The sequence below is a fragment of the Nuphar pumila genome, chromosome 7 (genome assembly GCF_984573655.1).
Source record: "Nuphar pumila chromosome 7, dmNupPumi1.hap1.1, whole genome shotgun sequence".
Lineage (NCBI taxonomy): Eukaryota > Viridiplantae > Streptophyta > Magnoliopsida > Nymphaeales > Nymphaeaceae > Nuphar > Nuphar pumila.
The window spans coordinates 18,658,385-18,802,563 of record NC_143255.1 but is presented as its reverse complement, the minus strand read 5'-3'; the positions used below and the strand labels follow the sequence as shown (position 1 = coordinate 18,802,563).

The window sequence follows — 144,179 nt, the reverse complement described above, 5'->3', positions numbered from 1 at the left end:
CGCCTTGCCATGTTTGATGAACACCATTTTCAATATCTTGAACCCTGTTCTCAATCAAGTACAGGACCCAATCAGGCCCAACCCATTTCCTTAACCCTACCTGCTCCCTCCACTCGTCCTCTCTCTTCAAGTGGACTGAGACCAATCTTATCTCTCGCACCATCTGGGCCCTCACCTCAGTTGCCTGTAGAACCACTCGAGCTCTCCTATCCCATCCAACCCACCTAGTGTGATGCCTAATCCAATCCCCTCTCCTCCTCTAATTGAACCATCTATCTCTCCACCAGATATGCCTCACACTCACCATATGGTCACAAGATCTCAAACTCTCTAAAACCTCGGGCATTTCTCGTAATCCAATACCCAATTCCCTTGGCCCTGCTTGTTGAAGTTTCCCAAGATTGTGAACCAACCTCATTTTTGTCGGACCAACTGCGACTAGCGATGGCGTCAAGCCATGCTGATTGAATTCAATGCCCTATTTCAAAATTGAATGTGGGATAAGGTTCCTTCTCTTCCCAATCACAACATTGTAGATTGTTAGTGGATTTTTAAGATCAAGCGTAGGGCTGATGGAGAGATTGAATAATTCAAAGCTCATCTTGTTGCTAAGGGATTCACTCAGAAAGAGGGAATAGACTACTTCAAAACCTTCAGCCCCATTGTTAAGGCCCCCACCATTAGAATTGTTTTCTCCATTACAGTCACCTTGGGATGGGTCATTCTGCAATTGGATGTTAATAATGCATTCCTCCATGGTTATCTTCAATAAGAGGTCTACATGACCCAACCACAAGGGTTTGTGAGTTCTCAATTCCCTCATCATGTATGTCAACTTTAGAAGGCTTTATATGGGTTAAAACAAGCTCCCCGAGCTTGGTTTCATCGGTTAAGCTCTTACCTGGAGCATCTTGGGTTTTATGGGTCTTGCACTGATCCATTCATTGTTTATTAAAAAAGATGGGTCCTGATTAACATATATTCTGATATATGTTGATGATATCATCATCATTGGCAGCTACTCGCCTCGTATCTCCAATTTAATTTTGGCTCTGGGTTGAGAATTTGCTCTCAAGGACCATAGTCCTCTTCATTTTTTCCTTGGCATTGAGGTCACCTATACAGGAACAAGGATTGTCTTAAGTCAAAGGAAATACATTGTGGATCTCCTGCAGAAGTTTGGTATGGATGGGGCAAAGCCAATGAACTCCCCGATCTCTACTTCCACTCGGCTATCTATTTCTGATGGGGACCCCTTACCCAATCCAACAAAGTATCGTCAGCTTGTGGGCTCTCTTCAGTATGCTACCCTAACCAGACCAGACTTGGCATTCTCCCTCAACAAAGTGTGTCAATGATAATGCATGCTCGCTCCTACTACAGGTCATTGGGAGGCAGCCAAACGGATCCTTCGTTATCTAAAAGGAAGTTTGGATCTCAGGCTTCACATATCCAGATTGAAGGATCTCATCATTTACACGTATTCTGACTCTAACAAGGCAGGCTGCGTTGATGATCACAAATCAACAGGAGGCTTTACAACCTTCATTGGATCAAATCTAGTATCTTGGAGTGTCCGTAAACAACATATTGTTTCTCGATCAAGCACAAAGGCCAAATATAGAGCTCTTGTCAATGTTGCTATGAAAACCACTTGGCTTCAAAATTTACTGTCTGAACTTAGTGTTTGTGTGTTATTCACCTATTCTCTGGTACGATAATATTGGGGCAACATATATGACGACAAATCCAATTGTTCACAACCAAAGTAAGCACATAGAAATTGATTTTCACTTCATTGGAGATTGGGTAAATAAGAATATTCTGCATATCAGATACATCAACACTCAAGACCAGATTGCCAATATTCTGATAAAAGCTTTGGGCACAGCCAAGTTCATCTTTCTTAGGGACAAGCTCAAGCTCCGTGACCACCCCTTAAGCTTGAGGGGGCATATTAAGGATATCGATAACATCAGGGAACATGTTGAGCTGGAGAAATCGGATCCTAAAATCCAAGAGTTGATTCAAAGAAAATTGGATGAGAATAAACAATCTAATAACAACAAATGTAAAGCTAAGGAAAATATTCTGTATCTTCCTAAGATAGAATTGCCTTCTAAATTGCGTTGTAATCTTTATTTAAATGAAGATAATAGACCAGGAAAGAGTGGAGAGTGAGGTTTTCTATTATTCGCGTAGATTCCTATTAGAATCAAACCACGTGCATTGTCTGTTACGTGTGTGCCTTCATTCAATTATTATTTTTAACTTTTTTTTTTCTTTGATTCTTCCACAGATCCAGCCAATGGCCGAACTCAGTTTTGATGGTGGAGTTTTTTTTTTTTTCCTTCTAGAAGAGAAGAAGGGGTGGGAAATAGGCCTCCCTCCCCCGTTCTAAACCAGGTTGAAAACGTAGGGAGAACCTGTTTTGCAAAATTGGGTTTTCCACAAACCAGGTTTTGTGGCTTAAACTTAGTTGGACACCCAAAATCAGATCTTCAATCTAGTTTTGGGTGTCATCCAAATGGTACTTAAGTTTTCAGAAAACCTAGATTTCCAAAACTCAGGTTTGGCCCGTTTCCTAATTTGCCAATAAATTGCAACTATCTAGTGAACCACTTAAATTTCATGTTTCTTGTCAAGTTTGGTGACTTTATAATGTGTTTGTTTTTTGTTGTGCTCGTAACCTTCTCTTTTTATAAGTTAAAATTGACAAAGTTGTTTGCCACTCTAATTACCAATGTTGAAATCATCTTGTTATTGCTAGGTTTATATGGTGTTAATTTTGTCTAAGAAATGAAAAGACAATTATTTTAAATTATATAACTTCAATTTATAAAAGACATTCTTTAAAGGTTACTTGTCCTTGTATATATTGAGTGATGGCCACGTGTCATGCACCTCTTTTCGCTTAAGCCAAGCCATCGGAGACGCTCAAGTTATGTATTGTTTACCTTAAATTATGATACTTGTCTAAAGTTTGTATGTTGTTTTTTCAAACAATTAATGTGTCCACATATGTAATTCATGTACAGCAGAAACCTGACTGGTCTGTATTTTCATGTAGGTCAGGTGTTCTGTCAAATCACTTTAATAAAGTGATTTGACATCTTCACCGTCCATTGATTCATCTCACAAGGACATCATAGTTTTTGTACGTTGAAGATGCCGACACTTTCCTAAAAGTGATTTTGTCTGATCACCTGATCTGGTCTCATTTAAATTGCTGCAAGCCTAAAGGAGGAGGGAGGGAGGATCAGGTGCAATGTGATTGCACACTTTCTGTGCCGCTGCACCTGATCGCCCCCCTTTATCATTTTTTTGATCTCACATATGACAGATCCTATCCTTAAGATGGAGGGTGATGGTGCAGCGGCACACTAAAAGTATACAATTGCATTACACCTCATCTTTTTTATAAAAAAAAAGGAATCTTTTCCCAGCTTGATGTCAAAAAAGTGTCTCCAACCTTTTTGAAAAGGACCTGTTATTTTTAACATAAGTAAAAGAAATCTATGAACTTGTTCACATTTCATGTGATGTTAAAGTACATGAAAATGTGGAGAAGTTTCTTTACACAAAGTGCACCAAAAGATGATGAAGATGGCACAGTCATATTTGACAATTGCAGAGTTAAACTTATGCACCAAACATCTCTTCCAACATATAATTGCCTTCTCCTCAAGAAAAATTACAATTATATCCATGCCATATGTAAGGTAACCATAGAAATACTCCCAAAAGGGCTCCGCATCTCAGGCTAGGTGGGTCGGCTTAAGACATTCAAGTTAAAGGATATTATGAGTTCGATATCGGAGTGTGCATCCCTGGTATTATGGCCAAATATATGAATACTTATATATTTTTATTAAAAAATGTATAGAAAATAAAAAACAACAACTTCAAAATGGACCGATTCAAAAATGATTTGGACTCAACTCGGATCGTTCACTTAGTGAACCGATTTTTAACAACATTAGTGAGACCCATTTGAGGGTAGAAATGTCTTTTGCTCCTAGTGTTTGCGGGTTGTGGCATGAGCAGAATCCCACTCCCTCTCCCTACTTTTTGGTGGGACCCAAGCCAGATGAAGGCTGACGTGGATATCGTCTTTTCTAATTTTGCACTTTTCTTCCACCACATGAATTTACATTACACCTCGGATTTTGCTGTTGTAGAAATTGACGTCTCAGGCTTTATTAAATATTGGTAACATGAACTTTTTTTTCTTCTTAATTTCACATTTTATTTTGGATAGGCAAGCTGGGTTTAGGCAGACCCTACTAGAAACTTTGGGATTCGAACTTGCAACGTCCCAAACACAAGGTGACCTGCACTAGCTGCTCCTATCCTACCAGACAAGGGGAGCCCCCGATGATCCAAATTTCACATTTACCACATACCCACTTTAACCTATCAATAAAAATATATTTTTTATATGATGGTTAGGGTTGCAATAGGTTCCATGGTTTAAAAACTCATTGGGTTGACCTAGTGACTCGGTTGACTCGGCCTAAATCATTCAATCATCGGGTCAAAAATCAGGTGACCCGACTTCAACAAAATTTGGTCGAGTCACGGGCAAGTCACGCATATATATATATATATATAAAATATTTTATATATAATTATATATATTATATAAAATATAATATAAATATTATGTATATTATATATATATATATATATGATTATACATGTATTAATATAATTTTATATTAAATGTATTATAAAAATATCATATAATATATATTATATATAATATATTGATAAAATACTATAAAATATAGATAATGTATTCATATATTTATATATTTTGTATAAAATAAAAACGAACTCATGCCCATAAATGCTCCGCACTCATTTGGTGGGGGTGACTCGTGAACATCGATTTATCGACCCAGTATCATCTTATTGACGGGATATCATAAGTTCAAAATTCACTCGTATGCATCTTTTAAGTGCAAGGCTGAAGCTTAGTGTTTTTTTTTTATAATTTGATTCATAACTCGAACAAAGGGCACCTGACACAAAGACCTGATCGCACTGTCTCAGCCTATAATAATAAAATTAGAACGATACATAGCAAGGGGCCGGTATCTTTTTGTGCTTAATAGATTATTTCCTGGTTACTTCGTATCATCACATTATTTGACAAATATTGAACTAATTAGGATCAAATAAAATTTTCACAAACTTAAATGTTTTCATTGTAAATTTTTTATGAAATGTGAGCCGTTAATTTTTGGATCTCTTTAAAATCCGTAACATGAAAAGAACCTACTAAGAAATGCAGAATGCATCCATAAGTTGGGATATATGTCACATACCACCTACGGACAGATTTTTGATATGAATTTGAGAAAGAAAAAAAATATTTTTTTTCAATGTATTTGTATATTTATTTTTTCATATATATATATATATATCAGAAAATATACTCTTAGCAACATATAAAACAATCTGAATATTAAAAAAATATAAAGCAAAACAAATATGGATAAATAACGTTAAACACTTGTCAGTATGTATCCACATGTCTTGTTCTTTAAAGGTAGGACTCCAAGATCCTGGTTACTGTGACATGGTTCAACTCTTTAAGACCTACCAATGCTCTCTCTCTCTCTCTCTATATATATATATATATTTATAATAAAATATATTAAATAAACTTATAAACTAAATAAAATATATACTAAATGAAACAATAGATACTAAAAAAATTGCAAACAATGCAAACTTACTAATAAAATGTGATGAGTTTTTCAGTTTTCTTGGTGCTTTTTTTTGCAGTTCTGACTCCATAGATGTGTTTGGCACGGCCAATTTTTTTATGAATCATGATCATGTATTTTTGATGAAAAAAAAAATGACAGTGGGAGCCTTAAAAATTTTCAAAGATTTTTAGACTGTTTATAGTTCGAACCTTATAAAATCTTACTCATGTGTAGGAATCGAACACTTAAAGAGTTGATTTCTATAAAAATCAAGAGCATAAGATGTATGTTTAGAATTTAAAAATCAAATAAAAAACTAAAAAAAAAAACATCCCTCTTGAGATATGGTTCTTACATAACAGATAACAATCCACAATCCACAATCCACAATCCACAATCCACAATCCACAATCCATTGACATTTATTTAGTTGGTAAAAGCTTCTCTGACTCAGCAAAGGAAAAACCACACAGCGAATCCACTTATCTGCACACAGTTTCGGCACTCACCGTTTTTCCTGATCGGCAATTATTTTAATAACGACAGCTAGACTGAAAATCAGCAGCTAATCCAACAGCATTCGCAATTTTCTCTGCAACCCCAAATCACGTACTAAATAAGAGCGAAGAGAGAAGGGGATGGCGTCAGGTCAAAACTACGAGTCCGCCGGAGAACGTTCTAGAAAACTCCCGCCTTTTCCTCCAACACCCCCATCCCCCCCCCCTCCCCAACACCACCACAAAATCTCCATCTCCCAGAGAGATCCTAGCCGTCTATCGCACCCGATCCGACGGTTGCGGCCTCGCTAAGGATTCCGTTTTCTTTTCTCTTGCTTCCTCTGTTCCTTCGTCTTCTTCGGCTTCTCTTCTCAGCGGGAATTCGTCGCCTTCCCTCCGTGCCGATGGTGGCCGGAAAGGAAGAAAGTGATTTCTACGCCGTGCTTGGACTGAAGAAGGATTGCTCGGTGACGGAGCTACGGAACGCGTACAAAAGACTCGCTCTTGTTAGTTTTTCCTTGCCCTCATTGCTCTCGCTGTCTTCCTCGGGTTCTTCTTCCCTTCTGTTCTTCCTCTTCTTCTGCTTGTGTTGTTCTTGCTTTTCTTTTCTTTTTGTTCTTCGTTCCTATTTGCGATAGAGTGGATTCTCTTGTTTTTCATCCGAAGCTGAGATTTTTCTCTGTTTCTCGCTTTCGAAACGAGATCCCGCATTTTTTTGGGTGGAAGAATTGTGCTTTTCTTCTTGTTTGTTGATTTCAGCCGGAGAAGATCTCGTTCGTGATTTTCCCGCGTGAAAAGGCGCGATTCGGCACGATATACCTTGGAAATTCGTGTGCGAACGAGATTTTGCATTTTTATTTGGAAATTTTGTGCTTTTTTCTTCGTGTTTCTTGGTTTCTGTCAGAGATGATTCTGCATTGAAAGGCGCGAATTTGCGCTATGTTTTCCGAAATTTGCGTGCTTTGTGTCTCGTTTTCTCTATATCCATGAAATTTACGGTTTCTCGCGTTCTGTTCTTTTTTGTTCTGTTTTTTTCGATTCTACCGAAATTCCGTATTTTTTTGGACGTTTACATTGAAATTTTTTGCATATCTCTCCCTTGAAATTCTCGTATTGATAATAATCTGATTTCTCAATGATAAGCGTGCGGATTTTGAAAGATTTGGATCTTCGACGATCTTGATTCCGAAATGTTTTTTTTTTCAATATTTTTTCGGTTTAATGCCCTACAAAAGTTACACTCCATTGATAATTTATCTTTTACTGTATCGCAATAAATTATTTATGTTGCTTACGTGAAAAAATAAATTATTTATATATTAATTTATTTGATTCAAACCCTCTAAGTTTATTTTTCTTGTATAAATTTCCCGCATATCTTCATTTTCTGAAATATTTACCAGTAATTTTCTCCCCAATTTTCTTCTCCTCGTTCGGTCGAGGAACGAGACATCTCGCCTCAGTCTCGACGAACGCGTTTCGGTTTTCTTCGTTATTTTATTCCAGAGTTGTCCAATTCGCCCCTGATCTATACTACCTCCATCAGGCCGGTGGTATAATTGGAGGGCAATTCCGCCAGGCACGGACGACATTTTGCAGTTCTGCGGAAATCCATCCTCGATTTTGCTTTCCTCCTTCCTCTTCCTTTCCTTTGCCTGAATTATCGAGTTTTGTTACAGAGATGCCCTCCTGGCGCTTCGCGGTATTTTCCGCGATATATCAAGTTTTTATCTGAAGATTCTTGGAAAAGTGGGGTTTTATATATATTTTTAATTTTATTCATTTTAACTGCAAAATCTTGGAAAAGCTCTTTTTTGCCTATATTCTTCGCTAAAATCCTGAAAAATGAAATTTTTATAATAAAAATCACGCCCGAATAAAAGCGTTTTTCACGATTTTAGTTTTACTTTTTGTCATTTTTGTGTTTTGAAACTCGTTTTTTCCTACATTTAACCCGATGAAATCCCGAAAAGATGAAAAGATCTGAAAATCTCACGAGATTAAAGGATTTTTTTTAAATGTCACGAAAATTCACGCCAAATAAAAGCGTTTTGCCACATATTTGGTTCAACTTCTTTTTTCTTTATTTTAATTTTTGAAACGTTTGGTTCTCTATATTTCCCCGGTAAATTCCCAAGATAAAGGAAATTTCGAAAATGTCACGAGAAATTCACCGGCGTTCGATTGCCGTTTTAAAGTATTGTCACTATGTAAGTCCCCCCATCGATCTCCTGTCTTCCACTCTTTTTCCTCGTCATTTTTTTTTAATTAATTTAAAATGAATAAATTATTTTGCTTTCTTTTCGCCGTCAGTTTCACGGAAAAGTATTGCAGCTCAGAGTCTGGGCCGGGGCACGGTTGGTGCTTCTTTTTTGCCTGCGTTTGTTCTGGTATTCACGGAAATGCCATCCTTAATATTCGCCTGGTTTTATGGCAGAGATGGCACCCGGACAGGTGCTCGAACCCCGGCAACACCAAACACGTTGAAGAATCCAAGAAAAATTTCCAGGCCGTTCAGGAGGCGTATTCCGGTACGTGGTTTCTCTCTTCTTTTCTTTATGCCCTGCTTGGAATTCGGATTCGGTGGGAAAAAATTCCACCCGGGAAACGACTTCCCCGGAATCCTTAACATATGAAATTCAAATTCCCACCGTTGTAGTGGAACTAGAACGTGTCCTTCTAGTCCGTGGCTCCTTTCATGTCCGAATTCCCATAATTTCGAGGGGTACAAATTGCGTGGAACTCGTTTGCTTCTGTTGCCGACCGAGGGAATGGCATTCATGGGAAAACGGGTTCCGTGGAACTTGCTTTGGTGAGCTACGAAGGCCACCGCTTAAGAACGAAACAAAATTCGTTTTTTCTTTCCACCTTTTTGCAATGTTAATTTTGGTTTTCCTTGACATTTTTGTCAATCACGTTAATAAAGCGAGTTTTTATGAATTTGGGGATTGATGCATTGATGGTTCTCAACCTGAAATATATAGTCTTTAACACGTTAATTTCAAAATAACGTAGCTTTCTCTCTGGTTTCACACCCATGATCTTTGTTTTCTTATGGGTAAACAGTGTTGGGTGTTTGGAGGGGGATGAACATTTTGGTTATAATGATATTCTCGTGATGATTTTCTTTTTCTCCGTAGTTCTCTCGGACGCGAACAAGAGATTCCTGTACGACGTTGGAGTCTACGATAGCGACGATGGAGACGGCGATGTAAGACGGAAATTTCGCTTTCTCCCTTTTCTCTCGTCTCTTTTCTCGTACCTTCGTTCTTATAAGTTTTTTTTTTTCATATGGTTTTGAGAGGTATGAATTATACGTTGCTTCTTTATTGCTCTGATTTGGTGGTCTAAAAATACCCGCTTTAGGTATGAAAATCTCATTCATGTGCTTTTCCTTTCATCCTTTTTAGTCTCGGGTCACCTCGGGTTGGACCTGCAAAGGCCCATATTGCTTGGGAACACCGGGGCAATGTTGTAAGAATCGTCTTGGAAATTAATTCAGGGAATCGGGCAATTCCGATTCAGATTCATCTGAATCTGCCAACTTTTAATCACAAAAGACGTGTCAGACAAAGGTTAAAATAATATTAAAAACTATTTTGATCATTTTTTGAATTCAGGTCAGTTTCGTATCAATTTTCTGTCGATACTATAAGAATTGGTCGATTCAGGCCAATTAGCAACGATACTGACAACATTGCACTGGGGGAAAAGCCGGTTTGATCTATAAAGTTGTCAGGATGGATAAGGGTCTGGTTCTGATTGGTCTAGGGCCCAATCTTGTTCAGTCAGTTGGAAATTTGCATCCTAGGCTTGGCTTTAGTTTGGTGAGGCTCCAGTTTGTTCAGATCAGTTGGGATTGCGACCAAGCTGGGCAGCTGAGGCTGATGGGGCTGCCCCGACTCAAAGGGCGTTGGATTTAATCAAATTGGTGTTTATCCTATTTTGGATTTGACCTGCTCCATTTGGATTTGGATCCTAATTATGGTGAGGTTCAATCCAACCGGATCAGGTTGGTAGTGATGCAAATTCGTTTTGAATTTTATTCAGCCCATCTTTCTGTTGTCCATATTCGATAAAGTAGATTCACTCAGGTATGAACTATAGCCACCTGTATCGTTCAAGGTAATTTCTCGGCTAGGGTTTTTTTGGAGAGATTTTCAATGAGTGTTTTTTCTAAGAAAAATCTCTGGAGTTTTAAAAATGAAAAAAACAATAAGAAAGTTAAAAAAACAACAGGTTTTGTATAATTTTTCTTGAAAAAATATAAGAAAGTAAGTTTGAAAAGTTTTTAAAATAAAAAAAAAAAACAAAAAAAAATGCAAAAGCTTAAAACCATAAAATGAGATTTTTTTGAAAAATACTGTGGCAATATCGCGAAACTTTAAAAATATAACAATATTTTGCTGATATTATCGGCTGACCTGAAATTGCCAATAATATCGCAATATTTTCAAAGTATCAGCAATATCGGTGGTCAGAACCCAAACTGCAATATCCTTGCCTCAGGCATTGTTTCATGGATCAGAATGAACTAAATGGGACTTCATCTAATCACACTCAGTTCTCTCATGTTTCTATTTTAATTTTTATTATAGTTGATTTTTGACTTGAGTACTTATCTGATACATTAGTTTAGTTGCTCAGTTCTTAGTCTTGACGGTAGAATAGTTTGGTATAACATAGAATAATGCTTGATTGTTACTTTCGTTCATTCGTTGTTATTTTTTTATGATCTGGACATTTTTGCCATCACCTTTCTACTAATATGGGTGTAATTTTACTACTTTTATATGTAAACTAGAAGTTAATGAAACCCGACCAATTCACTGGGTTGACCTGCCTGATTGCAGAGTCATGCTTAGACGAGTGGATTTCGAGCATCTGGGTTTTCTAACCATGATAAAATATGTTGTTCGGCGAGTCTTTTATGTCACTGAGTCCATAGCTGAAGTATGGCCACTCCCATCTTCGGGTTATTAATCCAGCTTAAATGGGTGTTCCAAACACCATCTGTCTTAGTTTTGTGCTATATGTCGCATGTCTTGGACTTGCTGTAGGATATAGGAGATGGCTATTCTCGTGTAGTTTTGTTGCATATACAAGGAGAGGTATGAGAGAATAGGCACTGTAGCATCAGTATCTTTTGCTAAGAAGTCACAGACATTAGTTTTCTTTTTTTTCCTCATCATAAGACTGAATATGAGTCGACTTGTTAGTGTCTGTCTTTGACATTAGTTCTTGATGCTATTACAGTTTTAAAAAGGGATATTAATTTTATTGTTGAATTTTTCAGGGTATGTGTGACTTCCTTGATGAGATGGCAACAATGATGTCACAGGCATCATCTATTGTAAGCCTATTTACACATTTAATGCTGTTTCATTGTTAGAGTGCATTTTGGGACTACATCCGCTCTTCTTTTTAACCGTGCACAGTTTAGAATTTGAATGCCATACTGCCGCGGATTGCGAAATGCTGAAACCCCTGTTTTGGCGACCTTGAGTAAAGATGAAATGACCTCCATTTAGAATTTCTTTCTTCCCTATTTTTTTGTAGCGGAGAACCTTGTCCTGGAAAATCGATGGGGTATTTGCAAGTAAGTTATTCAATTTTTCACCTTACAACAATTCATTGACGAGATCTTTTCATGGTGATTTAAGGGGTTATGCTATTTCTTTGGAAATGGACTATGATGAGAATAAAAAGGTCCATTAAGATGTCACTACATGGTATAAACAACTGATCAGTCCATTAAAAGTTTAAGCTATGAGTTGCCTTTGACAAGCAGGTTAGATGCATTTGGACTTCTAACACATTAGGAAATGACTAGCTTCGTGTGTATCATCCTTGAATTCGTAGAATGGTTTCATCTTCCGTTTAAAATTCCCTTACTGGATGAACAGTTGCTGCTCCACTGGCAACATTTTGATTTGATAGCCTTTATTGTGCTTAAGCTAGCATTTGGTTTACTATTTGGAAATTGCCAATATTAGATGTTTGAGTTTGAGTCTCCTTGTCCTCTGGACTCGTTGATTCTGAGGACTCTGAACCCTCAAGTTTCCCTGTGAGTCTGTGACTATGCCATATTGGGGTCCTTCTACTGGCCTAGCTCAATCTCCCTTGTTATGTCCATTGAAGCTGATGTGGGCAACGTGTTCCCTTGTTTTATCCTGCAGTCTAAGTTAGCATATCTTTATCAGTGATGAGAAATTCTGAGTGTGCGACTGGATGTATGCCAGTTCAAGTGGTTCAATTGATGGGTGTTAAACTGTTAGGTTTACTTGAACACACTTCGGTTCTGGTGGGATATTTGTGATTCACTTGAAATATCGACTCCTCCCTGTTGGGTAAAGTTATCAATTTGTGGTCTAATGCATTTTTCGGTTACATTTTTCTCAGCAGGCCAATGGTTCTGATAGTTTTGAAGCACTTCAAAACCTATTTGAGGAGATGTTCCCTGGTAATATGACTGGGTTGGGTTCAACGGCAAAATCAAGGAGCAACAGCTTGAGCAACAACAGTAGCAACCACAAAGGCAGTAACAAGAGAAACTGCTCTGAAATGAATTTTTGTAAATTAACAACAGAAGGCCTCTCTGATTTCTCATCCTTCAAGGACGATTCTCTCAATGATCATGTTTTTTGCCTTGGGGTAAGTGCATATAATTACTGACAGAACACTTGTTTTAGTTGGACATTGAAAGTTCTATGATCCCTTGCATTTGATCACGAGTTAAAATTGTGTGCTGAATGTCATCAAGTACTGTTTTCATAACATGCAAGACGTGGCCTACTCTCATGGCTGAACTTGTCTGCTTGTGGATTTCCTTCTGATCACAGGTGCATGGTACTTGGAATCTAAGCATGATGAGATTCTTATTCTTGGTTCTTTGTAAAAACTTCCCAATTATATTCCATTTCCCTTTTTCTCTTATGATATTCATGATCATGGAAGAAGAAATTTGTTGTTGTCAGAATCCTAGATGTTGCGGTACTGGACTTTCTTTGGATGTTCTTGCTTGCTTGTCTAGGATTTTTTACAATTTCATTGGTAGTTCTAGGATTTCCGTTAATGGCTGTTATCATGCAAGAAATGCTGCGGCAGACTACAGTTCTCAGATCCTGCTGGTCTATGACGCTTGTCCTGCATGCACCACAGCTCTAGAGATCAGCTATGTGCTCTGCATCTAGATGGTATTCTTCTTTTGATATGCATTGAGTGTCATGCATGTTAGTTGTGTTTTGCTGTCTTTGCCAGACTTCTAAGATCTGCAGCAAATTGAATCCGTTCATGGTTTGCTGATAATGCTTTCTGTCTTAATGCTATTCCCACTGAAAATGAACCCTGTTTTAGCTACTCTATGGTGCTACTTAATTTGGCAAACCATTAGCTACTCTTAAGATGTTGGTTAATTTGGTGTTCCTTAGGTGGGAGGGACGAATACAGCATCAAGCAGCAGAGGATGCAAGCAGAAGAATGCGAGAAAACATAAGTCGTAGGCAGGATGTTCTCCCTCAACCCATGATGCTGAGGTACCGGTTTAACCTCGGTTTAGATAGATTCCGATGCTGGTGCAAAGTTCAAGAATGTTGCATCGGTTGCTCGTGACCATTTTCTCTTTTTGTTTTAGATTGTCTGATCTGACTATGGATGTAGAAACAGTGGGAAGAAGTAGAAAAAACAATTGGATGCAACTTTTTCTTGAGTCTTACTCTTGGAACTGAACTTAAATTACTTCCCCCCTGCATATCTTATATTGCTTTTCCCCCTTTCCAGACATAATAGGGGAGCTAAAAAGTGGGCAGGTGTTTGTTGACCGTGCCAGTCCTGCTGGTTTCCAGCCTTGCCGGAGCCAGAATTGCGGTGGAAAAGTGTTTGGCAACAATGGAGGTAAACAATGGCCGAGGAGGGCTTTCAGTGTTGTACCCCTCCCATGGCTGCTGTTGCCGATCTGAAAAGGGTCCAATCCAGCCAGACCAATTAGCCCTTTCCAGGATGTGCTAGGTTAGGACCTAGTTGAGCTGTTTCTGGTGCTGATGGGGGTTGATACCGTTTTGTTTGTACGGTATCAAACTGTCCAAGCGACTGGGTTCAATCCTTCCAGTTCCTGAGCCAGATAGGGATGCGCTGTCTTTTTCTCTGAAAATATCAGAATTGGTCCCAATCGGCCTATTCGAATCGAATCATCACCTCACTCATTCAATTGAAAATCGGCCTGGATCGGCTTCCTTTCTTTTATTATTTTGTTATAATTATGATAGTCGTTCGCTATTATATTATTTAATCACTGAATCCTATAAGTCACCATTTACTTCATTTTTGTATTTTTCCTTGAAATTTTTAAATTTTTTGGATCGTGAATTCTTCATAAATTGCATTTTTTAAAATAGACATTCAAAACAATTCAATCCGATCTTTGAAAAATGATTCAGTTTTGACAACATGGAAAAGATTTCTCTGCAAAGGAATGATGAGAGTCAATTAGAGATAAGAGAGATCCTGAGATGATTTGGTGCAAAAAGCATAGCCCAAGGGTGTCGATAACCCTTCTGATCTCAATCGAGGGGGGTGCTTGTAACTCAAGCGACGCTGAAAAAAAAAGAGGTTTCCAATTAAGGGTGTGAGCGGTTGTGGTTTGGATCGGACCTAGGTGTAATCAGACTCAAACCAGATCTGAGATGATGGTACCGGCTCTGGACCGGGGTTTATTCAAACCTAGGAAGATGAAAACCTACTAATGAAGTAAGGATGAAGGTGTTAATTGCTAGCAGTGAGACTTATGTTTACAAATTTGGTTTTGCTGTAAGAGATCACAAAGGTCAGTTTTTGAAAGGCAGTTGAAAAAGTGGGTCGTGATGGAAGGAAGACGAATAAGAGGATCGAGTTTGTTGTCTGAAAAACTGGTACCCTTGAATAGAGTTCATTGACAGTGGTGCCCGAGCTCTCAAAGGTACATTACAGAGATTCTTGTGAAGATGGAGAGCCTCCAAGTCCACAGAATTTGGAAAGCCAAACCACCTAAGTGGTTTGTGCCTTGGAGAATTTGTGATTGATGTATTTTGTTATCTGATGTACTGGTCGGTAGGGGTGGGCAACAGGCCGGCCTGGCCAAAGCTTGGCTCGTCAATTGACGGGCCGGGCCAACAGCTTGGTTTGGGCGAGCCTGTTGGGAAAACCCTGGCCCACTGCCGTCTGTTAGGCCCGTGGGCATAATCGGGCTGGTCTCTCTCTCTCTCTCTCTCTCTCTCTCTCTCTCTATATATATATATATATATATATATATATATATATATATATATATATATATATATATATATATAGCTGTTTGGGATGATGCAGGCCAACCATCACCTCGCGTGATGAATGGCTATCACACTGAAATGGCTCAAAAAATGCTGTTTTGAGCATTTTATTGAGATTTAGCTAAAGGTCCAAGTTCTGTTGGGACCGCCGCTAAAGGTCCAAGTTTTGTTGGGACCTTTAGCAGCGGTTGAAACCACTAGACGTGCCACAGCATTCGAAAAAGGGGCTTTAACACCGCTGCTGAAGGTCCTAGCAAAAACCGCTGCTAATGCCCTCGAGGATGCATGTGGCATTTTTAAAAAGGGCTTTAGCGACGGTTTTGGACCGCCTCTAATGGCCTTTTTGCGCAAAAAAGATATTGTTTCAGCATTTGGGGGGGGGGTGTCTGTTGAGCGTCCATCACTCTCTCAATGAATGCTCATTAGCACTCCACTCAACTTGCACTCCTACACATCTCTCTCTCTCTCTCTCTCTCTCTCTATATATATATATATATATATATATATATATATATATATATATATATATATATATGAAAAGTGGTAGCTGCCTAACACTTTTTGAGCCTATCGGTGAAAATCATATTTTAGGTTGTTTTTTGCAAATCCGAATCATATTTTAGGTTGTTTTTTGCAAATCCGACTTTGAAGATGTGTTCGACATGGTCAACTTTGAAGATGTGTTGCCAAAATGTGATGTTAGGGATGGAGTTGCCAAAAACATCCTTGAAATATGGTGTTAGACTATCAACTCCATTCACAATGGAATGTTTTGGCCACAAATGTTGCCTCTGCTGCCAAATAGCAAAGAGCATGACCATGAGAGTGCTAGGGGAAACCGTAACACACCTCCAATTCAAGGCTCCCCAACAGGGCAAGTATGTTTGAATCCGAGCCTGACTTTTGCATGGTACTATATTGTCCCAGATCGATCCTTCAGAATGAAACAATTGCAATGCGAAGCTCTACTAAGTTGAAAATGCATCGAGTGTAGGAATGCGCAGTGTGTGTTGGCTTGATCGGTGATGTGTGGTGGTAGCATGACACGCGATAGGCAATAATATCTTCGTTAGTGCATCGTTGTATGACAACACAAACATAGAGCTTTGTTTGGTTAAGCAGTGCCAACAAATTAGAGGATGCTGCCTTTAGAAATTTGATTGATGACCTCTCAGCTTACAGGAGTTTCACGCATAGCGGTTGAATGCACAAGGGTGCATGTGGGTTAAGGTTAATTTCCCCATATATTACATTAGGTGATTTCAAACGAGTATGGTGATTCGGGGCTAGGTGAGTGAATGCTTAGGCACTAACAAATGAGTCTGGGTGGTGCTCTTTGCTATGGTGTTCAATCATCAATTGGTCTTCGGACTGGGGGCCGCAAGGTCTTGTCCCTTCAATAGCGAGGTTTTGTTGTGGCGTGCGCATGGAGTCGCAATACACTCCATGGCACGCAAGGCTAAATCAAGTTTGTGCTTTTTTTGGAAGTGATAGTTGGTATGAGATGGCTATGCACTAAGCAACATGGACTAAATGAAATTCGCATTTTCAAATGCGCTTGATCAGCTTCCGCTAGATAGTTGTGCACAAGGTGGTGCATAAGCCCAATGAAAACGATTCAGCACATGAAAAAGTATTGTTGTGCGGCCTTTGGCCGTTAGGTTGGCCACTATGGCAAGTCGCAAGTTTGTGAAGCATTCTATGCTTGTGACAAATTAGTTACGAGTGAGCGAACAGAAGGCTTGCGGCGGTAAGAAAGGACTGTCACTCCGCACTTGACTATTAAAAAAGTAAGCCCATGATAAATTGACATTAGAGCAGAAAGATTCATGAAGACCTTGTTCATTGTGTACGACACAGAAGGGGACAAAGATTATTTATCTTGGTTACACAAATTAGTGCAGTAGAAGTATTATTGACCGAGCACAAAAGTGAGATGTTGTTAAGATGGTATGGCAGTTCTTGACCATGATAAGCAGAAGTGCAATGTTGTTGTTCAATTGGCTAAGAAAATGTAGATAAACCAAAAATTCATACTGGTTGTGTGCTAGGCTCTCTGGTGGAGCATGATGTTTGCCTTGTGCATGCAAAGAATGCACATTGGATTCAACTGGATAAATTTGCACCTTTGGGTATGAGAGACTCAACTAAACTTCTATATTCTCTCTCAAGATTGTGGGTTAGCGGAATACCCATGTTGAGCATAATGCTCCTTGTTTTGGTTCTTTGAGTTGGCAGTTATTCTGTGGATTATATGTGCAAAAAAAAGTTGTTATTCATGGCTCGTTGGTTTGGTTCCTTCGAGAACGTGTTGCTGACTCCGGGAGAGAGTTACATCGTGCTGGCTTTGGATGAGAGTTGTAGTGTTGGGCTAAGGTGCCCTTGTGAGGATGAGTGCCCAACAAGACACTTTGAATGATCACTTTGGGGTGATACGCAAGTAGGCGTTCCTCCATTTAAGGACTAGTTTGGACCATTGAAAAATCGCAAGTTGGTGCCTTAAGGGAATTGATATCCCTGCGGCACGCGTTGGTAGTCATTCTTCTCTGCGAGGATCACAAAAGGCTTGAAATTGTCCTTACTGGGGTTGGAAAGCACTCCAACCATAAGCATAAAGATGGCAAGTTTGTCGTGCGAGCGAGGATGACCTGCTTATGTATGGGATTACACTGGGGTCCCACAAGCAAAAAATGCTCGATGTTGATTGAGCGAAAGACCGTTGTCTAAGTGATCAGAGGCATGCTAAGGAATGAGACTTGGCGTGCTAAAGGTTGCAACAATGGTAGATGAAAACCTGAACAAGTTAAGTAGGGTGAAGAAAAGTAGACCAAAGATAAATATAAAGAGAAACTGACATATTAGTCAAGACTGTATTCTTAACCGCACTAGCATTGTCGAGGACGACAATGGTTTGGGTGGGGGAGAATATCCTGGATCGATCATTCGAAATGGGACAGTTGCAGTGCAAAGCTCTACTAAGTGAAAAATACACCAAGTGTAGGAACACACGGTGTGCATTGACTTGATCGGTGACGTGCGATGGTAGTATGGCATGCAATAGACAACAATATCATCGTTAGTGTATCACTGTGTGGTGGCATAGACATAAAGTATTGTTTGGTTTAGCAGCACCAGCGGATTAGCGGATATTGCCTTTGAAAATTTGGTTAATGACCTCTCGTCTTGCATGAGTTTCATGCGTTGTGGTTGGATGCACAAGGGTGTGTGTGGGTTAGGCTAATTCTCCCAGGGATCATCTTAGGTGATTCCAACAGAGTATGGTGACTCAGGGCTAGGCGAGTGAATGCCTAGGCACAGGCGAATGAGTCTAGGTGGTGCTCTTCGCTATGATATTCAATCATCAATTGGTTTTCAGATTGGGGCCACAAGGTCTTGTTTCTTCAGTGGTGAGATTTTGTTGTGGCGTACGCATGGAGTCACAATATGCTCCATGACGCGTAAGGTTAAGGCAAGTTTGTGCTCTTTTCAAAAGTGATAGTCGGTATGAGATGACTATGCACTAAGCGACATGAACTAGATAGAATTCACATTTGAAAATGCACTTGATCAGCTTTTGCCAGCTGTGCATGAGGTGGTGCACACTGCCAATGAAAATGATTCAGCACATAAAAAAGTGTTGGTACACGCCTTTTGGCTGTTAGGCTGACCAGATTAGGCAGTTTGACACATCGTGGGTTTGTGAAGCATTCTATGCCCATGACAAATTAGTTGCGAGTGAGTAATCGAAAGGCTTGTGGGAGTAAGGAATGACCGTCGTGCCGCACTGGCCTATTAAAAAAGTAGGTCCGTGACAACATAGTCCTATAAAATTATATTGAACATGTGTACTGTTAACATAAAAAGCACAAGTGATGAGATTGGATGTAGATCTGAACATAGATTTGATAATGATCTGAGTTCATATTGAAATTGAAAAGTGTCCGACCATACAAATCCAAATCGACCCAAAACACTTTTGGCTCCATCTTGAGGTTTATATTTGAAAATGGGGCACCCAGGTCAGGTTTGGTTCAGACTCAGGTGGAACCATACCCAAATTTGACTTGTGATGATGGTACTGTGTCTGGACCCGGGTCTAATCAGACTCACCACATAAGAAAAACTATACCCAGATGCTATAAGAACTACATGAACCAGATCCTGACCATGCCCAATAAAATAATATTTTTTTTATAATTTTTACATTGAAAATTTATGGATCTTATTTGAAACTTGGGTACGGTCCGGGTCTGGTATGAAATTTCACAAACCATACCCGACTCCATATATTAATCAGACCCTTCGGGTTTGACCCAGATTCTAAGCAGGCCTTCTTATTTGTCACCAAACCCTAACCCGATAGGGTCTAGTATGGGTCGGTCTGGGTCAAACCCGACCTATTGACACCCATAGGCACCATACTCGGTTTGGAAGTTTGAGGAAATGCAATCCATTTGAATCCCCATTGTCAGTTGTCTATTTGATTTCTCTTTTGATAGGGCCATTTGAGCAACTAGACCAGTCTCCTTGGGCATTTTCCAATGGCTGAGAGACATGAGAAATAAGCCAACCCCCTCCAACTTCCATGCTGCGCTTTTTAGCTGTGATTGGACCCACTCTCCCTATTGCTCATCTTGCAACATGTGAGAACAAGTTTTTTTTTTCTGGTTAGGCTCTACATGGTCAAGTGGACAAGTTGCCAGTGAGTTTGTTGCTGTGGGCCTGACTTGATTGGTTTCTTAAGATGTCTCTATCGGTTGGGCTTAGAGATGCCAATGAATTTGATTTTATTCGCTATTCAACCGAATATGATTTTATTTAATTGAATTTGGTAAGCCAAAACAAAAAAATGACCATACTGGATGACAAAAACTGACATGTTTTCTTAAATGCCCTACCATTTTTGAAATTTGTTTTGTGTCTAAATTTATAAATATTTGACTTATTTAGGACCATTTTACCCTTCACATGAGCGAACCTCATGAAGTTCGCATAATATATCGGTACACTCTTTGGGTATCACAAACTCTCACTAAAAAGTAGATTCACACATTGTTTTGTGGACCTCATGAAATTCAGATAACTGAATCTGAGAACTTTCTGTAATTGAAACTTGTCGTAAATTCGCATATATAGTATGAAGTTCGCATGATCAAATTATGAACTTTCTGTAACTGAAACTTGTCGAAACGTCATAAATATTTTACTAAATTTATATACATAGCACAAACTTCGCATAATTGAATCAGTGAACTTCCTGTAACTGAAACATATCATAATTTCGTAAATATTCTACTAAATTCTCATATATAGTACGAAGTTTGCATAACCATATCTGTGAACTTTTTATAACCAAATATGCAAATTTTCTGTAATTGAAACATGTTGAAACTTTGTAAGTATTCTACTAAATTCACATTTATAGCATAAAGTTTGCATATAACTATATAGATCTTCTTTAAGTATCATCAAGGAGATTCACAAATATGGGGCGATTCGTGCAAATTTTTGTTGTGTAATTTTTTTTACATTTGCATGTTTGTTGAATCTTATAAAGTCATTTTTTGTTCATTTTGTTTCATTTTTCTTGTTTGTTTATGAAAAAAATCTAACACTTTTTTCTCCTCTTATGATGATTCTCATAATTTTTTTTGCTACATTCTTACGAGGTTGCATTATCTTTCACACAGCACTGCCTGAGTTTACGAAAACTCTTGTATACCCAAAATAATAAGGTTCTTGCTTGACAACTCCCTATCCTTGGATTCAAGCAAATCCTACAACCTACAGATTTCAACTCTTGCAAGTTGTAAAACTAAATATCTTTTGTGATGTCCATGGCTTGGACAACCACATCCTCCTCTACTACATCTTCTATGTAGCGGCACCACATTACCTACAGAATAAAGTTTTATTCATAGTTAATCCTATATTGCATTATTTATAAAAATATAACTAACTTTTCAATGTATACTTACATGTGCTTTGTTTAGCACTCACAATTTTTTCCCTCCTCTTCCGCTCAAGCGCGTGACCTGGTATACAAAGCAATACATGAAAATTGAGAGATTGGGTCACGTCCAAGGGGCTTCTAATGGATATGTGCTCTTATACCCAAACCTTCAAGGATCAATACATAGATTAATACATAAATTAGTAACTAAAGATAGCAAAATTATGTTTTTATATCAATAAAATCAAATCAATATTTGTACCTCCAACAACACCAACATGCTAGTCAGCTTTTTTTAAAGCTTCACTTGACTTATTGTTGCATACAAGTATGCAAATGAAGCTACTCTTCATGCAAATTCAGCGACACGATCTAGGTCTTTCAATAGTTGCACATATGATACATGGATCGACTTCTCACCACTGTCGATGAATAAGTACGTGCCTAAGAAGTAGAGCAAGAATAACCTTCACTCCCTCTCTACCCTATGACTGACCTTTCCTCCAACACAAGGTATCTTCTCTTTCATTCTCCTGGCCTTGATGTTGTCATATGTCTTCCTCAACCAGGACAACATATTTGCATGAAGTTTAATTCTTAGTTTTTGCCCAAGTACTGCATGTACAGTAGGACATATATGCCACACTCATACCTAAAACAATCATATACCAAGCCAAGAATATATACATGTGCAAATTGAGTTAACAAACATATGTAAACTAATTACCCATTTTGTTATTGGGAAATACCCTTCATGGTCTCAATTGTTCAATCGTTGTAACAATCATAGCCAAACCACATCGAGAAACTGAACTTGCAAAAAAATGAGTTAACAAATATATGCAAAAAAATGAGTACATTATTGAATAAGTAATGTTATCATAATATTTGTATGACGTTCTCATATGTACAATTTGTGAACTCCATAAAATTCTACAACTTGAACACCTTCTCCTTCATGTTCATTTCTAAAAAAAATCAGTGATAGTTGCTCCAATTGACAGGAATTAAGAACTGCAATATAAATCAAGTTTAAGATCGTTGTGCACCTGAAAATTTAAGTTTTGTAAATATGCAAAATTATCCAATGGATACCTTGTCAGCTTTAAAGAATTGATACAACAACTTACTACTCTCCAAACACCCAGTTGCTCCATCTCACTGTCATTTAGTTACGACTATTTGCTGTGAACATAAAAGGTTTACTAGTTAGTTTTTATTAGTTGATAGAAAAATAACAGAAAACTTGTTTTTCAATCTCACAAAGAAATACAGGGTAAGGTAAAGGGTCCTTGGCAGTTTTGTTCATCTTTCCATGTCTTCATTTTGTGTCGCTTGGAGTCTTTCTATGAGTCTTGATACATGCTACATAGTTTTAAAGACCCATATAGGTTAATGAGTTTAGGTGAAAGTCAATTTGGGTTGAAAGAGTTAAGATCATAAGTAGACAGGTTTTTAAATCAGATCTAGCCGATAGATCCAAACCTGATCCATTTTTATTTGGATTCATATTCAAGTTTGAGCATGGATTCAAAGTTTGGGTATGACTAAAAATTAAGAACTCATATGGGTGAAGATGTTTAATTAAAAAAATATGTTAGTTTTAAATGGGTCAAGTTTAAATACTACTAAGATGCAAACTTGTAAGAGTTAATCAATAGGTTTGTTTTAATACAAGTTCTACTAATATTTTTCACTTTTTAGAGTTAGAAAAGTTGTTATTATAAAAGAAACTTATTCGATTAATGGCAATCATATGTTGTTAATGACGATTATATTTAATTTTTTCATGGTTGGCATACATAATGTTCAACTATAAACCTATTTTGGGTACATAATAGGCACATATATAAAATCAAGATCAGATATGTATTTTATGTACCTAGAACCAACCTATTTTCTAAATGGTTCCAAATTATAGACCCAACCATGTTGTCAGAATCATATCAGACCATGAATAGGGATGGCAGTGGACCAGGAGGAAACGGGGATCCGTCCGGACCCACCCCCTTTTGACTGGGGATGGAGGACATAAACGGGGAATAAACCAGGGATGAAGGTGAAAATCAAAACCTATGTGAGGATTAAGGCAGGGATGGAATTACTGTTGCCCTGCCAAACTCGCCTCTTCCTCGATCATCATTAATAAAATTACTAATATACCCTTATATATCTAAAAATGACCATACTATACAATAAATTTGACATATTTTAAAAATGCCCCATAATTTACTAAATCTGTCAAATGGGTAATTTCACCCGTTCAAATTTTTTTAGAACCTTTTTACCATTCTCATGTGCGAACCTCATAAATTTCACAACCCCCATGAGAATTTTCTAAAAAATCTACAGAACAACCTTTGTTCTTAGATCTATATCTCAGTCATCTAACATTGAAAACCCACATTTTTATAGTCATTAGAAAGCTAAGACAAAGATCTTGAACTTTTTTGTTTTGAGTCAAAACTGAAAAACCCTCTAGGGTTCTTATTTTTGAGATCCAAAACCAGAATAAATAATTGTTCTACAGACTGTTATAACCAAACAGTTTGTGTTCCAGAAGGTGTTTCTTTTCAATCGTTCATTAGATCAATGTAATCTTGGTGGCATTGGAATCCTCTATTGTTTTTTCTGTTTTTTCGAATTCTTGGCATAAGTGGCCAAAAAATAGCATATAATCATAGGTGCAACTATGCTTTCTCATCTACTATTTTATGAACGTTCTAGGTATTGTATCTCAGTGCCCTTTTGTCATTTTCCTGTGAATAAAATGTTGTTGAAAAGATATTTTCATCTAGAATTTCTGTTCTTTTTTGTGTTTTTTTAGATTTCTTTATTTTCTAGGTCAAAAACTAGTGACAAGATAAAGTACCATCTATGAAGTGTTGTCAATTTGTGTTTCACCGAAAATGACATGTCGCATTTAATGCGATAGTAATTTCGCACACTAAAAAAAATTGCATCATTGCATACAAAACTTTATGAATTCCGCAAATATTTCAAGAATTTTGCAAACTTTTTAAAAATTTTGTAACCAACAACGCAAAACTCTTGACAAACTTCACAAGCAGAGTTGCAAATTTTGTATTATTGAAAAAAAAATTGTGAGGAATTTCACAACTCTTGCGAAATTCCTCATAAGTTTTGCTTGTGGGTTGCGAAATTCTTATTTGCCTCCACCATTCGCAGGAGATTCGCCAAAAAAATTATTGTAGTGAATCTGAAGTTCGGGGTTTAAGAAATTAGGGCATCCATATACAAAAAAGGGATTGAGAAATGAGCTATCATCTTTCATTTTATTCTTTCACAAAATAAAGTGGCTTATAAATTGTATTCATTTCATTCTTTCATAAATATGAAGTCGCTCATACATTGCATTCATTCTATTCTTTTACAAAATGAAGTCGCTTATACATTACATGAGGAGAAAACATCATCATCGTCAAACACATCTTAGGGGCTTTTACAATTCATTAGAGCGGAGGTTCCCCATCAATTCTACATCATCATCCTTCATGTTCTCTATTATGAGAATGGATTTTTAGTTGATCAACTTTTGTACTCACGAACAACTCGCATACTTTTAGTTTTCTATCTCACCCATACCATAAGCTCTCACTGTTAATGCTTTTACTGAAAAAACAAACCGTCGATGAAATACCATTAATGCTTTTATCAAAAAACTCATCATTGATGAAATGTTGTCAATCTTCTCACTGCTGATGCTTTTACTGGAAAAACTCACCGTTGATGAAGTGTCGCCCATGCTTTTACAGAAAAAACTCATCGTTGATGTAAAACCCATAATTTTTTGATGATTATTTAAATAAATAAAGATAATTTTGTGTCTTAATTATGGAGTTCTATTTATTTAAATATGTATTTAGATTAGAATTAATTATGTATATTAACTTGAACTTAAATCTCAAGTGAATTAGAACTTTAATTAAAGTTACAATGAGATTTAAATTTAATTCAGAATTAATTTAAGGCAAATTAAAATTTTAATTTTAATCAAGTATGAATTTGGATTTGGATTTAATTACAAGTAAATTTTTATATTTACACAGAGAAACCACCCTCAGTATCAAAGATCTAGCCGCGCTGGGTCTGCCTGTCGTTGCTAATACCTAAGTTTTTGAGGGAAAACAAAGATATTCCTTTTGTTAGTAGATGGAGATAAACTCTTTCACAACATTCTTTTGCAGGGCCATGTTAATCTTATGCGTGTTTGGCTAGGTGGGTCAGCTTAAGGAGTTCATGTTAAAAGGGCATTGTCAGTTCGATACTCAGGGTGTGCATTTCTTGCCGCCAGATCAACCGACATGTAGGCATGACTGAAGAAAGAAAATTTTATACTGCAGACTAGGGATGGCAGTGGACCGGAGGGAAACGGGGTCCCACCCTGCCTCGCCTCGTTTGGACTGGGGATGAAGGACATGAAACGGGAATGGAGGAGGGGATGGATGTTAAAATCAAAACCCCTATGGAGATGGAGGCGGGGACAGACTTATGCTTTCCCCTGCCCCGCTCTATCCTCGTTGTGATACCCGACCTGCCTCATCTCCAATCCTTCTTTAGGGATGGCAGTTGACTGAGGGAAAATGGGGCCCCACCACACAACTCCTCGTTTGTACCGGGGATGGAGGACATGAAACGGTGATGGAGGAGGGGATGGAGGTTGAAATCAAAACTCATGTGGGAATGGAGGCGGTGATGGAGGTTGAAATCAAAACCCATGTGGGGATTGAGGGTAGGATTTTAAGACGGGGTAGGGGTGGAGACCTTGTCCCCCACCTCTGCCCCGGTCCACTGCCATCCCTACTGTAGACATTGAAAGATGACCATGGTCAACGTGAAACCTCTCGACCCGTAATGGGATGTGGGAACTAGAACAGTGGTTTCTCCTAGTTATAAAAAAAGAAATTCTTTTACAACACCAAATTGCTTTAGAAACTCTAACCCATATTCCAGTGTCATCATAAAATTGGATTGCAAATTTTTTAATATTTTTTGATATTTACACGGAGAAACTGCCACCCACAATTAGATACCTAGCCGTGTTGTTTCTGCCTGTTGTACTTATGATCATATTGCACTATCATTTTTTTATTCTTCACTAGGTTCGCCATTACCACGGCTGCACAACAAAGACCCTGTTTGGATGATGGGGGCAAAACTTGGTTTTTGGTGGGTTTTGATACTGTGACAAGATTCCAACCATGCATTGAAGTGGAGTTGTTCTCCTTGACTACTAGTTGATGATCAGTCAGATAGATGTGATACGCACTATCCTGATATTTCATTTGCTGAATCACATTGTGGTGTGTGATATACATGCCCATGGATCTCTAGGATATAATAGATGATGGGGAAAAAAAGATTCAAAGTGGCCCTCTTTTAGTAATTAACTGCATCTACTCTTTTTTATTTTATTTAGACATGGAGAAACCACAACTATGGTTTGGACATCTCGTTACAGGTTGAGAGATGTCACATTGGTTGTGGACCTGAGTCAGTCTTCGCTATGCAAAGACTCCACAAGTAGGGCTGACCTAATCGGATCTTAACTGATCAGATTTCGGTTTGAATTTGGAGTCGGATGGAATCTGCTAAAATTGAATATAGATCCAATTAACTTAATACCTGAGATTACATTTAGTTGGATTGGGAATCCAGTAGGATTTACATCACTCTTGGACTCAAACTTTGGATTTGGATGCAAAACTCAATACCAAGTTCGAATCCAATTACTAATCAGGTCACTTTGGCTACTGGATCCGATTAATTTGATTCGGGTTAGATGCCAGATACTATCTGATCCATCGACATCCCTATCCACAAGTATTCCTCCATGCCCACGGGAGACAATTGATTATTTGATTTAAGTAAGGCAAAGGATACGGACCCTGGGTATCCAACCCTCAACCTCCTTCAACTTAAAAATCTTAAGCCAAACCACCTAGCCGGTTGTGCAGACAACTGCTGCTACTTTTACCCAGAAAAAGGAAAGAAGCCTTGCCAAAGGAAGCAGATATTTATTACTGAATCCTTCTGAAAACAGAATTAGCTGTCTCAATGTGATAAGATGGATCTGTCCTAATGATCTCTCTCTCTCTCTCTCTCTCTCTCTCTCTCTCTCTCTCTCTCGATCTCTTGACAGCCACACCCACAGCAGGGACACACCTCTGCGGCCTCCACCTTATATAAATCCCTGAAAGCGTAACTTTGTCATCCTCCCTCTTGCTTCCTCCTCCATCCTGAACTCTTTCTCTTAAATCGCTAAGAAACCCTACTTTCGGCGAGCTTCCAGCTACCAAAATTCTTCATCTCTGGCTCATTTCGAGGCCAAGCATAACCTTAGTCGCTACTCAGGTTTTCAAAAGATCGGGACTCGAATTCTTAGCAAAGATGTGCTCTCCAACGAAGCGAAGGGATATGGACGTGATGAAACTGTAAACAATTTCTCTTCCTTTTCTCATCGTCAAACAAAATAAATTTCTCTCTACCTCTTTCTCTCTCTCTTTGTGGTGTGTGGCCGTTGAATACAGTACCTGTGGCAGGGATTTTGGAGGAGATTGCAGCAGAAAAATGACTACCGCATGAAACTGTCGACCATCACTGCTCCTGGAGTCTCCCTTTGGGGTTTCTTTCTATCTCCATTCTCGCAAGAGATGCCTATTGGGGTTCTCTCTTGGAGTCGTCGTCCAATATCTCTCATTCTTCATCTTTGCTTTCGGCTTCGCCGTTGTTGTTGAGAGGAGTCACAGCTTCAGTCAACTTATCTACATGTCTTTCTCGCCATGTTTTTTCTAGGGTATCTGTTCCAACCACCCTTTGTATGTCAATCAACAGACCCTTCTCTCCATTCAGGATGCTTTAAATGACTAGGGCGCTGCTTTTTCCCTCCCACGATGGGGTTTTCATGTTGCCCTTCCTTTTTCGCTATCATTCAAGTTGTTCTCCTTTTTTTTGGTCATTTTTTCTTCCTGTGTGACTTCAGGTTCACTCCTTCCTCAGGATATCCGACATTTCATCTGCACTGTTAGAAAGGAGCCTCTTCAGTGTTGCTTGGTGGGGACGTTGTTTAGCCCATCATTTTTCTTTCAGGTTTCTCATAGCTAGGGCGATGATCTGGATTGACAGGATGTTAAGCCCTCTTGGCAACTTTCTTTCTCTGAAATTCGTTCTCGTGCTCAGCTGCACCGCACAAAGCCTAGAGACTGGTGGTGCGCCGAGTGCTTCTTCCTTAACTTTTGGAAGCGTGTTGCATGGCATTGTTGTGCCACCTCTTTTCTCTCCCAGTAACATCTAATCTAGAAGAGTAAACATGCCACACCCCCCCCTTCAAATCGCCATTTGCGGCAAAAATCAATTTTTTGATAGGTGCTCTCGAAGACAGTGGAAATCCAACCTCTGATGACTGCTCTTCTGGCGCTCCTTTCAGAGGTGCTTTGTTGGCGCATTGTGATGTTGGTTCTCCTCTCGGAACCCCATTTTTTTGGAATCCACCATCCTTCATGTTTCTACGCAGATGGTTTCTCGGTTCTCGATCCTTTCAGCCACCAAGAGCCTCTTTGTTTGGCGCTATCGAGGCTTTTGGGAATCCAACCTATGATGATGACACTCATGACCAGCAGTCTACCATCATTCTGTTTCCACATGCTCACATTTCCAATATCTCTATTGTCAAGGTTGTTGTGCCATTATCAGTCGACGCCTCCGCCCATGCTCCCGTTTTGCATGATTTTAAGATGGCTTCTAGAGACATGTGTGGCTCTCGTAAGCATCAGTTTTTTGGGAACTCACAATTCATCCTTTTTCCATGTAGGCATTTCAATGGCCTGACAGTTCACATATTGGTTTTAATGACCTAACCTATCAAGCTATCAACTGCATGGTGATCCGCTTGCAGGCTCCTTTCCTCCCACCTCCCACAGACTTCGTGTTACATCACCCTTCACATCTGGCAGTCGATGAAGGTTTATCTGGGGGCCAATTACTTTTACCTCTGAAGAATCATCTCCTGCTGGTGCTAATCCTACAGTAGGGCAAAACCATCTCTTTTCTACGTTGGGTATCGAAGTTGATGAAGCTGCCTAGCTTCTCGATGTTTCTCTTTCCTTGCAACAACTGCTTCATATCTCAGGCGTCATGCTCACAACTGTTGTTGTGGTCTCCGACCTTCCCCCTTCCTTTGTGGCAATCCAATCTGGGATCGTTCTTCATATGCCGACTCCCAGCTCGTTTTATCAATCAGGTGCTAGGGCCTGTTATGCTCGCCGAGGGCATCGTTGCAACCCACACCCCTCGGTCTCCCATGCTGGTGGTTCTCCTCGGCGTTTAGCCAGAGCTCGCACCCCTCAGAGTTTTGCTGGCTTTCAGCTATGAAGGCTTTATGCTGGAATATGAGAGGGCTGAATTCTCCTGACAAGTGTCTGTTCCTGACAAATTGGATTCGCCAGGAAAAGCCAGATCTCATTGCCCTATGCGAAACAAAAATGAAAGATGTTTCTCGCTCCATCATTTCTAAAATTTAGAGAGGGTCAGACTTCTTCTTTAAGCCCGCGATCCACTACGCTGGTGGTATTTTTATTCTCGGAAAGCCTTCTTTGGGTATCTCCCAAGTCGACAATGGCATGTTCTTTCTTTCAATTGCCCTTTACATGAAAGCGGAAACCCATACATCGGCGGTCACTATTGTCTATGGCCCCAACCATTCTCCCCTTCGACCAGCGTTATGGTTCGATTTGAGTAGGATTATCAATTTTTTTAGGGAGCTGCACCTTTTTATGGGGGACTTTAACTGCTTGTTGTCTATTCATGACTCAATTCCTCCAATTTCTTTGACTGCCTCTATGCGGGATTTCCAGGATTTTGTCCAACAACAACAACTTTACTCTGTTCTTCCTACCGATGAGCCTTTCTCTTGGTCGAATAGAAGGTTTCGCCCGTGCTACAGGCTACTCGATCGAGTGTTCGTCTCTCCCGATCTGCTAGAGATCCTCCCTGACATCACCTGCTTCCTCCTTCTGTCTCATACCATAGCCAGGTTGTCACTCATTGGGGGCAAGGTTTTACCTCTGCAAGGACTTTCATCTTTGAAAAGTGGTGGCTAAAGGAGCCCGACTTTGAATCTGTGGTCTACCGTTCATGAAGAAAGCCTTCTACTACGGTCAGAGCCATCGTTCGGTGCCATAAGAAGCTTTTCTGCCTCAACCACGATATCAAAGCTTGGCTTCTGAATCATAATATCAGTAAATTCCAGCCAATGGATGCCTGGGAGCAAGAGTCATCGACCATTCATCATTTTATGTCTTTCCCGGACTCCCTTTCTGATTTGACTATTCAAAGCTTAAAGGCCAGATTCACTGAGCTTTCTTTGCTTCTGCAAACATGGCAGATGAAGGATGAAATTCGATAGAAACAATGAGCGAGAGTGCATTGGCTTGCGACTGGTGACAATAATACTAGCTTCTTCCACTCCTACACTTTGCACTGCCACAAGAAGAACGTTATTCTCTCTATCTCTATTGGGGGAGTCAGTTACTTCGCCGATAATGTCCTTCCAGCAGATTCTCACTATTTCAAGGCCCTTTATGTTGTCCAAACCTCCACTGACGACACTATTGGTCATCTTCTCGTACGGGCTATTGATCAATCTTAAGTTAGAGCTATGCAATCTAAGTTCGCTGGCGCTGAAATCATTTCGGCTATCAATGGTCTTTCAGGATGAAAAACTCCGGGCTACGACGACTTTCCCATGAATTTCTTTTGTATATTTTGGTCTTGCATTCAGCATGACGTTATCAATGTCTTTGCTGAGTTCCATCGCAACTGTCAACTGTCGGTTCACACGCACTTTGCCATTGTCTCTCTCATCTCGAAGGATGTGGCGACCTATGATATCTTGAGGTTCTATCTGATTTCAGTTATGAGTGCACTCTATCGTATTATTGCTAAGGTTTTGGCCAATAGGCTCAGAGCCGTCGCTGCTCAAATCTTCTCGGACTCCCAGTTCGCTTTTATCCCCCACAGGCGGATTTAACACTCATTCATCTTGGCATCAAAAGTTCTTCACTCTTTGCATATCAACGGCCAATCTTTCTTGTCTCTCAAGCTCGACTTTCATAAAGCCTTCGACTCCGTCCATTAGCCTTTCTTATTCCATGTGCTTACCAACTTCGGTATCGGTCGATGTTTCTCTCGATGGGTGCGCGAGCTGGTATCAAATGCTCACTCTTTGATTAAGCTTAATGGAGCAAGAGGTAGGCAGTTCAAGCTTGGGCACGATATTCGACAAGGCTGCCTTCTCTTTCCTTTGTTGTTTAACACCATCGCCGAGGGTCTTATAGTGTTGTTCAAGAGGGCAGCAGATAAAGGCATAATCGATCACATTGGCATCCAAGAATTCTCCCATCATATTCTCACCTATGCTGACGACATGATCATTTCCGGCCACGCTTTCTTGTAATATATGCTGAGATTCAAGCTCATCCTTCAATTTTTCTTCTCTCTTTCGGGTTTATCCCTTAATAACAGTAAATGTTGCATGTCTATGTTCAATGCTCCATCTTTCTTGTTGGCTGCCAGAAAGCAGATTTTTAGCTGCGCAACTTCGGATTTACCTATTTCCTATCTGGGTCTTCCTTTACAAATAAAACGCATCCCCTCAGCCATTTGGACTGCCACTATCTAAAAAGTCCAGACCAATTTTTTTTTCTGGCAGACTTCTTACCTTTTCATCACCGGTCGGCTTACCCTTATTAGGCACGTCTTGCCCTCTATCCCAGAATTTTTTATGTCCATATTTCTGATGCCCAAGGGTGTGGAGAAGAAGTTCTCCAGTTTGATGGCTGATCTAGAGAACTTGGCTTCTTACTTCTTGATGGGCTGTGTGGATGACTCACAACAATGCGATCTTTCGTTAGATTTCGGTTGCTTTCAATAAGATCGTTCATTGCATCTTGGCTGATGTGTACGCAATTCTGTGCCTCTACTCTCATGTTATCCACCCCCTTCTTCCTCAAGACCCTGGTTGATCTCTGTGTTCTCCTATTTTTTATGTTTTGCCTTTGTGCTTTCGGCCTTTTGTTTTGGGTCTGTTGTTGTTTTTTTGTTTTCACGGGCTCAACGTTTTGTTGATCCCTTGCCTTAGTAATGTTGATGTTTCTTTCGGCTCTCTCTGCCTGCATTTGGAGAATACTACACTGCCAAAATTTAATAAATTCATTGTCATCACATAATCCCACTGATAAAGTTAGCAATTACAAGTACTTTAAAAAAGCAATAGTATTATATAGGTTCCAATAGGTAGCCCATAAGCACATCTGAATTATCATGTCACCTCCACTATTGATCTATGTTTTTACCATTTTCAAAAGACTCATCAACGTGTTATGATGTACTAAAAATCCATCTTTGGTGGATAAATAAAAAAAGTTAACATATCTAAATAATTAAATAATGAGATTTCACCCAAGTGCTTGTACTTAATTTTGTTATAACCCATATACTTTTTTCTCTCTCTTTTTGTTTAGGCATGCTCTCTTTTGCTACAACCCATATACTCTCCTCCTTGTATGCTCTCTTTTCTCTTAGTCTTTTTCCATGTTTTCTCAATAATTGAAGTATGCCCATGTGCTTTGTGGCCATTTGCAGTGTTTCTTTATGTTAACAGTTGGATTAGTTGGCTTTATTTTTGGCAAGGAACACATGGAAACACCTTCATAATGTACAATGACAACTACCAACAGCTTAAAAATGGAAATATGTGTATGATGCAAACAATTCAAAATGGTCATCATTCAATATATGAGGAATAGTGTTAATGGGCCCCAATGATATCGAGTGGAAGGAGAAGTCCAGTCAGTAAAGTGTCTGCTATCTCTTAAAAAAGGTTGGGTATTAAAATTGGACCAGTTGAATCAATGCACTCAATTGTAACCTTGTCATCTTATGAGTCCCAAAGCCTTCAACCACAAACTGCACTGTGATTTTAAGTGATTCCTTTTTTTATTTTCGTCACTTTTGTAGAACTGAGGGTGCATGACAATGCCCTTTCACCAACTTTTTTTTCAAGAAGCCTCCATGAATTTCAGTATTATCAAGCAAACCCTAGACCACTTGGAATCTTAAACAGGGCCCTTCTACCACATTCTATAGCAATGTTGTCAGTATCGGAATTGGACCTGTATGGTTTGGCCAAAGATTCAGGTGAAGCACCGATTCTCAAGTGAATCGTTCTGAATTGGCCAAAAAATAATAAAAAATATTAGTTGTCAATCAGAACGTTGACACATGTTAAAGCTATTAAAAATATTTAAATAGTATTAAAAAATTAAATTTTAAGCTAGTTTTTACATTTATTAAAAAAGTTGCTGATTCAGGTCAGTATCGTATCAATTTTTTGGCAATATGATACGTATCGGCCTGTTCAGGCCGGTTCAGACCTATACGCACCTATACTGATAACACTGTTCTAGAGTGTTCCTTTCTTTTCCTTGTTGGTAGAGTGATCCATTGTTGCTTGGATGAGTTTTAAAAACCTTTTTTTTTTTTTTTTTACTTTTAAGATTCTTTCTCACTGTGGGTGATAAATATAAATGTAGTAGGTTCACTAATAAGAGCTGTAGTGGTTGTAGCCGGGTTAGGGTGAAACCGGGTCGGATATCCATCGGGTCAGGCTCAACCAGATAATGATCTGAATTTTGAAGAGTGGATCCAGTTCCAGTTCTAGATCCAACTTGGATCTCATATTGGAGATTTGGATCGGGTAAACAGTAGGATCCTTTTTTAAATACTCTCACATTTGTGAAGGTCCCGACCCCTTCACACGTGAATGTCCTCACACATTTGCCAACGTTGTGCTTCTACTCCTTATGTGATTTTAGTAAAAAAAGTTTACACGTTTTGAGAACCTTTGCAACTCATGGTTGTGAATGTCGTATTGTATTTGCAAATGTCAAGACATGTCAAGCAAATGGCCTCATGCCTATTATTTGCGTGTCCCTAAAAGTAAAAAAAACTTTAACAATGCTTTAAAAGTGCGCTAAAACCTTTAGTGGCACCTTAAAGTACCACTAAAGCCTTTAAGTTGAAATTCACATATTTAAGAGGGCATTCACATATTTGGGAAGAAGTTCGTATATCCTGAAGAAATTAGCTAGAGAAAAAGGTAAAAAAGTCATTTTATAACAAAAAAATTGTAAATTTGAACATCGAACAAATTTCAAAAATTGTAGCGCATTTCAGAAAACACATCATTTTTGGCATATAGGGCAATCATTTTTTATTGATTTATCACCTTTTGTGAAGAAATCTGGGTCTAGGTCCAGAGAGCACTGCTATAAAGAGGTCCACATCTAAGTCCAAGTCCAAATAGATAAAATCCAAGCTACACCCAGTGATTTCATGGAGTAAGATGAGGGTCCTGGTTAAAATACCCAAACATGATCCACTTCAATTCAGCATCTGGATCTTATAGACCCACTTAGCTACATCCAGAACCGGGTACTATTGAATCATACTCAGTTCAGACCCACTCCATAGATGGCCTAAGCTTGGATCTTGACTTACTGCAGATTCATATGTGTTGGATACAAGTCAAATCATGGTTGATCCAAAACCAAATTTTAAATTGCATATTTCAATCCTAAAATCCAAACTAGATCCATCATGGTGAGTCCAGATCCGAACTTTATATGGCAATGCTGGATCCAGGAAAAAAAGGAAAGAAAATATGTGCTTAAGTGCAAAAAGCACAATCAAATTGAATATGATCTGAACCTGAATAAGAGCTCCAACAGAAAAAACATACTTATCTTGAATTCAAATCCGCTCTGAAAAGAGTCTGATCATATGTCCAAATCTGACCTTAAAATGTGTCTAAATTCTACTTTGAGATCCATATCCGAAAATAATGTGTTGGATTTGGTTCAGAGGTCGCAACTGATCTGATTGCACCCATATAAGTGATCCATCTGAGTCTGGATCGGGTCATCCAGGTCCTAGTCCTACTGGATAGTGGGACATTTGAAGCATTAAATAAGCAATAAATTTTGTGTCCCCTGTTGCGCGCCAAGGGACATATCCAGCCAATAATTGTCCTTCCCAAATTTAGGACTATGTCCTATCTTTGCATATATGGTACCCTAAATTTTAGGGTCACTTTATTGCCTCTCTCTCTCCCTTCCTCTCAAATTTTAACTTTTTGCCCTTTTCTACCTTTTGGGGATCTAGGGTTAGGGTTGGCCTTTTGCTTATTCCACTATGTTTTCAACTAACCATGGTTAGGTTCTCCTGCCAGTTACTCGTTGAGTTAATCGCCAACTCCTCGGCGATTTTATTCCATAGTAGAATAAGGCCACTCCGAAGTCTGGACGAAAATGGCCATTGACAGTGACTCGTGATAATGGACATATCGGGTTGGACATTTGGACCCACGTGGGTCCAGTCTAGGATGTGTTCTTTAGCTGCCAAGGGTGTTAACAGTTCGGATTTGCATTGGATATCTGACTAAAATCTGAATCCATCTAACCCGATTCCGTGTGGCAAGAAACAACTGATGTATAATCATATTTGGACCCACTACAGAGTTTTATGTTTCAATCTGAATCAAATCCAAATCCAACGGATATCGGAGTCTGATTACATGTAAAAAGTATATCTGATTAGCTGTTTGAGATATATAGTTAGATCTAGACCCACTATTAGCTTTTTCATCCGAATCCAAAACAGAGTCTGAACCAATGCAAGGTGTAGGCTATTTGCAATCTACAAGGATCCAACTTCCCAATTTAGCAGGATTTTCCCAAGGGCATGGCTGTCAATGGTGAAATCTTACCTGAGCAGAATTAACCGACATGAATCTAACTGGGTTGGATCCGCAAGATCTTGACTAATAGATGAACCTGGGTCTGGTTTGAAAGATTATAAACAAGACCCGAGTTTGTGAAAATATTAATGATATAGTGATCTACCGGATCTGGTCCTTTCTAAGCCAGGTCCAATCAGGGGAATACGGAAATTGCAAATTCAGCATTCCATTAGATTCATTTCAGCACCACAATACAAGGTGTACATTGACCAATATGCTGAATAAATAATTTTAAAAAAAGTCAACAAATATAATTTTTTGGATATTTAATATTTATTTATAAATATAAGTACTTCAATTATGTGGGTCACTTATCACGTAGCTTAGTACTAATAATTTTTGTGTGATGTGTATTTTTTCCTGTTTGATTTAAACATCTTTCACTACAAAAAAATAGTTGATTAGCGACGGAATTTAGCGACGGAGTTATATCGTCGCTACTTAGCGACAGATTAACGAGAGAAATGAATCCATCGCTATATTTGTAGAATTTTACGAAACTAGCGACAGAAAACATTCCCTCGCAAAATCCGTCGCTAAGTAGCGACGGATTTTGCGAGAGAATGTTTTGTCGCAATAAATACGACAGTTAGCGACGGAATTGCGACGGCTAAGATTCCGTCGCAACATAGCGACGGCCTAGGCGACGAAATATTTTCTGTCGCCTTTTTTGTTTTTTGAATTACGATGGCTTAGCGACGGAATTAATCCGTCGCTAAGCCGTCGCTATATGTCGCATTACCCCTAATCCCAGCCCTCTTTTTCCTTTCTCCTTTCGCTGCTCCCGCCCGCCGCCCTCTCCCTCCTGCCGCCCTCTTCCTTCCGTCAACCTTCCGCTGCCGCCGTCGCTGCCCGGAGCAACCGCAGGTACGTAAATGGATTGGAGGTCGACCCCCTGCTTTTTCCGGCAGGGGGTCGACTCTGCCAGGCGGTCGACCCCCTGCGTTTTCCGGCAGGGGGTCGACTCTGCCAGGCGGTCGACCCCCTGCGTTTTCCGGCAAGGGGTCGACTCTGCCAGGCGGTCGACCCCGGTAGGTGGTCGACCCTCTGCCGTGTCCGGCCGGGGGTCAACCCTGGTAGGGGGTCGACCCCCTGCCGTGTCCGGCCGGGGGGGGGGGGGGGGTCGACCCCCCGCCATGTCCGGCCGGGGGTCGACCCCCCGCCGTGTCCGGCAGGGGGTCAACCCCGGCAGGGGGTCAACCCCTTTTGATGTCCGGCAGGGGGTCAACCCCCTGCCTTGTCCGGCCGGGGTCGACCCCCTTGCCGTCTCCGGCCAGGGGTCAACCCCCTGCCTTGTCCGGCAGGGGGTCAACCCCTTTTGATGTCCGGCCGGGGGTCGACCCCCTGCCGTGTCCGGCCGGGGGTCGACCCCCTGGTTTCTTGCTCTTTTTTTTCTTTTTTCAGAAATTAGGGTTTTTATTTTATTTTTATTGTTTAGTTTTCTTTGATTTTCATTGATTAGGATTTTTTATTTTGATTTTCATTTATTAAGCAATTGAATCAAATTTCTTAAATTAAGGCTATTTGTAGTTAATTTAATTAGGGTTTTTTATTTGATTTTGTTTTATTAGGGCTTTGAATCAAAATTTAAAAATTAGGGCATTTTATAGTTAATTTGATTAGGGTTTTCTTGTATTTGATTAGAGCTTTTATTTTTATTTTCTATGATTAGGGATTTGAATCATAATTTTTTTAATTAAGGATTTTTAGTTAATTTGGTTAGGACTTTAAATCAAAATTTTTTAATTAAGGCTTTTATAGTTAATTTGATTAGGTTTTTTTTATTTATTTAGAGTTTTTATTTTTATTTTCTATAATTAGGGATTTAAATCACATTTTTTTAATTAATACTTTTTAGTTAATTTGATGAAGGATTTTTTTGTATTTGATTTTGGCAGGTTTTTTCCTTGTTTGATTAAGGTTTAAATTGTGGCTTTTTTATTTAATTTTATGGTTTATTTTTCTTATAGTTTATGATGTTTTGGTTTATTTATAATTTATTTTCTTGTATTTTAAGGTTTTATGATTTAATATGGTCGAATAATTTCATGGTGACTTCATTTTAAAACATCATTTTTTTTTGCAGATTTCTCAACAGAACTTGCTTGTGCCCCGCCACCCGTGGTAAGTAAGTGACAAAAACAATGCAAATCGGGTAAATACCCGTGGTGAGTAAGTGATGCAAGCGCATCACATGTTATTTAATTTATTGAATATAACACTTTATTGTTCACACACTCACTTAGTTGTTGATATCTATGACTACTTTGTTGGAGTTCGGAGATCATGCTGAGCATGATTTTAATGTATGAATATGGAAGTGTTCTTATTTTTGGAGTGCGGAGTCCATGCTATGCATGGTAGTAGTTAGTGGGATATTGAAGTGTGTTTGCTGCAGGTACATGTTTGATATTTGTTTGATATGAATTATTTCGATGTATTGCAATGTTTGATGTGATTGTATCCATGCTTACATGTAGTTACTTTCAATTTGATTATGTCTTCCATGTGAAATTGTATACTGAAAGCATGCTTCAAATGAATGTATCGTGTCATGAATAGTTTGCACATGAAAATATTAAGTTATCAATGCATGCATCATAATTCTTGTGATTGTATGACATCATATATTGCATGATAAATTTGATATTTTCTTCATCATAGTATTCTGATGGTTCTCTTTTAACTGGTTAGGATACTATTCGTAACATCATACGACAGAATGACTGCAAACCGTGAATGGATGTACCGTAGGATAGTAGACAATGAGTTATCGCATGAATATATGGATGGTGTCGACAGTTTTATTGAATTTGCAACGGCAAGTGTCAGTACGGTAGATCCCACAGGTCGGATTAGGTGTCCCTGCAAGATTTGTAAGAATAATCGATTTGTAGAACCTCATGGCGTTAGACATCACCTATACAGGAAGGGTTTTGTGAGTGATTATCAGAACTGGACGTTTCATGGAGAAGAATTTAGAAACGATTTTGATGCACGGGTGAATGTGGTGCACGATAATCCATATACGAATTTGATATTTGATGCTGCAGGAACAGAACTGGGTTCTGCTATGAGTTCTAGTGATGTAAGAACTGTCGTAGATGAAGAATCACCAAACGATGCAGCTAGTAGATTTTATGATTTACTTAGAGATGCTGATGAGCCACTTTGGAACGGTTGTGAGAGTCACACTATCTTGTCTGCAGTTCTTCAACTAATGAATTTGAAGTCCGAGTATAATTTGAGTCAATCATGTTTTGACCGTTTGTGCATGATTGTGAAGAGTATGTTGCCTAAAGATGAGAAATTGCCACAAAATTTCTATCGTGCGAAAGTTATGGTCAACGCTCTAGGTATGGGTTACAAAAAGATTGATGCTTGTCCAAATCACTGCATGTTGTATTTCAAGGAGCAGGAAAACGACATATCATGCCCGTCATGTGGGCATCCTCGGTTCAAGCCAAAGACAAGAGGCAATGGTAGCACGAGATCAAAGGAAGTTTCATACAAGTCGCTCCGCTACTTTCCTATCACTCCTAGATTGCAGCGATTGTATATGTCTTCAAAGACAGCTAAACACATGAGATGGCATGCAAATAAAGTTCGACACGATGAAAACAAGATCACGCATCCTGTTGACGCTGAAGCTTGGAAGCACTTTGATCGTACTCATCAGAACTTCGCAATGGAAGTGCGAAATGTTAGACTCGGTCTATGTACAGATGGATTTAATCCATTTGGGGGTAGATCAACTCCATACTCATGCTGGCCAGTTTTTTTGACTATCTTAAAGCACATCTGAGCATGGTAGAATCACATATAGAGTTTTTCTAGATGCCTTAGAACACATATGAACATGCTATAATCACATATTCAATTTTTTTACTGCCTTAGCACACATATGAGCATGATAGAATCACATATATATATATTTAACTTTTTGTCTGTCTTAGAGCATATATGAGCATGATAGAATCACATATAAAGTTTTTTTGATTGCATTAGAACACATAAGCATGCTATAATCACATATTCAGTTTTTTTACTGCCTAAGAACACATATGAGCATATTATAATCACATATTCTGTTTTTTGACTGCCTTAGCACACATATGAACATGCTATAATAACATATAGAGTTTTTTAACTGCCTTAGAACACATATGAACATGTTATATATCATTTATGATAGAATCACATATAAAATTTTTGGCTTTGCCTGCCTTAGAGCACATATGAGCATGCTATATTCACATATTCAATTTTTTTACTGCCTTAGCACACATACGAGCATGATCGAATCACATATATAGTTTTTTGCTTGCCTTAAAGCACATCTGAGCATGGTAGAATCACATATAGAGTTTTTTTATATGCCTTAGAACACATATGAACATGCTATAATCACATATTCAATTTTTTGACTGCCTTAGCACACATATGAGCATGATAGAATCACATATAGAGTTTTTTTATTGCCTTAGATCACACATGAGCACATGATAGAATCACATATAGTGTGTAATTTATTTCATTATATTTTGTTTATCAATACTGACTGTTCTTTTCTTGTGTAGGCTGCTAGCGATAATCAGGGTAGTGGAGCTGAAGGGACAGATAAAGACAATGAACAAGAAGACGCACAAAATCTTGGCGATGATTAGAGGACTGTGTTGAAGAAGTTCTATTTTTTTTATTTTTCCTAATTGTAATTGTTGAATTGTAAATAATTAAACTTTTTAGTTTTAAGGTGGAACGATTAATTATTATAGATACTTGTTATATGAATTTTTTTGTGTGGTTTGTTTTTTATTTACAGGAAATATAAATTGTACAGGAAATATAAATTGTACAGTTCTCCGTAATTAATTTTTAAATAAATTTTTTTTGATTTTTTTTCGTTTTTGCGACGGATGATTCCGTCGCTATTCATATTAATCTAGCGACGGCTTAGCGACGGAATTAAATCCGTCGCCACGCCGTGGTCGCCGTTTAGTACCGGCGGATTGGCGACGGAATATAGCGCTCGTTATTCCGTCGCAATTAGCGACGGACTTGGCGACGGAATAATTCCGTCGCCAGTTAGCGTCGAAATATTCGCGACGTAAGCATACTGTCGCCGCGTTGTCGCTAATCCGTCGCTAACATGGTTAGCGACGGATTAGCGACGGATTAGCGACGAAAGGTGGTCGTCGCTAATCTACTGCTCTGTTGTAGTGTTTGTCTTTTGGTTAGGGACTTAGGAAAATATTGGTTGTCTACCTAACCTAAAGAATGCTTTTCTAGTGGAGGGGCCTGGCAATGGTACCCAATGTTGTAAAAAAAAAAATCCGGTTTACTAATCGAATCAGTTTTCAAAAATATTCAGAAAATCGGCCCGAGTTGAATCAAATTAGATTGAACCGGACTACTTAAGGTTTTCATTTTTATTACAATTAAACAATTAGAAAAATCAGAAAAATAAAAAATGCTGATTTTGGGGTTGATTCAAATGGATTCTTACAACATAGATGGTACCCAAGTGTTAGGCAACACCATCACCTTGGATTCAGGAAGAGCCAATATTGGAACTTTTTCTACTAATTGATTTTTCTCTAATTAAAATTTATCTTTCATTAAGATGAAAAATAACAAATTACTTGATCGCTTCTATAAGTTTCTTATGAGGTAATGTGATTATTGTATTTGATCAACTTTCAACTGGTTTAGAAGACTAGAAAAATATCAACTTGCAGCATAATTTTCATGCATACGATGACAACCTGTCTTTGTCATTTCTTATTAATGTGATATTTGTATACAAAAGCACCTCTCTAAGGGAGAAAGTGTGCTCCCAAAGTGAAAAGCATAAGAGAAACTCGCTTCCCTCTTGCATCCCTTTTGCTTTTCACTCTATTTCCATCACTTTTCTCCCTTCTCTTTTGTTTTTTGTGTTTTTCATGTTATTATTTGTATATTTTTAATTTTTTCCTCACTTCCCATTTGTTTTTCCCTTGTTTCCTTCGTGTTTCGTTTTTCTCTTCTCACATGCTTCTCTGATCACTTCTAAAATGAATCCAGCTTCACGCTTCATACTGCTTTTTAACACTCGCTTCCTGGCTTCTGTTTCAGGCATCGCTTCCCATATCCATAGTTCAGAATTCATGATCCATATATGTTTGAAAATTGCTGAAACCTGACCAAGCTCATAAACTCCAAATTTTCAATCAGCTAAACCAAAATATATTTAGTCTCATGTCCAGCAGTTGGGGATTGTTTGACCTCAACTGAAACTCCAGCAAGTTCATGGGCTCCAACATTTCAGCCACTAGCAGGTGTTGGCCTTCATGAATTTGCTAACACTTTATTTGATTCCAAACTAATAATGAGATGTTATTTTATTAATAACTTGGCACTAATTTATTTAAGAAATCGTAAAATGTATCAATATATAATAATAGTTGATTATGTAAGAAACAACTATTCAAAAAACACTACATTGCAATTAGAGGTATCAACGGCCCTGGTTTACCCGAACCAAACCCTATATGGTCTGGGTATGGTGATAAATAAGAAGACCTGATTAAGACTCAGGTCCGGACCCCACGGTCCGACTAATACATGAACCTGGGTATAGTTTGTGAAATTTTATAACAGACCCAGAGACCCAACCCAAGTTCCGATTAAGACCCACAATTTTTCAGTGCAAAAATGATATAAATTATGGTTTTACCGGGTTTGGTTCATGTAGTTTCTTATCTGGTCTAGATATGGTTTTTCATATAGTGGACTCGATTAGATCCGGGTCTGGACTCGATGCCACACCAAAAATCTGATCCAAGTCTGGTTTAGGGTCACTGCAAGAAATATTTTCAACTCCTTTTTTGGAAAACAACATAATAAGATGGGTCACGCAACCCTAGACCAACTGTGAGATTCCCCCGATGGTGATCTCCCTCCTACCTTAGATTCTAGAGCTCCACTTAATGATGGTGATCATTTTTGTGAGGACCAACCCATAGAATTCCAATGGACCCTTAAGCCTGACAGGACCTTAGAATTTTAGTCGGACCCATGATAGGGTTTCAGGTAGACACAGCAGGTGTTCACCACAACCTCCTAGGTATGGTCTCCTAACCAAACCCGACCCATTGATGCCCCTAATTGCAATCTCAACGAAGAAAAAAACCAGACTATGCTTTGAAGATAACACACAAAATTTGTCTTGTGTTATGATAATTAAGCACGCAATTTACTTATATTTTACTCATATATATTGTACGTTGGTGCTAGCGTATTGTTTGGATGTCAAGTTATTTAAATACTGATTCGGGCCATTGACGGTAACCATGTTTGGCAGCCAAATATATTTTAAAATATTGATATTTGGAATTGGGGCTAGTGACGCATGCGGGCCTCACTACATGCATATATAAAATGAAAAATCCAAAAAAAAAAAAAACACACTTTTTATAAGTTAAGAACTTTGAATGGATCAGATGAGAACCCAAGTTTGACCCTCCAATACCAAATCCAGACCCACACAGTAGGTTAAAATTCCAATACGCAACGTATGCATTGGCTTGCAAAGAGGAGTGACGCCCATGAGAATCGAACTTGACTGCCCGTCTAGCAGCGAAGGCCCCACCCCCACTAAGCCAACCTCCTTGGGCGTATTATTTGAAACACTTACAAATCAAAACTTCAGTGAAATTTTTCTTTGAAAAGTTTCTCTAAATTTGTCAAATTTGGTCATGAAACGGCATAGACCAAGAATTTATGGATCAGTGTTGGCACTGCAAAACCTCTGCATAATTATTGATCCAGATCGGGCTCCTGCAATTTCAGCCACAACCAGGTCCAGATCCAGATGCTATTGGACCTGATCGTCTTGTAGAACTTGATCCACTTGAATCCGGATCCAATAGCGACACATACTCAAGCACACTTTGCTTCTCCAACCCGATGATATCGTAATTAGTATTCACTAACAATTATTTTATGCAATAAATACAGAAAAATCCATAACTAAATCTACTCTAAAAATTGAGCAAAGAATTCTTAGGGCAGTTATCCAAACTTTAACGCAATTAGTGATGGCCAACAAGGCAGTGGTCAAAGCCTATTTTGGTCAGTCCCCTAGAATAGGCCAATGACTAAACCAACCAACTTGCCCAGAATATCTAGGGTTAGTTGCCGAGTATTTGGCCGATCAATCGGAGGGTCCCACAACTAACCCTAGTTAAGCGATCCCAAACAAAAATATTTTTATCCAAAAAGTAAAAATAATAACTAGAAATAAAGGAGGGGCGTCCAAATCAAGACAGGCAAGTGGGATCCACCTCGTGTCGCGATCTGGTTGGTTTCCAATCTCCCTTCCTCGATCTTATCCGTGACGTGTAAAGCTCGTGTGACTCGTCTCGACTCGGACCGAGTCAAATGGGCCCTTTATCGGCTCCCGCCCAAGATAACAGGGCTAATCCGATCGGCTCGCTATAGACGGAAATGGTTCATCGCGGCATGAATTTACTAAAATATCCTTGCTACTGAAAATAAAGAATCTAGCAGAAGATACGAAATGACTAATTTGCCCTCTTCAACAATTTCAGATGTCATTTATACGCTAGCAAAATTCACAGGGCCTTGGCCGCTACACTGCAGTCAAAGTTCGATTCTCATGGGGTGTCTCCCCTCTGCGGAAGCTGAGCAGGGCAACCAGGTCATCATGCTGGCTGCGGTTTCTTCAGGTCATAAATAAAAAAAAATAAAAGTGAATAAGATTCTTTTTGAAGGGAAAATCACAAGATAAATTAAACATTTTTTCAAGAAAACCTTGAAAAATATTGGCATATATGAAATATAAAAATAAGTCTAAAATGCAAAATTAGGAAGATAATGTCACGGTAATCCTGATATTTTATAATACATGATTTTTAAAATATAGATATTTTAGCCAGATTTTGAAATCCAACCAAAATGGTGGAGATTTGATATAATCATTGATTGGTTATATACAATATAATTACATGACATGCCCTCACTATGCATGGGGATATAAATGGTGTTCGTTTGGATGTCTACCTAAACAAATTTGTGGGATTTGATTTAATAAAATATGCCCAAATCCAAGGGAGGTATGAATCAAATGAACTGAGTTAAGTAATCTTTCATGCTAATTCAGATACAACAAGGACGGAGAGAGAATCAAACTGGTTTGGATTCGGGTCAAATGCAGCTAACATCAGATCCGACTAATCAGATGTTCACTAAACAGATCCAGATTTCAGCTCATACCAACTCCTATTTTTTACATGTAATTGAATTTGAATGTTTGTCGAATCCTGACATCTGTCACAATAGCAAAAAATCAAAACCATATCCGCATTGATTATAATCAGATATGGGTTTTGCTTACTAAATTCGGCTAAACATATTCATATTTGGTTGGATATCCGATAAAATCCCATCTATTGACATCCCTATTAGGGATGTCAACGGACCTAAATCCAAATTTAAATCCGATTAGTCAAGTTCATTAGACAAATATGAACCTGATTAATAATTGGATCCAGTTTGGTATTATGTTTTGCATTCAAACCCGAACCCAAATCTGACAAAAAAACCCAACCAAATTGTAAATATCAGGTTTTAAGCCAGTGTGGGTTTGTTTTTATCTTTTTTCATCTGAATCTAATTAGATCAAACCCAATTAAGTGGGACTCGATAGTGCCTAGATCCTACTCGAGTCCAATCCGTTTACGTCCCTACCCACATTTCTCGTCTGAATATGTCGATCTCCGTGGCATTTTAGTTATTTCAGACGGTCAAACGATGAAAAAAAAAGCCGTTCTCTCTCTCTCTCTCACAGGTGAAAAAGTAAAAAACTAAAAGAACCAATCAAAAATAAGGAGAGTCAAGACCTCAAACCCGTCGGCGCAAAGATCGGCTCTGAATCGGCTCAGCTCTCCGTCCTCTCCCGCCGAGCCGAGCGGCTTTCACCTGGCGTCGACGATTACCCCGCCCCCTTCCTCCTTCTATTTAAACACTTCCCCACCACCTTCCCCCAAAATCTCCTCCCTTCCCACCCCCTCCCCCCTTGCTCTCTCTCTCTCTCTCTCTCTACGACTCCCCCCCTTTCTCTCTCTTTCTCTCCCTAGGAGACATTTCTCTTATTTCCGGCCATATATTCCGGCCATCGGAGAAATTCCGACTCCTTTGCCTGCGGAAGAGAGAGAACCACCACCACCACCATGGGCCTTCTTGACAAGTTGTGGGACGACACCGTCGCTGGGCCGCAGCCGGAGAGCGGCCTCGGCCGGCTCCGGAAGCACCCGACGTTCGGCGCGACCTGGTCGACGCCTCCGGCGTCGGCGATCGAGGAGGTCCGCGTATCCCACTCCATCACCATCATCAAGACCTCGAATTTCCGTAACCTCGCCGTCGACCCCGACTCGAGCCCGGCCTCCCCCGCCGGCTCGGGCGCTCCGGAGTCGCCTTTATCATGTAATCCCCACCCTCCACCCCCTCCTCCTCCTCCTCCCTCTTCTTCGTTTTTTTCCTTTTTTAACGTAAATTTTCAGGTTTTTAGGGATAATAACGGTGCTTAATCACCGAAATCCTTGTTTTCCGGCGAAGAATTTTTGGCTTTGGGAAGGAAATGATCGGAATAGAGAGATTCGGGGCTGATCTGTGAGTATCAGGCCCGACTCGGTCTCGACTCGGCGGTGTAGCTTGATCCACCTTATAAAACGGGGCTCTCCGTATCGTTTCCGAGTCTCTTCATCGTCTTCCCTTCAAAAGAGGCAGAAAGTAACGGAATTTTGTCAGATTCGGCCAGGAAATTATACGGTCTGAGACCCATCCGAGTTGATTGGGTTTTATATCGTTGAAAGTTTAAACCGATACGATAAGGAATATTTCTTTAGGGCCCGTTTGCTTGATGAGTCCTTAAAGAGTTCACAATAACAAAGAGAATAAGAAAACCACGATCGACTCGGTTAATAAAGGGGTGAGTCGTTATGGACTCGGTAGCGTATCGCGAAAAGCATGGATGAACCCAAAAGAGGGAAAACGAATCGGAAGATTCCTCCTATCCGAGCCGTGTGGTCTCTGGAAACTTCCAAAAGAGGTCTTGAATATTGTCCCATGAATAAAAATGCTGAAAAATGAAATAAAGAAAAGGATAATAGAAAATTACATAAAAACCAATCCGTTCTTATTTTTGACAAAGTTTACTGTTTTAAAACTTTAACTTTCAATGAAATTTGAGTCATTTTCTGGATGAGTAGCACTTACTTAAGTATACCTTTTCTTGTTGGTGTGTCTATATATATATATATATATATATATATATATATATATATATATATATATATATATATATATATATATATATATATATATATAGAGAGAGAGAGAGAGAGAGAGAGAGAGAGAGAGAGATGTATATAAAAAACTTTTTAATCATGACTCATTATTATACATAAGATCAGATGAAAATATGCCGTTTTGGTAAATTTTGGTAAATTTTCCTTCTTTTTAAATATCTATTAAAAAAAAATTATGATTTTTTTATTAAATCCAGGGACCCCTCGTGGGGATTTAAAGAAATTCAGGAGAAAATCTACCTCAGAGTCGTATGAACGCGCTGAACCAAGAAGTCCCACTGTCTATGATTGGTGAGTTTTTTTCCTAATTTGTTTTTATTATCTATATTATCTAAATTTGTAGATTAATTTTAGAGCTTCCACTCTAATAATATATCTGTTGAGAAAACGATGAATATAATAAGGAAAATTTTAGGGTGATGTTGAACTTTGGTGGTTTTCTGCTAATTTGTGAAATTGCTTCTGGCTGCCTGCATATTTTCGAAATTGTAATTAGGTTCAGACCCACTTGTTTGAGAGGGCCTGGTTGGGTCTTGGCCTCGAGTCATATAGACCTTACTACTTTGTAGCTCGGGCCAGCCTTGTGAGCATTGACCTCCTTAGTCACATTAACCTGGGTCCGCCTAGCCCTAGCAGCATCGAGCATAGGCTCGAGCCTACTGTACTAGAACTGGACCAAGCTAGGAAGGGCCTTGTAGTGTGTCCACTGAGATGGGGATTGGAAAACTTCACTCAATGTCGATAAATCCTGATGTGCGTTTGGGCATCATGTAGCAAGAAGCCAAGTTCATGAACTCCAGCTTTTTTGATATATTGGTGTTAATGTGAAGTGCTGCCAAGTTCATGAACTTTGTATCTGTGAAAAATAATTCATGAACTTTATGTAAGTTATACTTGGTACCACCTACATAACGTGAATCATTCGCCTGATGAGTCTCCAATGCTTTGCCAAACATGGCCAAGGTCATGACCTACTGTTTATACCATTAATTTTCTCTGTACCAAACATTGCCAAGATCATGAACTCGATTTTTTTCTACCATTTGCACCGCACACAGTGTCACCCAAGTTCATGAATTCCAATATTTCTACAGCTCACATCGTGTAACGCAGCACCAAAGTCATGGAACTATAGTGTTCTCACTGATCTTGACCTTGTTGGAGTTCATGAACTTGGCTTCACTTCATGCAAACGTTGGAGTTCATGAACTTGGTCATTTTTCATATATGATGCTCAAACGTCCCAGGACTCACTTTAGTCCTAGGTGGGTCTGATGGACCAGGCTTTGTCCGTCATGGAAATGGCTAGGTTTTCTGAGCCCTCCATGCACACATGATAGTCGAGCTCGATCCAAAGCAAAGACAGGTGGTACGGTAGTATATCAAGAACATGGTTTAAAAAGAGTTTAGCTCGGCTTGGTAGCTGCAACCCAGTATTTTTTTGAATTTATAACCCGAAGAAACTGCACCTGGCATGAAGACCTGGTCGTTCTGGATCAGCCTGCCATACCTACGGTCATCATGCCCGCAGCGTAAAACTCCAAGGTTAGGACCCCTGCCCCCAAGGCCTACTGCGCAGAGGGGTGATGCCCATGGGAATCGAACCTTGACTGACCATCTAGCAGCCAAGGCCCCACCACCCCACTACGCCAACCCCCCTTGGGGCTGCTGCAACCCAGCATAGTGTACTGGATCCCTGGTCGACTTTGATTCAACATAGACAAAGTATCAAACCAAGTCCAGTGTCAATACTCATGCCTTTTGGTTTAGAGATATATTGGACTAAGCGTTTGGATAGTCCCACGACTCGGCTCGACTTGGCTGGATCATTACCTTGCTAGGTTAAAAAAGGCTCACTTCATTCCATCAAGTTCGCTAAGGTGGTGATGACCTAGTTAATGTAGGAACTTGTTTCACTTGCCAAAGCCTTGGACAGCCTAACGAACATCTAGCCCATCTGACTAAGCTAACTTGCAGCTAGATAACCAAATGTGAGCTAATCAATACACCAAAAAGCCCTAGGGTGATTAAGGTGCATAACATCGATATCCTAACACGACAGCGCGAGTCTTTCAGATTGGGATGCAATGGAAAATTATAAAATTTTTATACATTTCTTGGGTTATTACAGGGTTGTAATCAGTGCATTGGACCGATGAAGATGGGTTTGGCTTTTTTGTGCAGTGTTGACAAGGAAACTTAGAGAAGATAAAACGAGATACATGGAGATTATGAAGAGGGAAGGGAGACAAGAATAGTATCATTTTGTATTGTACTGTGTGTAGGACATTGTGCTCCTTTGTTAGGGTTTCTTGGAGCCTTTGTGCTTGTGTAATGTAAAAAGATGGTGTCATGTAGGGTTGGTATTTTCCCCTGTTTGTTTTTTTTTGTTTTCTTCTTTGTTTGCCCCCTACATGAAGGGAAGGTCCCATTTTGTAGCATAAATGAAATGGGTGTAGCAGTATGTGTCTAATATAAAATTATAAATATGTTTCCATCTTTTGTTTTTTGCACAACTGCTGAAATATTCTACCTTTACTACCAAGTGTGATTGCTTGTTTCATTTGATAAAGCGACTTCTACAGCAAAAACTGCTGCTGCGGAGATGCCAATTCACGTGTTTAGGAGGGATCTGTTCCACTCATCCCCTATGTCATCCTTATCTTCATTCCCATCCTTCGGATTTCATTGATGCAAGTTGTTTTGATAAAATCGGACTCCACATATGTGATATGCACCATTCATAAAAATGATCCTACTGTTGTAAAATGGTGTGATTTCAGAAATGCCTGATAATTTGCCAAAATTATCTATATATCTACAATCTTTTATGAATGTTATCTAAAATATGTGAACCACCTTTAGCTAAACACTCTCGTATGTAAATATGATATGACCTTCGCAAATCATTTTTGCGAATGTCACCTAAAATGTGTAAACCTTCTTTAAGTATATTTTTCAGCGTACATTTGCAAATATATTATGACCTCTGCAAATAATTTATGTAAATGTTCTCAAAATCTGTAAACCTCCTTTAACTATATTTTCCAACGTGCATCCGCAAATATATTATGACCTCCGCAAATAATTTGTGTGAATATTATCAAAATTTGTGAAGCTCCTTTAACTAAATACTTCCATTCACAAATATAGTATGACCTTCGCAAATAATTTGTGTGAATATCCCAAAAATTTGGGAACTTTCTTTAACTAAATAATTGTGTCCACAATTATTGTACAACTTTTGCAAATCATTTTTGCTAATATCCCCAAAATGTGCCAACCTCTGTATGCTCATGAAATGTGACAATTCATATGCTCAAAAGATCAGTTTTGCATTTGAGGGTTATTTTCTCATAAAATTTTGGTTTTTGTGGTCTCCAATTTGGTTCCCTGACAATGTTTTTTGGCAAGTTTTTTTATGACTATTTTTGGCAAAACTTCAGCGTAATTGCTTTATTTTCATCATGAGATGACACACCATCGATGGATTTTTGAGTGTTTGTCATATCATCGATGGTGAGATATTCCAGTAAGTGCATGTTTTTCTTCTTGTAATGGTTAAATAAGTGGCATGAATTAGTTATTTTTTAAAACATTAGCATGAAACAATTAGTTTGTGAAACAATTGCATGGTTCTCAAGTTATTTATGCATGTTCAATAGCTTATTATGCTTTTTTGTTTAATTCATTTTTATTTGAGTCTTCTTTGCCCTTTTTTTCTTAATTTGGTATGCATCTATCCTCGAACTTCGTTATTTATCTATTGTTTATCTTGTATTATAAAGATGACTAGGGAACACTTGCATGATTTTCAAATTATTTTTTTATTTTCAATATCATATATTATTTGTTTCTTATAATTCAATTTCATGTAAAATAACTTATTTCAACAACCTATTTTGTTTATCCTTTGCTTGTCTACTTGTCTCTATTCTCAAATTTATTTTTATAAAAAATTATTCATTTATTTATTATAAAGAGATTGTCATGTAGGAAACAACACCAACATCAACACCTACTTGTCTCTATTCTCAAATTGATGTTACATTTAATTATTGATTAAATTGTCATATATGTGTGTGTTTGACAAAGAAAAAAAGAAAGAGGAAAATTATGGAAGAGGGATGAGAATAACCCTTTGTACTGCAAAGTTGCGCATGTAAGTATAGATGAAATAAGTGGTTATATTTTTATAAATAATACATTATAGGACTTTGACTACAAATGAAACTTCATTGTGCAAGTAACATGATGCCTCTATAAAGAACATGCAGATTATGAGAAGGATATGGTTGTCTATTTCATGGAGTTCGCAAAAGACATTTGGTTACACAATATGAATGAAGTTGAGAACCAAATGGTTAGCTGAGTGGTCGAGTAGTTTGAATATGCTCAACCACAACCTCATCACCCTCATTGTGTTAGCATAGGCATCTCATGTTGTTTGAAAGATCGGTCGAACAATTACCCCACTATGTTGTTGACGGAACTTGAAAACTGACACAATGACGATAATGACATTGAATACTATTCCATGGTACTTGTCTGCCTTAAGAATGTCTACTTACAACCAGTAGTTCTAGCACCAAGAGGAACAATGAGATGATAATGCACTTATACATATATACTTTGATTTTTTCATACACTTTGATATTCATAATTTGATTATAAATTAACTCTGTTTACAAATTTAATTTCATTACAAATTTATTATCTCCTACACTTATATATATATATATATATATATATATATATATATATATATATATATATTTCATTACAAATGCAAGGGTGTAGAGAAAATGGAGGTTAGAAGTTTGAAGCTTAGGACTTCAAGTAGAGTGGATGTCGTAGCAGAGTTAACTCTTGCAAAGGTTAAAATCTATAAGCTATAGGATTTACTTGAAGCAAAAGAGATCCTTCTAAAATCCTAAGAAGAACTTTTGTGAACTCAGGTAGAGCTATTATCTACTAAGGATAAAGAGCTTTAGGAACTAAGAACACGATCACAGGATATGCAACATCCACAAGAGTAGCAACCCTTAATTTTTTTGTTGTTCTGATATAATTCACACACATTTATCTATTGTATAAATACTTTTATAATTTGTATATACTTTTGTTGTAATTAGTTATAATTGAATGATATGTTTAAATTAGAATAAACTTATATATTTATTTGTATATATTTTTGTTTCAATGTTTAAATATATATAATGTGAATGTGTGGATGTATATACTATATTTTTTGTGTATGAATGCATTGACATGTTTTTGTATATAGATGTATGTATAATTTGTAACAAGTTTGTGTGTATGGATGTATTTATAATTTATAACAAGTTTGTTATATTATTAATGTGTAGATGTATATACTGTATTTTTTGTGTATGAATGTATTGACAAGTTTATGTTTATGAATGCATGTATAATTTATGGATGTATATATAATTTATAACATATTTTATATACTGATGACATATAAATAATAGATGTTTAAATTGTATTTGAATCATGACATTGTTAACATTAGATTGTGTAAACATGAGTACATTCACATACTCTGATATTAACCTTATCAATTTGACAACATTTTCACATCAGAGTTTATGAATGTTCTCAAGTTATTCGCACACCAGTATTAACCTTATCAATTGGACGATATTCGTACATCAGAGTGTACGAACATAAGGACATTTGCATGCTCTGGTATTAACCATGTCAATTTGACAACATTCACATATAAGAGTGTGTAGACATGTGAACATTCATATACTTTGTTATTAGTTGACATTAATACATCAAAGTATGTGAACATGAGGACATTCACATACTCTAATATTAGTTGACGTTCACACATCAGAGTATGTGAACATCAGAACATTTACATACATTGACCTGCGAACACCATCTAATCATAAGGTTAATCAAATGTGCAAAGGTAAGGATGTTCACAGTGTATGTTTGCAAAGTTTGGAAATAGATTTATGGAAGTCAGTCTTGAACCGAAAGGAGATTTGCATACAATCAACATATATTTATGAATTTTGACATGTATTTGTGGGCGTTTATGTTCAACTTAAGCGAATGTATACTTAAAATACGTCTACATGAAATGAACATTGATAGGTCCCCAGTTTCACAAATATGTGACGCAATCATTACAGAGTTGCAAAGGTTGAAATGTTTGCAGCACATATTTGTGAATTTTAGCATGTATTTACGGACATGAGTGTTCAACTTAAAAAAATGTATACTTAAAGGAGGTTTGCATGCAATGAATGTGTGAAGGTCATCAATTCTACAAATATGTGATGCAAACATGTGAACCTTATAATTATCGTAGAGTTGTGAGGGTGTTGACATTATCAACATATATTTGTGAACTCTAGCCAGTATTTATAGATGTCAGCCTTCAACTTATGCACATGTTTATTTAAAGGATGTTCACATGCAATTAATGTGTAAAGGTCCTCAGTTCTGCAAATGTGACAAACATATGAACCTTGTAATCATTGTAGTGTTGCGAAGGTCAGGAAGTTTGCAACACATATTTGCAAGTTCTAACATGTATTTTCAGACATTAGTATTCAACTTAAGTGAATGTATACTTAAAGGAGGTCCATATGCAATGAACACAGGAAGATCTTTAGTTTTGCAAATATGTGATGTGAACATGTGGACCTTATAATCATCATAGAGTTGTGAAGGTTAGTACGTTCACAACATGTATTTGTGAATTATGACCAGTATTTATGGATATCGATGTTCAACTTAAGTGAATGTATGTTTGTGAAACTGTGACCTATATTTGCAAATGTCCTCTATTTCACATACTGCGATGTGTGAACATCACCGATTTGTGAGGTTAATGACCTTAGCGAATGTCATGAGTTTATGGTGCGAACATCATTCAAAACATGCTCTTATCATCTCTCTATTATTATCATCCACACAGTATCCATAAAAGAGACATACAATCACAACACTTGTTATTATCATGAATTCAAAACATGTTATTTTATATGCAAACTCATATTTGTATAAAATTTATAATAACTTTTAATAAATTCATGCATATTAATCACAAAATATAGAATGTAATGCAAAAATTAATATATATCAATTACAATGTGAAATTTATAAAACATCTTATTTACAAATTTATAAATATCAATAATGATTTAAAAAATTCCACCTCTCCTTAATATCAACTTCCATATTACAAGCCTCCAGCTTCCCCTCCTCTGCTTTCCTTTTGGCTTGTGGATCTAATATCAGGGTTGGCTTGTCATTCTTTGCCTGTGAACATTTTGTCGTGGTTGGCTTCTCTTTTCTTGCCTTTGTTTTGGGCTACAGACCCTTTGTGTTCTTTGTGTTTATATTTTTTATGACTTGCTTTTTTTGTATCTTCTGCTTTACTTTCTCGTAATATTTGATCATGCACACCTTTATGTGTGTTGCTTCATCCTGAAAAAAAAAAGGTTATTAGCAAATAACTAATTAGCTTAGATCCTAAATGCCTAACAAAACAAAATATATGACAATGTATCTGTGTAAAATTAAGTTTCATGTTTTTGCCTAATAATTGCATGTATAGTAGAAAAAATGCACCACAATCATATATGTAATAATTATATATAAAGTAAAAATATATAAATATACATATTGAGTTAACAATCATATATAAACTAATTTCCTGTTATTTTATTGATGAAATTCACCTACGGGATAATCTTGCCAATCAAAGTAAGCTTCGTAGTCAAAGTACTCTGCAAAAAAATAAACCTGAAACCCAATATTAATCATACCAAAATATGAGAGAAAACTAAAGATATTATTAAATAAGTAATGAGTTTATACTAGATCTTTGATGTCCTCATCCGCATGAGTTATGGCCCCTGTAGAATTGTACAACCTAAACTCCTTTTCTTTCATGAGCATCTCTCATAGAACCAATTATTGATTGCCCAAGTTAAGATAAATTAAGATATGTAACATAAATTGAGTTAAAAACAAAAGCACACATTGTATGTAGTATAAATATAAATGTAAGTATGTAATGTTATTCAACGAATACTTTGTCACATTATTCAAAAGGATATGACAAGTGTTGGTTTTCTATAAAAAAATGAGCTCGTATTCATGAAGTGGGAGATGCAACAATTTGCTGTGAAAATTTAATGTTAAACAACTAGTTTCTGTTAGTTTGTAAAAAAATAGGACTATTATTTTCAGGACTCACCGAGAAATACGTGGTAAGGTAAATGTTCATTTGTAGTTTTATTCCTTCGGCCATGTCTTGTTTGTGTTTCTTTTTAATTTTGCTTATAAATCTTTGCAGATGCTATAAAATCAACATATGTGATACATTCATGTTAGATTTAAATAAATCTACATGCAAATGTAATAAACATGCAAACCTAACATGAACAACTCTTCAATATATAAACAAACAAAAAAACATGCAAACTTACCACTTACATCACTGCCCATAAGGTGTCTATGAAAAAATCATACTCGAGCACGTCTTCTGCTTCACAATCATCTAACTTGTTCTCATCAACTTGTTTTTATGTCAATTACAATTGAATATAAATACGTGCATGCAGAACTACTAATTGCATACACACATAACTTGTTTCATTATATATTTTATCGTAACTAGATTTGTGCTTGGGGGTGGAGCTCTGGTTTCTTTTATGTTGCTATATTTATCTATATATGTTATCGCGAAAGACCTAAGATATACATAGAAGACATATGACATTGGAGTAATTCATTGAAAAACTCCTGATAAATACATAGAAGTAATGCATTTAATAATTCTTAACGAATACACACATAAACAACATATTTTGTAACAAGAGGTACTCAAACATACGGTTATGTGTGCTTCCCACTTGTTGTGACTAACCTCACCACATACATTGCACTTGTATGACATATTTTTTGGTGTTGTTTTCCATCTCTTCACCTTATGATGCCCTAATTTATACACCACCTTTGATGAATAGACTAAAATAAGAGTCAATAGAGGGTTATGTGCGACATTATCTGTCATCATAAAAAATACAAATGTATGATATATAACTATATATGAATCAACTTTTAAGTATTTGCTACAGTAATCTTCTAGTAGTTTGCCCTTATACAAAATGCATGCAATCACATAGATTTTCACTCACACTATAAGAAAAATGCTAATTAGCGACGAAAATTTGCGACTGATTTTTTTCATCGCAAATTTGTGACGGATCAGCGAGCGAAAACTATTTGTCGCTAACATTTGAAATATTTGCAAAATTAGCGACGAAAATATTTCTGACACTAAATCTGTCGCTAATTAGCGATAGATTAGCGACAAAATTTTTTCGTCGCCAAAACACTACAAAAAATGCTAATTAGCGAGAGAATTTTTTCGTCGCTAATTAGCGACAGATTAGGGACGGAAAATTCCCTCGCTAATTGTGTCGCTAATTTTCGATTTAAACTGTCTTGCTTGAGGCGCAAAATTTTTCCTTCCCCCGTTCGAAATTTTTCCTCCCTCTGTTTTTCCCTCCCCCCGTTAGATTTAAACCATCCCCACCTTCCTCTGACGATGCGCAGCGACCTCTCGCACCACGAAGGTCGACCTTCTCAGGCACTTCTCGCACCACGCGCAGCTTTTGCAGTGATCCCTTCGTCCTCGTCTCGTCGTCCAGCCCAACGACACCTCCATCCTCCATTCTCAGGCACCTCTCGGTGGAGACTGCTCGGGCACCAACGACACCTCCATCCTCTGCGTCGTCGTCCAGCCCGACGCCTCCTGCAAGTTCTCCCCCGTCAACCCTGGCTACACCGCCTGCCTTGACCGCTCCTCCCGGCAGTCTCCATCGCCCGTCCCGCCTCTCCCTCTCCGGATCCCATCTCTACTATGACCCCTTCTCCCGCCGTGATTGGCTTGCTGCGGAAGAGCGTCCCGATGCCGAAACGCGCCGGTTCTGTGCAAAAAAAATTGCCCCTGCCGAAGAACGCGTCGGCAACGAGCAAAATTTTTTAATTTTTTTTTAAATTTAACGACGGATTAGTGACAGATATTATCCATCGCTAATTTAAAATAGCGAAGGACTCACGATGGATCATATCCGTCGCAAATTAGAGATGGATAAGTTCTGACACTACTTAGCGTCGAAAAATTCGCGATAAAAGTTATCTGTCGCTAATCCAGCGGTAAACAGTTTAACGACGGATTTAGGTCGTCGCTAATCCACAGGTTTCTTGTAGTGTCACTTGCTACTCTTCATACGAACATCTTTTCTCAAGATCAATATTGTAATTGTGTGATCGATCGTGAGCCTCGTACATACGTCAGTGACAATGCCTAACAAGCACATATAGTTGTTGTGCCTTTTTATTTTAGTGTTTCTACCTTTTCTTTTACCTCAAGCACAACAACACCTCATATTTTCTGTCCTATATTCTTTTTTTCTTTCAAATGGTGTCATTAGCATGAGACGAAACCTCTCAAAAAGAGGCAATATGGGTTTATTATGTATGATAATAATCTAAGAATTGAAGCACTCTACTATATTATAGGTCAACCACCCATATTTTTTCTTAGATATTGAGATGTAACCCAAAACTTTGGTTTTATATTGCTGATAATATAATCATATGCGGCTTGATCTTGCTCCTAGATTTTTTCAAGAAAATATATGCATTGTTGTTTCGTGGTTGTTCCAATTATGCTCCATCAAAGTGTATTGAGTGGTGAACCAATTTTTCTAGCAAAGTTCTCTATCAAGTACTTTACGCAATATCCAATCTTTAAAGCATGAACTTATACACTTTAATGACTTTAGAGAGAAAATAAAATTGATTGTTATCTAATAATTGAGGCCCTTGTAATCATAGTGACAAAAGTTAAAAATGGCAAAATATCATTTTTCAAAAACTTGCAAGAATTAAAAAAATTTCATAAATCTTTCATGTTTTTGGCAAAATCTCGGCAATAAAAAATAAATTAAAAATTATAAAAAATAAGTTTTATAAGAAAATATTAATAAAAATTATTTAAAAATAAAGACATGCTTTTTCATGATAAATAGCTGTTAAAAACATAAATAATGCATTTAAATCATGGTATTTATGTTTTTTCATAAATCTCATGATATTTTGAAAATGACGCAAGAAATTACCGTTTTAAACTTTCAGGCAATTTCTTGTGATATTATCACGAGATTTTCATAAATCTTGTGATATTTGTCAATATGCTTGTAATTGCCAAAAATGGTTAGGGTGTACTTGAGTTTAATGAGTTAGTCCACCTCAAAAGATACTAATCTCGCTTTAGTAGTGGTCCTGCGAGTGGCAGAAAACATTTTGAAACAAGCAAATATGAGGAGAATGGGTAACATGTCAGCAAAAAACAAGCTCATCTTGCTTAATTTAGTGATTATGTGAGTGCCACTAAGCCGAAGCATGTTTGAAACATGTAAATATGAGCAGAATGAATAATATGTCAGTGAAAACAAGAAGTATATATATATATATATATATATATATATATATATATATATATATATATATATATATATATATATATATATATGGTAAGGCTATGATTTTCCTAGAGCACCTATTATTCCCACCTAGTACCATATGTGTAAGTTATATTTTCTTAATAAGACTTCATAAATGCATTCATCGTAATTTATTAGATAGGATTCATGCTTTGGATCATGTTTTTTGAACAAAAATAAGGTTTTTTTTAGGTCTTGAAATTTTTACACATTGTGGACCGTCCATTTTTTGAGATCTTGAAAAAATTGCATATAGGTGACATTCACAAGATTCAAAACTAGCTTTCTACTTAAAAAGGCATGTAGATCATATCTATAAGGTCTGATCAATAAAATGCTTCAATAATTTAAAAAAATTAAAGCTTTCTTTAGGTGGGAGTAGGTGCTATATATATATATATATATATATATATATATATATATATATATATATATATATATATATATATATATATATATATATATATATATATATATATATAGAGAGAGAGAGAGAGAGAGAGAGAGAGAGCATTAGGTAGCTCTTTCTGATTAAGATGTTTTTGCCTTACATGAATGATGTGATGCAATATGCAGCATCATAATAACTGCCTCCATGCAGTCCACGCACTACAACATGGAGGAGTCTGAAATTCATGGATGCCAATGGAATGATTTGACGTGCATATGCTGATTCCACTAGTTGGGAATATGAGCGAAAGGATAGTTGGTGGGTGGTGGTGGTGGTGGTGGTGGTGGGGGGGGGGGGGGGCACTCTTCAACGAGAGAGAGAGAGAGCGGTTACTCTCTTGCATGTTAATTGCATGTTAATGATTATTTTGCAATTACCCTTAGCTAGAAGTGAGTTATATAGCTACAAGGGATTTGTGGGACCCCAAAATTTTCTTTGGTGTCATATGGAATATAGTTTTGTACAAGTTGAATGAATTAGGTGCCAATCTGCGCTAGGGTAAAGGTGGAATCGCCAAATGTGTGACTAATAAAGCTTTTGCATGGAATGAATTCTGTGCCAATTCTGTATTTTACATAAAGGTAGAATGCTTGTACAAGTAGGGATCGCAGTGGACCGGGGGACAACGGGCCCCTGCCCCGCCTCGCCCCGTTTGGACCAGGGATGAAGGGCATGAAACGGGGATGGAGACGGGGATGAAGGTTAAAATCTATCCCCGTCCCCGCCCAGCCCCGTCCCCAATCCTTTAAGGAATGACTATAGACCGAGGGGAAATGGGGTCCCGCCCCGCCTCACCCCTGTTTGGACTGGGGATGGAGGACATGAAACGGGGGGGGGGGGTGTGGAGGTTAAAATCCATCCCCGCGCCGGGATGGATGCGGGGATGAAGGTTCAAATTTTGAAACGGGGCGGGGGTGGAGACCTTGTCCCCGGCCCGCCCCGGTCCACTGCCATCCCTATGTACAAGTGACCAAAGGATGCTTCGCACAAACAGATACCCATGCATGTGGATACACAAAAATGACAAACTTTCAGTCTTATCATCATATTGAGATCTCCGCTATGGAATTAATTTTCAGATTTTGACAAAAGATTTAAGTTACCAATTTTTTTTGTTTTTGACAGATTTGTTTTCTTTTTTTTATAATGAAGAAATTAATCTCACATTTTGAGCATGGCCATTGTGGACTTGCAATGTGCATCAATACCTCCATTTGAAAATGGACCATCACTGTGTACTGAGGAACATACTGTTTATGGAGAGCAGATCAGGTGATCATCCTCACCGTCTACAATATGCACAAATAACATGAGGTCCTTGTGAGATGAATCAATGGGCGGTGAAGATCTCAAATCACTTCCTTAAAGTGATTTGGCAGATCACCTGATCTGCTCTCCTGTTTATGTATGTTGATTGGCACGCTAAGTTGGATTTGGAATTACCTGTCACATATATAGACAAGACGCGTAATTGTTTCCATTAAGAGTAGTATACAAGGGGACACGACACTGAGTTGGAGTATCCCTGTGACATAGGGAAGTACTAATGCTGAAGTTGGTACCTGCCACTAGGGATAGCAGTGGACTGGGGCAAAATGGGGCCCCGCCCCGTTTGGACAGGGGATGAAGGGCATGAAACAGGGATGGAGGCGGGAATGAAGGTTAAAATTCATCCCCGTGTGGGGATGGAGGCGGGAATGAAGGTTAAAATTCATCCCCGTGTGGGGATGGAGGCGGGGATGGACTTATGCTTTCCCCCACCCCGCCGCCCCACCCGGTTCCCATCCCAATCCCTGCCTTGCCCCGCCCCGCCCCGCCCCGCCCCGCTAGTTGTTATTTAGTTGTATGCACCTAACAGTTGCTATTTAGTTTTATGCACTAGTCAGTACACACCCTGTCTGGGCCCATAAGCATAGTTATGATGTTTAATATCTAGAAATGGACAGCTCTGCAAAGATTTAATGGTCATCAACCAACTCTCAAATAGATGATATGAGATACCCCTTGATTTAATCTGGACTTTAAATCCAGTTCGGTGTTCCTCTGCTAGGCCAGCTTAGTGAACGAGCTTAGAAATTTAGCTTCAGCTCATTTTGCTGAGCCAAATCCCCCTGTTCAAGAACAGCTTGATTAGTGTATCAGCCATGAAATAAATATTTCTCCTTTTCTCGGGCCTTCGAACAGAATCCAACACCTTATTCTCTGATATGGATCTTGAAATAAGATCCAAATGTACGTGTGGTGATCAGTTTCAAATTCATCTTACAGACTTGTCTCATATTTGGATTTCTGATTCTGGTCATGATTTTGTGTCAGATCTATGTTCTGATCCATATCAAATCTGATCCTTTTATAGATTTTGCTTGTAAAGGCTTGTTTCCAGCCTTTTCCATGGATTTGGTGTTACCATTTACAATCTGGATATGGATTTATTTCTACTTCATCCTATCTTAGTTGGATGCTGATCCGAATAGAAATCCATATAATTAAATCTGTGAAACTTTCCCAATAACGGGGACGTAGCTCATATGGTAGAGCGCTCGCTTCGCATGCGAGAGGCACGGGGTTCGATTCCCCGCGTCTCCATCGTTTCCCACATTTTAACTCTGTTGTGCGTATTTTCACACTGCGTTTCCTTTTCCTATTATTTTTTTCCCTACACCCCTTTGTACTACTAAACGACGAGTACATGGATCAACTAAACACGGAAATAACGATCTCGATAAGGAATCAAACAAGGAACTCCAAATATCAAGAACAACCTTTCAAATTTTCGTTTTTCTTCCACTTCTCCGCATACTGATTATATCAGAAATTAAAGGATGCATTGTTCCCTTCAAAACAAGGCTCTCTCTCTCTCTCTCTAAAATCAAATTCAAATTCATGTTTGGATTGGGCCCATTAAAAATGTTTTGCTCATTTTACTGTCTGGACTCGTCGGCCGAGTGTGGATCTAATCGGTCTTTGAAACTGCACATGCAGCACAAACCCAACCCTATACGCCCATGCCCGAGAACACAAATGGATCAGGTTCAGTAAGTTATCTTATCCAAATTCAAGCATTTAACACTTGTTAGCCCTATCGGCATGCAAATATGAAAGGTTAATCGAACCTATGAAGTTTCCTTCAAGATAGTTGCAATGGTTAAAGGGATCGGAGAAGCAGCTCCCTCAAGCTATTCTCAGACTTAAATAGTTAATTTTCTAACATATTTATGTTTGGATCTAGGTCAAGTCCATTTCGTGCTATATGCAAGTCAAAAGATGATAGTAATAATTGCTCCCAACCAAGTAGAGTTCATACGTGAATTCAAATCCAACTCTGCTTCAACAGATATGATTTGGATTTGGGTCTGTATTTAGATGTACCGCTTAGAATTTGTATTTAGATTTGGGCCGCCAATTGGAATTTGGTACCTTATTATCAGATATGGATCTTCAAATTCAATCTAAATATGTAATCGAATGAGATTTGGTACCAACCAATCGGATTTTTAGAGTTCACTCCAGTTTCAGATTCTAATCACAATTTTCTATGGAATTTACGTTTGGATGCATAACAAATCCGATTTGTTTGTGTTTTTCGGGATTAGTTCCAGTCTCTCTCTCTCTCTCTCTCTCTCGCTGTTTTGGATAACCAGGAAAAACCACCTCACTCATTGTTGATCTGTTGGTGTAAAAACCCCAGGTCTCCCTCGCTGGACAGGGAATACACTTAGCTTTGCCACGCGGCAAGGGATGCACACCAGAGGGTTTCGAATTCATGATGTACCTTCAACCAGAGCCGGACCTGTAAAGAGGCCAATGAGGCTTGGGCCTCAGGGCCCCTTGGCCCAAAAAAAATTTAGGGGCCCATTTTTAAGGCCCGAGCTCCCCATAAAAATTTTAGGGGCCCATTTTATTGTTATTTTGATTCTTTAAAAAAGATTCGGAGGCACTGCCCCGAACTCCTACTATTAATAGGGGGCTCATTTTTTCCCTCCGCCTCAGGCCCCATAAAACACAGGTACGGCTCTGCCTTCAACTTGGTGGCATTCACATCGGAGCTGCACATCCATCACCGGCAGCACATTGACCGGCCGCACATTGGATGGCCTCCAATTGGTAAAACCCTTGAGGTCCCCTTTGCCCACCCAGGTAGTAAACCCAGTTTCAGCCTTGTAGCAAGGGACACCAGCCGTGGGTTTCAAACTTGTGACAGCCCGTCAACTTGGTGACATTCATAGGTCGCCCCTGCCAGATGAGTGGAGCCCTTGTGGGTAAATCAGGATCCATGACTTGCCTAAACCATTTTGAGAAATAATTTACAAGGTTATGATCATGATCCAGACCCACTTTTCAAGAATGGATTTGGATCTAGATCAACTATGTCCTGTCAGAGGTCCACACCAATCCAATACCCTTAATAAATTGAACCATTTATTTTTTCAGGTAAAGTAAGGGCACAATTGGTAAAATATGTGGTACCTTTCATGATCCCCATACGAGTGTGCAATGCATGACCTATCAATATGCATTAATATCCACACAAAAAAAAAGGTCCGAGATGGAGGTTGGATGATTTTTTGTGGATCAATGTCATGAATATTTAAATATATGAAATTATATTAAAACAAATCGAATAAAGCCTGGTTAAGGCCAAACCTGGTTATTAGGTTTGACTAGATGATGCAGGAAAGCTTCGCAGTGGGATCAAAATATGATACCATCTATTCTTACCCTAAGTTACGTTATATTAATCTATGATCAAAAGAAATCTAAGAAAATTAACAGAAAATAACTCAGTATGCATTCATCCATCTTTTCTATAAAAGCCACTAATGAATATTTGTAGGGAAATATAAAAGCTCTAATTTTGATTTGGATATGAGATGGATCCAGTTTCTTACTAAATCCAAAAAATATATCCAAAACCCAAATTGCAAAGTAAATAAATAGCATCTAAGTAATGAAGATAGATCCAAATGAATCCTTTTTTTATACCCCCCAAAAAAATCACCGACATATTGGCTGGCCTTTAATTTGGTTGCAACCCTTGAGGTCCCCAGCCCACCAGGGAGTACACCTAGCTTCGACCTTGCGGCAAGGGATGACACCCATGGGTTTCAAACTTATGACATCCTGTCAACTTGGTGGCATTCACAAGCCGCCCCTACTAGATGAGTGAAGTTAATGAATACTTCACCCAAACATGTCCTGCTTCTTAGCTGCGACATTCGCCCTAGGTTCGAGAAGACTCATCTAACTTGGTTCAGGTGAGGAAAGGGAGAGAAGGTGTTTGACCTGCTAATCACAGCTCGTTGGAGTTGGTCGCAAGTTGGTGACACAGTCACACTGGTAAGGGCGTCGCATAGTGCAAGGGAAAGGCCAAAAAAGAAAAACATTTAAGGTTATGCATGTTATCTTTATTATTTAATTTATAAACAGGCCAGACCTTGTTAATTCATGTCCCAGCCTGTATCTGACCTGCCAAAACCAAGGATGGATTTAGGCCCACCCCCACCCCCACCCTGTTGGTGTATCTAATTTAGCTTTACACACATGCTTGACACTTAGTCTTGATGGCCGCAGGAGTTTCGCTGAATATGCTGCAACTACAGTCGCTAAAGGTAAAATCATCACAAATGTTCACAAATTCACCCGCAAATGAGCGTTTGGGAAGCGGATGAATATAATATTATTATATTTTTTTGTCAAGCTGAGAAATATTGATTCTGCAGCTAGAGATGGTTGGGATGAGAAAGAATGCTGATGTATGTAGAGAATACAAGCCAAGTTTATTTTACATAATGGATATATAATCGTATTGATCTACATGGAGAGCTTGGAATTGAAGTTAGTACTAAAGAAGAAGATGAAATTACTAGAAAGTTATCAATTGTAGCATTGTGGTGCATACAATGGAATCCAATGGATTGCCATTTGGAAGGAGCAACTGAAATGCTGGAAGTACCTCCTAGGCCATTTGTTTCCATCACTCCATAGCAGGAGACCCTCTGTTACTTGAATTGAGACCTTGGAAATGTTTCCCAAGATAACTATGTGGTGATCACTTATTGAACTTAATGATATTTAGAACACATCTATCATATGCTCATAACAAAATAATGAGATCTGATGAGTCCATAATGTCTGAACTTTGAAGAGGAAACAAAGAATAAAAAATAATCTTTGTTGTCAGTCAAAGTGTTTTCCACTAAATAAAGCTTTGATGTCGCATTGTGTGTGTGTGTGTGTGTGTGTGGGGGGGGGGGGGGGGGTGGACATCTCTTACTGAAGTTTTTTAATTGACAGTGAGAAGGGAAATGCATGCATTTGCATTCTAAAATCATGACACATTGTGTGTCAATAACTCGGACTCAATGCACCCATATAAGTTTAATGGGAGAAGTTTACTTGAGAAGATGAACTACCGGATGGTCTATATCTATAGCAACTCCTTGTAGTCTTTAACCATTTTATTGAACTAACATCCTATAGATTAGAGCCTCTAAGCCCAGCTTTCCTATGAAAACAAACAGAGAAAAGGAAAATGGGGGCAAACGATGAATCTATTAGTTAAGATGGAATTACACTTGAGAGTTTCTCAAATACATTAGCATCTTGTCTTTTAATTAAGCATCAACTTCCTGTATACAATGAACCATAATTTGACCTGCTTCTAAATAACTCAATGCCCTCGAATTGGCCAAATTGGAAACTAACTACGACATTCAAAATAAGTTTTCCAATGGTAGACAAGTCACCAAGGGTGCGTTTTGATTGCTTTAGATCTTATATTGTAGGTAACATGAGATCATAGTATATCAAATTCTATGATCTAAGAACAGATTTCAAATCCCATTTGTGGTTTTGAAGCCCGTGCCCAAATTCTCAATAGGATTAAATCCGATCACATCGTGGTTGAAGTATATAGAAAAGACAATAATTTATGCCGTCTGATTGTATGCCTACATCCAAAAGGAGAGTTAAAGATATTTTATTATCAAAAACCAAAAATATTGTAATACAAAATAAATCAAAACAAAGCAAAAAAAATATCAACTATGCCTATGTCCTTGGTGTCTTCAATCATTGGAAAGGTGCACTTGATCCTTATAACCAAAACCAACACTTCATCCTACCCTTCGCCATCTCTCTCTCTCTCTCTCATAATAACCAAGGAGCACTCCTCTTCCCTCACATCCAAAGAAGACGTATCAGTAACACCCTAACATTATACACTCTCTCCTCCTCTTTCTTGATACCTGAGAAATTTTCAGACTTGCCAAGCCACACTCAGAATCAAATCACACACACACAAAGGACATGATTTTTACATTGTTCGATCAATATGATATACGTCCATGATAATGGAATCTCTCTCTCACTCTTTTTCTCTTTTTCTCTCTTTCTTGAAATTAGCCGAGGGAGAGGACCAGTCAATTTATAATGCAAATCTCAAGGGGGGCGTCCCATATAGGCGTCCCACTTCATGTCATTTACATTGGTATTTATCTAAGTCTTTATTAATTGAAGATAATTCTTCTGTAGTCTTTATCTTCTTTCTGAAACCTTCTTGAGTGGTCTTCCATGCTCCTGTAGGACTCTTGTTAATGTGATTAACAGAGTCCTGTTGTGTTAAAGAATCCAAACATGAGGGTCGTGTGGGCTGGCCATCTTCTTTCTAGATCGGATCATCTGGACTTACGGCAACAAGATCTATAACATCCCCCCTCAAGCTCAACGTCTGGTACATGACATTGAGGTTGGATCGAAAGTACTGAAACTGAGAGACAGACAGAGGTTTTGTCAAAATATCAGCAATTTGATCCTTGGAAGAGAGATTTTTCACTCACAATTATTTTTTTGTTACTTTTTCAAGCACAAAGTGCACATCAATTTCAATATGCTTGCTTCGACTATGAAAGGTTGGGTGGGATGCTAAATATGTGGCACTAACACTGTCACACCAAACAACAGGTGAAGAATTGGTGGGGACATAGTTCTTGATGAAGAAACTGAACCCAAGTTATCTCAGCATTAGCATATTCTGCTTTTGTCTATGTGGTCCGACATCAATTTTTATTAATATTTGTTCTGTTTGGAAGCTTATTGTCTCTTAATCAATTCTTTTATTGGAAAGATTTCCTAAAAAACCTTCCTATCTACTTCAAAATCTGTGCCCAAACCAAAGAACTGATTCAAAATTTTATGGATCTTGGTCTAGACGACTTACAATATTTTGATCGGATCTTGATAACCCATTGTCAGATCAGTGAAAATTGTATTTCTTTTGATCCCTGACATATGTGGACTAATTTTATATTTTGAGATATTTTTCTAAAAATCAATATTTTTCCCTTAAATCCACTTTCCAAAACAGAAAATTTGGTGAAAATCCCTTGTTTTCTTTATTTTGAGGTTTTGTAGGCTGTACTTTTGTTGATTTCCATGAAATTTGAGGTGTTGAAAAGCTAGTTGTGTCTAGTTTTTTATTTTTCTATGTTTTAGCTTGAGAAACCCTGGTTTCTAAGCTATTTTTGGCATTTGTCTTAGGTTAGAAACCTTAAGCTAGTTGTGTATGGATGCTTCCTATTTAGCATTCTTTTTTGTTTTGCTAAGAACTTATAAAACCCTTGAAGAATTTCTTCACACTCGGTTTCTTAAAAAAATTAGAACCTCCAATTAGGAAATTCATCTTGCTTGAGACCTTTTTTGCACCATTTTTGCTTCGTCTCTCTAGATTTACTTTTCCTAGGAATTTATTTGTAGAGCCTCTTTCTCTTGTGTGTGGATTTTTTAAAACCCAATCCAGTCCCATTATTTTGGAACTTTAGATTCTTGCACTCGTACCAAGAACAAAAGTTTGGGTATATTGGTGAGAGAGAGAGCCAGAGTCGAATACCTTGATCATATATACTAAGAACAAAAGTTTGAATATATCCGCGAAAAGTGCAGAAGAAGAAATCACACCCATTATAACTCGTTGAAGAGGCCTCACATATTTGTAGAGTTTGATGAGACCTAGGAAGATTGTTTTTAAAAATTTGGATCTGAATTTTGGTTGTTCTTGTTTGGACCCTTGTTTGCTTATTCAACCTAGACCAGATAGGCCATGATTCAAAGAAAGATACCCAATTAGATCCTCTCAAGAATTCAGAGACATAAAAAATGGATTTTGTGTCCACCTATCTAAATCGAAAATCTAGATCTGAAATCAACAACTTGAGTCAAGGTTGACCCACCATTAGGGGCTTTGCAAAATCTCAAGGACAACATATTCTCGAGTTATCAAGCAATTTAGAGAATCAAGAACTAAAAGTGATCCAACCCAAAGAAAATGATCTCCATGGTCAGCCAAAAGGTCTTGAGATGGATGAAGGAGATGAAGAGGGAGAGATCCAAGTAACCTCTCATGCTCAGGACAGAGGAAAAAGAATACTTCAAGCCCTAACGGTCAGATCTACCTACCAGGATTTGGAAGACGAAGATAATACTCTAAGACTTATGATTTAGGATATGCAACAAAAAATAGCCAAAAATGAGATAAAAAGTCAAGGCCACCCAGTATCAGTTGAGTAGGCCAAGCTATCGACCAGTTCTTGTTAAGCAAAGTCAACATATTTAGTGTCAGGGAGATTAAGTCCCTCAAGTTGAAAGTTAGAGTTCCCCCATAAGTGATACAGAGGATCGAGTTTGCATGTTAGAAGAAAGTTGAGAAACATGAACCACAAAATTAAAAGTGTTAAGGATGAAAGGTGACCCTACGAGATTGATGATTTCATCCTTGGTGGAAGTAATGAATCTGCGAGTATTGTCTCACCAAAATTTGTCAAATTTAGTGGGGCAAGGAACCCTAAGACTCATGTCACCCTTTTCTTGGATGCTTGCTATGGATCCCCCAATTCTGAAAACCAAAAGGAGGGTTTATCTAAAAAAAAGGTTTTTGATTCAAAAATCTGGATTTGAACTTGAGATTAGAGAAAAAGTTGTGGGGTTTGCTTTTTAAGTTGTATGCCTTTCCTCCTCTATTGAGCACAGATCAACCACACTAGGAGCTTGAAAATTTTAAAACGGGCTTTAGCTTGCGAGTGCATATACGTCATATGCGTGTCCTAAAAAATAAAAGTGAACTCGATGGTGTGAGCCACCACCAAGACTCGAAAAAAGCAAGAAGCACGAATAATATACAAAGGTTAGAGAAATCTATGCTTTTAAAATAGATGAAATAAACACAAAATGAAAGCCAATGCATTGCCTCTTATAGGAATTCAGGTGGACAAATTTGCCAAATAGTAGTTCTTTAAAGATTGTATACCGATATGATAGTTTCTCACTAAATCCAATGCATTCTTTTCAACACCATTCGGTTGCGGTCTTTGGAGTTCCTCTTTTGGGTTCAAGCCCCATCTTGAGCATATGCTACCGGCACCATCCTTGAATTTTTAGGTAGTAATATTTGGGTTTCAGAGGCTTCCACTTTAACCAAACATCATCTAGATTTGGAGGGAGAAGAATCTTTCTGTTTTTGTCCTCCATGCGGTCTAGTTCCCTCTAGATATGCTCTAAAGTTTTTGCTTTTGTGAAAAATTGTGCCTTCTGCTCTTTGACTCATTCTTTATATTCAACTCAAATCTAAATTGCTTTATCCAGTATGTTTGGTACCAAAAGCACTAGCTTTGTTGGAGAGGGGATGGGGCTGATGAAACACTTTTATCCTTTTTTCATGCATTTTGCATCAAAACCAACTTGTTTTCTTGCATGTAACATAGTTGGAACCCATTTAGAAAACTTACCCCATCCTATCTTAGGATCATCCCATTAGATAGTTGGACATTAGGTCTGTAGGCAGTCCCACATACTAATGGAGCAATCCCAAAACTCATGGTGAGTGTATTCTTTACCTATTATCTCATGGCCTTTTTCTGAATCCCATTCGTTACATGCATTAAAATGATCTCTTTAGGGGGGGGTTTCAAAAGAAAGATTGTATTTCATGTTATATCTTTTTCAAAATGAGTTTTATTCTTCAAAGAATTTTGTTTAATATTTGTGCAATCTTACATGACAAGATGTTTGTGTCTTCTCATGTCGATCATGCTCGACACAAACCCCCGCTCATTTACAGAGTCCAAGGGTGTGCCTCGCGTGAGACAAATTACTAGCTTAGTCTTTGGCTCAGAGTTGTTAGGACTAGACCTCTCTACCTATATGAAAAGGCATCATAGAGAGACCTTTGTGTTAAGCTAAATGCATGCCTTAAGCTACTATTTTGCACTTAAGTATTCGTTTTCGTCTCTTTCAAAAGATCCTTTTAGAAACATATTTGACCTTAGAGTAAATCTTATCCTTTTTCAAAATTAGTGTCTACTTCTTTGTTATCGACCAAGTTTTGAACACTCGACAACAAAGAGGGGCAATATGTAGACACCTAATTTTGACCCAATTGTTTTGAGTCAAAGGTCATACTTTGAAAAGTCGATTGCCCTGAATCTTCTCAATATATTCTCAACTTTTCCTCATTTTGGACTACAAAACAACATTCTCAAAGTTTTTGTCTAAAAGATGAAAAGAGCTATAAAATCTTAGCTTTCAAACATGATAAAAACCATGTCATTTCGATACTAGAATAGAAAGTTATAGCCAAAATAAGCTAATTGTCTCCCTAAAAAACTTATTTTCAAGTAGGATTTAGTTTAAGTCTAATTTTGACCCTCAAATCGATCAAATTTGGTTTTAAATTTAAAATATGATTTGAACTAGAGAATGTTAGATTTTTAATGCACCAAATTGCGCCTCAAAAGGATGCATGATTAGGAACTTATAGACAAAACAAGTCAACTTGTTAGAATAGTTTTTGTTTGTTAGGTTAGACAATAAGTCAAAAAATCCGTGTTTGTCATCATATACACCCGAACTATTGTTACACAGGGGATTAAAACCCAATCTTGTAGCTCACTTGTCGTTAGATAGAGTTGAACGACAAGTCAAGAATTTTGAATTGCCATTAAATAGAGAGTTACCCATTTTGGCCTAGGATGCACATGAAAACAAAGATAAGCCGTATCCTACATTCCAAAATCACAAAAATTTGTGATTAAGCATTCCTTAAACAAAACCTAACCTACTAAAAAAACTTGTTCTACCCAATTACCAAAATACCCTTTAGGATAAGCTACACAACTCCAACTAATTAGATCTTGACACCTAAATTAGCTAACTAATCAAATTCTGGTTGTTGGGCAACAACCCAATCGGGATCCTTATATCCAAAATCCATTAAAATTGGATCCTAAATGTAAGATTCGAAGTTCATGAACCACTCTAAACTCTATAAATAGTGGCCTACCCCCTTTATTCCATCCATCTAGAATCTAAAATTGGAGTAATGAGTCTTTGTTGCATCGTGAGCCCATCTTAGCCCAGGTCAACCCTACTATGCTGAACCACATAGCCTTAGCCCACTCGTTCTAGTTCAATCTACCTAGCATACCGGGTCCTCTCAGCCAAACCTAGGTCCATAGAGTCCCAGCCTTGCGAAACATCTGTCGTATTCATCTCATGCTCGCCATCCTCTAGTAGGGCTACCTAAACTCTTGGTGAATCTCTTTTCCTTTCAATTCTCATTAAATCGATTTGCCTAACTCTTTGCATTTTGCCTCATTTTTTGTATTTTAGGAGGAAAGACAAACAACTTGCAAGGTGAGCACCCATACTTTCGCAAAATCTGATTTAAAAACCTATTTTTTGGTAGAAAATTAGCATATCCACAAATCTAAATCTGAATAAGAAATATAAACAGTAGATTTGAATATGGATCCAGATCTGAATCAGATCCAAAGAGGTTAAATTGAATCCAAATCCAAAAATACATGTGATAATACTGGATCCAGAAAAAAATAGAACAAAAAAAGCTATTCACATGTAAAAAAACTTATTCGGGTCAGATTTTGATCCGGATCAACTAGATCCAACTTAAAATGCTGATCTGAATCTGACCCAAATCTGAAAGTGATCCAATTGAACAGATCTGAATCAGTATTCGGATTTTACTTAAAAGATCCATATCCGAAAATATGTCAGACTTGGATCAGGTATCTGACCATATCCGATCCATTTTCAGCCCCATTATATTGACACTCCTACTGATGCTCACTCTTACCATAACCGACCCATATCTTCTTTACCTCTGCCCTTCAAATAGAAATGAATCGGGTTGAATACCACCCATTTTAGACCCGTTTTCAGCCCTGTGCTTGGACCACTATACCTACCGCTGGGGAAAGGCGGTGAGGCCTTCGTCCGACTCCGACTTTTGTATGGTAGCAGGGGACGTTTCTCAGCACCACCTTTCCGTTTGCGTTTGTTGGGTAAGTAGAATCACGATTTTTGCGATTCATTTTGCGATTTTTTGATGCTATGCAAATGCTTTTGATTTTTTTTCTTGACGAATTTCTGTGATTTTCCTGGCCCTGTTCCGGTTTTCTCGCTCCCTCCATGAATTCGTACTTGTGGGTATCATTGTTTTCCAGTCGTTCATTGATGGGAATAGATTTTAAACATAAAAGAACAGTTTTTGTTGTGATTTGATGTGTTTTTTTCGTTGTATTTTTTGGATTTTATGGTGAACTTGGTGGCGAGATTCGTTGGGTATTCGCTTTGGTCGAAGCGCATGATTGGGATATTTGAGAATTGTTTGAATTTTTCCTTTTCTCTTGATTTTGAGAAGATTTTCTCATGTTGGTTACTGATCATGATCAATCTAATCTTGTCAGATGGTGTAAGTTTGGTAGATGAGAACCACATGCCAAGTGTTTGTTGAATTGTTTGAAAAAACTTATATTGCTTTCCGAGGGAATTTTTCAATCAGTTTGATAAGTAGTTGCTTGATGTTCTGTATTTTAATCGCCTCTTTCGGGTTTTCTTTTCTTACATTGAGTGTTAGCCTGGAGGGTCGGTGCCGATTGCCAAGTTTTTGGGTCTTTTTTTGTATACTTCACTAAGAAATAGTTTGCTACACTGGTGCTATGCATGGTGTGAGATGATTTATTCTTCTGAGTTTTTATTTGGCCTTGGAGGTTGTTGGATTCTTCATTCCAGTATTATGAATTAGGATCGTGGTCCTCTTTCCAGTAATTGAGATAAGAATTGGCAGGGATTTAAAGGAAGAAGACTTGGTCTAATGCAGTATCTTTTAGAATGGTATAGGGTCTCTCGTGCTTGTTTTGTCATTTGTGTGGCCATTGACTTTATAGGCTTTAAGGTATTGAATTTATTATCCTGAATGTTTTTCATTGGACTCCTTGGTAGCAGGATCATGTAGTTCCTTCATTAACTAATTGGTTCTAGCGCTTCTTTTCTTATGACTAGAGATGAGTCTGTTGTAGTTGTAGGTAGTGTTTTTGAGGTCCTCATTTTAGTTCCATGTATGTTACACGTATATATAATGAAATATGCAGAAAAACAAATACAATGTGCACAAGCACTATTACAAGTCCAATAAAGAACAATACAAAAAGCACTAAGGCACTACACAAGCACAAAGTGCATATACAAGACTTCAAAGAGTTAAAACAATAACACAAGAGCATAAAAAATATAATCTTTATTGAGTAGAATGCTTAGGAAAATTATTGGAAGGAATGAGGATAAGTAGTTCCTATTTATACACATGGAGAACAAAGGCAAGAAGCCTTGAGAGCTCCCATAGAGCTCCTCAAAACCAAGGCAATTACAAAAAATATAAAAAACAAAAAAAATACAAAAGTGTCCCTATAGGACAGACCTAGATACAAAAAGTAAAAAGACTAAAATGCTCTTGATGGGCATTACTTATTACAAAAAAATTATATATATATATATATATATATATATATATATATATATATATATATATTAACACCCCCTCAAACTTATGATGTAAACACCGAAAGTTTAAAAATACAAAGAAAACATAGGAAAGGATAATTTTCTCCAAATACCTGCATCGGCTATCTCTATCTTCATGTTGCATCAAAGATATAATTTCTTTCTCAACCCATAGCATCTTTAAGAACCTGCAGAGAGAACAAAACAAAGGTTCCAACTACACAATGTAAGATATTCTTACCAAATGTCATTAAACGAAAAATGTTTTAGCCCAACAGTTTAAAAAATAGATATAAAATACATGTATTTAGATTCAAAACAAATATATATTTTGAACAAGAATAACTCTAATTAATTCATATATATGAAGTGAGGATGGTTTAAGTTCCTCAACAAAACATAGAGATACTATAAACCTATGTCACATGGGTGCGGGTGCGGGGGTGCGGCACTTTCAAAAAACTTGGGTGCGGGGGTGCGGCAAAAAAAAAAAATATATATATATATATATATATATATATATATATATATATATAAAGTCCAAAAGATGGACATAAATGACCCTAGGTGCATTGACTGCACCCATGTGACATAGGTTGATAGTATCAGATGCGGGTGCGACGCGGGTGTGGTACCTAGTTGGAGAGTCCCTATGACATAGCTATAAACTTAAAACAATTTTAGATATGCACCTTAAGCAGTAATTTTAAGATTTTAGAAACATTAGTAACAATTCAAGCAAAGTACAATAGTCATTAAAGAAAACACAAGGAATATACTTCAAAATTAATTTTTAAGAATTTCTTTTTTAGACAATTATAGCCATAAAAACAACATATTTTTCATAAATTCTGAACAAAGTTGAATGTTGATCACTAAAAAAACAAGTACATATTAGAAACACAAGAGAGTGTTTTAAAGGCTACAATGAGATACAAGGCAAAGTGGTCACTCATGGACCAACACCCTCACAATGAAGATTCACAACTCACTAAGAGTCACAAGCACAAAATATAAAATGTTCTCATTAACAAAATGCTTAGAAAAACACATATTAGACATAAAATATCAATAAGATATAAACAATTTTGCAATAATGTCTCAAAGGCTTGGGTAAACATTTCAAATAAGATATCACTCATTAATTATACTAAAGAGAACATGACAACATGTATAACAAATGTAGGAACTCAAAGGAGTTTACAATAAATGAGGAATTAATTAAATTCATACAAAACATGTAAGACAACCAACATTCAAACAAATCTAAATATTCTCAATATATATATATATATCCAACATGCAATTAAAGCATATTAAATGCACATAATAACAGATGAAATGTTTCAATGAATAACCATTTTCCATATAAGAAAAAAAAACGAGCAACGAAAATAATTAGAAAGTTCATGGTGCAATTTTAAAATCCCACGCAACAAAAGAAATGATATTTGCAAATCTCAACACCAATTTGCTCACCACAAGCAACCACCTCTTTGACTTCCAACTCAAAATCCTCAAAATTCAAGTGTATCAAGGCATAAGACAAGAGATCAAACACAAATGTCAGCAATAACTATAAAAGTGACCATGCACCAACAATACTGGCTATCTGACAATACAAACCAGCTCCAACCATAAGGTGCACATCCATCACCTCACAAATGATTGTAAAACTGCAAACAATAGCATCAACTACAACGAGTGCACATAATTCACCACAACCAAGGTTTGTAAAAGTGATAAACAAAAACCTGTTATCCAACAAAAAATCACTCAAATAAGAAGAGAGAGTGGAGAAAACAAGAAAGGTAATAATACTGTAGTGAAGACAAATTGATGTCAATAAGCAAGAAAATTTGAAAAACAATATTCAAATAAAAGCACTAACTTTTGCAATAATAGGAGATTTAATCCATAAGGACCAAAATGGTCACAAACAAATAACAATAGAGCCATCACTAACAATTATTGATATGAGCATCCAATAAACAACAAATGGCAAAAAAACAATACAACTCACTCATAGAACTAGAGGTCAATCAACTGTCAATCAAAGCCAAAACAAGTTCCAATACAACATTCATAAAGTTGGCGATCTAAACTGACAAGAAGATAGAGGTGCACACATAACTCACCTCAACAACTAACTCTAGCTCCACAACACTAAGGTGCCAAAAAAAATTAAGTGATACAACTCACTCATAGAACCAGAGGTCAATTAATTATCAGTTAGAGCCAAAACATTGGCAATCTACTATGATAAGAAGACAGAGGTGCACACATAACTCACCTCAATAACTAACTCTGCTCCACAACATAGAAGTGCATATGTTTGTACTGATCACTAGCATCCTGATCATCTAATTTTGTAACCATATGTTTGTACCCATTTTGGAACAATATACTAGTATTATATTGACTGTTTATGTACTCTCATATTACATTACCAGTTTGGCACCCTCTCTTTCTTTATAGTTCTTTTTGCCATATGTATAAGGCTTGGTGTCCACCAGAAAAGATGCACTCCCGAAGGAATGCTTTGATATGATTTAGTGCGGAGCAGAAATTGATAAGATCTTTGAATTGCAATGTAGAGGAATTACTTGCTATTGATATCACATTTTCTCCTAGCAGCCAAGTTTATCAGCTATTAATCAACTATATGATGAGGAACTGTAAATGGTTTAATCCCTTGCAATAAAAGATTTTCTTTTGATGTTCATATTCTTTTGCAATTGTTGTTTTTATATTCTTGAACTTGTAATCCTGTAGAACATGCATTTAAGGACGTAATACTAAAGTTCTGTAAAAAAAAAAAATTCTTGTGGATTTTATTGGATACATAAGGAGTTCAAGTATATTCTGTTTATCTTTTAAATTTTTGAATAGGACACATTGATATATCCAGTCATGTTTACTGAGAAAGAGATTGAACAGATTTTTAAGATAGGTTAAAAAAGTGAATTGTTTTTTAAATGAACATGTATGCTGAAGCTTTTTTTTCTCTTTCTTTTTCCCAGTTTTTGCAAGTTGCAACTGCAGCTATGTTGATTCGTAGGCTTTCACAAGTAGGAAGGTGGATGGCCTCAGAGTTAAAACTTGGTATAGTCACTGTTATGCATTCTTCAGATCTTCAACTTTCATGCGGTCTATATGATTATCTTCCGGATGGGGAGATGAAAATAATTCAGATTTGGATTACTATGACAGCCCTTTTTCTTTTCACTTCTTTTCCATCCTCTTTTCAGGCTATGTTATGCTATGCCAGCATAAAATAGCAAATAGTGATAGATTTGAATGTCAGTGTTCAGTGTTTTATTATCTCTTATTATCTTTAGATATGATTGTTGCTGCTCATGCATGCTGATTTCTATTTTTATCACTGCAGATCTTCTGATCCAATAATAATGCACCTAGTACTGAGAACAAATCTAAGCTAGTTACTTGGACCTCAGCAGTTGTTAGATTATTCAGCTTTCTGCATCAGTTGCAATCAACTTGATGACTAATTTATGCCCTAACTTCTTTTTTTCATGTCTATACACACCTTTTATGACTTAGCCTCTTCTCCTTGACCTGTACCTAGAGATAAGAATTGTAAAGTGGTTATTTGCAGTTGACTCTGTTTCTTGCTTCTCTTTGTATAATATTTTTTTCTGCTATGATTCTCTTGCACGTGTTCTAAGAGCTTGAAGTAATTTTTCACTTTCTCTTACATGTTTATGATGGATCTTTTGTTAAGCATATCACAGTTATTGATCAACTGCATATTTTCTAAACCATTATCGGTATCCTTCTGTGTTTTTCCCGTTAGTTTCGCCTACCCAAGCTTCTTAAAGGATCTAACATTTGATGATAATTGGGTTTTTTCTTCTTCCAGCTAGGTAAGCTAGGGATAGCTTCCTGTGGGCTGGATGCCAGAAACAACGATCAAGATATTATCACTTTAATTGATCTAGTTATCATATTTGTCCACGAGGATTATTGGGATTCCAATATGAAACTAGTTTCAGAAAATATCTAGAATCATCTGCCCTACTCAGGAATTAATTCACTGTCTGCCTTTTATATATTTTTTATTTGAATTACTTCATTGGTTGTCATATTTTTTTTAGTAAAATATGTGGAAGATTTCCAGCATTGATTGCTCATGTGATCATGTTAAGTTGCCAATTATGCAAATATTTTGATGAGTTAATTTAGAGTGACAACTTGGTTTGGTGCTTTTGTGCATTTGAGACCTAAGCTCAGCAGTTGGAAATGGTTTACTAGGTAAACTCTTGCTCACTCACCTTCACTAGATTGGTGTAATAATGGGTTCATGTTTCATTCACATTTTAAAATTCTATATGGCTAAGTTGACATGGGAATGATTTTTCAAGTTTTTTATTTTTCTTTGTCTGTGATTTTTGAGTAGACACCAAATATATGTTATATCGTCCAACTAGGAACTTGGCTCTTTCAATTATTTTCTTGGAGATCATAGAGAAGGTGAATGAGTTGCTAATCAAGTAATTTGGCTCACTTTAGTGCATGTCTAGTCAATAACTGTGGAACCCAATAAACCTATTTTTGCATAATCAGCCTAGATAAAAAAGTATATGAACATGGATATCACTCAGCCAACTCAAATTGATGATCAATCTGCTCTAGGTTAACTGGTTAATCGTTCAATGGGTAATTCAACTAATCAGAGGGTAGGACATAGCCTATCTGTTTTATATCTTAGTATTTAGAGGAGTTGAGATTTGCATGTCAGTAGTAGTTATTCAGTATTATGGATATATATGAATTTGAAGAAAAACTAACAAGGATGATTTATAGTTAAAAAAAAATAGCTACAAATTTTAGATACACCCATTCATAAGTTGCATTATCATGGGTTTTCCATTTCTAATAAAAGGTCTTGCTAACATGAACATAAGGTCTTATTGTATGGTTGTAAGAAGTGGTCACTGGTTCCGTATCTTAGCAAGCTAATGATTACTGTATTCTCTTTCTTGATCATTCTGATGCCTTATTTTCTGCAGGTCAAGGTTTATCTTTACCAAGAAGATTCCATTTTTTGCCAAGTAATAGTCAGATGCCACAAAACCATTATTGGCAATACGTGGTAAGAATCTCATTTACCTATCACTAGGCTATATCAGTTTTGGTCTTATTTAGATGGGCAAATTGATCTCATGCATATGCGTTTGCTGAATCTTTTTTTACTATGGATTTCTCTCTCTGGCGTTCACTCTGTCACAATTCTAGATCTTCCAGTTAATCTTTAGGTCCACCTTTTCAACTTTTACTTTCCAACTTCAGATAAATCAAAAAATTCTGTTAACTTGCTTTCATGAAACACAATTAATATCATCCTTGACTTAAAAAAAACCATATTTGGTGTAAAGTTTATCGTGTTTCAAATGCCGGTGAAGCTTTGAACATTGTTTCTTACCTCGTGTTTACAGATCCATTATGGAGTATGAAAAGAAAGAGATACCAAAGTTAACATGACTTCAAACTTTTTAACACTTTGAAGAACTTCTCTTCATCTTTATGAGGGAATCTGTAACTCCAAATTATGAACAAGCATTGCACCATTAACATCATTGTCAAGAAGCCTGGGTCTTGAGGTTTGATTTGAGAAAAAATATTTTTCTATATAACAAGTTGGATCTAATCTGAGATCTTCTAATTGACTTTGTGCAGTTCTTTCTGTCATGGGATAGGTCATGTGGTTAACATTGTAAATAAGATAGGCTGAGGTGGAAACTTTTTTGAAAATTGGTGGTAACTTTGATTTTCATGGATGCTTATCAATGCCCGTATCTGCACACAGGTGTGGATCTAGATTTAGGTGGGTTCTAGGTTAAGTGGAATTGAACCTAGAAAGTAGGTACTACTTCTGTAGGAGCTATCGAAAAAAAGGAGGTCCACTCTCATTCATTCAAATCCATATTCAACTCAAATATGTCAAATGGAATGTTCTAATCAAACTTTTTCTGTTGATGTGATGCTTCATCTGCTGCGACTCAATTGAATGGCCACTTGGTTTGTGGGATGTGCTGGATGTGGTTGAACCCCTGACTCATTTTCAGCCCGAAAGGATTAGTAATTCAACATTTCCTTAAGAAATAAAATTTGTTTAATAAAAAGGAACATTTGAGGTGCCTTATGGGCAATATCTTCAATAAAAATAAAAGTGCTTGCAAGTCCGAAAAGAAAGCTTGAGAATTGAACTTTATAATAGAAAGAGGGGCGGGGAATAATTTTTTATTGTTAAGTGATTTGAATAGGGTATGTTGATTCTATCTTTTGGGATATTTTGCCTTAATCTGAGCTTCTCTCTGATTCATCGAGTTTTTTCACATTTAGTTGATCTTTCTTGTTATTCTTTTTGTGGTTAAGAAATAGCCAAAACTAATATAGATTAACTTCTTGACAGAAGCATTCTTTTTCGACAACTGTTGAACATCGTGATTCTGATAATCAACAAAAGAATGAAAGGGAAATGTGAGTTTTTCTTTTCCCACGTTAGATTTTATACCTTTGTTTTATCTCAGAAAAGAAGGCGAAGGAAGTTTTTGTGTGTTATTTTCTTGCCATGTGGAATTGATTCATGGGTTGACAAGTTTGTCATGGTTAAAGTTACGATAATAGTGAATGGCTCATTCAATTTCATTTCCAGACAGCATTCTAACTGAAACTTGATAATGTTGTGTAACTGTCTAAGAATACTGTCTACATCATGTTTGTGCTTGCATGTCTATTTATTTGTCTCTACATACATTTTTCTTTTGCACTGTGTTTGGATATCATTTTTGTTTGTGCTTGAAACTAAAAAAAGTGCAAGTTAGTTTTCTTTATATCTACTTTCTTTCAATGGAAATTGTTGGAAAATCTTCAGTTTGCAAAGAAATAGATAAATGAACCTGTAACTTAAGATGCAAAACAAAATCCTTCTATATTGTATAATAATCTCTAATATGGTATGCCTCCTAGTTGGTAGAAGAGAGATAATCTGACTCCTCTTAGATCTTAATGCTGGTAGATGTAACTTCCTCATTGAAGCTTATAGAGCTATAGTAATTTCAAGGAAGTTTACATTCTATCAGACAATCTGTCGCCCAGGTTGCTACAAAATATGAACCCTTCAGCAGATTGCTTAGCAAAAGAATGGAGTATAAGTAGGACCCTGGGAGGGGGTTTGCTTGAAAGCCTTTGATGGAGACAAGTACCTACTGAAGCCACCTATTCTACAACCACTAATGAATGATGATCTCTTTCATGTATCAGCCCATTAGTTGGGTTTAGGATGCATGGCAATGCGAAGGGCATAAAAGTAGAGAATGCTATCTACCATGTAGGCAATGCTCCTGTAGATTTCAGAGAAATACGCCTAGAAGACCTGCCTTGCAATAGTATGGAACCTAAAAACTTCTTGCCCAATTAAACTATTTGTTAATGAGCCAAGTGGCAACTACTCTTATCTGTTTCATGGTGTAGGCAATAGCTAGTTAACTGGACAAAGGCGAAGTAGATTCAGAAGATACATGATGGATAATTTCCTTGATTAATCAATAATAAATGACAAATTCAACCATGTCTGGGAGCTTCATTTTGATGAAGCAAGCAGCTTATATGGAGGACTTAGTAGAAACTATTCCGGTACTCCTAAACTAGTCAAGCTACCCCCCGGATGCAAATTAAAATTCTCAGCTACAAGAAATGTGGCAGAATACGGAAGGAATATTGCTTGTCTGAAGTTGACAAACTGTCTAAGGCAAGGTTGCCAGGAAGGGAAACAGAAATGAGAAGCGTGTTTGGAAACGGAAACAGGAAAGGAGACTTGCTAAACTTCATGTGAAGCAGAAAACGATATATATATATATATATATATATATATATATATATATATATATATAATTGTTGTGTGTGTGTTGAGCAATGGTGCAAATGCCGACAATATGCATGAAGAATATTATATGTTTACATAAACTTCACTTTTTTACTAATATTATGATAAATAGAAAGATTTATTTTTTTTTGCAAAATATATGATTACAACTAAAGTAAATAATTAATTTTAAATAACACATATCTCTACTTTTCATTGAAAAAAGAAATTTCTTATTTAAGGAAAACTTGCAAGAAATGTACGAAAACATGTTTCCCAAATAAGGGAAATGAGTTTTCCATATAAAGTGAGTAGGTTTCCCATGTGATGTGAAACGGGTTTTTCACTCATGGGAAATGGGTTTCCCATGCATTTTTAGAAGTTTTCCACAAGTTTTGTAAACACAAAGTTTCCTGTTTGAGAAACACGTTTCCCTCATGTAAGCAGAGTTTCTGGTAACCGACTCTAAGGAGAAATATATTAGGATGACGGGTTATTAGATTGAATGGCAATCTATCTAGCATTAGCATATTAGGATCACATGTGGCTCTGTATTGATCATAAGTCAGGTCCCAGTGAATGGCGCAGTGAGAAAGAATCATTGCCAAGAAGTCAATTCACCAGTTTCAAGGGCCTCTTTCCAATGTCCTAGGAGAAAAGAATTAGCTTGCTGATGTTCTGGCAGCACTTGCAATCTTGATCTGGTTAAGTGGGTCGCAAACAACCTTCATGATGTTCAACCCAAGGAAGTTGATGTGGGAGCATCCTGAACAACAAATGATTCTAATAATTAAGCAGGGCATGACCTTAGCAAGATTTATATGTTTTTGGAGTTTTCTGGAGCATCCAGGATAATTACTTGCATCCTTTATATTGTGTTTGAATCTTTGAATCTCCTATATAGATTGTGATCCACAGGTCATCTTTTTAGGTTTCTTTAAGGTTTGAGATAAATGGCCTACTTCTTTTGAGTGTTGATTATAAGACTTTGTTAGTGCAGCTTCAAGAATCCTCTGAGGATTTTAACATTAAATTTTTTTATTTGATTTATTCTAGTTTATTAGCTTAAATCATTGTCACAAATATCAGTATCTATATCTTGGCGAGGCTATTTCTCGCGATATTATAGGTTTGGTGATAAATCTCAGAAAGATGTTGGGGCTTAAAAATAAATAAAAATAACAAAAATAAGTAAAAAACATCATGTTTAGATAATAAAATACATATATAATAAAATAAACAAGTAGAAAATGTAAATAAAAAAGAAAAACACATTTAAGATGTAGAAAATAAATAAAAATAGTAACAATAATTGATAATATCGTGTATTATCAAATTGGCGATATTTTGACATTTTGCCTATAATATTGTTTGCTGAAAATACAGCGATAATATTGCGATATTTTGAAAATATTGCCAATATATGTGACTATGGCTTAAATTAAGATATATTTTTCTTCTTTTTATCTCTGTCACACGGACTCGGCTCCAAGGTCGACGCACCCGTGTCGACACGCACCGACACGGGTGCGGCTCAGACTCGGTCAACCCGACCCTGGGTGCGGCTCGGACTCGGTCAACCCGACCCTGGGTGCGGCTCGGACTCGGTCAACCCGACCCTGGGTGCGATCAATGCACCCAGGGTCATTTTGGTTCATTTTTTGGATTTTTGTTTTTTAAAAATTCTGGGCTACAGAATTTAAAAAAAAAATCTTGGGGGGGGGGGGGGAAGCGCCCCCCTATAACCCCCGCCAGGGGTGGCCCCCCCTGGACCCCCGCCCGCTGACCGCGCAGCGAGACCCCACGCCGAGAACCCCCCCCCCCCCCCTGTAAGGAAAAAAACCCTGAATCAGGCTTCACAACTCATCACATGTCCCCTAATGGGCACATCTTTGACCGAGTCTTATATATATATATAGCCGAGTCCCCGTGTCCAAAATTTTTGAAATTGCACCGCACCCGCACCCATGTGACATAGCTTTTTATTTACTACATCAGAACTTTGGTTTAGACCATTTTGTCAAGGATGCTTCTCTCATAACAAAAAAAAAGCTTAGTACTATGACACTAAACTATCTAAGAGGATAGTATTTTCTAGAAATTACCATCTGAGAGGTAAGTGCACAATTTGTAGAATCGGACGTGTCATGAATGGAGAAATTCTCTGCAAGGGATCATCTGAAGTCTTCTTGCTTGGATGGATTAATTATCCAAATAATATGAGATTTTTGAAAGAAGTACATGATGGATGTGTGAGGATTTGAGATGGCTGCCAAAGGTTTGAGGAGAAGAGTGGGCATAGACAAGAATTGCTACAATCATGTTAAAAATTCAATTTTGGGGTTTTACTGCATCTGTTAACCCTTTGATACACCAATAAATCATGTCATATAGTAAGAAAAGATACAATTTGTCCAACAATTTCTTTTTAATGCCAAATAAAAGGCTTGTTGTTCAACTAATTAGCAATTTAGCATATTTTGCTTTCAAAAGTGGTTCTGACTTATGGAGAGTTTTATATTTCTTTTATCCATAGTCACAAATATCGGTGTCAGCTATATCTCAGCGAGGCTATTTCTCGCGATATTATAGGTTTGGTGATAAATCTTGGGAAAATCTCGTGGCTTAAAAAATATAAAAAATAAGAAAATATCATGTTTAGAAAAAATTACATAAATAATAAAAGAAATAAGTAAAAAATATAAACGAAAGAAGAAAAACATATTTAAAATGTAAAAATAAATAAAAACAGTAAAACCAAATTGGCTATATTTTCAAAATATCGTGGTACTTTACCTATATTATCGTTTTCTGAATTTACAGCAATAATATCGAGATATTTTGAAAATATCACTGATATCTGTGACTATGCTTTTATCAGCCACTAGATGATGCAAATTGTTCTTATGGTAGGTGTAAATTTACATTTTACATTATGGCTATGATGTTCCCAGTGATCTCATGTTGTGTAGGTTTTTATAAGACAGGATTTCAGTTACATTTGTTGACAAAGATGGAGAAGAGAAACTAATCAAGGTTCCTGTTGGAATGTCAATGTTGGAAGCTGCTCATGCCAATGACATTGAACTTGAAGGTACCTCTTGGCATCTTTGCTTCCATCAGAAATATCCTTCTGTTGATACCCCATCCAGGTCTCATATAGTCATGTTGTGAATATCATATTTCCTGTTGTCTAAGTCGTGGTCAACGAGCTCAATTATTTACCATATTACAGTCACTTGATTGTAACGTCGTTTTTGGAAATGTGTGTTATCTGCAGGTGCTTGTGAAGGCTCACTTGCCTGTTCCACATGCCATGTAATTGTGATGGTACATCATCGATCTGGTCTCTTTCGTACATCTAATATTTTTTTCTGTTAGAAATCATGTTTTTTTATACTGTGATTGATCCTATGTTAGGATATAGAATTCTACAACAAATTAGAGGAACCTACAGACGAGGAAAATGACATGTTAGACCTGGCATTTGGGCTTACTGAGACGTAATCTCTCTCTCTCTCTCTCTCTCTCTCTCTCTCTCTCTCTCTCTCTCTCTCTCTCACACACACACACACACACACACACACACACATGAAAAATGCAGGTTCATTCATCATGAACAATGTAACATATTCTGATTGTTTTGTTTTCCATTTTTTGTTTCTGGATATTGCTTCAACCAAGAAATAGAAATGTATAAAGATCTCAGTTGACCTCATTTTCGTGTTTGACAAAATCATGTTCTGAATGGTTTACATGGTGTGAACAGGTCAAGGCTTGGTTGTCAAATCATTGCAAAGCCCGAACTAGATGGGATTCACTTAGCACTACCATCAGCTACCAGGAACTTTGCTGTTGATGGACATGTGCCTAAACCACATTGAATGCTGATTTCCAGCAAACCCTCATTGATGAACTGAGTGTAAAGAGTGGCATCACAAAGCCTGAACTAGTTGCGATTCGCTTAGCACTGCCAGTAGGTACCAAGAACATATCTGTTGATGGGCGTACACCTAAACCACATTGAATGATGATTTTTGGGAAAGTCACATGATCTGAGTGTAAGGATGCAACCGTCGCAGCTCAGTAAATTTCCCTATCTCCCTATAAGTACACCTCTCCTGTTAATTGACCAACTTTGGCTGTTGTAACCCCCTCTAGATTTGCTCAGTTGCAATTTTGGTTCGTGATAATTTATCAACCTTCATCTTTTCTTTTTACATATATTCTTTTACTCTGGTGTTGGTCTTCATTAGATCATAGTGAACTCCATATATTTTACATAAATTTAGAAGCATGTTATTTTTACAGCATTTACACATGTGGCTGCTATTCTCCATGCGGTTGCTCCATATTACAGGCAGTGAGTGCCATTTTGCTTGATTTTCATGTTAAAGAGAGTGATTAGCAGCCGTTACATTTTGGATGACCCCTTATTTTATGTTGGTCCCCTACTGTTGTTGAATTGTGGAATGCGAAAGTTGCTTTTGCAAACTTCTATTGAGATTGTAGCTTGCCTAATAGTAACTCTTACCTTTGTTTGGATAGTAGTCTCTAGTTTGTTGTCTTGGTCTGTATGTGATTCTCATTTATAACTGGTTTAGATTGTTCAGGTAAATAACTGTAATATTTATGCAATAAGTTCCTTTGGTTCTATGTCATTCTCAGAACTGCACCTTTTAGAAATTTCTCTACAAATAGAGTCTATTGAAATACTCCAATAACTATTGATAAATCAAAAAAAGAAAATATGCGTCTGTTGGTCATTTTTTATGAGATCCTCTTATTGTAATTCATCAAGAGTTCCGCGAGGTAGCGAGCTATAGTATAGATTGATATACCTCTACAAGAGATCCATCATCCGTTTACTATAAGGACTTTGAATGTTTTCTCAGTTTCTTCATCTCTTCTGTAGTCTACGGGTGTGCATGCAAACATGGGAAAACTTTGGCTCTGTTTGATTGCTCCTGATCCTCTGAAAAGATTCCTGTAGAAATTTGTCATGAAATGAATTTCTGAAAAAAAGGGAGCTTTTAAGAGATGTTACCCTTGAGAAAGTTTTCCCATGCAATGGATCCCTTGCTTTTTCTAAACTATAGCGTAAGCTAGCCCCAAGGGGGGTTGGCTTAGTGGGGTGGGTCTTTTGCTGCTAGATGGGCAGTCAAGATTTGATTCCCATGGGGTGCAAGCCGACGCTCAGCATAGGCCCTGGGGGTGGGGGTTCTAGCCTCGGAGTTTTATGCCACCGGCATGACAATCGTAGGTATGACAGGCTGAGCCAGTGCAACCAGGTCTTCATATTGGGTGCAGTTTCTTCGGGTTATAAATTGAAAAAAAAGTATAGCATAAGCCTTCTTTTCTAGGATATCAACAAAAAAATTAATTGTCTTTCCCTTGCACCATTAGGTATAGGTAAATTTAATTAACTTAATTGGAATCGAATTAAATAGCTGTATGGTAGGGCCACACTATTGTAACTGAGGGGTCTTAGTCTGTTGAATCCCATGGGCTCACCCCCCAGCTTGCCTATAAAAAAAAGGAAACAAAATTAACCTGATCATTTTTTGACTTCTTGGAAGGGTTGGTTAGACTATCTTTAAAGGTGAATCTAGTTTAGATGGTTTGGATGAATAATTGACCTGTATCCCATCCAATTTCAACCTTACTAGTAACATTTGACTTAAAGGGTCTCATTTTAATCCAGGGTGACCCCAGCTTTATTGACAAATACAACTATATCTGCATTAAATTTTTTGCTTTAGGGCTACTTAGCAAATAGGGATGTGGAAGGATTTGCTTCAATGAGCTTATCCTCTAACCACTATTGGAGGTCAAAAGCTGGTTGTCATGTTGAGAAGACCTAGGTCATGCTTTGATAGCATCCTTCTATAGATACCATGGAATGACCAACATGCGTGCACACACACACACACAAATGGGAATGGACTCCATCTGGTATCTATCAAGGGATAAGCCAAGTTTGGGTTGCAAGTGCAGCCCAAGACCTGATTAGATCCAGGCTTGGCTCTGCCAAATAGCTAATCAGGGTTGTTATCATGGGACAATTTGTTTCTATGCCCCCCTTCCTCCCCTCATTCTTGTTTCTGGTTTGGCGTCTCTCTCTCTCTCTCTCTCTCTCTCTCTCTCTCTCTCTCTCTCTCTCTCTCTCTCTCCACACACAGGAAATAGATGAGATAGAGAAATTGATGTGGACAAGGCAGAAATTTAGGTGTTGAAGGCTAGTCAAAGAGTTCAACTGCTTCATTGATTATTTGACTAGTGTTGTACTGCATCTATGTGCATGCATCCTTGTTGGTCGAATTGAACTGTGACGTTGGTAGTCTTGGAGACCTAACTTCTTGTACATTGCAAAGATTCTGAATAATGAGCTAGCAGCTTGCAATAAAGTACCCCGCAAACTTTTTTGGTTATGTGATTGGGCTTATAGACTTTGCAGCTACTCTGCCACAATTTTTATACTGATTAGTTGAGATTCTGTTTTGTAACCTTTGGAGCTAGTGTTCGGGGCCAGTCACCTAGACAAGAGAGGCGTTTGATCATGTTACACACACACACACCTCTCTATAAAAAAAAAGATCATGTTACACACACATGCAGGCATGGACAGATGCACGCACTCATAAAACACGCACATGCATATGGCATATGAACACATGCCCACACAACATATAGACATGGTTTGTATCATCTGCTTTTAAATCTGCACCCCAACAAATGGGATTAGGACCCTATTGCCAGTCATATGCAAGAGTGCTGTCAGGTTTATCAGTAGTTAGTAATAACAAATGAAAAAGGAGCATAATGTACTTTTAAAACAGCACGTTTTCAGAGATGCCTATTCATGTCTCATTAAGTGACACATCCCTAGGAAGGTTTCTTTAAAAAAAAACACCAAAGAACGTGAAAAACTTTCAGCTGTCTGGTAGGAGCAGCTAGGGCACGTCACCTTGTAGTGGGACGTTTTAGGTTCAAAACCCAATGGTATAGTTGTTTAACTTGTAGGGGTCTGCCTAACCCCAGCTTGCCTTTCAAAAATAAAAAATCACTTGAAGTGATTGAGAAGGTGTTGATCTTGGAAAGAAGATTCTAAGCTGTCAAATGCATGATACATTTTGGGTCGGTGGGGGGTCAGTGTTGTGTCACTGTTGCTTGTGCATGCAGTTAGGGTACTTTATCACAGTAGTAAATTTTTGCACGAGGTTTAACTGCCTAGCTTTCTCCATTGCATGTTCCACCTGCTACTCTTCCTGTCTATTGCTAGGGAAAATATATGGTGGTTATGTACCATGATACCATACGGGTAGTATACTCTTGTTTACATAGATCTAGCCGCCAAATGATAAATCTATCCATACGGATGTGTTTAGTATGATTTATTTAGTATATTAGAAGGTTTTATCATGTTATATATTCTATAAGATTTTATTTTTGAGACAGCAAAAATCAACAACTTGGTGGTTTAAAAATGGTATAAAACCTTATATTCGAGCCAACTTTAATACATGAAAATAATAAATAGAATATGTCAAACATGATCCAATGGTTAGATTTTGCTTTTGGACCTTACAACTATGTAAATCAAGTGTATACCGCCATAAGCTATGGTGGTAGAGTATATATATATATATATATATATATATATATATATATATATATATATATATATATATATATATATATATATATATATATATATATATATATATATAAAGAGAGAGAGTAGAGTGTAGGTGCTTGTGATACATGCTTGATGTATTTTTTTTGCTCTTCTGGTATTTTTTTCGTAGTTCCGACCGCATAAATGTGTTGGGCATGTTCGAATTACGAGGAATTCACACCTGGATCATATGTTTTCAATGAAAAAAATAATATTTGGAGCCTCAAAATTTTACAAAGATTTAGGACTATTGATTTTTCAAACCTTATAAAAACCCACCCATGGGTCGGAATCGAACACTTCAAGAGCTGTTCCATATAAAACCAAGTAGAATTTAAAAATAAAACAAAAACTAAACCTTAAAAACCCATCAAACACGTATCGCAAGCACCTAATGTTCAAGCACCTATTTATCACATTTTTTCATAAAAAAATACAGGATCCAACAGTCAATTCTTAGCAAATGGACCATGTCGAACGCATGTGCAGGGTTCGATTTGCAAAAAAAGTGCCAGAATTCACACTACAGTTCACATTTCCAGTTAACATGTTGTAGTGCCTAGTTCACACTACATGATCTAATACATGTTCTTTTAAGTAAAATTGATGCTCTAGATGCGTTCAGCATTGTCCATTTGCTAAGAATCGACTGTTGGATCATATTTTTTTTGACAAAAATAAATTAGATGCTTAAATATTTATGAAAATTTTGAGCCATCGATTTTCAAACCTTAAAAAGTCTTGCATGTGCATAAGAATCAGATGATTCAAGAGCCAGTCTCTTTAAAAGCAAGCATGCAGATCACATATGTACAGTCAAATTAAAAAAAAAATCATGAAAATACGATCTCTCTCTCTCTCTCTCTCTCTCTCTCTCTCTGTATATATATATATATATAATAAAAAAAAAACAAAATTTGTGTTTTTTATAACAAATTTGTATGACTTGTTTTTCATAACCAAATTTGGTATTGAAGAATCCACTGTTGGGTCGCCGGGGTGGCCAGGGGAGTGGTTGTGAAGGTGTTGAGTTAAAGACACAGGATCAAATCCCGCTGGTGCATCGATAGCTTTCAGAGGTGGGCCCGTAAGGCAGGGTGATCGTAGGGTCTCACTCTCACCCAGGGTTTTCCCTCGCTTCAGCAAGGGTTCCTCATCTTAAAAAAAAAAGGGATTTGAAGAAACATCTTTTTCTTTCGATTGACAAATAATTAAATTCATTAAAGAAAGCCAACAATAGAGAAAAAGAGAACATTGGTCATTGGTGACATTAAGCAGGCGCATACAATGCAACCAAAGAACCAGAGGAATCATCTATTCATTATCTTATATTATCAATGAAACATTTATAACAGGATAGGGTTTCATCAGCCATATATGAGTTTCCATGGCGTTCAAGCCTCACATAGTTTGCTTGCTTGCTTCTATTCTATATATTAATCTATTTGCACCATGACAATGATATACATCACATGGCTGGTCGCCTTATTGTCATTTGGATTAGATGGAGGAAGCCCCAAACAATCAACTTCATATATAAGAGAGAGAAGCATGTATCAACCATCATTTCATTATTCGCAATAAAAGAGGAACATGTATCAACTATAATTTCATTATTCGCAATAAAAGAGGAACATGTATCAACTATCATTTCATTATTCTCAATAAAGATTAGAAGAATTGATTTATAAAATATGGGGATTAATTCATTTACAAAAGAAAAATTTTCATTTAAAGAACCACCTTTAATTCGTCTATACTCCAAAAGATGTTTCAGGTTTTTGGAGAAAACATTTTAGGATTGAACTTTTCATTGGAAATGTCAAACAGACAACTGTTTTTCTTTTTCTTTTTTGAGGAAGGGAAAAACCTGTATAAAATCAATAGAAATCAAGCAAAGTACATGGTTGGTGAGGAATCAACCAATAAACAAACAAACATGAAAATTCGAGTTAAAGATCTCATACAGCCAAGAAGCATCTATATAAAATATCTTTTTAACGTTGGTAGGAACATTTCTGTATTTTTATCATGCTTATTTCACTGTTAGCCTCAGTTACCTTAACTGAGGTCTCTATTTGACATTTTCAGAAATGTTGGTCCTGAAGTGTATTTCAGAAACACATGGGATTCTTTCTGAAATATAGGCAAAAGGTGGGACTCTAAATAAAAGTTTCTCTTTTACAAAATCCAACGTGTTTCATTTGTTTCTGTCTAGTTTCCCTCAAAAAATTTGTTCACGTGTTGAACTCTGAAAAAAATTTATTGAATATAATATACCTTCCTGAGCTACTGCAATCATTTCTGCAAATCTCCATTTTCTGTTTAATTTGATATATTCTGTATTTTATTATTGGGAACATGAGACATGGTGGTCCTTGTTTGATGGATACAGTTGATCATGCTAAGCGCGTCGGCCAACAAGCTCTCAAGCCTCAAGGAACAGGCAGATGAATCCGCCACCCTCATTATGGAAGAATTGGACCCAGAAAACTTGGGCTATATTGAGGTAATAATAATAATAAGAAGAAGAAGACATAATTATAATAGTATTTATTATTATTATAATGTAGGGTCGCCCACCAGCAAGACGATTGTAAGACACGTGTTAAGCAGCTAAAGGGAGCATCCCTCTCTTTTGGTGCAATCGTGTTGCATTGGATCCCTGCTCTAGTTTAACTCTGGGCGCAAACTGCACAACCTAGTTGCTACTTAGGGCCTGTTTGGAATCTAGGAACTGGGAACGGAGTAAAAGTATTTGGCAAAAAAGTAGGTGGTGGCTATTTGGAAACTGGTATCTGGGATGGGAGTTAATGCATTTGGGATGGAAAGTGGCATTGTATTTACACTAAAGCATAGAAAGAATTGACAGCTACCATCTCTAGAAGTGAAAGTCTGTCTGCTGACATCCCTTTCCAAACAAGGCCTTAAGCTCAGATCAGGTGATATGCCAAAACGCAAATTTGTTGGGTTTCGAAATAACAACCACCCGTGGCTTTCATCACCATCATTCATATTTGTGCAGGCAGGCAGTGAGGCCCACCAATGAGCGCTGATGTCATCATTAGAAAAGATGAAGACCACAGATAGCAGTGACCTCGAAACACAAAAAAATCGTGCTTTGATATATTACCTGTTTCACACCAACGCAGCGTCTCCTGAGTACGGGTCGGGGTGGTACTGAGATAAAGGCACCGGATCAAACTCACGACAGCGCACGGGTGTGCTCGTCGTTTTCAGAGGCAGGTCACAGGCAGGGTGGACGTGGGCCCCCTTCCTGCTTCGAGGAGAATTTTTCGTCATTAAAAAGAAAAGACACGTCACCTGTTCCGAGTGATTATGGTGCCAAATATGAGTAAAAATTTGATTTTTTTTTTTCAAATATTATTACAAGAAGTTTTCGAGACATGCAATTCTTAGTAAAAATTGCCATGAATATTGTTATTTTTAATGTATCACAAACTTATTAACATAACAAGTTGACGGGACATGCATCACAAGTATGAAACCTATGTGTGGCGTCCCTTGCTGCAAGGTGGAAGCTGGGCGTACTCTCCGGTGGGCAGGGTGGACCTCAAGGGTCTTACCAACAGAAGGCCACCCAATGGGCGGTCGGTAATATAGACAAAATTATCATGATAAGTTTTTTTTTTTTTTTGGATAATCTAGATTATCTAAACAAAACTTAACATGATAATATTGTAATTGATCTAAAATTTCCTTTCATGGGTTTTAAGTTTTTTATTTTATGTGAGGAAAACTGATCTGAGGATGAGATTTGTGGCTATATATGGTCCAGAAACTACCTGATTGTCTGAAGTGCAGGTCAAGCCTAGGCTGGGCCCAAACCATGCATCTACCTGAGTAGATGCGTGTGGACCAGCTAGAATTTGGCCAAGTGACTGGGTTTACTGTTTTAGGCTTGATTATCATTCTATCCCAGGATGCACCTTATTCATGTGGGTTCATTTGGTCCAAACCGAGACACGGGGTTGTGACCCTGGCTATTGGTGGCCCTATACTTAAACTGGGTCTCACCTAAATCTCACTTTACATCCATGTGATTCACTTTTTAAGTCGTGATCCCGTGCTATCAATAATCATTATTCTCCATTTAACAGTATCGTTTGAAATATATATAGGGTAAATATTGGTTACTAATGAAGGTAAGGAACTACTGAGTAGAAATCACTTTTTTCTTCAAAAATCTTTAATGTTTTGTAGATCAAGTGTTACTGATGTGCGTGGTCTGTTTTGTAGGAAACTTATTTTGAATCATGTGATTATGACAAGTAATTAGGTTTTTAAAGGGGTCCAAAATTCAACGGTCCACAATATGCCAAAATTTCATAACTCAAAATATCACAGCTTTACATTAGAAAAACAACATCAAAGGCGTGATCCTTAGAAAACAAATCAAGCTGAACACATATATGTGGTTAGATTGAGTCAATACAACTTTCACCTATGATTTCTAACTCATTAGTTTCTTACCTTCATGAGGAGCAAATATTTTTCTTCAAAAAATTTCATTTGTTTGCAGATTATACGGATGTGACCTACATGGTTTGTTTATAGGAAACTTGTTTTGAATCATGTGATTATGATAAGTAATTAGGTTTTTAAAGGGGTCCAAAAGTCAAGCTTCCACAATGTGCTAATATATATATATATATATATATATATATATATATATATATATATATATATATATATATATATATATATATATATATATATATATATATATATATATATATATATATATATATATATATATATATATATATATATTTGAGGTATGTAGTCATTATGGCCCTGCAAAAATCATATTTTGGGGTGTTTTTTTTTTTTGCTTAATCTAAACCTGTAGACGTGTTTGTTCTTGCTCATTCATAAATTGACTAAAAACACGCTTTGGATCGAATTGAATTAACAAAAAAAACTTGAATATTTGACAACCAAGTTTTAGTGTGAAATGAAAAGCTGATTTTTACCTCTAAAAAACACATCTAAGTATGAAAATAACTGGTCTAATGCATATTTTCTAATGAGGAAACTATGATAGCTAGAGGGATCCATGTGAAAGTGTCTCCTACTGATTGGGGCCCAACAAAAGTGTCTCCTACTGAAGGCATCCCTCTATTATTTTTTTCATGCACGACACACATTTATGGCTGAGTGATTTGCCAGCTTAAGCTTATAAAGAAATTAGACATCAACATCAAACACTAGATCGATTTTCCTTTATAGCGACTGAATGGACAATGTTTACAATAGTATCACAGTTTTGATATATTGTTACACACTACCATGCATGTTTCCCAAGTTAATTAATTATATTAAATATTGCTTCCACGTTGCTGCATGCTTCTTAGAGTATGAGATCATGTGGGCAACCCCATGGGATCTCCAAAATTGGCCAACTTGCTCAAGCTCATGTATTGGGCTTAAAAAGAGTTGGCATGGTCCCAATTTGCAATAATGACTCTTTGTAGAACATGAAGAAATTGATCTCTTAATACCATATAATTTATCAAGAAAAGAAATGGTTCTTATTTGAGCAATTCCATGTATGTTTATTGGAATAGCACACTAGGCAAAATTGACTTAAAAAAGAGTTGGCATGTTCCCAATTTATAGTAATGACTCCCTTTTTATTGTAATTTTCAGCTATGGCAATTGGAAGCACTGCTCTTGCAAAGGGACACCTACATGAACTATAGCCACACACTCAGCTGTGCCAGCCAAGACCAGAACATAGGGTTCAAGCCCAAGACCTTGGTGAGTAGCAGGTTTTGGTGCTTCTTCCAGGAAAATTGGCAGAGAGCATGGGTGATTTCACTATGGCTTGCTGTCATGGTGGGCCTCTTCTACTTCAAGTTCAACCAGTACAAGCACAAGGCAGCATTCAAGATCATGGGCTACTGCTTGACCACGGCCAAGGGCGCGGCCGAGATGCTCAAATTCAACATGGCCATCATCCTCTTGCCGGTCTGCAGGAACACCCTCACCTGGCTCCGGTCAACCCGTGCCCGCATCTTTGTGCCTTTTGACGATAATATCAATTTTCACAAGGTATACTGCATATATCTATGCATACAATGTGTATTTGCTTAGACATGACTTGGTGTCACTTCTTGGCCTTATGAATCTATTGGCTCGAACCTTACTAGAGTCGTATCACTCTAGGCCCCAACTTGGTCAAAGGTGACTCAATCCGTGCCTTGGCAAGGTCCATGAAGGCTCTAGTTGTTTGACCCACATGGATCTCAAAGATTTGGACGGACTATGATGATTCCTCCGAGTTTTCTTTTAGGCCTGGTCAATACCAGTTGGTAGGAAGTTGATTAATAAGCCTAGTTTAACTCCATATATACATAAAACCAAACTCCTCTAGGTTCCACCAAATGTTTGTGCAGCTAACTTTACATTTAATACATGAAGACAAAAACTCCAAGAAAACCTCAAATATTTTATACTTGTGGGGTCGTAACTAGGGGTGTCAACGGGTCAGGTTTAGTTCAGACCCAGGTGGAACTAGACTTGGACCAGATTTTGGGGTATGATATTGGGACTGGACCTGAGTCTAATCGGGTTTACTATAAAAAACCATACCCAGACCCGAGATGAACTACATGAACTAAACCCAGACTATACCCGGTAAAACCATATTCTTTATCATTTTTACATTGACAAATTACAGGTCTTAATCGAAACTTGGGTCGGGTCTGGGTCTGGGTCTGGGTCTGGTATAAAATTTCAAAGACTATACCTGGGTTCATGTATTAATCGGACCTTTGGGTCTGGACCAGGTCTTAATCATGACTTCAATAACTTTATCAAAAGTTGGTTTGATAAAATTAGGCTGGTTTGAATTTGTTGCCATCTTGATTCTTTTATTTAGTTAAAACAGAATTATTGATTAAAAAAACTGTTGATGATCTCAACGAATTTGGCCCACAAAGATTTGTTCCACACAAACTAGTATTTCTGGGCATAGTGACAAACGTTTTTTTCAGCAAAATCTCGTTTTTCAAAAACCTGCGAGAAATTGAAATTTTTTCATAAATCTCATGTTTTTTCAGCAAAATCTCTGCAATAAAAGAATAAATTAAAATTATAACAAATAATTTTTATAAGAAAATATCAATAAAAATTATTTAAAAATAAAAATGCACGCTTTTTCACTATAAATAACCGTTTAAAATGTAAATATCATGTTTAAATCACGGTATTTTTGTTTTTTCATAAATCTCACGATATTTTGAAAATCTCACGAGAAATTTCCATTTTAAACTTTCAGGCAATTTCTCGCGATATTTGTCACTATGTTTCTGGGTAGGGTAGGTAAGGGCGATCCCATAATTATAAGGAAAATGGCTTCCCTCACAAACCATTTCATTTTAAAATCAAGCCTAGCTGATGTGCTGCCACGTTTATATGTGTAAAAGCTCAAACCACGATTTTCAAAACACCCTGCACCATTTTAGTTGTGTGCACGAAAGTACTTTGCTGCACTTTGGGAATGCCAATACATTTTTATGTTAGGTTAACTCACCCATAAATTTATTATTATATTAAAACTAAGCTCAATTACTGACAAATTAATATTTTCAGAAGCAGACACACACATACACGCATGCACACATGCAAGCACCCGTACACACACATGCTTGTATTTAGTACTAATTGTAGTAAATTATTATCTGGTAAACCCTATTAAGTTTTTAAAATCTGTTAAAATGTTCCATGTATCACTCTACAAATGAGATCTCTATATTTTATTTAGTTAAAAATATGTTTTAGATAATGGGATTTGATGTTTTAGGTGCATTTTTAATAACAGTATATATATATAGTACAATCAAAGGCATGGAACTATTAAGCTAGAAATCATAGGTTCAAGCTTTAGCATGATAGATGTGTTCAGCATAGTTGTTTGCTAAGAATCAAATCTTAAATTGTGTAGAGTTTTATGATCTATAGATTTGTGAAATTGTAGTGCACTGTGGGCCATTGATTTTTGAAGCCCGCTTACATGTTACACTCACATGATTCATAACTCATTTTCTAGTAAACAAACTTTGGAGATCACATCCATAAGCTCCTATCTAAAAACAAAAAATAGAAAACCCTGAAGAATATGAAAACAAGATGATTCATACTCAATAGTTTTGTGCCTTCAATACCACGAAATATATATGTGAGGGATTTCATTGGCTTCTAATAAAATGGGATATGGCTTCATTTAAATTTGATTTTTTATCCAGGTAATAGCGTTCAGCATCGTGATCTGTATCGTCCTTCATGTGGGGAACCACTTGTTGTGCGACTCCCCCCGCCTCATCGATGCATCCCTGGAGCAACTCTCCCTTGTTGCCCACGACTTCAACTACCAGCTGCCTACATACCCCAGGCTGCTGAAGGGGGTAGAGGGAATCACAAGGGTGGCCATGATCCTGCTCATGGTGGTCGCCTTCATGCTCGCGAGCCGCCACTTTCGGCGGAGCACCGTCAAGCTCCCGCGCCCACTCGACCAGCTAACGGGGTTCAATGCCTTCTGGTACTCGCACCATCTGCTAGCCATCGTCTACCTCCTCCATGGTTACTTCAGGTACTTTGTGCACAAGTGGTATCAGAAACCGAAGCAGGTTATATGTCCCCCCCCCCCCCCCGAACAAGGCAGTTAGCTACATCTCATGTTCGGGGGGTCCCAAAGAGCACCACGTATGTAAGCATGTGTGTCTCGTATCCCCATGTTTGTCAGCATTAATTAGCGTTAGAGTTTGATGCGATTGCAAAGACTTAAGTACCCTCTCCTCCATTGGTGCAAAAAAAAAGACGATTCTAGAAAATGAGTGGTTGTAAAGACTTAAGTGCCCCGAAGATGATTATTTAAGACCCAGTCTCTGCACTGCAGGATTATCCGAGAAAGAAATCTCCCCTGGAGGAGGCCATGAACATCAACCCTCTCTCTTTCTCCGTTCTCTTTTTGCTTTTGTGCACATTCATTAGAAGATCCTATATTGCTCCATCAAGCATCGATTGGCCTGCACATTGATTGTTGTGGAGTCTGATTCAGAGTTTTTACCCTTACAGAAGAAGGGTTTGGGGGCTCCTCTCAACGTGGGTAGCATCATTCAACTAAATGAGTTGTAGATCCTGATTCAGAGTTTTTACCCTTACAGGAGGAGGGTTTGGGGGCTCCTCCCAGCGTGGTAGCATCATTCAACTAAATGAGTTGTAGATCCTGATTCAGAGTTTTTACCCTTACAGGAGAGGGGTCTGGGGGCTCCTCCCAACGTGGGTAGCATTATTCAACTTGAAGAGTTGTGAAGTCTGATTCAGAGTTTTTACCCTTACAGAAGGGGGGTATCATTCAACTTGATGACTTGTGGAGCTTGATTTAGAGTTTTTGCCTTTATAGGAGGAGGGTTTGGGGGCTCCTCCCAGCGCGGATAGCATCGTTCAACTTGATTCGTTGTGGAGCCTGATTCAGAGTTTTTGCCTTTACAGGAGGGTTCCTCCCCAGCACGGGTCCTGGGTGTCGTGGTTAAAAAATGCACAAGGTGTCATGGTGAGAAAAACATATGTTTGTTTCAAGCAAGGTTGGAAGAAATCAATGGAAAATCCAACAAGGAGCATGCCAGAATCAAGATGTGGATGTCAAGCGAGAATGGTGTTGTGCAACTCAAATAACACAGAATAATAGGGGTCTGGTTTTTAGTTAAAATAGAAAATGAAATGACAATAAAAATCACTGAAATTTTACAGGAATAAACTAGACGCAATAACGAAGACACCACTTTTTACGGATTTGGAATATAATCTTCGGTTAGGGAGATATGGTCCTGCCAAGTTGGTCCTAATTCGACTAGCGATTTGCTTACTGAATAACACTACAAATCACTATAGTGATTTGCGGAAGACACTACAAATCGCATCGCTGTGGGGCTCGTTGGAGACCCAAAAACACTATAAATCGCTATAGTGATTTGTGAAAGACACTACAAATCATTGTTGAAAAGCCGGATAACACTATAAATCATTGTGGGGCTCGTTGGAGACCCGAAAATACTACAAATCGTTGTAGGAAAGCCCCATAATACTACAAATCGCTGTTGGAAGGCCCCAAAAAATTTTGGTTCGGAGGGCGTTGCCCCCCGAGCCCCCTACCAGAGGCGGCCTCCCTGGACCCATTCGCGTCGGAGGGGAGCCCCCGGACCCCTCTCTTGTAAGGGCAAAAACTCTAAATCAAGCTCCACAACTCATCAAGTTGAATGATGTTACCCACGCTGGGAGGAGCCCCCAAACCCCCTCTTATAAGGGTAAAAACTATGAATCAGGCTCCACAGCTCATCAAGTTGAACGATGCTACAGTTAGTGTGCAGCTCAGTCGGTGTTTGATAGAGCAATGTAGGATCGTCTGTTGGATGTGCACAGAAGTAGAAAGAGAAGGGAGAGAGAGAGAGAGGGTTGATGTTCATGGCCTTCTCCAGGGAGAACTATTTGCCTCCCTTGATTTCTTCTCTAGAGAGAGAGAGGGTTTTACAGTGTTTTACGGAGAAAGAAGAAGAAGACTTTGAAGAGTCAACATCATCCTCGACTTTCTGGATGGAGGACATGTTTGTCCTTTTTTTGAACTGTTTGTTTTTTCTTTTTTGAATGAAGGGCATTTTTATCATTTTCTCAAACAATCGCTTTATGAGAAGAATAGCAAAAAAGGGTACTGAAGTCTTTGCAACCACACCAGACTCCAATGCTAAGTGATGTCAACATACACGAGAATACGAGCCCCATGTGCTCTTAAATATGGTACTCATTCAGACCCCCGAACACAGACGTGGGATTCAATGAATCATCGGAGGAGAACATACACCACCCTCTCCAAACTTTTATATTGCTGCATCTTCTTTTGCTTATAATATTTCATAAAAAATTATTTTAACTCGATTGTTTTTTTAAATGCAGACATGGATGTACCTTGCAATCCCCTTGCTGTTGTACTTGGGGGAAAGGACCCTGAGGGCCCTAAGGTCTAAATCCTACTCAGTCAAGATTTTGAAGGCTCTCTCCCTCTCTCTTTATATATATAAACTGTTTTCTGCCTACCATTGTTTTTGCCTACTGCCAGCTTACTACGATATTTTTAGGTTGTTTTCATAAATCTGATCCTGCAGATGTGTTCAGCATGGTCAATTTGCTATGAAACAGTACTTGGATCATGTTTTTTTCGATAAAATTATGATGTTTTTTAAGTCTTGAATATTTATAAAAAAAAATATTTGTTGATTTTTAAACTTATAAAAACCTATGATTGTATCGGAATTGGATGATCCAACATTCAATTCCTATAAAGTGAAACGTGTAGATCATATCTGTATGGTTAAATTTAAGGAAAACATGAAAAATCCCTTCAAAAGCTTGGTAGGCTGGTAGTAGGCCAAAAAAGTGGTAAGCACCATACACATACACTATATACTATGGTCTCGTTTGTATGAATCTAGCCACCAAATCTTATTGCTAACTATGCAGATGCATTTAGCATACTTTATTTACTATGTGAAGATGTTTTATCAGGTCTACATACATCCTTCTAAAAAAATGTCTATTGGATCACAAAATGTCTTGTGGAGGGGTGACAACCAATTTTCCGATAACGGTTGGGTTACATCAAGGATCTGCTTTAAGCCCTTTCCTATTTGCGATAGTGATGGATGAGCTTACGAGATCAATTCAAGAAAATGTACCGTGGTGTATGTTGTTTGCTGATGATATTGTTTTGATTGATGAGTCTAGAGCTGGGGTTAATGCTAAGTTAGAATTATGGAGACAGACATTGGAAGCTAGAGGTTTTAAGTTGAGTAAGAGTAAGACTGAATATATGGAATGTCGGTTTAGTAAGCAACGAAGTAGTGATGGGAGTGTAGTGAAGCTTGGTGAGCAAGATATACCGGTGAATGATTATTTCAAATATTTGGGATCCATCATTCAAAAGTATGGAGAAATTGATGGAGATGTAAATCATAGGATAAAGGTTGGGTGGATGAAATGGAAAAGTGCTACTGGAGTGTTGTGCGATCGTAGAATGCCATTGCGGTTGAAGAGAAAGTTTTATAGGACGACTATTAGACCCGCTTTACTATATGGTACGGAATGTTGGGCTGCCAAGAGACATCATATTCAAAAAATGAGTGTAGCTGAGATGCGGATGCTTAGATGGATGTGTGGAAATACAATAAAAGATAAGATTCGGAACGAAGAGATACGTAAGAAGGTAGGTGTTGCACCCATTGAAAATAAGATGCGAGAGAATCGTTTACGGTGGTTTGGACATATTCGGCGAAGGCCTAATGATGCTCCAGTTAGAAGGTTGGAGAAATGGGAAAATATATTAGTTAAAAGAGGTCGGGGTAGGCCTAGGAAGACTTGGATGGAGATGATAGGAAAGGATATGAATGCTTTGAACCTCACTGAGGACATGGCGTTGGATAGAAATGATTGGAGGAAAAGGATTCATGTGGAAGACCCAAAATGAATTTCTTTTTTGGTTCATATCGCTGACCCCAATTGTTTTGGGATGAAGGCGTAGTTGTTGTTGTTTGGATCACAAGATTCTATTTTTGAGATAGTGAAGAATCACAATTCATGAAGATAAAAGTGGTTTAACGTTGACATAAAACATTGGAGTAAACTTTAACACATAAAAATGCTAAACATGATCCAAAGGTTTGATTTTACTTTTGAAACTTAGATTTGGGTAAGTCAAAAGTGTATACCATCTAGCAGCTAGTGAACGTCACCTTGTGTTGGGAGGTTACAGGTTCAAAATCCAATGGTATAGTTGTATAACTGGTAGGGGTCTGCCTAACCCCAGCTTGCCTTTCAAAAAACAAAAAATCAAGTGTACCATCATAAGTTTAATGGTTCAATACTACAATAGAAGTGCACGAGGGCACACACACACACACATATATATATATATATGTGTGTGTGTGTGTTTGGCGTAGTAGGATGGGACCTAGGCCACCAGGCAGGTGGTCTAGGATCAAATCCCATGGGTGTCCTCCCTTGCGCAAGCTGAAGTGTGGTGACTCTCTTAACCCATTTAGCCAAGTGCGTGGAGCCCTTGTTTTTTTTATATTTACACGGAGAAACCACCCACAGGATAAGAGACTTAACTGCGCTGGTTTTGCCTGCCGTATTTACGGTCGCTGTCCTGACAGCGTAAAACTCGGCGAGCTTAAGGTGTTCAAGTTGAAAGACGTTGCCAGTTCGATACCTGGGTACAAGACATAGTGTCTCCTAATTTGTTTCTGCACCTGACGTGATACATATAAGAACAAAAAGCGCGCGCGCGCGCGCGCGAGAGAGAGAGAGAGAGAGAGAGAGAGAGTCCAAACCATTATTTACAGTACCCAAAGATTGATTTTGAGGGTCTATATTAAACACATATTAGAGCTATTACTTACACACTAATCAACCATAATTTCATCTAGATTTTCTAATCTCTGTTATATCCTTCTTCCAGGTCTCAGTACACCCGGGGATCGTTCTAAGCCTGGTCATGTCCAAGCCTCCAGGATTTCGCTACCGGAGCGGGCAATATGTATTCCTCCAGTGTCCTGCTGTCTCCCCCCTTTGAGTGGTGTGTGGGTTTGAGATATCCCCCCAGTTTTCACACCCATTTAGCTTAACGGTTGCTGCTGGAAATGATGGAAACAACCATATTTAACAAATAAATTGCAACCGAAATCCACAGAGTTCTTACTAAATCATAATAGTTTTTAGCCTTTTTCTCAAAAAAACGCCTTTTCCAATAAGCAGATTTTAGTCTTACCATTGATATAGAAAGGGCGCATTTGGGTGTCCCATAAACCATGATCTAGTTCATGAACACTGTTAATATGATCACATAATCTTTAGACTTCGTGAACTTTACCATGTTTTATGAGATGTCAAATGCACTTGATAAAGTTAATATTTGGAAGGCATTCTGTATATTTAGACTTTTTTGAATTAGTAACCATGATTTTTTTAGAGAGCAAACAATTTACATTGTTGGGTGCAGATACACCTTTGCTTCCTTACCTTTGGGAGTGCAGATCTTTGAATTTGGTTTAACAGGGTGGCAGTGAGCTGTCTGTAGGCTGTGTAGGTGTATTTGCAATCAATCTCTCACCTATCTTGATTTTAAAGGTTAATAGCAAGGACAAATCTCCAAATTATGTGAACTGTGAAAACAAGTAGGTTGGTACCTAGGAAATTTGCAGTAGCACATTGGTAAAGTTTCACCACAGTAAAGATGGGCTGTTCTTTGCAGCAGATGTTCAAAATGGCCATGGAAAATGCAGTTTTTCTTGGTTAAGTCAAACAAGCTCTGCATGGCATTCATGGCTAGGAGTCCACAGAATAAAAAGATGGACTGCAGTACATGCCTGCAAACAACAAACTCTTTCATACTTTGTGTTGCAAACGATGAAGCATGGTCACCCTTGGTGATCCTATATGTCCTACAGTATGGGTACTAGCTGTTGGGGTACTCACAGGAACTAAACAAGTGGTAATAGAATTTAAGCAGTACTTCTGACTTGCATTGAACAGGCATCCATTCTCCATTACTTCTGCACCTGGTGATGATTATCTGAGCGTTCACATCCGAACAGTTGGGGATTTGACAGAAGAACTGAGAAGAGTATTCACAGAGCCTATTGATTCTTCTGCAATAATTGGAAGAGCGGAGTTTAGCAAATTTGGAGAAATGGATCAAGCAAGGTAATTTCACTTTTTTTCTTATCTTTTATGGATATAAGCTATGTGCAACATTTCATGGAAGGTGCTTACATTTCATTCTGCTGTGACTACAATATTCCGCTTCACTTCCCAAATAAAACCATCATGAGAAACCGAAGACAACTTCTTGAGCTTTGTGATTTTTGGTGCCCTTGTGGTTAAGTTGACCAAGAGCTTCAAAATATTATAGTGGTCTTCCATTTCGACAATCCCAGTAGTAGACACTGATTCAAGAACTTCATAGTCAACTCTTTTAATTAGCAGTTAAATTAGTCATTGAGCTTCTTAGTCACGGATACCTGTGTCTCTGATCCGGACTTAGACATTGTTGTATTAGCTCTTCAGCTGTTCGCAATTTATCAAGTATTCCATGGGACCCATAGCAACAGAATGTAGGCCCCACTCAAACGCATTATGTGATCGACTGTGGCAGACAAGGGATCACTTAAGAGATCTCTGAATCCCAAGTAGTTCATCTTTGTGGGTCGTGTTTCTTTTGCCACCTAACTTTCTTCTGCAAATGTTTCACACAGCTTGCCAAGGTTGCTGGTTGACGGCCTATATGGTGCTCCAGCCCAAGACTACAAAAGCTATGATGTCTTACTTTTAGTTGGACTTGAAATTGGAGCCACCCTCTTCATTAGCATACTCAGAGATCTACTCAATCACATCCGGCAAGCAGATGAACTGATGGTAAAGTAAATTAAAGGCCTTCAATGCCTTAGCCCATTTTATCAAGCTCTTTATGTCCACACTAAAGAATTCCCATATATCAGTAAAATTATGTCATGAATTATTAGAAACATGATTATCTTTCTTCAAGTCATTGGATCTGATAAAAGCACTACAATAATTCTCCTAGGGTATCATTGAACAATCATTTGTGGGAGTTAGCATGAAATTGTTGGTTCCATGCTCGAGTCTCCTACATCAATTTGAGTGTGTGTGTGTGTGTGTGTGTGAGCGCTTGTTGCGGACTTCCATGTCCATATGTAGATGTTAACAAGTCTACGACAAATACATAGAGTTAACAAATCTTAAAATGACATGGTAGTTTCATGTATTTGTTGTCATCATCCGGCGTATTTTAACAAGTTTACAAAAGTAAATGATATATTTTTTACCTTGTACCGACTTGGAAAATGCACAATATCTTTCGCATTCTTTATAAAATTACTGTCGAAAACCCGTATCATCTTATGGGTTAGCGTTGAACGACGCTCGGCGCATCACCCCAAAAAATGCAAAAAGAGGGGTTTAGCTATGGTTCTTGATCACCACTAAAGACCCGGTTTCCGTGACGCCGCTGATTCTGCTCGCGATCAGCGGCGCAAAAAGTGTTCGATTTATGTCGGACAATTTAAGTGTTTGATGATACAGGCTACTTAAATAACTATAACGCGCATGTCAGAGAGAATTAGCCAATAAAACCATGGCATTTAAGATTAATTTGTTAAGGGATAAATTTGTAGTGAACTTGTGAATGATCACGCATGGCAATGGAAGTCCACAACTCTCTCTCTCTCTCTCTCTCTCTCTCTCTCTCTCTCTCTCTCTATATATATATATATATATATATATATATATATATATATATATATATAGTGTACCATGATATCATACGGCTTCCTATTGAGTTTTTTCGTACTATATGGGAGGCATGTGAACACGACTTCTATCAATTATTGATGGAATTTCACGAGCATGCATGCCTCCCCAAGGTGCTTTGTCGTGCACACGGTGCTCATACCTAAGGAGGGTGGTGCTCACTTTAAACCCATTTCCTTGCTGGGTTGTATTTATAAGGTGTGGAGAATATGCTCTCATGTTCTTTCAGTATATATCATATTGTTCATGTACCATGATATCATCAGATTTTTTTAATTTTAGAACATTATAAAATTGTATATCTTCATTGAAAGAACATGAACAGAGAGCCAATTCCTAGCAAACGGAAGATATTAAACACATCCGTATAGTTGAATAACTGGAAAACAGCATTTAACACAAATGCAATATATATATATATATATATATATATATATATATATATATATATATATATATATATATATGTGAAAACCTACAAAATGGGTGAGGTGCTAAATGAAACATGCTATTGGAGTTAAGGTGTTTTTTTCAAAATTCTGACTGTAGAGATGTGATCTATATGCTTGTTTTTATAGGAATAGCTTCTTGGAGCATTTGATGCATGGATAGGTTTTTATAAGGTTTCAAAAATCAACAGCTTACAATTTTCATAAATTTGTGAGGCGCCAAATATCATTTTTTTCATCCAAAATGCATGATTCAAGTATTGATTTCTAGTAAATCAATCATGCTGAACACATCTGTGGGTCAGAATTTAAAAAAAAAAATACCGAAAAACCATTAGCTTGCTTCATTTAGCATTGTGCCCATTGTGTAGGTTTTCATTTTTCATATATATATATATATATATATATATATATATATATATATATATATATATATATATATATATATATATATATATATATATATATATATATATATATATATATATAGCGAGAGAGAGAGAGTCGACTTTAAGGACAATCTAGTTGGATGCAAGTTGTTTTGACTCAATTTAACCTCATAAATGGGTTCAGCATGCTCAATTTAGTCATAAATGACCCCTCGATCATGTTTTTTTAGTAAAATGTATGCGTTCATAGCCATTGATTTTTTGTATTGCCAGAAAAAACTGTATATACAGACTACAGTTAATACAAAAGTCTGTCCCCACTAATAAAAACATGTAAATCACATATATGGTAATAGATGTGAAAAAAAATAGGTGTTCCGTTATAAGTCGATTGCAAATACAATCTACAATCGATTGTAGCAAACATTTACCCATATATATAATTTGCTTATTAGTAATCATTTCATGCTGCAGGATTCATATACAGAAACCAGCAAGTCGGATGACAGTTTGAGCATCTTCAAGTCTGGGAGAATTTTAAAGAAGCCACAGAGAACAACTAGCGCTCATTTCTATTGGGTGACTCGAGAGCCAGGATCCTTCGAGTGGTTCAAAGGAGTCATGAATGAAGTTGCTGAAATGGACCAGAAAGTGAGTCATTCTCTCCCTTTTTCTCAGTTTGACGTAGTATGAGGTTCCAAACTATTTACATGCTTTGCATTTTGAAAATCATTCTTTGTATTGAAAAATTATTCTTCTCAACCCAGTTAAAAAATCTCTGTTGTGGTTCTTATATTGTCCTCAAATGGCTATGTGGCTGCAGGGTGTCATAGAGATGCATAACTATCTTACAAGTGTCTATGAGGAGGGAGATGCAAGGTCAACGTTACTCACAATGGTGCAAGCCCTAAATCATGCCAAACATGGGGTTGATATTCTCTCTGGAACCGGGGTATGTATGTTTGAATAATTCACCCATCTGTACTTAGATTACTTTTTTCTTTTTCTGATAATCGAAGGGAAAACACCGGGCCCACCAACTACAGCCACTTATAACCTCCCCTTCTTGAGTGTCACTTGAACTTAAGAGAGGCAGGTTAGAGTCTGTGGTTGGTGAGTGACATTGTTAATGCTATCCATCGTTTTATACAATCCAGGCCTCCAGTTGGTAAAACCCTTGAGATCCCCGCTGCTCAACAAAGAAGCACACCCAACTTCGACCTCGCGGCTAGGGATGGCAGTGGACTGGGGCGGGGGACAAGGTCGCCACCCCCGCCCCCATTTCAAAATCCGAACATCCATCCCCGCACGGGAATGAATTTTAACCTCCACCCCCGCCTCCATCCCCGTTTCATGTCCTCCATCCCCAGTCCAAATGGGGGCGAGGCGGGGCGGGGCCCGTTTCCCCTTTGTCTATAGTCATCCCTTAAAGGATTTGGGACGGGGACAGGGTGGGGCAGGGGAAAGCTTAAGTTCATCCCCCCACGGGGATAGATTTTAATTAATGTTCATCCCCGCCTCCATCCCCGTTTCATGCCCTTCATCCCCGGTCCAAACCGGGTGAGGCGGGGCAGGGCCCCGTTGTCCCCCGGTCCACTGCCATCCCTACTTGCGGCAAGGGACGCCCACCAGTGGGTTTCTAACTTGTAATGTCCCATTGATGACATTCACAAGTCACCCCTACCAGATGAGTGGAGCTCCTGTGGGCTCTGTACTTAGATTCTTTACAAGTGGGAATGTGGGAAGTCACCTAGAAAACGCATATAAAAGAAAGGGCAGTGGCACACTGTCACAGGGACACGCCTTTCTAGGGACCGTGCTTAGGGGGACACGGCGGGACATGTATGAACATTACTTAAATTTTAATGCTTTTTAGTTAATAATTTTTTGTAAAAGTATATTTTATATACTAAAATATCAGAAATGCTTCTTAATTGATTAAAACATTAAACAACCATATCTCCATGTCCTAGTTTAAAAAAAATTATGAACTTGTACCTCAAACTCGTGTCAAGTGTTGGATCCGTATCTTTGTGACATAGGTGATAGGTCTAGGTCGTTTACATGGCATTTGTGCTTTACAAACTACTGAGGACCATTTGTGCTTTACAAACTACTGAGGACCATACACTTCAAATTCTGATTCCGATACGATCGCCATCATGTGCCTATCATTAGTAGTGATGATCTTTCATTCAACCAAGCCTTTCCTCTTCCTCTAAGAACCAACAAGGGATCTCTGCCTTGTCTGGCAGGAACAGCTTGTAAACGTTGCCATGTAATGAAATGTTGCAAGTTCAAAGCCCACTGGTATATGGTTGTATCAGTGATTCAGTATGACTGGTAGAGGTCTGCCTAACTCCAGCTTGACTTTTAGAAGAAAAAAAAGTCAATTCTTCCAAGAGAATGTTCGGCATGGCATAAGACCTGGGGGCAGGGATCCTAGCCTCGGAGTTTTACGCTGTCGGCATGATGACTGTAAGTATGGCAGGCTGAGCTAGCGCGACCAGGTCTTGGTGCCCGGTGTGGTTTCTTCGGATTATAAATAAATAAATAAAAACCTCACACTGTGCCAAACCCCGTTAGAGCTGCTCAATAGTATTCTTAGCTGTTCATTATGTGAGAAATATTTACTTCTCTATGCTTATTTTTTATAACAACTAAAATGAGATACAACTTTCAAACTTCTAAAATATGAAGCAACAAATTGAGAGTTTCTAACATGAATTTGATCATCCTTCCAGGTACGGACCCACTTTGCAAGACCCGATTGGAGAAAAGTTTTTACCATAATTGCTTCCAAGCACCCTGGTGCAACTATAGGTAAGTTTCATAAAAAAGAAAAGAAAAAACACGTAATTCCCAAGTTATCACCTTCAGCATATGCAACTGCAAGCTTGCACGATGCAGCTGGAAATTGCATGGATCTGGACCCAACCCCAACCTCCAGGGGGCCTCAACCGAGTCCTGGTCTAGATCCAACATGGCAGGGACAGTGCTTTCAGCAACGACATTTGCATTCTAACTGCTACCTAGGGTTGTCAACGGGTTGGGTCAGGGCCGAGTCAGACGGACCCATATAACTAATAACCGGGTTTGGGTTTTGTCGGGTCACGAAAATAGAATCCCAACCCAGACCTGGATAATTTTAGAAATATATTTTTATTAAAAATATATATATAATACCGAGGTCAGGTGAGGTACCCATCAAAAAAACATGATCGGATCAGATACTCAGCAAAAATCATGACCCATACCTGGTCTGCATATTGTTTAAGTCCGGTTCAGGTCGACCCGAATATTATTCGGGTTGGCACTTTCCATGCCCATACCTGGGGGATTTGGGTTCAGGTCAGATCAGGTACCAGATACAAACTGGACCTGTTGACAGCCCTACTGCTACCTAGACTTAGGATATCAACGGTTGGGATTTGGGTCAGATGTCTGTTTTCTATATGTATGGCAGATAACATCCGATTAATGTTCCAACTCATATTTGGTATAGAGTTTTATATCTGAATCCTAGTCCAAATCTGATGGACATCCAAATCCTATTACGTATTAAAGATATATCTGATGAGCTATTTAAGCTGATCGGATCTGGATTCGGTATTAATTTTGTCTATCCAAATTTTCATCTGACCTTGGATTCAGTTGTCAGATTTTATAATGACTAACATTTGAACCTAACCCGACCCATTTAAGTTCTCGTATGATCCTGCTTGACTTGGTTTAACTTGGATGCAAGTCTTAATTCAATTCAAAGAAATGCAGCACAGGGCTGGTAAACGAGCCAAATGAGCAGTTGGGCTGTTTGGGCTTGGCTCGTTAAAGTTACACCTCAGCTCGAGCTCAAACTCAAGCTCAGGTCGTCAGCTCGTCACGAGCCTAGCTTGGCGAGCTGATTATGAGCTAGCTCGTTTTCTTTAAAAAAAAATTTAAGTGTTTTTTAAGCTTGATAATATATAAAATACATATAATAAATGTATGAAATACATATAATATAGTATATGTATAAAATATATAATATATAAGTATATAAAAGATTACGTGTATATAAAAGATTATCAAATATAATACTCACATGAACAGGCCAAGAATGCCCACATCTACCATAGCCAAAGGAGTCTTAGGATGTCGATGATTTGTAAATTTAGTAAGCTTCAGATTTCATGTGCCAATCATTTGTATTCCCATTGCAATCCAAAAAATAATTGTGGAAAGCTAAAAGTTGTCCCTTTTATTTTTTATGTATGGTCAAAAACTCTTTATCATTATATTATTTTTATCTTTTTTTTAAGGTATTTTGTCTTCTTCGAAGGTAGAAGCTCACTTGGCTTTAATAATTAGGCATTGTTTGCTGTGGTGATGTGCCTCTGATAAGTTCATCAGCCAAGCCCTAAAACAGATCTCATGTAAATAACAAACACCAACACAAAATACACTTCACAATGTTATAGATCTGAGCACATGCAAGTGAATCTCATATAAATGAGTACACAAATGAGATTTACTTTTTAAATCTTACTTTTGGGTTATGTGTTGTGGCAAAAAAGTTTTATATTTAATTGTTTTTGAAGTATTATTCAAATGAGATTCACTTTTTAAAATGTATTATGTAGTGAATCTCATGTGATCAAATCAAATGTACCCTTATATTAGGGTTGTAGGGATTTACAATTACAACCGCCCCAATCGATAAAGACCCTTGGCTTAGCCAAGAAAAAGGTTATAAGGGCCATCTGGTACTGTGTCCAATTGAAAATAGGTAAAATCTAATGATTTATATGTGGAAAAGGTTAAACGGGTTGAGCTAGAAACCGGTTCAAAACCAGATTTTATCATATTTCTTTTCTAGATTCTGATCGGGGTCCAACTAAAAACGACCATATATAGCGGTAACACAAGTAAAGCTAGCAAATGATCCGAACAAACTGAATAGAGGGTATTCAAGCTCTGCTTCTTCTTGTGGCGAGCTGAGCCAAGCTCAAGCTCATGATACGCCAATGTTAAACGAGTCGAGATCAAGCTGACTTATTATAAAAAACAAAACGCCATTTTCAAAATTAATAGAATTTAGACTCTAAAACTACCGACCCAACCCAAACAAATGAGCTGAACAAACTGAATAGAGGGTGTTCAAGCTCAGCTTTGTTCTTGTGGTGAGCTGAGCCAGGCTCAAGCTCATGGTAAGCCACTGTTAACGAGTCGAGATCAAGCTGGCTTATTATAAAAAGAAATTATGTTTTTCAAAATAAATAAAAGTTAGAATCTAAAGCTACTAAGCCAAGACAAAACTAACTTATTATAAAAATATATGACATATATTTATTTCTAGCTAACAAGCCTATATGAGTAGAACCAAGCTGAACACTCACTGTTCATGCCTTACATATTTTAAGAGTTCTTTACAAGTCGAACACTCCAAATCAATGATTTTAGACATGTAGAGAATATTAGCATATTTATGGGTTTATGTGAGAATGCATCATTTTTAGACGACAGTATAGTCATTTTCAGAAGAGTAAATTCATTTGACAGGATAACAAAGTGAAATTATATATTGGTATTCTAAAGATTTATTCAAATCCAAGGGAATGCATGAACACGAACGAGGGACAGGACTAAAAGTGACCTCAGTAAGAAAAAGAAAAAAATGATTGTACTATAGGACAAAAATGACTTGATTCTCAAAATGCCTTATAATTTTCAAAATCCACCCGATGTTTAAATTTGCAATTTTTTAGCTGTAAAAAAACTTTTTTACACTTTGCACAAGTGAACTTTCTTTAGGTATGCTAGTTTTTTTCTCAAATATCCAAATATGTAATTTTTTTTTTAAATATATGAATTTTCTTTCTCTCGTTTGCCTTTGTCTTTTTGCTTGTGCCCCTTATACGATTTTATTAAAAGGATGCTCGCATATTTTGGAGACATTCACAACTATGAGTTGCGAAGTTCTTCAAAATGTGCGCACATTTTTTTAACTGAATACTCTCACATTTGTGAATATCATAACACATTTGCAAATGTCTTCATGCTTGTGCTCTTATGCACACATTTTGAGCACCTTTGCAACTCATGGATGCTAATGTAGTAATGTATTTGCAAATGTCAAGACATGTCAAGTAAAGAGCTTCTTGCCTGATATTTGTAAAAGTATTGTTAAAGGTACAAAAACATTAGCAGCACTCGTAAAACACTGCTAAAGTATTTAGCGATGCTTAAAAGGTGTAACTAAATCCACGTGGTTTTGATGTTTGCATTTTGGATGAATGCCACGTGGTTTTGTTGACCTTGGAGCTTTTTAAAATGCAAATCACAATGTCGGCATGAGCAAAAACGCTCATGTTGGAAGCAGTGCCACAAATCTGGCCATTGGGTTTTCTTCAGTTAGGGAAAAACATGAGGGGATTTAAAAAAGTAACAAGAAAATAACTATATAAACATCATTTAGAAATGAAAATAAAAAAGACATTAATACCCTGACAAAATCACAATTGAAATGGCGAGATTCAAAAAATCACATGATTTTAAGAGAATTTTAACAATTTTAAGCATATAAAATTTGTGTGATTTTTTTCAAAATCGCACATATTTATGACCACGTTTGGAAGTGACTTCAGATTCGGATGGGAAAAACTTTTTATCACACATGTTAGGTGTTGGATGTTATCAGATAAAGGTAAACTTTACCCATTGACATGTTTCGGATAATTATATTTTGGTGCTTTTCATTTTGAATTCAGATGGAAAAGGACACAACCAGATCCAACTAACCATTTTTTTTACCCTGCCTAATCACTTAAAGCCCCTCCCCCTCCCATAGTAAACCCTGGATGAGTGCCCTAGCCTTCAAAGGGCACCCACCAGGCAAGCCACTGGTATGATCCCAGGGGGAATCGATTCTGGGTAAGATGGGGTTCCAACATCTATCTAGAACCACCCTAACCACTTGGGCAAACCGGGGCAGGCTTAGATCCAGCCTACTTTTTTTTCGACAGTGAAAGCTGAGGTTAGGCAGACCTTACCAGTCACATAACTATACCATAGGGATTGGAACTTGCAACGTCCAAACACAAGGTGACGTGCACTAACTGCACCTGCCACACAAGCAGGGCTCCCCGTTGGTTAGATCCAGCCCGCTTGGTTAATTGGGTTTACAAGAATTTACCGAAATCTAATTAAAGAGTTAGCAGTTGGTCTAACATCAATTCGAACGGATATTAACAGTCCAGACCATGCCAAAACTGGCATAACTGGATCCACTCTCAAGATCAGGATAGGGATTGCCAGAACGTGCACATGCAAAAAAGAAAAACCCTAAATTATGCCGCTCATCCATGTGAATGAACGGAAATCCAACGGTTCTAGAAAAGGATTGTGGGACCCATCTAAGAGATCAGCATCACACTTTGCAGTGTTCGAGCTGCTAAGGTCCCTGATATGATCCGCTCTCTCCATAACTAGTCCCAACAAGGCCCGGTGATTCCCATAAACAGCCCAGGGGAGATCCAAGCCACGACCCGGACGTGTGGGCGTGGACCCAGTCCTAGATGGCATTTTTCCAACCCGAATCCGCTTTCCCAGCTACCCTTTCCCCCGGGTCAAAGACGCACGTCAATACCGCCGCTCTCACCACGAGACCCCACTGGTGACGTCACCCCACCGTGAAAATAGGGCAAGCTAGGACGAGGCAGAGAGACGTCCCCACAAACGGCGTCACCCTAACGTTAACGCCTCGTCACCGTAGACCCGCCGCCCCCACGGCCCCCGGGGCCAAGCTCGTCGAAAACCGCCTTGACAGACCGGCCGTCTCGATGCAACCCTCAAACCCTAAAACCGCCAGCTGTTTCACCACCGGAAACTCCATCCACCCATCTCACGCCGCCACGTGTCCCCGCCGTCCAGACCTACGACGCCCCCTCCGGCGTCACAAACGCGTCGAGGGTGTCAAAAAAAAAATTTAAATTAAAACCCCGAAAAAAACCATACCTCACCGCCGACTATAGAGAGACACACATCGCCGGTCGGCGAAAGATTTCTTCAATCCCTCCCTCCCTTCCCCCTCTCCGGCAACCTTCCGATCACCACCCACCAGCGGGAAGAGAGAGATAAAGGCGACCATTTTCCGGCGACGATCTACCGGATTCCGGCCGTCTCGTGTGAGACCCAGATCGGCCTTCTCTTTCCTATTGTTATCATCATTACAATCATCTTCTTCTTCGTCTTCCGTTCATGGGAGTGTAGCCCATGGACGAAGCCGATATGCACCAACCAGCGTCACCAATAACAGCCATAGCTACCGTGCAGCAGCAGAGCAACGGCCGCGCGGCGGCGGCCTCTTCTTCGATTCCGGTGACTGTCGCGGCTGCAGCAGCCGCTGCGGCAGCTGCGGCGCCACACACGCTGACGCTGGCGCTGCCGATTCAGGCGAAACCGGGGCACGGCCGGGAGGACTGCTGGAGCGAGGGGGCGACGGCGACGCTCATAGAGGCGTGGGGGGTGCGGTACCTCGAGCTCAACCGTGGCAACCTGAAGCAGAAGCACTGGGAAGACGTGGCCGACGCCGTGAGCGCCCGCGGGGGCCGCAACAAGCCCGCCAAGACGGACGTCCAGTGCAAGAACCGGATCGACACGCTCAAGAAGAAGTACAAGATCGAGCGGGCAAGGATCTCCGCCGGCGGCGGCCCCAGCAAGTGGCCCTTCTTCCACAAGCTCGACTACCTCGTCGGCCCGGCGAGGAAGGCCGGCGCCCTGATGCCCTCTCCCCCGCCGCAGGTCACCATGGCCTCGAAGGCTTTGGGCGCCCTCCGTGCTGCTGGCAGAGCCATCCACCACCACCATTCAGCCCTGCAGAGGTCCGATAGGAACTCTGCGTCGTCCAAGTCGTCGCCGGATTCGACGGATAGCTTCCCCCCTGAGACCATCAACGGCAAGAAGCGGAGGTTCGCGGCGGAGGAGCCAGCGCTGCGGCGATGTGTGGCGAGCGACTCGATCAAGGAGCTGAGGCGCGCAATTCTCAAGTTCGGCGAGGTGTACGAGCGCGTCGAAGGATTGAAGGTGCAGCAGATCGTCGAAATGGAGAAGCAGAGGATGAGGTTCACCGAGGAGCTTGAGTCCCAGAGGATAAAGTTCTTCATTGAGACCCAGGTGGAGATGACCCAGATGAAGCATGCAAAGCATGGGAATAACCGCAATCATAACAGTAACGCAAGCTAATAATGTGATCTCTCTCTCTCTCTCTCTCTCTCTCTCTCTCTCCATTGGTCTACCCCCAATTATCTATCTTTTTCTAGGAAGATTGCCAGTAGGGGAAATCAAAACTATCTGCAGTGTTCATAGTCAAGCTTTGGAATTGCTCTCTACCAGTTGGGGAGTTGGATATGTAAAGGAGATTGGGTTTAGCACTTTTTTTGCTGCCCAGATGAATGGTTCTCTCTCTCTCTCTCTCTCTCCTCTCTCTCTCTCTCTTCCTTTTTTCTAATACACTGGTGGAACGCCCTCTCTTCTTCAGAATGGTTGAAAAGCAGTAATCATTTCTTTGGTACTTCGGATATGCAAAAACTGACCTTGAGATCCTCCAATTCGTAGATGATTGAGATGATTATGAGTATATAAGTCTGTTGCAGTCAACAAAATGAGCGTACAAGTTTGGGATGAATTCATCTCCAAGAAAGGGAAATTTTCTATTATAAAATACTTGGGGGAGGTAACGAGCATATTACCAACTAAAGTCAAACATCAAAAAGTTCCTCTATCCCCACAGTATCATGTACACGGCGATGGTAAATAAAAAGTCTAGAAATAACTATCCCTTACATATCTCAGCTAATTAGACCATACATGGATCAAGCCTTGCTTGTTACCCGTGTAGATCTCATTGTGATCCTCATCATAGAACAGAGCGGTTACATCTTCAAGCGCTTCCCGGACAGTGCACCGGACATGCGAACTGCCAGACTTTCCTCGGAGGCTGATCTTCAGCGCAGGGTCACTGGCACAGATCTTCTCAATGCACTTCCCGGTCATTATGTTACTCATGTTGATTGAGCCAACTACATCAACTGCAGAGGATCCAGTCTCAGAAATTCCACATAGGAAAGAACAAGAAAATGCAAATGGTAGCAGTTATAGAAGTCAAATAGATACAGATCTTTGATGGACAGTAAAATGAAGACAGGCCATAATTTCAAAAGGGATAAGGAACAAGTACAAAAATAAATTAGCTAATTTGGTTTAAAGCAACATCATTCCTTTGAAGAATGGTTTATAATAGGAAGTAGCATTTGACGCAGTACCTTGTCCATCCTCGTGGGTTTCCTCTGATTTACAGTAGGAGATAATTAGATCCTGATCACTGGTGATATAAATGTTATTTGTATTGCAATCTGGGTTCCATAGCAAGTGGTCCTCAAAGGAAGTAACCAGTTCTCCACGGAAATTCCACACAGCAACTGTTTGGTTCCGGAATGTCAAGAAGAGGTGGTTCTCATAGAGGAAAATGAAAGCCGAAGGGATCATAAACTCCGTCCGGCTAACTTGTGTTATTTGTGAATTTCTTACCTGTTTAACAGTTAAACCATGCATCATACACAAAAGCAAAGTGCGAAGAAAAAACAAATAATGACAGATGATGGCCGGTACCCACATCAACAATTTGCAAGTTTTCGTTTTCTTGCTTGACCAAGAGCTTCTCGTTAAACTGCTCAATGAAATCAACCTTCTTGTTGCGATGTAGCAAGTGGTTGAAAGATTTTAATACAGTTCCATCTTCAATTGAGAGTATCTTAAGAGGAACATAGCCAGGGGTTCTGTTGTATATTAGGAGCATTATGCCTGGACTGTTATCACAATAAAAAGCAAGGATTCACATGTATACTTACGGCTCTCTTCAGGAAATCATTGAACATTATTAGACAAAACAAACATGGAAAAAGATGAAAACCTGATTTTGATCTCCTGAATATCTTTGTCAGGTATCGAGTACAGAAACGAGTAGTTCTTCAAGTCAAAAACTTTGTATATCCTGCAACAGTAAGCACATAATAAATGGGCAGTCGCTGAAATTTATAAGCAAAGTTACAAACTTGGAACCAAAGCAGAACAGAAATCAGGCAGGAAACCGTCAGCTTGATGCAACCAAGGGCTCGTTGATGATGGGTTGCCCAAGCCTAGAGGAGACCTGACCCAAGTAGCCATTAATCGAGTATCTAGCACTTAGAAGCATTTTGGATGACACAAGTGACTCACCCATCCTGGGCTGAATAAGTCAAAACCTTTCCATTCACATCATCAAACTCAACAAAACCCGGCCATTTCAGAGATTCAGATTCAAAGAGTGCATATCCAGAATTTAATTGGTTCCTTCTAATATACCTGGAAACAAACGAAAAACACAGGCCATGGAGGGTAAGTCAAAGAGAACATCTACAAACTAGGGATTAGTGTCCATAATATTTCATACAGTGGCCCTGATTGAAAATTCAAAAGGAAACCACATGGGTCAGACAGACCCACAATGTCTTGGTCTGACCCACACAGCTGTTTTCACAGAGCTTCCATCAAGAACAGTACAGGTATATGGTTTGGGAACAAAAACCAAGTGCCCAAGAGACAGGAAAGTCAACCGCTGTGTGGATCAGTTATGCACCAACTTTGGCAAACTGGCTGAATAGGGTGGTTCCCTCACCATGTCAATGACAATCTCTTTTGTCTTGATTTGATTCTTTTAACCAACCAAGGCCATGAGAATCTTGCCTTGCACTCAAAGCAAGTCGCCAAATGGGAAGGTTACAAGATCTTCGTACACATTAGTATTTAACACAGTTATATATGATATCAGTAGCAATACCAGAAGTTCTCTTACTCTATAGTAGTAGTTCTGCACTTCAAGGAACTAAAACAATCTGAAGCATAAACTGATACAGTAATCAATGAATCATTATTTTTGTTGTAGAAAAGGCTTCTGATCACTTCATCTGGGCTGATGTTCAAGAAGCAAATCCGTCTATTTGTAGCTGTCAGAACCACCATGGAATACAGTTAAGAGGTATTGCCAAGATTCATTATGTGAACAATAACAACTACATATGAAATCTTACTCCGACTGAATGCAGCACAAAGACCAGACTGAGCAAGAGCAAATATAACATCTCTTGCTGCAACGATCTCTATGATTTTGGATCGCTTCTTTAGAAATTGCAACTTCAAAAAACAGTGAGCTTTTGGGTCAAAAGTATCAAACTCCCCCTGCAAACAGCCAAACGTGAGGAACTTCAGTACTCCTTCACAAAGCACAAATGTATTTTGTTAGAGAAATATGATAAAGACAAAAATAAATAAAAAATCAACCAACATAAGGACGATGCAATATAAGCATTTTTAGTTGTGTTTTCTAAACCAAATTCTTGCAGATCCACGCTAGGCCTTCCAACTGATGCATGATGAAAAGATGTTAACAAAAGCCCAGAAGCATAAAAACCAAAAAAAAAAATGAAATTGCATGAAATTGAAAGTTGTTTCTCAGCAAAAATTGGCAGTTTTAAATTTTAGTCTGGAACAGTGTTGTGAAAAGCGTTGAGGCATAGCGAGGCACTCCACCAAAAACCGAGGCGAGGCGTAAGCCTCAAGACGTAAAACGTAAGCCTCAAAAAAAAATTTTAACATTAAAAAAATTATAAAAAAAATATCTAAAAATACAAATAAATAAAAAAATTGTTTTATTGATGAAATAACAACCAATAAGAAATAGAAAATCTCAAATAAGTACTAAAAAATATGAGATTTACATATAAAAGTAACTAAAAACTGATTACATAACTGGAAAATATATGTGATTAACCAAAAAAAAAAGTTAAAATATATTAAGAAACTGATTACATAACTGAAATAACTGGAAAATATATGAGATTAACCTACAAAAGTTAAAATATATGAGATTATTCTAAAAAATATGAGATTAACATATAAAAGTAACTAAAAAATGATTACATAACTGAAAAATACATGAAATTAACCAAAAGTTAAAATATATGAGATTATTCTAAAAAATATGAGATAAACATATAAAAGTAACTAAAAAACTGATTACATAACTGAAAAATATATGAGATTAACCAACAAAAGTTAAAATATACTAAGAAACTGATTCCATAACTGAAATAACTGGAAAACATATGAGATTAACCTACAAAAGTTAAAGTATATGAGATTATTCTAAAAAATATGAGATTAACATATAAAAGTAACTAAAAACTGATTACATAACTGGAAAATATATGAGATTAACCAACAAAAGTTAAAATACACTAAGAAACTGATTACATAACTGAAATAACTTGAAAATATATGAGATTAACCTACAAAAGTTAAAATATATGAGATTATTCTAAAAAATATGAGATTAACATAAAAAAATAACTAAAAAACTGATTACATAACTGGAAAATATATGAGATTAACCAACAAAAGTTAAAATATATTAAGAAACTAATTACATAACTGAAATAACTGAAAAATATACGAGATTATCAGATTAACCAACAAAAGTTAAAATATACTAAGAAACTGATTACATAACTGAAATAACTGGAAAATATATGAGATTAACCTACAAAAATCTTGTTGATTATGTCTCAGAAATCTTGTTGTAAAAAATAATAATAATTTTTTTTTGCGCCTCAAGGCGCGTTTTTGATAACACTGGTCTGTAAAGAAAAATGCAGACAGACAGAAATGACAGAGGAACCAAGAAATAACATCTAATCATGTGACAAATGACTGGACCATACTCAAGTCCCAAGGCCAGAGAGAAATAAGGCATTTCACTTCTTCAGAAAGTTGGCCCTTCAACTTTTCTATAAAGTTGTTTTAGGATTCCAAGAGGACTTAACCAAACAAGAAAAGGGCTTCACCCCCATGAAAAGCATATCATTTCAATTTCTACTCACACATATATAGGAGTTGCATACTTGGATCCAGTGCAGTTACATCAAATTTCATTATTCAGAAATTGATTTTTTAAGTTTTATCATGTATACATAATATATGGTTGAAAAGACTTGCCAGTTCTGATTAGTTCCTTTCTTTTTTTTTTGCTTATCCATGCTAGCCTTTTAATCGTGAGGGCTAAGGTATATAAGGAGGTTTATGACAAGTTGGATACCAAAGAAGGCGAGAAGGATATTTATAGGCTTGCAAAGATGAGAGATAGGAAATCGAAGGATTTGGGTATGGTTAGATGTATCAAAGATGAAACGCAAAGGGTTTTAGTCAAAGATGAGGAGATTAAGGAGAGATGGAAAGATTATTTTGATAAGCTATTTAATGATAGTCATGCTCAAGATCTTGGAGACTTCTCCATTCCTTTTCATGAGATAAATCGTGACTTCATGCGCAAGATTCAAAAGAAAGAAATTGCAGAGGCTTTGAAGAAAATGAAATCAAGAAGAGCAGTTGGCCCAGATGGTATACCTATCGAGGCTTGGAAATGCTTGGGAGAGAAAGGTTTAGAATGGTTGACAAATCTTTTTAACTTGATTTGGCGAACAAATAAGATGCCTAATGAGTGGAGGAAGAGTACTTTGGTGCCTTTATATAAGAATAAGGGTGATATACAAGATTGCACAAACTATCGTGGTATAAAACTCATGAGTCATACTATGAAACTTTGGGAGAGGGTGATTAAGTCTAGGTTGAGGAAGGTTGTCATGATATCGGGGAATCAATTTGGTTTTATGCCTGGAAGATCAACTATGGAAGCTATACATCTTCTTAGACAACTTATTGAAAGATATAGAGAGAGGAACAAAGATTTGCATATGGTTTTTATTGATTTAGAGAAGGCATACGATAGAGTACCTAGGGACGTTCTCTGGTGGACAATGATGAAGAAAGGTGTTTCTCTCAAGTACATTAGTATAATTAAAGATATGTATGAAGGAGTAGTAACCAATGTCCGCACTTGTGGAGGGGTGACAACCAATTTTCCGATAACGGTTGGGTTACATCAAGGATCTGCTTTAAGCCCTTTCCTATTTGCGATAGTGATGGATGAGCTTACGAGATCAATTCAAGATAATGTACCGTGGTGTATGTTGTTTGCTGATGATATTGTTTTGATTGATGAGTCTAGAGCTGGGGTTAATGCTAAGTTAGAATTATGGAGACAGACATTGGAAGCTAGAGGTTTTAAGTTGAGTAAGAGTAAGACTGAATATATGGAATGTCGGTTTAGTAAGCAACGAAGTAGTGATGGGAGTGTAGTGAAGCTTGGTGAGCAAGATATACCGGTGAATGATTATTTCAAATATTTGGGATCCATCATTCAAAAGTATGGAGAAATTGATGGAGATGTAAATCATAAGATAAAGGTTTGGTGGATGAAATGGAAAAGTGCTACGGGAGTGCTGTGCGATCGTAGAATGCCATTGCGGTTGAAGGGAAAGTTTTATAGGACGACTATTAGACCCGCTTTACTATATGGTACGGAATGTTGGGCTGCCAAGAGACATCATATTCAAAAAATGAGTGTAGCTGAGATGCGGATGCTTAGATGGATGTGTGGAAATACAATAAAAGATAAGATTCGGAACGAAGAGATACGTAAGAAGGTAGGTGTTGCACCCATTGAAAATAAGATGCGAGAGAATCGTTTACGATGGTTTGGACATATTCGGCGAAGGCCTAATGATGCTCCAGTTAGAAGGTTGGAGAAATGGGAAAATATATTAGTTAAAAGAGGTCGGGGTAGGCCTAGAAAGACTTGGATGGAGATGATAGGAAAGGATATGAATGCTTTGAACCTCACCGAGGACATGGCGTTGGATAGAAATGATTGGAGGAAAAGGATTCATGTGGAAGACCCAAAATGAATTTCTTTTTTGGTTCATATCGCTGACCCCAATTGTTTTGGGATGAAGGCGTAGTAGTTGTTGTTGTTGTTGTTGTATGCTAGCCTTTTAATCTGGTTCAGAGGAGTATTTACTTTTAAGGAGTTAAGTACCAGGCGGTTAACCACCCAGAACTAGGGGTGTCAACAGGTTGGGTTTACCCGGACCCGACCTGGACCAAACAATATAGGGTCCGGGTATGGTGAAAAATTAGAAGACCCAATTAAGACCCGGGTCCAGACCCGAAGGTCCGATTAATACATGGATCTGGGTATAGTTTGTGAAATTTTATACCAAACCTGGCCCCAACCCGAGTTCCGATTAAGACCCCGCAAATTTTCAATGTAAAAATGATGAAAATATTATTTTACCAGGTATGGTCTGGGTCTGGTTCATGTAGTTCTTATCGGGTCTGGGTATGGTTTCTCTTATAGTAGACCTGGGTCTGAACCCGATACCATACCCAAAAATCTGGTCCAAGTCTGGTTCTACCTGGATCCGAACCAAACCCGACCCGTTGACACCCCTACCCAGAATCCAACCAGATGCTTCCTGTTTAGCACTTCAAGAGAAACTATTAAAAAATTTCACTTGAGATATTATCAAAATTTAGAACCATAATTTGTAAAGTTCTCAGATTTTTTATATTTTGGAATCCTTTAAAAAGATTTATTTACAAATTCATGCAGTTATTTTGAGTCTCTAGGCAATGCCTAGGCACCAAAAGGGCTGAAGCCCAGGCATATCATCCAGTCCTTTTGACTAGATAGGTTTAAAACTTTAACATAAAGACTAATTTATGGGAAGACCAGTTTTAACTGCAAACAATTTTCTATAGCCAGTCATCTTCACAAATTTCCATCTTATTTTTCAAACTGCACACATTTCTTCCTCAGTTATTGTACCTTCCAATTTCTCAATTATTCTCATGTTTATTGGTGCGTGCAATCCAGTGCTTGCAAATAAGAGAAGAACATCAACAGGAATTAGTTCAAAACATAAAAAATAACATAACAATTGAGCATACGTAGGATTTATTAGGCTATTTTATTGGATCTCATGATATGTTATAAATGCATTTTAAGTTTCACTTATTTCCTTTTTTTTTAAGGAGTGATGGAGGAAACATATAAGGCCCTTGGGGACCAGTTCATACTCCTTTATAAAGAGCTTAAGAGCGATTTGGGGATATTTCTTGCAAAAAACAAGATAATGATGATAATCATGATTGATGTTAATCTAGTTCATTTTTGTTTGAATTTTGAAAAAAAACTTGGTTATGTAAAATTATTAAGTATTGAAAAATCTTTTCTACGCCACTTTATAGGAATAGAAGTTGCTTATTCCCATATAGGGTATTTATTATTTCAGTCTAAGTTTGCTTCTGATATTATTTTCAGGTCTGAAATATCATATGATAAGAAGGTTGACACTCTTGAAATAACAAATGTCAAGATAAAAATAGATGACGAAGAACCCCTAGACGATCCAACTCCTTAAAGACAACTTATCTGAGTTCTTTCTTACTTGACTATTACTATACATAATATAGCACATGTTGTACACACAGCTAGTCAGTTTCAATATGCTCGCACATCTGTTCACATGGGAATTATTTTGCGTATTGTTAGATATCTTAAAAATTCTATGTTTAGAGGTCTATTTATATCTTTCTCTTCTTCATTAAATTTACTTGCATATATAGATGTAGACTGGGGAGGTAATCCAAATAATAGACACTCAACCGCAAGTTTCTGTATTTTTTTAGGTAAATCATTGATATCATGGAGGTGCAAAAAGCAACAGGCGGTATCTCTTTCCTCAACTGAAGTCGAGTATTGGGTCATAGCTACTACCACAATAGAGGTATTGTGGCTGATAAAACCAAGGTTTTAAAACTCGCTGAGTCAACTTGGTGACTCGGCTCGACCCTCCAGCGAATCAACCCGACAAGGCAAACTCGGTTTGCCAAGACTCGGGCGAGTGTTGGGCCTTAGATCATACTGAAGAAAAAACTTCTAGTGCATATGAAAATTATCTCACATTTAGTGCATATGAAAATTATCAGATGTGTTTATTATATTTGCTAAGAAGCACACAACATTAGAATGAATAAAAAACTTCATTGGAAACATATAAGATTGAAATTCCTTTTTTTTTTGTTTTTTACCCAAAGTTATGCTCTTAAAATCTATTAATTATATTCATAAGTTCAAATTTCATCAGTCTGGTATCTATGTTAAGACAATGTTCTAAAGGCTAATTCATATAGATGCAGTAGGCTTGGCAATTTATTAGGGCATATTCCTATAATTTCCAATGTATGGGAATGCATTTTTTTAGATAGATGCTAAGTGGTTAAGATGATCTAGGTCATATTTTTTGTTGTTTGATGTTTTATCCAAACATATATGATTATCCAGATATGTGATTTGCATGATATTGTGCTTTTAACAGTTAATTTTTGTGATGCTCTACTATGAGCATGCAAATTTAAGCTACCAATAATGTGGATAATCAATTTGAACATATGTGTGTATGTGCATGCGTGTTTGCATGCCTGCATGCCCGTGGCCAACACTGCATTGAAGATACCAACCATTATGATTAACAATTTTAGATACAGAATGTATCATATAGATCAAAGCAATGGTTTGGAGAAGTACCTACCCATATTTGGTGGGGTGGATTTGTTTGTATGAGGTACCGATGACCAATCATCCCTAACACGTCTTTGTTTGTGTTGCAAATGTTATTTTAAGAAATAGGTTTTGGTGCTATAGGGACTTCTCGGCATTTGTTATGATCAATTAAACTAGTAATTAAGTTATTCTACAAACCTTTATATGTTTAAATGACAATTTATATATTGTTTTTCTTTTAAAATCAAAAGTTAACAAAACTCAGTCCGAGTCACCGAGTTGACCCGCCGAGTCACAAGTCAATAAAGAATGAGTCGAGTCCCGAGTCACTGGGTTTTAAAACCTTGGATAAAATTGTTGGTTGATATAGGAATCAAGATTTTATGAGCTTTAAAGATGTGTTGCGACAACAAGAGTACTATTTCACGAAAAAACGAAGCACAACGAGATGGACTGTCATTATGTTCGAGAGGAATATCTTCAAAGAACTATTGATCTGCCTTATGTCACATCAGAGTATCAATTAGCGGATGTTTTTACCAAACCTCTCTCTGCTCCTAGGTTTCACTTCTTTTTAGGCAAACTTCAGGTTATCCTACCATAAGTTTGAAGGGGAGTGTTAAATTGTACATATATTTATACTTGTATATATGGTATTATATATATGTATATGTACATTATATAAATATAACAATATAATTATATATATATAATAGTGGGAGAGTCAAACTGATTTGACTACTCCCAATGGCTAGAAGTTCTAACCGTTGGAAGCAAAGCTCCCACTCTTCTAATGTTCTCTCTCTCTCCTTTTAACCTCCACCTCCTCTCTCTTTTTGTATATAAATAAGGGTGTTCTCTCTTGTGTAATGTATGTTTTTTGGCACAATCTTTTGATTGTATAAAATATATTTTTTAGCTTGTGGTGTATCCCCTTTGTGGGGTTTGTGAGTGTGTTCTTTTAAAACACTTTGTGGTTCCCTTTTGTGAATGTTGTAAGTGTGTTCCTTAAGACAACACTTTTGTTATCCACTCAAGTGGAAGATTGGTGGACTTTTGGTTAGTGATTAAAGCCTCTTTGTATCTTTACAATTTTGGGCCCTGAAGATACAAGTTATGATACATTTTTTACAACCTTGAATTCCATGACACATAGCCAGATCACTGATGACAACTTACCAGCTTCACTTCTCATAAATTTTGAAATATGTGAACCATATCTTTCAGATTTCAAGAAAGAACCCCATAATCCCATAAACTGTTCCAAAATTCACCCCTTACAGATTCTACATGGAACCATCTCCAATCAACCAGATGGAGAAGAAAAGAAGAAGAAACAGAGTATAAACTCTCTAAAGAATGGAAGTTGTCATGCAAATAGAGAAAGGAGGTGTTGATCTAAATCAATTAACAATTGGGATTCTATGATTCGATAGGCAAAGAAAATAGACCATGTATTCTGTAAGAAACACTAACCATGCATTCACATGAAAATAGTAAAACCCTAGCTTCCTCAAAACCCTAACCAATCCATCTTGAAGCATCAAAAAACCTAATTCCTAATACTGGATTACTATGAACTATAAATCTGAACGAAATGTACAGATGAACCAGAAAAGCACCGATACTTGAAGAAAACAAGAGAAGAGGCTCAGAGCCCAAAGGGAACAATCAATTCAGAGTTGGAAATGTCAGTATTTTTTCTTAGCGGTTTGACAGATTCTGATGCTTCTGAAGCAACCAATCTCTCACCACTGGAACTTCTTCTACTAGAGACTTCATCATCAACTTCTAATGGAAAAAATATAGCGTTGAATGGAAGGTAACGCTTTAATTGTACCATCTATTCTGAAAGGAACTCAACAAGATTCATGCTTATTGTGCCCAACTATAAGCAAAACCAATCAGGATGCACCTAATGTATATGCAACCAGCCCCGAAAAAACAATTCATTCATCCATCACCTAGCACAATACAGAATTAAAGTTGATGTTTAGAGTGTCATTCGTGAATGCTATTAGGCATATCAATAATTTTAAAAGACGTCTTTATGTGTCACAAGCAATCATAAGATGCTGAGATGGGGATGCAAACAGATCAGACCCGGATCAGCTAAACACATAGAAAAGTCGAATTTGGATCGGGTCGGAACAGCCAAAAATCATAAAATGCTCAAATTGGATCCGGTCTGTTTGCATCCCTATGCTGAGATCCTATGGGTTCCAAATTACTCTTACTAAGGACCAATGCTGCAACTTCTAAACTGAGTTCATCTGTTGACTGGAGAATCTTGTGATGTGCCACACTAGTTGGCTAGTTAATTTTGCAGTATAGCTCTGTTTGTGATAAACTACAAGCTAAGAAAGTTCCATGTAACACATGCATCTCTTCTACCATTATCTTATGTTATAGAGAACCCCTTTCTGCATATGGGTAAGAGACTTCATGGTCCGCTTGGCAAATTTCAAGCATAAAAAGTTAAGCTGCGGAATGGTGATTATAGGTTGTAAATTTTTCGTCTAATGCAGTCAGAGCAGCAAGCTAAGACCCAACGGGAAAAACAAAAAAAAAATTAAAAAGACTCACCCGTAAGTATCCATAAATTAATGAATATGTTACTTTCCTTCGAATTCTAGTGAATACGATACCAAAATCAAATAGGAGATATACCCCACTGGAAATTCCAACTTCAACCAAGCATGACAATGAGATACCATACATTCTTAAGCTTCTCATTATGGGATTTGTGACAACTTATCACCTTCACTTCTACCAAATTCCCGGAAGCATATGGAAAAATCCAAACAATTAATTGTCAGAAGATATTTTTCCTCAGAAAGAACGCATGTCAACGTCTACATTAACTAATAATCGAGCATCAGATCTATAGGACTAAATAGCGCAATTAAAAGCGTAGATATAACCTGATCTCATAAACAACACATACCTTAAAAGCACAAAGCGAAGAAGAAAAATAATAAAATTCTTAGAATAAAGATTCGTAACCGTGCTATCAATGGTAATTACTGTAAGAAACCTCCATTTGCTTACGGAGTAAAGAATAAAACATCGCAAAATCCAGGCTAAATAGCCATCAAACTTCTATTCACAGAAATTACTGCAAAAACCCTCCTTATTCACCCACGAAGTGAAGAGGAAAACGCTAAACCCTAGACGAAATGATTCGTTAAAAAACTTATTAACGTAAATTGGTGGGAAAAACACTCAGTCGCTTCATTTGCCTTCTATCAAAACTGTTAGTTAAAAAATGTATCATTCTCACACGCTTTCGATCGTGCCTAACTGAACGAAAAAGAAGAAGATCGTGTTCTGAATCGTTCTGACATAAACGCTCAACCCATTTCTTTCTCTATGAAACCCTAACCGAAATCATCTACGGGAAAACACTCCAGAAGCATAATTCCGAAATCTGCATGCCGTGGAAACTCAAACGAATGCGATACCAAACAGAGAAATTGGGGGAAAACGCTAAAGAAACGAAGAATCGTAGAGGAGAGGAAATCGACAACCTGGAGTTGGAAGTTCCGGAACTTCTCCTGGGCGTTGGAGATGTTGCTTCCCACGCTCCGGAAGCAACCGATCTCTCGCCGCTGGAGCTTCTTCACCGAGTTCTCGAAGACGCTCGGCCGCTTCCGCTTCGCCGCAGTCACCCTCAGCCGCGCCCTTGCCGGAGTGCTCTTCATCTTAAGAGAAAAACCACGGCGTCCGTGCGACGACGAATTTTCCCGCAAAAAATGATCAGTAGTCACCGGTGCTCACCGGAAAACTTCTCCAGCGGAACGGTGGATTCTCCGAAGGAGAGGGCTCCGATAACCATCCCGAGAGTTTTTCTCCGATGACGGAGAGAGGAACTTAAAAATTGGCGCGTTAAAAAGGCTCCGAGCCTCTCTCTCTCTCTCTCTCTCTCTCTCTCTCTCTCGTATGCAATTACCAAATTGGACCTTTTTTTGGTCAATGACGAACAAGACTAATTTTGAGTTTTAAAGGAAACCTAAGACGAGGGTAGAATGCGCGCGGTGTCTAGTGAGAGGAGACCTTTTATGACCTTGACCGAGAACATTGGGGAGATTTTAGTAATCTAGTCTGCTGGTGAGTACGCGATTTTGTATTCGGTCTTCGAGTCCGCTCCCAAACTTCAAATTTTCGGGTCGGGTCGTCCCCCAACGATAGAGGAGATTTTAGTAATCCAGTACCAGCACTCGTGCTCGTTTCTAGCAACTATGGATCAAAATTTTTAGGACTCGAAAACTCTTTTCGCCAATATGACTCATAGGGGGTGATAAAAAAACTCTTGCTACATCCCACACAATATACAACTATCAGCCTTACCAGGCAACATCTAGACTACCCACACAATCTCGACTAATAGATAGAGGATCCAATATAAACACAAATTTTTTTTTAAGTCGATTCTATTAAGAACAAGTATTTATGGACATTTAAAGTGAATCTCATTGGAATAGGAATAGTACACCAAAAGCAATCAAAACATAAGATTTTTTGGCATAGATCTTAAAAAAAAACATTGGTACATAACCTCAAAAAGTGAGATTTAGAAATGAAATTCACTTTCTCGTGAGATGGCATGAGATTTAAAATATAACAGTGGACTTGATGAGGGTAGGGGACAAGGTCTTCACCCCTGCCCCGTCTCAAAATTCTGCCTCCATCCCCGGTCCAAACAGGGCGAGGCGGGGCGGAGCTCCGTTTTCCCCAGTTCCACTGCCATCTTTATTAAAATGTTACAAGATTTTGAAAGTGAATCTCTTTTGAACAGTATTTTCACTTTTCCAACCGATCCAACTCTTATTGGTCTTTTGTAAAATCAATTCAAAATCAAAGAGAAACTTTTTTTCATAATTTTGAGTCACTGGCCGGCCCAAGTGACTATTTTTCTTGTGATTTTGAATTACTGGCTGACTTAAGCAACTTTTTATTTCTCTTACACAAGAGAATTTTTTATTGTAATTTTGCATCACTAGTACACCTAAGTGATTTATCCTTTTCTTGCAGTGAAGAATCATTTTTTTATCTTAAGCTTCTCTCTCATACAAAGGAAAGAACCAAAAATCTCATGTTTTGGATCATGTGAGGTTATACTTCTTAAAATCATCTCTCCAAAACCAAAGAGAATCAGTCTCTCCAAAATTAGATAGTGGGCTGGAAACCAAAACGAGCGACTTATGACTCAGCTCGGCTAGGATCATCATGAACTCATATGTGATCAGTTCGTGTCACTTGCAAGTCGAGCACGAATAAAAGGTTCGAATTTTCTCTCAAATATGAGAATATGTGAGAGGTAAATAAATTTAAAACATTAATCATTTTTGTTGCATAAAAAAAAGGACAACAAAGCAACCTTGGGTGCTTCCGTGTGTGTGTATATATATATTCTCTTTTTTTTATGCTCAGATTTCTACGGAGGATGATCATTTTTAGGTCCCTGTCTATATAATGCAAAAAAATACTAAAGACCATCACACCACACAATTGATTTTTCCATAAAAGTATATTCACCTCACACCATCAGTTGTCCGCCAGGAGACACTACCTTCTTCTATAAATGACATGTTAGTCTAACTGGTTATTATGGATCTATCCATGTCATTGGGTCGAATACAACATCATGTTCTACCCAAAATTTGAATTTGTAAAGTAGAGATTTTTGTACAAATCTGACATAAGAATGAAGTATTTAAAGTTTAAATTCATAGTGTCTTCACATAGCATATTATATTCTGTTATGGTTCGAAATCCAAAAAAAAATATCTAATTCATTGATTTTGGATCCAAATATCACTGGGCCACGTCAACAATCAAGGAGCTTCTCAAGTCAAAATGAGACCCAAGAAAGTGATGCGACTGTTGACATAGCTCCTCTCATACAAGAAAAGTCAATAGGCACATGTCCACACTAAAGTAAAAGAGAAGAAAGAAACAAAAATAAAGCATGTGGGGTCTATATGAGACCAACTTGGAAGAAAGAAAAAGCAAACTAGTAGAGCTCATACCAGGCCACCAGCTTGGAAGAAGAAGAAGAAGGAAAGTGGGAGACATCCCACCCTTTACAAAAAATGGATGTCCTACCCTTTCTAAAAAGAAGGAAAGAGTCTAGCCAAAAGTCAAAGGTTTTTTATTTTTTAAATTAGTGTTTTGGTAAATTTTAGATTTAGTTAGGGATGGACTCCTATCAACCTAACTAACCTCCTTCTCATTCTAGTTCTGATTGTCAATTAGGTCTTATTTTGGTAATTATAAAGTATATGGGTTTTATGGTTTGAATTTTATTTTTTGGATTGGAGCTGGAGTCGTACCCAAGCCAAGTACTATAAATAAAGGTATGAGGTTTCCTGGTTTTGGATATGCCATGTTTATGAAACTTATGGGTTGAATCGCTTTCTTTCTCTCTAGATGACCATCTCTTTGTGTGTCTTTCTCTTTCTCTGATGTCCCTACCCCCTAACGTCCTCTCTTCTTCCCTTTTTTCTCCTAGGTTGCACCTTAAGCCAGACCTAAGGACCTAACCCAACCTGGTCCAAGTCGCCACTCAGCCAGGCTTATCTGTGGTGAATCTCTGTCGTCCATGTGGTGTGGATCTCTAGTCATGGTTCTTCTAATCTCTCTCTTCATTTTCATTCTCTGGTTCACATTAAGACCAGGCCTCCATAGGTTGGGCAATCATCCTTTTTGAAGAGCCCAAGCTCTTCTGGTGCTCGACAAGTGTGTCTCTATTCCTCAACAATTCGGTTGGTGTCCCCTCATTGTGGATCAAGCATTAACACTCCAGATAATATGATGCCTCTCCCCAACCTGCTACAAACTTGCAAGTGGTCTCCAACCCATGATCCAAGTCTTAGCTTAGTCTTTACCTATTATCGAGAACCTGAAACCTAAATTGCATCATGTCGAGAACTCGGCCTACTTGATGAGACAAAACTGACATCTTTGGACTGTTCATAACTTTTCCCTCAGACCAGCCATTGTTTAAACCTTCACCCACGTCCTAGACGTTGTCACCTAATCCCGAAAAGCTTCATTGAACCCCCGGTGATAGCCCTTAGAACCAATCTCCAAAAAATGACCTTACCTATTAGGAAACCCCAGGTTGTTTTGAACATTTGGCATCACTAGCCTTCTCTGAAGCCAAACCCGATATCCTAGACCTCTAGAATGTGTACTAGATACTTTCACACATCTCAAGGCATCTTAAGAACCCCTAGACCATACCCTACCCATTATGAGCCCAAGCTTTTACTCAAACCACTCACCAAGCCCAATCCACCCTTACCCGGCTAGTCAATTTGTCCTAAACCTACGTTACCTCTTATCATGTAAAGCACGAAAACCCTTGGCCTCCTACCCATCGTACCCACGAGGGTGCAGACCTTAAGGCCCGTAACTCACAAGCCCCAATCCAACAGGTCTGATCGGCTCGAGTTCGTGAAACTCTGTTTAAAGAACTTACTCGTTGCCATTTGGATTTACCAATCGGGCCCAATTCTAATTTCATCTCCGATACATTCAACCTAAATTCAAATCTTTTGAAAGGTGCAACACATCCTCTTTAACCACAGTAAATGTGGTAAGACACTTTCAATATTGTTCTTAAAATTAATAAATTAAAATGGGTAAACTCAAGAGCATGTCTCGCTGCTCTAACTATCTTAAGGAAACCAAGATACATGTCTCTTTGCTTTAATTCATTGGAGAAGTGCTCTCCACACTACAACATAGGAGCAACATCCAATGGACTATGCATTGACATCTTTAGCATCTCTATCTTCCTCCAATCAATATTGCACATAGTTGAAGGAGAACGCTATTCAAGAAAACCATCTATAAAACAGCCAACCGCATGACCTACACTACTAAAACCTCTTAACACTTCACAAATGAAACATTCAGTTAAGCAACAAATGAATACAAAAGTCAACTACAACTAAATTGGCAAAAAAGAGCCAACACCATCAATAGCTTGACAAGATGCTAATAAAAAAATATACATAAAACAGAGGCCACCATACCAAAACTTCGTAAATAAAATATTCAACTAAGTATCCAACAATCAAAAGACAAACAAATCCATAAATGAAGCAAAAATAACAAAGTATACAATAATTCGAATCTAAAGACCCACCTTACAACAACATAATAAAGGTTCATAAATAAAGGATACACCTACATAATGAACAAATAGAAGACTGTCACATCTGCAAACAAGCCAAAAATAACAAACTATACAATAATTTGAAACAAATCTTTTTTAAATTTTACTCAGATAAACTGCTCCAAGCACAGAGACTAGCCGCGCTAGCTCAACCTGCCATACTTACGATCTCTGAGCTTGTCATCATAAAACTCTGAGGGCTTGCCCCTCGACCCAAGGGAGTCACCAAGCTTCAACTTATGCAAGGGGGTGATACCCATGGGATTTGAACCTAGACTGCCTACTCAAATGGTCTAGACCCCATCCCACTATGCCAAATCCCTTAGGTCTAATTCGAAACCAAACTTACAGCAACCCAATAAAGCTTCATAAATAAAAGATACACCTAGGTAATGAACGAATACAAGACCAACATATTCATGAAGCAAGCCAGAAACAACAAAGTATACAATAATTCGAAACCAAAAAAATACCAAAGTTGCATGACTTTCTTGTTGTTCCTTCATCTTATTTTCTTTCTTTTTCGCTAAGCTTTGTATACCTGAACCACACACGATATAAAAATATCTAAGAGCTTTTGCTCTTCTTAACCATTCTCATATTGCTAGACATGCAGTCTCCAAGAACCCCTGCACTTTTGAGAGTCGATTATGGATTTATGCCACATTTGTCCTTCAGGTGTGTGTTTGGCATCCATTCTCAATGTTTTTGTCAGTGTGTGGCTCAAATTACTCGGTGATTCATTTGTGGCCGAACTGATAAAACATGGCAGCAACTGGGACAACATGAAGTGTGTTTTGTCGGTGTGCGGCTCAAATTACTCTGCGATCAGTTTGTGGCTGAGGTATACAATGTGACAGCAACGTTTAGCTCATGTTTCATTTGTGGTTGCCTTGCTAACAAGTAGCACCATCACACCATGTTGTATGGCCGACCATCCATGTACACATCGCATCCCATATGCATATATAACCATACATGTGTAGATCACCACATCGCCATCAATGAATCTATCATCACACCCACACATAAATGTGACATGCATCACATTACACATGCAAACATCACCATGCATGTACAAACCACCACATATCATCATTCATGTATAACCTACCCACATACAACATTCATCCCACACCCATATAGATAACCACATCACCATCCCACAACGGTGGATCTCACAACAAAAACCACCTTCAAAACATAATCATGACACATATCACCCCCACCTTAAACCCCTCGATGGGTCCCACAATGAGAAGTGTTTGTCATGATTAAGCCACAATACATATAAGCTTCAACCTTAAAAATTGTTAACCGGCTAGACGATAAAATAAAGGGCTCGCTAAACGCCAAAAAAACTCCATGCACAGGGTCTCATTTTGCCTTAGTAGTTTTGTTAGATTTGCTAGCAATCTTAGGAATTTGAAGATTCTCATTTTTTAAAAGATAGAAATTTTGAATCATCCCTAAGTGCTATATAGGTATGCAAATGGGTTGGTTCGGTTCATATCTATGCATTACTGAATCAGACTTAATTGAAACTTGTTTTTTTGGATTTGGGTTTGGATTCAGAATTGGTTAAAAAAGGAAAACCAAATCTAGATTCATTTAAATAATTATATATATTGTGTATATAATTGGGTTTGATTATCCATCAAATTCATATTCAGTTTAGAAGCTGCATACTGAATCAAAATCTGATTCTTAATAGGATATTACTTTATGTATAGAATCTAATTAAACGTATTAAAATTCGACTGAATAATTGGCATAAAACTCGATCCATTGATATTCCTACTATTAAAGCTCATTGTTTATTGTTATTCAATAACACATTTGGTCATGGCAACACAAGGTATAAATGTTTCAATTTTTTCTATTTTGTGTTATTGTTAGAAATTGACATTATAAATGGGATCTATATGTTTTGCTTAGTTAGAAGCGATACTTGGATCTTCTGATTACAACATATAGGCATGTTTTCATAAGGTGTCAAAAATCAATAGCCTACAAACTGTGGTACTTTCTCGATCATAAAATTATATTTTTTTCTTCAATAAAATATGATTCAAGAGCTTATTCCTAGCATTTTAAATATATTAAACAAATCTATGAGGTTCAATTAGATCAAAACAACTTGTGCCTATAACTTTTAAAGGGTGACATGATGTCATAGTGTCGAAGTGTTCTCTCTTTTATTCCTTTAATAAATTAGTAATGATACGGCGCTCCTTGAGTACTTACTTCCACCTAATAAAAGCTTTAGATTGTCAAAATTTTGATACATTGTGAGCCATTGATTTTTAAAGGTTTAATATATATACTTTAAACCTTTAAAAATCAATGGCTCACAATGTATCAAAATTTTATAACTTAAAAAATCCTAGGTTTAATTAAGAAGATACAACCTACAACCATGATTTCTTGTATGTGGGAGTATATAATCCCAGAGCACCTTAGCATCTTTTTTAGTAAATTTACTATAATGATAAGTGACCTGTCCATATGGTCGGATTCTAGATAAGTGAAGTTTATATCAAAGTTTTATTATGAGAACAAGTAAACTTAATGAGAAAATAAAAATAAGTCAGGCTATAGTATGAAAGATTTTTGTAACGACCCCAACTTATCCTCATAAAAAGTGATCTTTTTTTTTTAATAATTGCGAAAACCAAACCCAAGGATCTGGGGTCTCATAGATTTAATAATTATCATTCCACAAGGAATATTGCATTGAATCAACGAAGGAAAAATCAACTTTATTAACCAATAAAATGAATGTCATAAAAATAAAAAATAATAATTAGTCTGTAACATAGAGCCACTCTTTCAAGAACATCATAATCATCCTGCGCAATCTTGCAAGCTCCATGTAGTAGTCACCTCTATCACTAAGCTCTCGGTCCTTAAAATATTTTTTAAATATAGGGTAAGAACCAGAGTTCTTTGCACAAATTCCTCTAAAAATCCAAACAAAAAGGAAAGAACATGAACCAAATTCATGCATAAATTCAGAAGAATATAACAACAATAATTTCATAATCAATTTACCATTCAAGCATTTAAAACAAGTATTATGTAATAACAATGTTTATACGAGACATAATAAGTATGAATGCATAAACTAATGTAGAACAATAAAGATGCATGAATAACTTATTAAGTTATTAATAGAGGTTTCTTTTGTATGCATGTTCCTATTAAATGCACACAATTTTAGTTTTTACTTTTTATTAAACTCACGAATACTCAAAACGGGCACAACAATTCTCAAAGTTTAAGTTAGGTGTTCAGTTGTAGCTTAATACACAATTTGTATTTTATTACTGAGTTCCACACTTGTTCCTTAACCAATATCAGGAATCAGCATCATCCATAAGAACATTAGAAATCAGCATCTAATGCTAGGATATCAAGAAAATTAGCATCTACTGACGCCACTTTCTTGGTATACCAATAACAACATATATGTCAACAAGACCACCTCCAACCAAAGTGGCTGAAATCTCCCTAAAATCATGGTTAGGAGGTGAACCACCACATCGGGTTTAGGAGCACAATCGCACATGGAGTTTTAGTATCCTCACGATTTTTCAAAATCACTATCCAAGATTTTCACACTTTGTAAGGGATATCCTGGAATAAAATTAATTACACTATTTATCTCTTTTAACTTTTTAACAAATTTGAGTTATTTACACAACTATTTTGCAAATCAACATACAAAACTCAACTCGGGCTCTAACCCGTCACATTTTAACAGTGCAATAATTTTGGAAAGCCAATAGTTCTAAAATAGATTTTGCAACGCATAAACAATTTTGGAGCAACACATGCTCCGAGTCCACATGTCCTGAAGTGGTTCACATATGACCATAAAAGCATTTCAAGTGATATATGCATCTTATACAAAATTCTTAGTGAACATACACATACTTGATCAAAACATGTTCATAATGCACATTCCATCACAAAACAAGAATGTACATGAAACTAATATGCATATGCATGCGAACAAATGCGTGCAACACACATTAACATGATATGATTTATGCATAAGCTCTCAAACATGCATATGATCATATTCATGCAAACATCAAAATGAATTTCATAATTTTCAATGCGTATGACATGAGCATTTGCAACATGATAATTGAATGTACAACATGCACAATTTATATTCAACACATGTATATGCATTTTATCTCATCCAGCGCCATGACTTGTGATCAACCACGTCGTTGTTGTGCTAAGGCAAGCAACAACATCCTGCCCGCAACAAGTTGTGTTGTCAAAGTGCACATCAAGGTGTTGTGAACAGCACCATGTGGCTACACACAGGGTGCAACATTATTGCCCCTAACCACTGCCAAATGCAGCTGAAAAAATGTCGCATCCAACAAGGTTATAGGCAGCCCAAAAACAATATTAACAAAACAGAGTTTATGATGCATACAATAACACAATTGATATGCATGACAACCACAGTTAGCATGCATAACAATGAAAACATATTTGTATAACAGTGAAACATTTTGTTATGCATAACAACAAACAATTTGATAAGCAAAAGTTTAGCAAAACAGTTAGATATTCATATCAGCAAAGTAGTTTGAAACAACATCAAATCATTTATAGAATTATGAAGCCAGCTTATGACAGTCCACAGAGTGATGTCATAACAGAATACAAGCTGGATACAATTGATGACAATCGTTCAACAGTCAACCCTTAGCATGACCAACAAAAACTATGCCCACATTCCATATAAGGCATGAAAATTTATGGTTATCAATCCAATAAAGATGGGTTTACTAACAGTCCATAATGTCATTTATCAAGACTATTTTTTGGTAAAAAATTTAGTCCAATAATAGTCCACAATAAAACATGTTTCAATCTTATTTTTTTTATAACAGTCCTCTATATGGTTTAATGAGTTTGATTATCAGTCCAAAAAGAAATAAATTTTGCATAGCAATCCGCAGATCTACGTGCATGAGACACTTAGTAGATCTGGGTTAGATCGGCACACATTTAGATATATTGCAGATATGTACCAAATCTGCATACATACTATGTGTTGCAGATCTATAACCGATCTACAGACAAGTAAGTATACATGTTGCAGGTCGGTTTACAACATAAAAAAAATACAGCTATCGGTTGCACACATGATCCAATGATGAAATAGGCTAAGACCATGAGCCTGTACATTTTTTTTTGTGTCAAAAAGGATAACAGAACCAACATATGTTGATTTTACATAAGAGAAAAAAATACAAACGCATGTACTGAATTTACATCATAGCATACATATTTATTTTCTTTTTATTTTCTTTTATGCTTGAACCATTAGATCCGATAATATGCCTATACAATGATCACTAAGATCAATAGGTCTCAATATGTTTACACACATCCATATCTTTCTTTTTTAACACAAGTGATTAAAAATCCAACTTGTGCCAAAATCGACAGAGCTAAGAATTCATATATATATATATATATGATGAAAACAAGATTTATAAGCAGAAAATTAATAACACATATGTTAACTCAAGAATACCCCATGTTAAATTCTTGATCAAACCTAGAAATTGTTTGTAAGATTAATTCATCCAAAGATTTACAAAATCCAAAATTTTAAAACATGAGTTTAAACATGATTTCAGAAATTCAATTTCATTTTTCCCATGAAAATCTTACATGAAATTGATTTAAACTTGTTTATCTCCGTTCGAACTTAGAGAGGAACCCATACCTTAGTTTGAAAATGAGACTAGACCGAAAAATCGTCGAAAAAGACACATCAATTCCTACTTCCTCGTCTTCTTTTTCTTCTTCTTCCTTCCTCTTTTTCTTTCTTTTTTTTTCCTCTTTCTCTCTCTCTCTCCTGCGAGTTTACTCTCTCCTCTCTCTCTAGAATATCGATTCTAGAGAGGAAAAAATTCAGCCTTTTTATAATCTTTATAGTTTTTTATTTTTATTTATTTTTATTTTATCTTTTAATAGGATCCTCTAGAGGGTGACACCCCCTCTAAAGTCCTGTTTTTTTGTATAGGATAAAGTTGTACAAATGTAGAACTCTATCTCTCTCTAACTACTCATTATCTTCTTATCTCTTATATTTTATTTTTTTATTAATTAACTAACTTAGAGTCTATCTAGAGGGTGACGCCCCCTCTAAAACACCTTACTAGGTAGAGTTCTACCAAATGTACTCAACCTTTTTTAATAAATAACATTTTGAAATTTAATTAATTAATATTTTTTATTAATTATTTAACATTTAATTATTAAATAATTATTTTTTTTTAATATTGAGAGGGTGTCACCCCCCTCTAGGAGTCCTCTCAAAACAGAATTCCCTCTTAATTTAACATTTAAATAGATTTTAAAGCTTTAAATTGGTTACCCTTGGATTTTGGATTTGGATCTAGATTCAATATCCAAATTCATATCCAAAAATCATATGGATCCCAACCTGGACCAAATCCTAGTTAATATGAGTCTTGAACTGGATTCAGATTCTTATTAACTTATATCAAACGTATCGAATCTGATCCAATCTAATCTAAAAAAAGATAAAAATAGAGGGAAGTCATTTTTTAAAAATGTGATTTTCAGGTCAACTATAACTCGATTTCAGAACAACAAAATAACAATGTTCTCAGAATTATGAGATGTATCTAATGATATAGTTACCTGATTTTTGCCTCCAGATTTTACATGAATTTAACTTGAATTTTGTTTAATTTTTACTTGATTTTAAAGGTTAAAAACAAAAAGTTTCTCAAATATTATTCGCCTCATTTTAGTCTTGTCAGTGGGCCCTGGGCCATGCACAGACTCAGCTGACATCACCTATAATTAAAGTTATTTTTTATGATTTTTATCAACTTTATAAAAAACTTAGCCAAATTTCATAGTTTTCGAATATAAAAAGCCATGGAAAAACACACGATATTACAATTTTTTGTCAAAAACAATGTATATGAAAAATAAAGCAAAAATTGCTCTTTTATACCGCTTGTAATTGAAAAAAAAAATTGAAATGATTAACCAAGCATCTTATCAACAATTGAGAGGATGAAATAAAAACAAAACTATTTTTAACATATTTACATGACAAAAAAGTGTAAAAAAATACATATCATTTGTGAAACTGCATATAAAAATTGGGAGGTATACGAGCAAAAGTAAGGGAAACGTTTGGAAGCTAGAAAATGGTAAGAAAAATGCAAGTCAGAAAGAAAAAATAATAACTTTTACAACCATTCCAAATAAGAGAACATTTTTTAAAGATTTTTTTCTAAAAAGTGTGATTTTTTATTAGGGCAACCATACACCCACAACACATCTCATCCCATGAGCTACCACAAGAACTTCCTAGATCTTCATCTTCCTCCCACCCACCACCATTTACAAATCTCTCTCTCTCTCTCTCTCTCTCTCTCTCTCTCTCTCTCTCTCTCTCTCTCTCTCTCTCTCTCTGAAGGGGCTGATCGACCCCTCCCCTCTCATTTTTCTCACATTTTTCATTCCATTTTTTTATGCTACACGAAAAGTAAAAAAAAATCATTTGAAAAAGTTAATCAAAACTTTTCTTTTCTTGTGAGATTTTTTTCTTACTTCCAAACATGCCCAAAATGGTGCTAAAAATGTCATTGAAATGGAAAATTGGTAGTGCCAACGATGAAGCTATTTATTACACTCTATTTATAAGATGACCCTAAAAAAATGGGTATACCCACTTTCTCAATAAAGCTATGCACGTCATGCATAAAACGGTTTGGTTGCCAGGTATAATGGCCATGCAAAATTGACAATTAACAATTAATTAAGAACATTAGAGTGAGGCCCCAAAGGAGTTTGGCTTACTGGGATGTGACCCAGGCTGCTGGGCAAGTGGTCGAGGTACAAATCTCATGGGATAAGGGGTAAGAGTCACGACAACAATCGTAAGTATGGCAGGTATAGCCAGTTCGGTTAGGTCTCTAATCCTAGGGTAGTTTCTTCATGTAAATATCAGAGTTTTTTATGTTATTTAAAAAAGGTTTTTATGGAGATAAAGAGGGGTTTCACCATTCTTTTTATTTTTTTATTTATAACAATTATTAAGAGAGAGAAAGAGGTTGGTACACCTTTTTGAAGCTGTTGGTAAAAATTATAATATTGCCATGCTCGTAGTAAAAATTACAATATATCAGGTAAGTAACAAGCTTTCGTTTTTGAAAAACTTTATGAAACGTGGCAAACAATTTTTTAATGACACTATTACTACACATAAAACATAAAGAGAGTCCGTTTTATGAAAAGTAATAAATCATGTAATTTTCGGCACCTAGTGGTTATGCTTTTATAATATTTAGGACAGGATATATGAAAAGTAATAAATCATTAAATAAAACATCTACAACTCATCTATGGTGTTAACAAAAAAGAGAGGAGGGGATGCCAGTTTGCTAAGTACAATAGACTGTAGCAAATATATTATAATTCAATGCAACAACAAGCATGTGCTAGTTCATATTATTTTAGCCTCACGTTTTTGTTTTGAAAGGCAAGCTGGGGTTAGGCGGACCCGGACCAGTTATTATTCAATGGAACAAGGACCCAATCATTTGAAATAGGATGGGTTCCATGGTACATTCAATCCTAGTCATCCAATCAATGGCTAAATGGTTCCGCTGGATGGCTAAGATTGAATGTATGATGAAACTCATTCTATTTTAAACGATGGGGTCCGCTTCCTATTCAATGTACCACTGGGTTTTGAACCTACAACGACCCTCCACAAGGAGACATGCACTGACAGCTCCTACCAACCACGCGGAGCCCTCCGTGGGTTTAGCCTCACGTTTTATACACGTACCTTCTGCGAGTGAGAAAAGATACAGTGAGGTACACGCATATAATTGAATGCCGTTTGGACTATTGGTTCCCCATGTTGGTACATCCTTTTCTGGATCATTGACTCACCAGTCTCCACAAGGGATGATGTGGATGCACACTTATTCAGAAAAGTGGGAACTTTCATTGTACTCCACCGTGGTGAATTCTCAAATTATCCTGCTTTTGATTTAAATGAGTTACTGGCACAATTCTCATTAAGAGAAACTTTTTTTATTCATTTATCACAAACACTGGTAATGGGATTTTCTTAAAATTTTACATGATTAAAAAAAAAATTGTTCTTGAAAAATGTCAAAGAATAAAATGTGAAAATATATAATAAAACATGAAAGTATAAAAATGCAAAAACTAAACACAATGTTAACAAGATCATGATATTTAAAAATAAGAGGCATTTTGAAAATATCACGTTTTTAGAGATTGTATCGGCTTTTGATAATATCATGACAAAATTACATTATCTAAAAATAAGCGATATTTTTTAAACAACGCAAATTTTTTTTGGACCTCACAGTATCTTGGGCTATAAAACTCAAGATACTACAGCTTAAAATGTCTTGGATGCCGTTCATCAGCTTAATAAATGGCATCCAGAACACCATGGATGGGTCTCTCAAATTTTTTGAGAGCCATTCAAGTTTTAGATGAAGGGTATTTGAAACAAAAAGAAATGAGATGATGCTCTAGATATCATTCATCAAGTGGATGAAGGCCATCCAATCGTCAAATCTGCATCTGACGGTTGCGCTCTCTATATTATTATTTTTTTTTTGACAGAGGAAATTGGGGGTTACCCTACCAGTTATACAACCATACCATTGGGATTCGAACTTGCAACATCCCAAGTGACGTGCACTAACTGCTCCTGTCAGACAAACGGAGCCTATATTATTTCCTTAAGCTTGTAGGGTCTTATCATTTGTCATGTTAAGAAATGGAAGATTGGGGAAGCGAAAAAAATAGATTAGACTGTTCACATTGTCAACTAAGCACATGATAACCTGAAAAGTTTTTGATAATTTAGTTTCAACCATTTGCTACTAAATTTTGGATAAAAATGGAGTTTATAAAATATCCAAAGAGCAATAGAACTACTTGGTCCACAAATCCTTAGGGTTCAACTTTTTGTTTTGATA

General features: G+C 37.6%; 6 protein-coding genes and 1 non-coding gene across 10 annotated transcripts; 6 read left to right on the top strand and 1 right to left on the bottom strand.

Annotated features, from left to right (window-relative positions):
• The first annotated feature begins 6,447 nt into the window (after positions 1-6,447).
• On the top strand, positions 6,448-13,914 carry LOC149831376 (uncharacterized). 3 transcript variants are annotated; one of them, XM_090013850.1, is made up of 6 exons: positions 6,448-6,723; positions 8,655-8,748; positions 9,358-9,428; positions 11,514-11,570; positions 12,620-12,871; positions 13,648-13,914. In XM_090013850.1, exons 1-6 carry the CDS (start codon positions 6,622-6,624, stop codon positions 13,717-13,719), a joined length of 648 nt encoding a protein of 215 aa, XP_089869976.1. In that variant the 5' UTR covers positions 6,448-6,621; the 3' UTR covers positions 13,720-13,914. The 3 variants fall into 3 exon arrangements, with proteins under 3 accessions (XP_089869976.1, XP_089869978.1, XP_089869977.1); XM_090013851.1 differs by lacking the exon at positions 6,448-6,723 and adding an exon at positions 7,805-8,427; XM_090013852.1 differs by lacking the exon at positions 11,514-11,570 and having other exon boundaries at positions 6,449-6,723.
• A 32,509-nt stretch (positions 13,915-46,423) lies between these two features.
• On the top strand, positions 46,424-50,238 carry LOC149831375 (dormancy-associated protein homolog 4-like). 2 transcript variants are annotated; one of them, XM_090013849.1, is made up of 3 exons: positions 46,424-46,838; positions 47,920-48,013; positions 49,907-50,238. In XM_090013849.1, the coding sequence occupies exons 1-3, from the start codon at positions 46,586-46,588 to the stop codon at positions 49,923-49,925; spliced, it is 366 nt and encodes a 121-aa protein (XP_089869975.1). In that variant the 5' UTR covers positions 46,424-46,585; the 3' UTR covers positions 49,926-50,238. The 2 variants fall into 2 exon arrangements, with proteins under 2 accessions (XP_089869975.1, XP_089869974.1); XM_090013848.1 differs by having other exon boundaries at positions 49,854-50,238.
• A 12,015-nt stretch (positions 50,239-62,253) lies between these two features.
• Positions 62,254-62,326, top strand: TRNAA-CGC (transfer RNA alanine (anticodon CGC)). The gene has a single exon. It is a non-coding gene; the product is annotated as a tRNA-Ala (tRNA).
• Positions 62,327-73,002: 10,676 nt separating this feature from the next.
• LOC149831373 (uncharacterized) lies at positions 73,003-86,791 on the top strand. The gene is made up of 8 exons (XM_090012040.1): positions 73,003-73,092; positions 77,614-77,695; positions 79,624-79,706; positions 81,027-81,094; positions 85,466-85,572; positions 85,759-85,808; positions 85,899-85,981; positions 86,248-86,791. The coding sequence occupies exons 1-8, from the start codon at positions 73,042-73,044 to the stop codon at positions 86,360-86,362; spliced, it is 639 nt and encodes a 212-aa protein (XP_089868166.1). The 5' UTR covers positions 73,003-73,041; the 3' UTR covers positions 86,363-86,791.
• Positions 86,792-92,557: 5,766 nt separating this feature from the next.
• LOC149831372 (respiratory burst oxidase homolog protein E-like) lies at positions 92,558-110,805 on the top strand. Its single transcript, XM_090013006.1, has 11 exons — positions 92,558-92,665; positions 95,830-96,234; positions 98,430-98,810; positions 103,691-103,789; positions 104,287-104,405; positions 104,764-104,934; positions 105,486-105,645; positions 107,873-108,049; positions 108,222-108,350; positions 110,143-110,221; positions 110,750-110,805. The coding sequence occupies exons 1-11, from the start codon at positions 92,558-92,560 to the stop codon at positions 110,803-110,805; spliced, it is 1,884 nt and encodes a 627-aa protein (XP_089869132.1).
• Positions 110,806-115,651: 4,846 nt separating this feature from the next.
• LOC149831371 (trihelix transcription factor ENAP2-like) lies at positions 115,652-116,842 on the top strand. Its single transcript, XM_090013847.1, has one exon. It carries the CDS (start codon positions 115,652-115,654, stop codon positions 116,618-116,620), a length of 969 nt encoding a protein of 322 aa, XP_089869973.1. The 3' UTR covers positions 116,621-116,842.
• A 226-nt stretch (positions 116,843-117,068) lies between these two features.
• Positions 117,069-129,729, bottom strand: LOC149831370 (uncharacterized). Its single transcript, XM_090013846.1, has 8 exons — positions 129,464-129,729; positions 119,503-119,650; positions 119,268-119,418; positions 118,652-118,777; positions 118,347-118,427; positions 118,050-118,242; positions 117,700-117,964; positions 117,069-117,465 (listed from the first exon to the last, which is right to left on the bottom strand). The coding sequence occupies exons 1-8, from the start codon at positions 129,635-129,637 to the stop codon at positions 117,230-117,232; spliced, it is 1,374 nt and encodes a 457-aa protein (XP_089869972.1). The 5' UTR covers positions 129,638-129,729; the 3' UTR covers positions 117,069-117,229.
• Between the last annotated feature and the right edge of the window lie 14,450 nt (positions 129,730-144,179).

What these genes read in the sequence shown, in the direction of transcription:
- LOC149831376 (XM_090013850.1), top strand. Translation starts at nt 6,622, where the DNA reads ATGGTGGCCGGAAAGGAAGAAAGTGATTTCTACGCCGTGCTTGGACTG. An exon ending in CGTTCAGGAGGCGTATTCCG is followed by an intron (nt 8,749 to 9,357) that starts GTACGTGGTTTC and finishes TTTTCTCCGTAG; the next exon opens with TTCTCTCGGACGCGAACAAG. An exon ending in GCGACGATGGAGACGGCGAT is followed by an intron (nt 9,429 to 11,513) that starts GTAAGACGGAAA and finishes TGAATTTTTCAG; the next exon opens with GGTATGTGTGACTTCCTTGA.
- LOC149831375 (XM_090013848.1), top strand. Translation starts at nt 46,586, where the DNA reads ATGGGCCTTCTTGACAAGTTGTGGGACGACACCGTCGCTGGGCCGCAG. An exon ending in TCCGGAGTCGCCTTTATCAT is followed by an intron (nt 46,839 to 47,919) that starts GTAATCCCCACC and finishes TATTAAATCCAG; the next exon opens with GGACCCCTCGTGGGGATTTA. An exon ending in AGTCCCACTGTCTATGATTG is followed by an intron (nt 48,014 to 49,853) that starts GTGAGTTTTTTT and finishes GGGTTATTACAG; the next exon opens with GGTTGTAATCAGTGCATTGG.
- LOC149831373 (XM_090012040.1), top strand. Translation starts at nt 73,042, where the DNA reads ATGGTAGCAGGGGACGTTTCTCAGCACCACCTTTCCGTTTGCGTTTGT. An exon ending in ACCATTATTGGCAATACGTG is followed by an intron (nt 79,707 to 81,026) that starts GTAAGAATCTCA and finishes ACTTCTTGACAG; the next exon opens with AAGCATTCTTTTTCGACAAC. An exon ending in GCATTTGGGCTTACTGAGAC is followed by an intron (nt 85,982 to 86,247) that starts GTAATCTCTCTC and finishes TGGTGTGAACAG; the next exon opens with GTCAAGGCTTGGTTGTCAAA.
- LOC149831372 (XM_090013006.1), top strand. Translation starts at nt 92,558, where the DNA reads ATGCTAAGCGCGTCGGCCAACAAGCTCTCAAGCCTCAAGGAACAGGCA. An exon ending in TATGTGAACTGTGAAAACAA is followed by an intron (nt 104,406 to 104,763) that starts GTAGGTTGGTAC and finishes TGCATTGAACAG; the next exon opens with GCATCCATTCTCCATTACTT. An exon ending in GGCAAGCAGATGAACTGATG is followed by an intron (nt 105,646 to 107,872) that starts GTAAAGTAAATT and finishes TTCATGCTGCAG; the next exon opens with GATTCATATACAGAAACCAG.
- LOC149831371 (XM_090013847.1), top strand. Translation starts at nt 115,652, where the DNA reads ATGGACGAAGCCGATATGCACCAACCAGCGTCACCAATAACAGCCATA.
- LOC149831370 (XM_090013846.1), bottom strand. Translation starts at nt 129,637, where the DNA reads ATGAAGAGCACTCCGGCAAGGGCGCGGCTGAGGGTGACTGCGGCGAAG. An exon ending in TTGTGCTGCATTCAGTCGGA is followed by an intron (nt 119,419 to 119,502) that starts GTAAGATTTCAT and finishes TGGTTCTGACAG; the next exon opens with CTACAAATAGACGGATTTGC. An exon ending in TGCAGAACTACTACTATAGA is followed by an intron (nt 118,778 to 119,267) that starts GTAAGAGAACTT and finishes GTTTGTTTCCAG; the next exon opens with GTATATTAGAAGGAACCAAT.